Source organism: Chlorocebus sabaeus, chromosome 15 (genome assembly GCF_047675955.1).
Source record: "Chlorocebus sabaeus isolate Y175 chromosome 15, mChlSab1.0.hap1, whole genome shotgun sequence".
In the NCBI taxonomy this organism is placed as follows: Eukaryota; Metazoa; Chordata; class Mammalia; order Primates; family Cercopithecidae; genus Chlorocebus; species Chlorocebus sabaeus.
In genome coordinates this window covers 24177128-24321306 of record NC_132918.1, presented here as the reverse complement: position 1 = coordinate 24321306, position 144179 = coordinate 24177128, and the positions used below count along the sequence as shown (strand labels likewise).

The following is a 144179-nucleotide window of genomic DNA, read 5'->3' as shown; positions in this document are numbered from 1 at the left end:
CTCAAGTAAGAGACAACAGGAAATTGGTAATAGCTTGAAATAGAGAAGTGCCCATTTCTTAATAAGGTGGGGTTTTACTAGGAATAAGTTGAAGGACGGTAGCAAGCATTTCATAAAGTAATACTGGGGTAACTTGGATTTATGTAGCAAGAAGCACAGCGGTATAGAGTTTTCTATTTTCTGGTGCAATAGCATGGATTTGGAAGTAGAAAAGAAATATGAATGGTTGAGACTGCTAAAAAAAATCAGAATTTTTTGGTCTGAATGTGGAATACTAGGTCTAAGTTTCAACTGTGAAAGATAGTAGGGTAATGTCAAGGTCTAAGATTTGACTATGAATATAAATGGGCTGCACCTATTATTTTACACTGGCTCTGTCTTTCTCTAGCTTTATGACTTTAGGTAAGTGACATAAATTCTTAATTCTATATTTTCTGCCTGTAAAATGGGTATAACAACAATAGCTGTCTTAACAGATATGTGAGTTTTAAACTAATTTTTATGTAAAGTGGGTAGCAAACTACTAGAAACAGTGATTTCTCCATAATGGTATTTTTATTGTGTACAATATACTTATTTTATATAAAACCTTTATCCTTAGCACTTAGAAGAATAAAACACTAATATCATTTATAATAGACATTTATTTTGTAAATATTTCTTTGGGAGATTAGAAAACTGTAATACTGTCCTGTTAACAGCAATTTCTCAATTGGACTAGATTTCTAATAATTATAAATTTAAAAATGATCATCTACTTGTCAGAATCATTTATTTAGGATTATATATATGTACACACTATAGCCTCTTCACACTGCAATTTTTTTTTTCATTTTTATTGTAATTCTTATTAAAAGTTAGAGGCCACTTGACATTTTTAGTACCACAAACTTCTCTTGTGAGAGCACAAGCTGACATTGAGTAGCCTCTCGACATGTGAACAGGGTGTTCTATAAATGAAATAGAAAGAATACGTATAATGGTACATAACTTACCAAGTATAAATTATCTGCCACATGTATTGTCTCATTTAGTCATCGTAAGAAACCTGTACGCTTGGCATTAAGCCAAAGAAACAAATAGATATAAGGCATTTCTTAAGTATCATGTGGTTCAGTATTAGTGGGCACAGCATTCGTATTTAGCTATCTAATCTGGTTTCAACATTTGATGTAACGGGCACCAGATTTGACTTTATTTTTAAGAAGAATTTGAACTGTCTTTGGTGGAGATTAGGTGTAATTTATTCAAGAGAAAATTTGTTTCAATTTATAAAAAACCTTCAAGTAGCATTCAAATATCATCACATGTTCTTCAAGGAAATAAACGTTCTGTGTTGGAAACACACAGCATACATATCCGTAGACTTCAGAGTTAGTGCTGCAGAAATTAGAGAAGTTGAAAATGATATTTTTAAAAGTGCACTTGTTGCAGATCGGGATTCCTTAAGACTAGAAAGTGGATGTCATAACACACTTATCGGAAAGACATTAAGTGATGACAAGTATGAGAACAGAAAATTGGTTAACTTAACATAAATTAAGGAGGAAATTATATTAAAAACCCAAGTATAGAGAATAAATGCTTACACAGACATGCCCCATGCAAAATGAAAAAAAAATAATTCCTTTAATAGTTTATTTTGGTTATCATTTTAAGACACTGTTTGCACTGACGTTTATACTCAGATTAGTATCCCACCTAAAACAATGCATTTATAGTTTCTAATACAGCAAGTCTGGTGAAGGCTTAAAATACAGAAGCATATTTAGATATGAGTAGTAACCTTTAAATGAAATATATTACTACGACTATATGTGATTGTCTCATAACAATGGTTATTCAGTTACCTAGTAGGTAAGGATTAGTTATATAGTCTACCATTGCTACATCATCAACCACCCAAAACTCAACATCTTAGCAAACAAATTATTTATTTACATGAAATCTGCAGGTTCCCAAGAGAGTCTACTGATACAGGCTACGCTTGCATAGGTGGTTCTGCTTCAAGTTGTGGGTCTGGTTGGGCTTAACTGGAACAGGTCTACTTTAGTTCATTCTGTGGAGGTAGTAGCTATCTAGTCATGCTGGTTAATTTTATGTGTCAACCACTTCTGGGCCATGGGATGCCAACTATTTGGTCAAACATTGTGAGTGTGTCTGTGAGAGTATTTGTGGAGAACATTAACATTTAAATGCATAAACCAATTACAATGGAGTGCCCTCCTTAACATGTGTGGGCCTGATCCAGTTAGTTGAAGGCCTGATTAAAACATGAAGGCTGATTCTTCCACAAGTAAGAGGGAACTCCTCCTGCCTGACTGCCTTGAACTGACAATTGTCTTTTTCTACCATTGAACTAAAATGAAACATTGACTTTTCTTCGGTCTTGGGCCTGCTGGCTTTCAGACTGGAAAGACATGATCAGCTCTCCTGGATCTCTGGCTTGCCAAATGCAGATGTTGGTACTTCTCACCCTCCATAATCATATAAGCCAATTCCTTATAATAAATCTCTATTTCTCACTTTGTCTTTCTCTCTCTCTGTTTCTCTATTCATTTCTCTCTCTATCTCTCTCCACACACACACACACACACACACACACACACACACACAGAGAGAGAGAGAGAGAGAGAGAGAGAGAGATTGACCCTTTAGTTTCTGTTTCTCTGGAGAACCCAGAATCACTTCACAAGATGATGGCAGGAAGATAAGAAAGAATAAAAAAAAAGAAACATATGAGTTTTATTAAGTCATAAGTACACTGTTACTTCCATCTCCATTGAATTCACCAGAACAATCACATGTTCAAACCTGAAGTCAAAGGGCAAGGAAAGACATGATAAGTATTGTATGGCCAAGGCAAGGGTGAAGGTTTGAGGTAACTTATTTATTATCATAATAGAGCCAAAATTTTACTATGAATATTCTCATGAGCTTTGATTTAATGTGTGTGTCTGTGTTTTTTTAAAATTAGTTTCTTTGTTAATCAGGATGATAAACCTGTGAAATATACTTTCTTTATATAAAATGTAAGAATCAGAAGCACAATTCAGAAAATCATACTGTAAATGCCATTTATCTTCAAAATTTAGAATTCAGTCTTAAAATCACATAGATAAAAACATTACTGTAAAATTAAGAGACAGTAGATGCATTGGAGAAGTAGAACACCTTAAACTTGGGGTTTAGTTTTAGTGGATATTGTCAACATGCCATTTGACTATAGCTACCAGTAGTATGTATTCAGATTCTAGTTAAAACTGGAAAATAAAATTTTGCATTGGCCTTCACTTAAATCTCAAAACACACATGAAAAATACTTAAATATGAAAGATGTAGACAATGAAAGAGACACACAAAAAATTTCAAAAGTTTTACTTTATACTGTCAAAGAAAGTAAATACATGGCATGCAAAAACAAGGATTAGACTATCACAAAAAATGGGCATTTAGAGAACAAGAATGAGATTTTAGGAGTTTAAATGATTATGGAGAAATAAAAAATTCCATGTAAGACTTGAAAAATAATTTGAGCAAAGCTTCTGGAAAATAGAACAACAACAACAACAACAAAAAGAGATGGAAAACAGAAACTTAGAACATTTAAAGCATTGACCCAGGAAATCCAATATAAGCTACCAAGATTTCCAGAAGGGAAGAACATAGAAAACAGAAAGAAAGCCATTGTTAAATGATTAATATTTAATACAAGAATATTTCTGCCTCTTTTCCCTAAAATTTTATTTTGGCCTTGTGAGACACAGGGCAGAGAACACATCCGTGCCATAGCAGCCTTCTCACTTACGAAAACTGTGAGATAATAAACAGCTGCTGCTTAAAGCTGCTAAATTCATAGTAACCTGTTTATAGGAATAGAAAACTAATACACTGTCTAAATTAATGCTTATAATTATTGTGGTTTTGTTCTGAGACAACACTTAAATGTTAAGAACTTTTAATCGCATAAAATATAATTTATATTTAATTAAATAAATTGAATGATACGTTTAATTAAGGAGGTGTAATAATGATATTACATTTACTTTTAAGTGAAAGCATAATCAGTGCATGAGCAGTGTGAAAATTTGCCTCTAAGTTTAAAGAGGTTTTGCGTAGTAATAGAAAAAGCACTCAAATGTCAGTCAAAATAGCTGACTTCAAGTCCTATGCTAGCTATGGAACGCAGAGCAAATCTCCAATTTTTTCTGTGTGCTGTATTTCTCCTGTTTAAAATGGGATTTATGCTACTTCTCTTTCTCTCATGTAGTATTGTGAAATTCTAATGCAATAATGTATATAAATGCACTTTGTAAAGTATAAAACAGTATGTAAAAGTGAGTTATGATTCTTACTAGACTATTGCTAAGAGAAATATTGTTTATGTTTTGTTAATTCAGAATCTTTTCATAATTTTACAGTAATTAGGTTTCATAATCTAATATAGCTTTCTCAAAAAGACAAGTGTATTTATGAATGGATAGAGGAATAGATAGTTGAAGACATATTTATTTACCATAGAAATAATTCTGTTCTAGGAAAGATTTTAAATATATTTAGAAAACTTCTCTTTCTGCATAAATGATATTACAGGGTTAATATCAATGCAGGCACCTCAACTCATTAAAAACCACGATGTAATTTATATACATTTTAAAGGCAAAGTTGCTCAACCAGCAAATTCAAAGTGACAAGGCTGTTTATATCATATATGTGACATTATTAATTTTGCAGCATCTCCAAGAGATGCTAAAAATAGTATGTCATTAAGTCATAGTTATCCACAGAGTTTGCTGAGGTCTAGCTACTCACAAGTCTAAACTTACAAGGAAAAGATGAAGGTATTAAAAAGCTCATTAATATAAATAATAGAGTGAACAAGACAGATTTTGCTTCAGGCAGTACAATTATTGGTCAATAACTTCTTATTGGCTGTTATGTTATCCCTGCTTTATTTTAATATTTGCTTCTTATCCTTTGATCTAGTAATTCCGCTTTTACATCCTGGGCCCTTTTGTTAATTTCTGGCAAGCAAACTGACCTAGTAAGATTCAACCTAATCAATCTACACTTAAGAAATTTTAGTAAATACTTATTATGTAATGATATTGAAATCCTTTGTTTTAATAATACTAGTGGCAACAATGATGGCTAACACTATTGTGTGCTTTGTCTTTGAAGCACTATTCTAAACATTTAAATGTTTTGACACACTTCTTATGTAATAATTGCAAAAGGTACATGTAATTATCATCCTCATTTTAACAAGGAGGAAAGTTGGGTAAAACGAGTTAGATGACATACTGTAGGATTAAAGAGATGGAAAATTTGGAAACTAAAAGTGACTTAAACTAGGCCCCTCAATTTAACCTGCATTTTTTTATTCAGAAAATACTGAGCAGTTACTAGATGTCACATACTCTGCTAGTATTAAGGACAAAAAGAGACCTGAATCATACTTTCAATGTCTCAGTATAGTAGAGACAACTCTGGAAATAAATTGTAGCAATAATTACAGAAAGTAAGCTATGTCCAAGGACTAGAAGAAATATTTAAAAGTTATTATATTTATTTATATCTCAAAATTACTACCCTGAAATTGAAACACATAAATAAGTAGAGAAAACAGAGTTAAAGTTACCAAGAACAATTAAGCAAAACATGGACTTAAAGACAGGAACATTTTGGAAGAAATTTGAGTGATGTAAATTTTCCTATCATTCTGGTGCCTGACTGAATTTACTTATTTTCAAATGTATTTTTTGTTGAAATATTTGTACTTCTACATAAAAGAGAAATTTAGAAAATGTAAATTTCACTTAGAAAATAAGTTTGAATAAGAAATCTAACATTTTAGTGTTTCTGAAAATGAGGAGTTTCTCTGAAAATTATTTGGCATATATAACTATGCCAATTATTTTATCACTAACAAAAACATATAACAAAACATCTACTAACAAACACATATGACCCTTACAAAATCCAAATATTTGTTTAAAATAATTTAATTAATATCAGCTATTCAGTAAAAAATAATGTTAAGAATATAGATATAACTCAAAGTAAAAGAAAAAATGACAACTCTACTAGAGATGCTTTTACAGGATTCCTCTGGGGCTACTTTGCCAGTCAGAAATCTCTGCAGTCGCTGCTGCCTAAGCCTGGGCCTTGCTTGGGGCCCACTAGTCTTCTTCTGCCTGCTTGACCCAGTAGGTTGTGCTTGGCTGATGTCCTGGCTTCCTTCCCGCACCAGTTCTGCTCAGTTTAAGGCTGGACTGGATGTGCTGTGAGCAGTCTCCAACTTGGGTGCCAGCATCTAGATGAGGGGAACTCAGTGGCACCTGAAAACTTGGAGATGCCAGCCATCACAGAGCCCCACGGGATGTTAGAGATCTTGCTCACGGAGTCCTGAGGTCTTAACCCCCAAGAGATGTCACAGCACTTCACTCCCATAACTTGGCACCTGGTAGCTGTCATAGCTGTCTCTCCTGTAGGCTGCCAAGTGTTATAGCTCTCCTTTATTCCCATCACCCACAGCTTGGCATGTTCTGGGTTCATATCCTGTGACCAAGAGGAATAAGGTGCCTGGACACTGAAGAGTGAGTTAGGCAGAGAAGCATTTTATTGAGGGACAGAAGGAAAGCTCTCAGAGTGACAGAGAATCTGAGAGTGGGTAGCCATCTGTGTGGCTGAGTCCAGGGTTTTTATGGGCTTAGAATGGGTGTGCCAATTGGTCCATGGGTGGTCAATGGAAAAGACACCATCTAATTGGTTAAAAGTCATCCAAAAGAACCAATCGAGACAGAAAGGGTAAGATGGGGATAGAAGTTCTGTGTCTGCCATTGTATTAGACAGGTTTTCTAGAGGGACAGAACTAACAGGTTAGATGTATATATAAAGAGGAGTTTATTAAGGAGTATTGACTCACAGGATCAAAGAGTGAAGTCCCACAACAGGCTGTCTTCAAGCTGAGGAGTAAGGAAGCCAGTCGAAGTCCCAAAACCTCAAAAGTAAGGAAGCTGACTGTGCAGTCTACACTCTGTAGCCAAAGGCGGGAGAGCCCCTGGAAAACCACTGATCTAAGTCCAAGAGTCCAAAAGCTGATGAAGTTGGAGTCCAATGTTGGATGGAAGGAAGCATCCAGCATGGGAAAAAGATGAATCCCAGAAGACTCAGTCAGTCTTCTCTTTCCATCTTCTTCTGCATGCTTCATCTGCCTGGCAGCTGATTAGATGGTACTCATCCAGATTGAGGGTGGGTCTGCCTATCCCAATTCGTGGACTCAGATGTTAATCTGCTTTGGCAACACTCTCACAGTCATACGCAGGAACAATACTTTACATCCTTCAATCCAATCAAGTTGACACTCAGTATTAACCATTACAGTCACGGACTCTATCTGGAACTGGCATTTCAGCTTTCAGGCTTCAGGCTGTTTTTGGCTTTAAGGTTGGGTTTTACTGGGGACCTGTCTCTCTCTGCCTAAGTATTTGCTTGTCTCCTATTGCTCTCAATGCTCAAAATCACATATAATAAGATAATAAGAAAATTCAAATTTAAACTTAAACTACCTTAACACAATTTTTAAAACTATTTGACTCACAAAATTTCCAATGGTTATGACATGTAGTGCTGTATTAAAACATTCATTTTCATATAATGATGATGGAAATATTTACTGCTATAATCCCTATGAAGGAGATTTGGCAGTAGCTATCAAAGTTACAAGATATGAACAGAAAAGACGAGAACTACAGTAATAATATAAGAATATAACATACAAACCTTAGTCCAAGATATGTCAAAATACATGAAGTGAACAAAATATATACATAGATATAACAGACCTAAATAACTGAACTAACAAGGTCAGTCATATATATATTTATGACTATTTATAGTCTACACATATATAGAGAGAGAATATGTATGTATATATATAGAAAAATATAGATAAATATTGATATAGATAAATATAAATGTTTTAACATGAAATAGAATATTTTTCTCAACTATGCATGAAATATTCACAAAAAAATGGCAATATACTATGTCATAAATAAGTTCCACAAAGTAAAATGTGACAAACAATATTCTCTTGTTACAAAGTAATAACATTTCAGTACTCTGATTCTACATACTAAATGTAATATATTCTAGTAAGAATAATGTCTGCAAAGAAATTTTGAGATTATTCTGATTGAATTTGTTTTAGATCATGGTATTGAGACTTTGTATGTATTGAATAAATGCATGGCTGTATATTTAGATTGCTGGTAAGCACAGTTCTCAATGTGAGAGAAATACAAATATGAAATAGGAGAAGGAAGGTTTCGTGATGCAGGATTTGAACTAAGTATAATTATAAATTTATTTAATAAAATTTTTTTCAAGAAATAATTTAAGTATAACAAGCTCACCACTTCAAAGTGTACCATTCAATGAGTTTTGAGAAACATATGTAGTCTTAGAATCACAAATATGATGTAGAAAATATTCATAATCATAGTGTATCTCTCCGTGCTATTTAACATGCTAATAAACAGCTGTATATTTAACTGTTTTTAAATTTCTCTCAGTAGTATTTTGAAATTTTCAGTTTCTAAGCATTGCACATAGTTTGCTAAAGTTGTCTTTAATCCAATATACTTCGTATACATTAAAGCTATGGCATGTTGTATTTTTAACTTTCAATTTTCAATTTTTTGATTTTACCATAGTAAAATACAATTGATGTTTATTTATTGGCCTTGTGTATTGTGATCTGGCTAAAGTCAATGATTATCTCTGTTGCCATGTGTTGTATACTGTTTAGAATTTTTCACTGAATGTGAATAATGTTTTCCTTGTTTCTTTCTGATCTGTCCCTCCCTACCATCTTTTCTACCTCCTTTTCTTCCCCTCTAGCTGTCTTTCTTTTCCTCTCTTCTGTTTTTTTCTTTCTTTCCTTTCTGACCTTCAATATGATGTGGAACAGTAAAATGTTGAAGAAGTAAATCATGAGATTACACATCCTCATCCTTTTTTTGAGGGAAAAACATTCAGACATTTATAGTATCCTGAAAATTTTTATTAAAGAATTTTTATTTTTGTCAAATATATTTTCTGCATCTATTGAGATAATCTATGGTTTTGTTTCTAATACACTAATCCAGTGATACATTTTCAAATAATAAGCTATTCTCATCTTCGTAGAATAAATTACATTGTTTTTGATATATTATCCTTTTAATATGGTGCTATTTGTCTATTTTATCTAGATTTTCATATTCTCTGGCATAGAGTTATTCTAATATTTATTATCCTGTTAGAGTCTGTGGAATTTGTAGCATATCCCCTATTTCTTGCTATTGGTAGATTGTGTCTTCTATATTTCTGTTTCTCATTCATCAGTGTGGTAAGAGGATTTTCAACTGTATTGATCTTTTCAAATCGCCAGCTATTGCTTTATTTATTTTTCTTTATTTATTACCACTTTTCTACTTAAATTGTTTTCTATTATCTGTATTGTCCTTTCTCTGGTGCTAGACTTTGATTGTAATTTACATTTTCTTTACTTTCTTTATGAAGTAAAACTTTATTTACTTAAGGCTTTTTCTTCTAATATAGGCTCTAAGTCAAATTTGTCCAACCTGTGGCCCATGGATTGCATGTGGTCCAGGATGGCTTTGAATGTGGCCCAATATACATTCTTAAACTTTCTTAGAATATTATAAATTTTTTTGTGATTTTTTTTTAGCTCATCAGCAATCATTGTTAGTATATTTTATGTGTGGTCCAAGACAATTTTTATTTTTCCAGTGTGGCCTAAGGAAGCAAAAAAATTAGACACCCCTGCTCTACATTTTTAATTAAGCCTTATGAATATGTCAAATGTTAGTATGTTGGTCTTCCTTTCCCTTCAATTCAAAAACAAAATCTCCAAATTTCTTGTGATTTCTTCTTTGAGCCAAGTTACTTATAGGTATGTTGTTTAATTTCAAGAATTGAGGTTTTTACATATGTCTTTTTATTATTGATTTAAGTTTATTTGTATTGTATTTAGACATCATGTTTTATTTCAAGCCTATTAAATTGATTGGGACTTAATTTATGTCGATAATATGTTATATGTTATAATAATTTTTGAGTATTTTTGAAAAGTGCATGTGTAGTTGGTTGTTGTTGAGTGAAGTGTTGTATAAATGTCAACTTGATCAAGTTGGTTAATTGTATTATTCAAGTCTCATACATCATTATTTATTTCTGTCCATTTATTCTATCAATTATTTAAAAAAGAGTTTTGAAATCTTGAAAAATTGCTTTTTCTATCTAATTTTCTTTATGTATTTTGAAGCTTTCTTGTTACGTATATATTTATTTAAGAATGTTACATCCTACTAGTGAATTTTGCACTTTGTCCTCATGAGATGATCTTTAGTAGCATTCCTTTTTATGAAGTCTTTTTCTGATAATAATGCAGCTATTCCAATTTTCTCTTGATGAATGTTCACATGATATATTTTTCACCCTTTTAAAATCATATCTTTTTGTTCTTTATGTTAATAGAGTGTTTTGTGGATAACTTTTTTTATATTTTGACAATATTTGCCTCAGTAGAAGCATTTAAATTATATACATTTAAAGTAAACACTGATATGAGTGGATTTAAATCTACTATATTATGGTTTTGCTTTATTTTTGTAACACATTTTCATTGTTTAATTCCTTATTTCTGCCTATTTTCTGGAGTAATTGAGTCTTTAAAAAGTAATTGCAATTCATTTCCATTATTGATAGTTTAGTTACATTACGTTATTTGATTTTATAGTTGTTGCCATAAGTTTGTAGCTTCACATGTGACAGTCTATTGTGTCACTTCAAGCATATAATAAGAATATTAATAACAGTATATATTTTCATTTCTACTCTTCTCATTTGCCTTATATGTTCATTTGTTGTCAAGTATTTTACTTCAATGTAAATTTTAAAATCACACATTGTTACTTTTGTTTAAGAGTCACTTAATTTTAAACACATTAAGATGTGAGGAAATATCCACATATTTACCATTCTCTGCTTACTTTCAGTGGATTCAAATTTTCATCTGATATCATTTTTTCTTGTTAATTAACATTCTTTATAGAACAAATCTGCTTTGACTTTTGAGATACATTTTTTAAGTATAAATTTCTAGGATTAATGTCATTTTCTCTCACCTTTTCCCAATTATTTTTTAAATGAATACTTTCTGTGGAGAAGTCTGCTGTCATACTGATCTCTTCTCCTTCTGTGTCTTTGATCTTCGTCTGCTGTTAAGATACTTTTTTTCTTTTTCAATGCTTTTCAAAAATTTGACTATGATGTGCATTGATGTGTTTTCATTATATTTATTCTCATTTGATTTATTGAATTTCTTTTATTTGTTAGTTCACAATTTTCATCAAATCAGTGTATTCCTTGGTTAATATTTTTTCAAGTATTTTTTTCTCCCATTTAATCCTTATTCTCATTGCTGCCATGTTTTCAAGCACACTGATCTTTTATTTCTGTTTTTGTTTGTTTTTTTGTTTGTTTTTAATTTCTGGTATTTTTATTTCTGGTGTTCCTGTAATTTACATCAGTAGAACCATTCCCATAGAATGAGTTATGGGTAGAAAGGAAACTACTCTTGAACTCCTTTAAAAAAAATAATAATAGTTTTGCAGATATGAATGTAAGGAAGCAGATAACTTGAAAAAGAAAGACAATATAACATCTTCAAATGAAAACAATAATTCCTCCAGCAAAAGATCCCACTCAAAAAGAAACCCACATGACCCTCCAAAAATTCAAAATCATGATACTAAAGAAGCTCAATGACAAGAGAATTCCAAAAAGCAATAATATAAAATATAAAAAACTTCAGGATATAAATGAGAAACTTAACAAAGAGATATGATTTAAAAAATGGAAATTTTGTAACTAAAGAATTCACTGAATAAATACAGGATATGCTATAATACTTCAACAATAGACCAGATCAAGCAGAGGAAAGAATCTTGGAACTTAAACATAGGTCTTTTGAAATAACCCAGTCATAAAAATGATACAAATTAAAAATTAAAAAGGAACAAAGTCTTTGAAATATATGGAACACCATAAAGAGAATAAATATATAAATTATCTGTTTCATTTAAGGCAAAGAGAGGATGAAAGAGTTTGAAAATCTATTTAACAAAATAATAGATGAAAACTTCTCAAGTCTAGCATGAGATTTAGGCATTAGATACAGTAGGCCCAGTGATTCCTGGATTCAATTCAAAAATTTTTTCTCTACAGCATATTGTAGTCAAACTGTCTAAGGTCAATAACAGACTAAAACATTATAAAAACAACAAAAGAAAAGTGTCTAGTTACCTATAAAAGAGTCTCCATAAGACTAATAGAGGATTTCTCAGCAGAAATTTTATAGACCAGAAGAGAATTGGATGATATGTTCAAAGTGCCAAAAAAAAAAAGACCCAAATCCTGCCACTCATGGACACTCCATCCACAACAACCTTCCTTTGGAAAGGAAGAAATAAATTCTTTCCCAGACAAGCAAATGATAAGGGAATTTGTTATTACTAAATAGGTCTTGCAAGAAATGCCCAAGGGAGCCCTAAACCTGGGCATGAAAGATGACATTTACCATTATGAAAACACATGAAAGTATAAAACCTACTGATAAAACAAACACACAAATGTGGAAAAGTGTCAAGTAATACTACCACAGAAAATCAGCAAACCACAATGACTAACAATAAAGGAAAAAGAAAAGAACAAGAACATGTAAAAAGCAACCGGAAAACAAATAAGAATATGATAGAAACAAACCTCTCATTTTAATAATAACCTTGAGTGTAAAAATAATAGATTATCTATTTAAAAGATACAGTCTGGCTGAATGATTTTAAAAAATGTGACCCAGGTATATGCTGCCTAAAAGAAACACACTTTACCTGTAAATATATACTGAAAATAAAAAGATGAAAAATGATATTCTACACAAACCAAAACCAGAAGCAAACAGGAGTAAGTATGATGATATCAGATAAAACAGACTTTGAGTCAAAAAATGGTATTTAAAAAAGAATGAAGGTCATTCTATAATGACAAATAGATTAATCCAAAAAGAAGATATAACAACTTTAAATACATATGCACCCAATACTGGAGGACACAGATTCATAAAGCAAACATGACTATAATTGATCTAAAGAAAGAGATAGACTCTTAATACAATAATAATGGGGAAACCAATACCACATTCTTAGCCTTAGAAAAATCATATAGAGAGAAAATAAACAAAGAAACATTGGACTTAAGTGGGTTTTTGACTAAATGTGCCTAAGAGACATTTGCAACAATTTTTATTAAATAACTGCAGAATACACATTCTTCTCATCAGTAGATGAGACATTCTCCAGCAATGGCCATATGTTAGGCCACAAAACAAACCTCAACAAAATTTTAAGTATCAAAATCATACCAAGTATCTTCTTAGACCAAATAGAATAAAAGTAGAAATCAACAGCGAGAGGAACTTTGGAAATTGCGTAAATACAAGGAAATTAAACAAAATGTTTCTGAATAATCATTGGCACATAAAAAATTTAAGGCAGAAATTTAAAAAAAATTCTTGAAACAAATTAACAATTCAACATACCAAATCCTGTGAGACACAACAAAAACAGTCATAAGGAGGAAATTAATAGCAATAGGCATCTATATCAAAAAACCAGAAAGATTTAAAACAAACAATGCAATGATACACGTCAAGCAAATATAAAAGCAAAAAACAAAAACAAAAAACAAAACAAAACAAAAAAACACTCAAACCCCAAATTAGCAGAAAAAAAGAAATAAAGATCAGAGTAGAACTAAACAAAATAGACTTAAAAGCAACATAAGGAATATATGAACTGAAAAGTTGGTTCTGTGAATAGATAAACAAAATTAATAAGCCAGCAACTAGACTAAACAAGAGAAGAGAGAAGATACAAATAAACAGAATCAGAAATAAAAAAGGAGACATTACAACTGATATTACGGAAATACAAATGATTATTAGAGACTGTTATGAACAACTGTATACTAACAAACTGGAAAATCTAGAGGAAATGGCTAAATATGTGGAAACATACAACCTACCAAGACTGAATTAGGAAGAATTAGAAAACCTAATAGACCAATAATGATTAGTCAGATTGAGTCAATAATACAAAGCCTGCCAACAGCAACAACAAAAAAGCTCAGTACTAACGGCAGAATACTACTAAACATATAAAGGAAGATTAATACTAATCTGTTTGAAACTATTCCAAAAAATTAAAAAGTAAGGAATTCTCTTTAACTCATTCTATGAGGCCAGCATTACCCTGGCCTCAACCGGATTACAAAGATGCAACCAAAAAAAAAAAAAAAACATTGCAGTGCAATATCCCTGATGAACGTAGATGTAAAAATCCTCAATAAAATACTAGCAAACTGAATCCAACAACGCATTAAAAAGATGATATAGCATGATCAAGTGGGATCTATATAAAGGATGCAAGGATATTTTCATATATGCAAATCAATAAATATCATATATTACATCAACAGAATAAAGGATAGAAACCACAAAATCATCTCAATAGACACAGAAAAAAATTGATAACATTTATTACCCCTTCATGATGAAAAGTGTCAACAAACTAGGCATAGAAGGAACATACATCAAAAGACAAACCCACAGGTGAGATCATACTAGAAAAAAAAAAGTCGAAAGTCTTTCCTCTAAGAACTTCTAAAAGATAAGGATGCCCCTGCTTTCACCACTTTTATTCAGCATAGTACTGGAACTCCTATCCAGAGCAATTAGATAAGTTAAAGAAAGAAAAGGAATTCGCATTTGAAAAGTGGAACTGAAATTGTTGCTTTTTACAGATAGCATGACCTTATGTTTAAACAAACAGACAAACAAAAGACTCCACCAAAAAACTTTTAGAACTGATAAACTAAGTAAATTTGCAAGATACTATGTTGACATACAAACATTGGTACAGTTTTTGTAAAACCATAATGAAATAACAGAAAAAGAAATAGACAAGGGAATCTCATTTACAATTGCTATGTGAAAAATAAAATATCTGTGGATAAATTTAACCAAAGAGGTAAAATATCTCTACAAGGAAAACTACAAAACAGTGATGAAATAAATTTTAGAAAACATAGACAAATGGATTGAGCCTGGTGGCTCATGCCTGTAATCCCAGCATTTTGGGAGGCCGAGGTGGGTGGATCACGTGAGGTCAGGAATTTGAAACCAGCCTGGCCAACATAGTGAAACCCCATCTCTACTAAAAATACAGAAATTAGCCAGGCATGGTGGCTCACATCTGTAGTCCCAGCTCCTCTGGAGGCTGAGGCAAGAGAAAGAGAATCACTTGAATGCAGGAAGAGGATGTTGCAGTGAGCTGAGATCATGCCACTGCACTCCAGCCTGGTCAACAGAGTGAGACTCCATCTCAAAAAAATAAAATAAAATAGAAAAAAAAGAAAACCATAGAAAAATGGAAAGACATTCTATACTCATAGATCAAAAGAATTAATATCACTGAAATGACTATACTTCTGAAAGCACTCCACAGATTTAATGCAATTCCTATCATAATACCAACTTCATTTTTCACAGGAAAATAAAGATTATACCTAAAGTTTATATGGAACCAAAAAGAGGCTGAATAACAAAAGGTATCCAGAGCAAAAAGAACAAAGCTAGAGGCATCACAGTAAGAGATTTCAAAACATAGTACAAGACTATAGTAACCAAAACAGCATGTTATTGGTATAAAAATAGACACATGGATCAAAAGAACAGAGTCAGAAATAAATACAAATATTTACAACTGACTGACCTTAACAAAGCTGCTAAAAACGTACTTTGGGGAAAGGACACCCTCTTCAGTAAATGGTGCTGGGAAAACTGAGTAATCATATGTAGAAGAATAAAACAACTCCTATCTCTCACTATATGCAAAAGTCAACTCAAGGTGGATAAAAACCTAAATGTAAGACCAAAGACTACACATAAAAGTGGTAGACATTCAAGGTGATGGATACCCAACAAACTCTGACTTAAATGTTATACATTCTATGCATGTAACAAACAGTCACATGTACTACATAAATATGTAAAATATTACTTATTAATAAAATAAAAAAATTGTCTTTTTTCTATCCCATTCTACTGAATGGGTCCAGATGTAATGAGGTATTGCAGATATAAGAATACCAGTACCCAGAGCTGTGCTCCAAATGCTGCTAACCACTAAAATGAACCAGAACTTCTTGGAGCAATGACTGATTTCAGAAACGAGACAGGAAAAGTAAAAAATAAGCCTAGAAATTTTTATTACACTGAAAAGAGGAAAAAAGCTAAAATTTTGATGAAGGCATATCAAAATTTTACAGGTGTCTACACAACTTAGATAGACAATATTTGAACAATTTGAGTATCACAACAATAATGACAGTTAAAATTTTTATAAATTGTGTAGAAAGAAAAAGAATCCTTGAAACTAAAATTATTCATAAAATTGTGAAGAGATGAAAATGCTTTTTTTAAAAAAATGTTATTTTTAATTATTATGGAAAAAATAGATAAATATTGAAGGAATCATAGAACTAGAATATTACCAAATTGCAATTACTTTTGTAATAATTATAATCCCCCAGGTAAGAAACATCAATGGATCATTTGGTGGAAATTAAGGTGTGTGTGTGTGTGAATTTGCAGATAAGTAATTAATTACAAAGGAAAAATCAATGCTAGTATAAAATGGAAAACAATATGATGAAACCACCTTAAGTGATCAGATTTAAGATCAAAGAGCTTAACTACAAGGAAACACTTGGAAAGCAACAGCTGTAATGGTAAAATATCTGACCAGAGAATTAGCAGCTTCTCAGTCTTAGAAAGTCAGAATTTGAAACTTAAGTTCTGTGCAGTTGGCACATCTTGACAAGCACTTCGGGAACTCCAACGAAATAAAGGCAGGCCAATGTTTTAGGAGTAAGGGCCTTTCTCTCAATGTAGAGCTACATTGTAGGTATAATACAGCAAATATAGATTTACCCTAATAAATTCTGAAACAAAGCCTTCACAGTGTAAAGGAGATTCACCAATAATTTAACTTGCAAGTCGAAAAATCTACACTCTTAAGATGAAGGTACAATCAAGACTTCCTACAACAGATTATCTGTAACATTTAGCATATAATTAAAACTTACTAGATACATGAGGAAGCAGAAAAGCATAATCCACATCAAAGAAGAAAACAAATGAATAGAAAAAGATACTCAGATACCATGTTCATTGAAATTGATAGACAAAGACTTTAAAATAGCCATGATAAATATGCTAAATAATGTATCAATAAATTAACATAATGAACATAATAGTGAAGACATATGGAATTTCAGGAGAGAGATTAAATATCTTTAAAAACTACCAAACAGAAATCTTAAAACTAAAAAGAAAAATATTTAAAAGAAAATTGTTCAATGGGATAGATGGCAGATAGGGCATCTCATAGAAAAGAATCTGTGTTCTTAGAGACGAGTTAACAGAAGTTGTTTAATCTGAAGTATCATGTGATGGTTAATTTATCAACTTGACTGGATTTGGGATACCTAAGTAGCTGGTAAAGCATTATTTCTGGGTGTGCCTATGACCTTGTTACCAGAGGAATCTAGTGTTTGAGTTGGTGGACCAAGTGGAGAAGATCTGCCTTTAATGAAGGTAAGCACAATCCAATTGACTGAGAGCCTGGATGGAACACACAATCAGAAGGAAGGTGAATTTTCTCTCTCTGTCTTCTGAAACTGGGACACCCTTCTCCTGCCCTTGCACATCAGAACTCCAGGATTTCTGGCCTTTAACTCTGAGACTAGACTCAGCAACACCCACGATTCTCAGGCCTTGGACTTTGGAATGAGAGTTATACCATCAGCTCCACTGGTTCTGAGGTCTTCATGCTAAGACCGAGCCACACTTCTGGCCTCATTGTTTTTCCGGCTTGCAGACAGCTTATCATGGGACTTCCCAGCCATCATAATTTTGTGATCTAATTTTCCTAATAAGTCCCCTATGTATCTATCTATCTAGCTATCTTTTTTTTTTTTTTTTTTTTTTTTTTTTTTTTTTTTTTTTTGAGATGGAGTCTTGCTCTGTCGCCCAGGCTAGAGTGCAGTGGCCGGATCTCAGCTCACTGCAAGCTCCCTCTCCCGGGTTTATGCCATTCTCCTGCCTCAGCTTCCCGAGTAGCCAGGACTACAGGCGTCCACCACCCACGCCCGGCTAGTTTCTTTTTTGTATTTTTTAGTAGGGACGGGGTTTAACCATGTTAGCCAGGATGGTCTCGATCTTCTGACCTCGTGATCCACCCGTCTCGGCCTCCCAAAGTGCTAGGATTACAAGCTTGAGCCACCGCGCCCGGCCTCTATCTATCTATCTTATTGATTCTGTCTCTCTAGAGGACCCTAATATACATTTTGATACCAGAAGTGGTTCTAAAAGAACCTAATTTTAAAAGTGAGTTTTTGCAATTCATTTTGGTGTTTCTTGAGTTTATTTCCTAATCTTATTAGACTTTAAAAAAAAAAAAAAATCTGGCCGGGCGCGGTGGCTCAAGCCTGTAATCCCAGCACTTTGGGAGGCCGAGACGGGCGGATCACGAGGTCAGGAGATCGAGACCATCCTGGCTAACACGGTGAAACCCCGTCTCTACTAAAAAATACAAAAAAATAGCCGGGCGAAGTGGCGGGCGCCTGTAGTCCCAGCTGAGGCAGGAGAATGGCGTGAACCCGGGAGGCGGAGCTTGCAGTGAGCCGAGATCCGGCCACTGCACTCCCGCCCGGGCGACAGAGCGAGACTCCGTCTCAAAAAAAAAAAAAAAAAAAAAAAAAAAAAATCTACTTCCAATGGTACTGATAATCTGTGGCATGCCTGTTAATAGAGATACACAAAATACCTGCATTGAGTACCTAAACAGCACTTGTAAGTGACAAGGAATTTGATGACTCTGTAAATGGAACTTTCAAACATTTAGGAAAAACTAAGGAATATAATGATTTTAGTTGTTTCTAATGTCATTCCACAAATTGATGAAAAAAAAAAGGACAGCTCAGATAATCAAATTTCCCATCACATCAGTAGCCTAAAAGCTTCTATGTGTCCTAAGGGAGAATCTCTTTTCCTGTAGCCACAGGGTCAAAATAAGCCTTAATCATGCAATTGGCAGAATTACAATGAAAATTAAGCTCTTAGCCTAGCAGGTGTCTACTATTCAAGACAGGGCATTGGTTGGATAAAAGAGTGATATCTTATAAGTTGAAATGAGATGTGAAAAGACCCTGATGAAGCTTGGAACAATAAATTCCTAAATTCCAATGGCTTTTTGTTTTTGTTTTTGTTTTTTTTTTTGTCAGTGAAAGTGGCAAAAAAAAAAAAAAAAAAAAATTCCTACTCACAGCAGGAATAACTTCCGCATACACAATGATATCAGCCTTTCCACATCTGTCCTTTGGGATTATATCTGTGTTGCCTGAGGAAATAGTAAGGGCCTTCCCTAAGGCAGTTGACAAGAAAGATAATGCTGATTTTCCTCAGGACCCACTAACATCACCCCTGTTTGCTTCTCTACCTGTAACTAGGTGAGAAGTCCTAGCAGGTTCCTAAAAGTGAAATACAAAGTGTGACTTATGAAGAAGTGCATAACACTTCAAAAATAAACACTTAAATTTTCTAATTTATGCAAGCAGAAATAGGGGGAACATGTGTGGAAATGGATATTACAAGTGTGAAATAATAGTGGAAGGAACATAAAGTTGGACCAGGCTGAATTAATTGAAAGAGGCCCACTAAGCAAGAATTCTGCATTTAATTTTGCAGCTCAAGTCATTAGAAAAGATGCTAACAGTTTGGTTGTTTGGTTGGTTGGTTAATTGGCTAAAATATGGATGAAAAAATGACGTACTACGAGCAAGGAGAAGATACACAATCTCCTTCGATTTAACGTAGAGAAAGAGATGAAAAGGCTTAGGGAGATTGGAATGAAAGAATACAGTTTTCACTTAAAGCCTATTTACCACACTGGGAAGCTCCAAAAGGCATACTTTTCACCAGTACATTAAAAAGTAGATTTCTAAGGGGAACCCCAGAACTCTATGATTGCTATTCTCCTTAGGCCAGAGTTACAGTGAGAACTGAAGTCACTCAACTGGAAAACTTAAATGCAATGTGAATAATTGTATACCAGGGTGCCAGCAAGCAAGTGGCAGCTTGCCAAATGCAAGGTGGGCATAGTTACCATAATGAAGAGCAAAGGCAAAGCCACCATTAGACAAGATTGACTCATATAGACTTCTTGCATTGGCAAGTTACTCACGGTGCTCCTAAATAGTGAAATAGATAGAAAACCCATTAAATCCTTACTTGATCTGTGTAGCAGCAACCTTTAAGTCAAATGAACAAAAGTCTAACTCAAATCATAAAAATGAAGAATCATAGCCCCTCAAAGAATCCCCTGACTTGAGCAAGTTTTCCAAGTCACAATCTCTTAAATGAAGAAGAAGGTGAGTCCTCCAGACGAATAAATTTTTGATAGCACACAAGTCAGAATAGGGGGCTATAAAGGGCAGGTCAGCAATGGAGTTTTACCTCAGGTATGACTCATTGTGTGTACAATGTTTATCCAATTTCAAAATGCATAATTGTGATAGACCTACTAAGCAGCTGACAGTTGTCAGTGTTCCTACATTTGTTCCCTAACCTGTGGGATGAGGGTTATTATGTTGCAAAAAGCCAAATAGAAGCCATTAGAGCTTTCTCTACCCAGTAAAATAGTAAATCAAAAGCAATATGGCATTCCTGGAGCGATTGCAGAGATCAGTGCTGCCATCAAGAACTTGAAAGGTGCAGGGGTGGGGATTCCTACCACTTCTTCATTCCATCTCCTATTTGGCTTGTGCCAAAGACAGATGGATTCTGAAGAATGGCATGATTATCAGGAGTTTAACCAAGTAATGACTCTAATTGCAGCTCTGTACCAATTGTGGTTTCATTGCTTGAGCAAATTAACATATCTCTTGGTACCTGGAATGCAATTATTGGTCTGGCAAATGTTTTTCTGTTTGTTTGTTTTTTCCTGCATACCTGTCTGTAAGGTCCACCAGAAGCAGTTTTCTCTCATCTGTCGTGGCCAGCAATACCCCTTTACTGTCCTCCCCTAGAGGTATATTAACTCTCCAGCCCTATTATAATTTAATTAACAGGGATTTTGATCATTTTTTCCCTTCCACAGGATTTCACACCAGTTCATTACGTTGATGCCCTTAGGCTGATTGAACCTAATGAGCAAAATATAGCAATCACTATGGACTTACTAGTAATACATTTGCATGTCAGAGGGTGGGAAAAAAATCTGACTAAAATTCAGGGGCTATCAATTTCACTGAAATTTCTAGGGGTTCAGTGGTGAAATTTTTAGGGGCATGTCAAGATATACCTTCTGAGGTGAAGGTTAAATTGTTACATTTGGCCCCTTCTACAACCAAGAGGCACCTGTCTAGTGGGCCTATTTGGATTTTGGAGGCAACACATTTCTCACTTGTGTGTGTTGCTCTGGCTCATTTATTGACTGAGCAGAAGAACTGCTAGTTTTGTCTAGAGTCCAGAACAGAAGAGGGCTCTGCAACAGGTCCAGGTTGCTGTGCAACCTGCTGTGCCATTTGGGCCATCTAATCCAGCAGATTCAGTGATATTTTAAGTCACTGGCAGATAAGGATGCTGTTTGGACTCTTTATCAAGTCTCAATAGATAAATTGCAGGACAGACCTCTAGGATTTTGGAGCAAGGCCTTCTTTATTTGCCAGTAACTACTCTCCTTTTGAAAGGCAGCTCTTGGGCCTGTTACTGGGTCTTAGTAGAAACTAAACACTTAACCACGGATCACCAGGTTACCAGGCAACCTGAGTTTCTTGTTATAAATTGAGTGTTATGTGACTCACCAAGCCGTCAAGTTGGGTGTGCACAGTATCATTTCATCATCCAATGTAAATGGCATATCTGTGATTGGGTCTGAGCAGGTCCTGAAGTTACAAGTAAGTTACATGAAGAAATGGCCCAAATGCCAATGGTTCCCACCCAAACTACACTACCTTCTCTCCCAGCCTGCACCTAGGCCTCATAGGGAGTATCCTATGATCAGTTGAGAGAGGAAGAAAAGACTAAGGCCTAGATTACATATGGTTCTTTACAATGTTCAGGCACCACCCAAAAATGGACAGCTGCAGCATTACAGCCTCTTTCTGGAATCTCTCTGAAGGACAATGGTGAAAAAGAATATTTTCAGTGGACAGGAGGACTTTGGGCAGTGTCCCTGGCTGTGTACCTTGCTTGGAAGGAAAAATGGTCAGATGTGTGACTATATACCAATTCATGGGTTGTAACCAATGGTTTGGCTAGATGATCAGGAATTTGGAACAAACATATTAGAAAATTGTTGACAAAGAAATGTGGGAAGAGCTCTCTCTCTTTACCCTACTGGTTTTGTCTTTCTGGAGAGCCTTGACCAATAAACACAAATAGAAAGAAACATTGAAAGAAAGGTACAGAACCTGAATGAATTAGAGGATAATAACAAGAAGGTTAAAGTACATGATTTTTGAAAAGGAGAGGAGAAAATGGGGAAAATATTAACACTGGCTAAAATTTTCAAAAAATTTTAAAAACATTTACTCACACATTTAAGGAGAAAGAAAACTCAATTAAATAAATAAAATGAAAATCATGTGAAGGTGACTACATAGTCAAACTACTAATAATAAGACATAAACTTGCATCGGGTTCACTATTTACCATTTTTGGGGGAGTATCACAGGAAGAGCACAGTTACACCACTTTAGACTGTATGTGTAACAGGTCACAACCTATTCTTGTGTGTTTAGATGTGTATGGAATACCTGTGTATGTTAGTGAAAGCTGTTTACTGTAACAAAAGGGAAAACAAGGTTCCTTACATCTGGGCCCTCTACGGATCACTAAAGAAGTTCCTGTCACATGCTCTCTCTATGCATGCATCTGTCTACTTGGCTAACTTTTCACATGTATGTTTTTAGGTTATGTAAATTCTTAACTAGCTTGTCTCATTGAGATTGTATGCATCATTATATGTGACATTATTGTAACTACTGTGTGATCAGTACAATTCCTATAAGAAATACTGCTTTAAAAATATAAGTAAGTAACATGCTGACCGGTGACCTATATCCCACGTTACTGGGTGGGTGGTCACTTTATTTATAGAGTCTTTAAAACAACTAGGTGTTTATGTATGTGCATGTATGTGTGTGTGTGTGTGTGTGTGTGTGTGTGTGTGTGTATACATATATATATATATAGAGAGAAAGAGAGACAGAGAGAGATGGAGTTTAACTCTTGTAGCCCAGGATGGAGTTCAGTGGCGCCATCTCAGCTCACTGCAACTTCCACATCCTGGGTTCAAGCAATTCTCCTGGTCAACCTCCCGAGTAGCTGGGATTACGGATGCCTGCCACAATGCTTGGCTGATTTTTTTTTTTTTTTTCTATTTTTAATAGAGACAGGATTTCACAAGGTTGGCCAGGCTGGTCTCGAACTCCTGACCTCAGGTGATCCACCCACCTTGGCCTTCCAAAGTTCTGAGATTATAGGTGTGAGACACCATGCCCAGTCAAAACAAGTATATTTTTAGCAAATTAAACTGAATAAAGGCACAATAAAAAACTGTCAAAAAATAAAACAAGGCCGGGCGCGGTGGCTCAAGCCTGTAATTCTAGCACTTTGGGAGGCCGAGATGGGTGGATCACGAGGTCAGGAGATCGAGACCATCCTGGCTAACACGGTGAAACCCCGTCTCTACTAAAAAATACAAAAAACTAGCCGGGCGAGGTGGCGGGCGCCTGTAGTCCCAGCTACTTCGGAGGCTGAGACAGGAGAATGGCGTAAATCCAGGAGGCGGAGCTTGCAGTGAGCTGAGATCCGGTCACTGCACTGCAGCCCGGGCGACAGAGCTAGACTCCGTCTCAAAAAAAAAAAATAAAAAATAAAAAAAAAAAAAACTGTCAAATAGAAGAAAGCATCTTAAAGGAGCCAGTAAAAAAAAAGTAAGATAATGCACGCAGTGAAAAAACAATAAACATTTCCCACGAGAAGTAATGAAAGGCAGAAACCAATGAAATGATATATTAAAATACTTTCAAAAATGGGAAACAAACCCATCTACCTTGAATATTTTAATAGTAAAAATATCCTTCAAAATGAAGGTGACATGGAAAAACTTTAGATTAAAATGCCCCCAAGAATTTGTTACTAACTGACCAGCAATCTAAGAGCCACTACAGGAAGTTAATCAGGTTGAAGAAAGTGAGACTGAAAACAATTCTGAGATATAAAGTTCTTGCATTGTATGTGAAGTGGTAGGTATTAATTCAAGGTAGATTAAAAGTTAAGGAAGCATATTATGATTTTAAAAATAAGCATGATAAAATTAACTGAAAGAGTTAATAAAATTCCATTTAGGAGGTAAAATGGAATGATAACAATAGTCTATTATTTTAAAATAAAGCAAATAAAAGGAGGAAAAATGAGACAAAGTACAGAGATTAAAAAAATAGAAGACAAATAACAAGAGAGTCTAATTAAACCCAAACATATCAACAATTATGTTATTATAAGTAGACTTACTGATACAATTAGGAGTCAGAGATTCTCAAATTGAATAAATAAGGCAAACTCATTTAAAGGCAGTTTACAAGAGATGCATTTTAACTATGCAAACACAGGAAAGTTGAAAGTAAAAACATGAGAAAAGACATACTATGTAAATACAGAGCATAATAAAGCTGATATTACTGTGCTAATAGCAGACAAAGTAGGTTTCAAGACATGGGTTAATATCAGATATTAGGACCATCTTAATGATATCAGTCCGTTTAACACAAGGGTCTAAAAATATTAAATTTTGTATGTGCTGAATAACAGAGCTTCAGCAAAACGTGAAGCAATAGCAGGCAGAACTAAAACGAAAAACTAAATAAATCTACAATTATTGTTTGAGGAACACACTGTACAATTTTATTTACATAACTTTCTAGAACGTCAAATATTTATTTAATCTGAGGGAAATCCCAATAGTGGTTGCTCTTGATAGGGGTTTGACTCTAAAGGGACAAATAATATTTTCTCAGGGTAATGCAAATTTTGTTTGGTTTTGATCAGGATGGTGGTTTTGTGGGTCTACAAATTTGTCAAACTCCTCAGGCTATACATTTATCTGTGAGTTTTATAGCATGAAAATTCTATCTCAATGTAACCTCAAAGCACTGCCCAGTGTTCTATATAATACCATTTTGTCAGTCACCACATCAATATTGGATTACCTATATATTTGTATGTATAAGTTCTTCTGTTGAAATTTTAGAATCCTGCCAGAGTTACTTATTTACTTTTACAATTCTGCAGTGCCTGGCTTGATTTAGACAATAAGTATCAATTAAGCAAATAAAAATAAACTATAAATATTAAATTAAACATTTGCAATATCATCAACTTTATTTTGTGTTTTAGAGTGAGGTTGACAAACAATGGTCTGGGGCTAAACTCAGCTCACTGATTGTTTTTGGATGACCCACAGCTGAGTGTGGTTTCTTACATTTTTAGTTATTGTGAAAAAAAATCAAAAGAGGAAAATATTGTATGATGTGAAAAATTATATGAAATTCCTACTTACGTCTATAAACAGTATTTGATTAGAATACAGGATAGTTGAAAATAAATGGATGAGAGAAGTTATACTATGCCAACACTGAGCATGATAAGGCCGATATGGTTATACCAGTATCACACAAATATGGGGAAGTTACAAAGGTAAAATTTGAAAGTTCTGCTGACAGTGGTGGGATAGAGCCCAGGAATCTGGATGGTAGCAAGCCCTCAGGTCCTCTGTAACTAAAGAAGAAAAAAACTGCTGTAGAGTAATTGGAATAACAAAGTAATTCCTAATTATGACCCATAAATATAATTAGCTATTTCATAAAATACAATGATCGATGAGGGGGAGTCACACATGGAATTAGCAGGAGGAATATAAGTGATCATTCAGGCTACAAGAGTCGATAGAATTTGGAAGGCTCTGAGATAAAGTGATAACTGATTTCTGCCTACAAGGTTTCAGCAACTCTGCAAAGATGAGATTTATAAATACTTTATAAATTAAAGAAATTAACTGCAGCATTACTAAACTGAAAGTGCCACCTACACTACTTGCACAGTTTTCTATTAATAGTGCTTGAAGTATGAGCTGCCAAGGCCTTGGAATAAATTATTATGGGATTAGAGCTCACAGAGATAAGTTATTGCCTCTTCTACGCACATTACTTGTAGCAAGAAAATGCCATATTTGGAGTCAATCTTTTGTAGAGTACAAAAGCTACGTACAGTTACAATGACATAAGAGCTTAGATATACAGTCTTATTAATGTTTTATAGAAACAGGGTGGAGAAGATAAAATGGATAATAATTTAAATAAAGAAGAGATGGTTCTTCTGTACTTCTTGCTTCTTTTTTTGAGCTCACATCTATTTCTAAAAGTAGAAGCAGGTATTCCTTGCTTTAAAAGAAAGTGATTATTCGATGGCATTATTTATTAAGAAGGGAATACATTTAGCATTAATTACATGAAAGATTATTGTTGAAATACGTTGAGGTCCACATTTAATAAATTCAGATATATTTCTGCAATGTAGGGTAAAGGGAAGTTTAAGATCAGGATTATCTAGCAATAATTAATATAATGATTATAACTCAAACTGGCAAATAACAAACCCACTGGAAATTGCCTAATCAAAAGGAATTTATTTATTTATTTTTTTTTTTTGAGACAGAGTATCACTCTATTACCCAGGCTGGAGTGCAGTGGCCCCATCTTGGCTTTCTGCAACCTCCACCTCTCAGGTTGAAATGTTTCTCCTGCCTCTGCCTCCTGAATAGTTTGGATTAAAGGTGTATGCCATCATGTCTGGCAAACTTTTTGTATTTTTTTTTAGTAGAGATGGGGTTTCACCATATTGGCCATGTTGGTCTTGAACTCCTGGCCTCAAGTGATCTGCCCGCCTCAGTCTCTGAAAGTGCTGGGATTACAGATGTGAGCCACCACTCCTGGCCTAAAAGGACAGTTTATGACTAGAGTGGAATATAAGGGTACTTCATAGTTCATGAGGGCCTCCTGTGGCCAGGACTCAGAAAAATAAGTGGAACCGCTGATACGATTGTCATCAGTTTTTTCTCTACAATTATTACCTGGGCCTGTTCAGTCTTACTGATGACCAATTTCCTCTGGTAGCTGAAAAAAAACTGCCTTCAGCTTTCAAGTTTAGAATCCTTTATAGTAGAGGGGTGTCATAACAGAGATTAAATGTCTAGAATCCTTGCTAAGGAACTATTTGGCCTACACCATCCCTAATCTAACCTCAACAGGTTTCACATCCCTTCTAGTGTGTCCAGATGGAGAGGTCTTATTGTTTTAATTTGACAGGAACTCACTAGTTAAACTAGAACAAATTCACAAAGCATTAGCTCTCTAAATAAGGTTCCTTCATCCATAAATTAAGAATATTTGATGACCCTGTGTGAAATAATAATATATCTACATAGATATTGGTCTCTGCCCCCAGTCCTTGGCACAGAGCTCCTAAAATTCATAATTTCCTGAATGATAGAAGTGCTAAGCAGGATCTTTTTCTCTAATGTTTGGTCTTTAATCCTCCCAATTCCTACACAGAGCTTCTGAGTCCCTTGGAATTTCCTGGATAATAAGAGCATATCTCATTCAAATGGAGAAAATCTTGGTGAGTTCTTTGATATGGGTTTGTTACCAGAAAGACCAAGCCATGATGTGAAGCTTGTAGGTCCCCATTCTCTGGAGAGGGGAGAGTGGCTAGAAAATTAGTTAATAATCAATCATGCCTAAGTGATGCAGCCTCAAAAAAATCTTTGAAACATGGTGTTCAGAGAGTTTCCAGGTTGACAAATACATCTGCATGACAGAAGAGTGACTCACCCCAACCACATGGGAACAGAAGCTCCTGTGTTTGGGACCCTTTCATACTGTGCCGTATGTCTTTCTTCATCTGGCTATTCATCTGTATCCTTTATTAATTCCTTCTTTATTAAACTAGTAAACATTTCACAGAGTTGTGGGAGCCATCATACCAAATTAGTCAAACCCAGGAAGACAGTTTTGAGAATTCTAATTTATAGCTGATAGGTCAGAAGTATAGGTGACAAATATCTCCATGTCAGAACTGAGTTATAGGACACATAGCTGGTGTCTGCTGGAGACTCTGCTGTCAAAAGTATTGTGTTGAGTGGTCTGTGAGAATAAGAAAAGTACTTTGCTCTTTTCCCTATCTCTGTAACCCCTAGATGCATTTGTCAGGATTCATTGAAAGCAGCACTAAAGATTTATGCATTTAACTTGATGTGCAATTTACCTCAAAAACAACAATGACAAAGTCACTGAAAACACATATTGAACTCTGGTTCATATATGCATGTTGAAGTATGTGTAAATGATATGGGCAGGAGGCAGGGAAATCTTTGGTAGAAGAGGGTGGACTCCAGTGAGGGCTACACCTTCAAGCCTGGGACCATGACCCAAAGTGAGAACACGAATTCCTGTTTTCCCACTTGAATGCTGTGTTTGGCCTGCCCTGCCTGCATCCTGTACCCATAAAAACTCCGGGCCCCAGTGGCAGAGTGGTGGAGTGGCAGAGAAGGAGAGAAGAGAAAAAGCAACCAGATGTCAGAGAGAAGCAGCTTGACTTCAGGGGGACAGCTTGACGGTAGGAATTTGGGGGAGAGTTTGGTGGGGGATGGCCAAACTGCAGGGTAGACCACTTTCCCGCTCCATTCCCTTTCCAGTTCTCCATCCCACTGAGAGCCACTTTTATGAGCAATAAAATCCCCTGCATTTACCATCTTCAATTCGTTTGTGCAACCTGATTCTTCCTGGACGCTGAACAAGAGCCCGGGATACAGAGAGCTGTCACACTGAACTGTTAAATACTCAGCCGTCTGCGGACAGCAAAACTAAGAGAGTGCACTATAACACTCCCTCCAAGGCGTCAGGGGTCATGGGTACCCCCCTAGATGTTGCCGCGGGGCCAGCACGGGGTTCCTTCCTGCTGGCACCCAAAGGCACTCACCCCAGCTCCTTTAACTGTTCACCTGCGTGCTTCCCCTCCTGTGAGGGGCTGAAAACTGTGGGCTGAGTAAATGAACCACCCTGTTCACAAGTCCCATAAAGTGGTTAGGGGAACTCTCTCATTTCAAAAATACGTAGACTGATATCTGTAGATTTCTTTGAAATGCATCAAAAATAAAATAAATAAATTGTTCCTTAGAGGCATGTTTAGATACATCAAGATGAAGAGATATCTGATAAAAGTAAATATATTAAATGTTAATAGCAGAGTTGACAGTGTATATATGAATTTTTAGTGTGAGATTATTTCAACATTTCTATATTAAAAATATTCTAACGAAATGTTAAAAAACATGAACACCTTTTGAATCAGCACAATCTAACATGAAGAATGCATTCTCAGTGAATATTTCTATGCACTTGAGAATTTGGAAGAATCTATTCTTACTAGTTTTATGAAAGTATTTTACATTGCTTTAAATTAATTTAACTTCAGATCTCTAGTTCGATGTATACCTTGATAATTGTTTATAGTGGGCAATCTTAAATGTGCCTTTCAGGTTTTTTTTTTATTATTATTTATTTCACTGTGAATAGGTAGGAATTTTAAAATACAGAGGAACAAAATTCTGAAATATAAATTATCTGTATACTCACTACACTGAGATATTTAGGATAAATTTTTATGAATTTGTTTTAGAAATGCCCTTTTAAAAGTTGAAGAGACTAAAGCAAATATATGGGAAGCATTTATTATCTTTGTCATTTAATTGATTTGGTCAGAAATTTTGCTTCTTAAAATATAAATTTATCATTTTTCACCTGAACTTTATTGTGACAAATATTTGTTTTTATCCTTCATATTTCTCATTGGCCTATTCCATGGGTATTTTGTGTTATATTGATTTTCTCAGCTAGTATAATATTGTACATGTAGTTTATAATATAATAATATTGGATTGTACTGTCTCCATAGCTTACAGACTGAAATGTTTATTAAGTACTATTTGATAGGTACCAGTATGAATAGAGCCAGAAAAAAAAAAAAAAAAAAAAAGATAAAGAGAAATAAAACTTACTTTAAAACATATTAAATAGGTCATTTTGTTGAATGGTTGAGATAGGTAACTTCTCTGAGCCCCAGTTTTCTAACTTTAACAGCTTTAAGAGGCTTAAAATAAAATACTTGTAACACCTCAACTGACATGTGCTCAGTAAATCTAAGTGGTAGTTGCTGTTGTATATTATATGTAATTTATACATTGTTAGGATATTGGCAGACAAAAATGTACAATAAAAGCCTTTAAAATAAGTTTTAACATTTCCCATAAATATTTTTACAGTTATATTTTTATTAAGTCTCTTTTCACTGATAATGCAATATTGATATTTTCAGCTCAGACAAGTTCTGACTCAAAAACAATTTTTGTTGAGTCTCGGTTAATGAAAACTTTGTTACTTAAGAATCTAAAATAATAAAACTCACCTAATGTTTTGAATTGTTTGGTAAGACATCATTCTTTTACCCCTTTACTGTACTAGGTAATCCAATTGTGTGTAACAAGTCATTAATGAAAGCAAAGGCTATGTTCCTCAAATTACAGAATTTTTTTAGTTTCTTTTTAAACTAAAAGTTTTCCTTTTGTCACATAACAGCCATTACTAATCTATTCTGTTATTTGTAAAATCCTCACTTTCTTTCTTTTCTTCAATCACAAGGAACAAATGATACATTAATTTTACTGTCCTTCTTATCTAATGGAATTTCCCTTCCAATTCACTTTATGTGAGTCATCTGACATGTGGCAAGTACCAGTCTCACAGATGGATCAGTAGTAGCAATCAAACAATTGTTGAGTTTTGCAACACAGGTGCTTGGATTGACTTTGCTTGCCTGCCAGCAATATACAGATTTTTGGCAGACTCCTACAGCTGTAAAAAGAATCAGAGGGAGAGCACATACTCATTTAGTTGGCAGTCATCCTTCTCACAGTTGAGCCAAACCCACTGCTATCATTGCCTCTTAGTTTTTGAATTACTATTAGATTCTTGACCCATATCTGCAAGTTCGGAAAAAACATTGTGGTTTAATTACAAATATGTAAATTTAGAATGGAAATAGTTGTTCTTTCATACAAATCTACTAGTAGCAAAGTAGTGGGAACTGACAAAAGTTGAAGATAGTACTTTAACTTCTTCAAGCAAAATTAAATGTTTTTCAACAAAAATAAAAAGATACTTATAAAAGATTTGCTTTGAGAAAAGTCATATTTTTACTCATAGTTTTCAAATCATACCTTTGGTTTTTCAACTATACCTTTGACTTTCCTGCTTGAAGATGTACCTAGGAAGAGTGATTACTATTTTTATATGTGGTAGAACTGAAAATGCTGCTTGTGAGCTATTTTTCAGCATTAGTTCATAGAAAAGATGGCTTTTTGTAAGACTTTATATGCTGAGCTAGTTTCCAGAAATTTTTATATGAATTAAATATTGACTCACTCTTCATACCTTCTATTAGAATGTATAGATAAAGTGAAAGATTGCTGCTAGAGAGAAGCAATTGTGCCTGGTAAGTGTCATGGAAAGCTGAAGAAATAAACTGACATATGCTTACTATACAGGACATGTAATATTCCATTGGGAAATTATGCAGATGTAAGTAATTCAAAGGAAAATAAAATGACAGTTGATTTTAGAAGATATGGTTTAAGTATCTTTATTGGGATTAACTAGGGAGGTGGTTGGAGAGAGATTCTGGATCAAAATTGAAGATCTAATAATTTATCCTAAGAAGTATGAGGTTTATTTTAATATAAGCAATGCAAATTATAAGCATGTCCAGAAGAGAACACTTGAATTACACACTCAGCTAACAGATTTGTTCCACTTCCTGAACTTCCCCATCTCAGCTTCTCTATCTCATCTCACCACAATATCCACCACAATATGCAGTTAATCAAACCAAAAATCTTAGTCATTCTCAAGTACTCATTTCCTTCACACTCCATATTTAATACATTAAAAATCTTTGATGATTTCATCTTCAAAGCATATTTGATTTCTCTTATCTGAAACTTAACTACTACTATTCTCTTTCAAACCACAATTATTTCAGCCCAAGTCATTTCCTATATAGACTATTTCAATAGCCTCTTTATTGGTCTCCCTGTTTTTGCCAGGGCTACCTTTCCCAAGAATCTATTTGTCACATAGAGTCACAGTGATCTTTTTGAATCTATGTCAGATCATGTTATTACCATGCTCATTATCCTCCCAATATCTTCACCGAACTTAAAATAAAATAACAAAGCCTAATGCTCTTATAAGACCCTATATTATTCAACTTCATCTCCTATGGCTTTTCTGTTTTTCTCCAAATTCCAATTTTGTTTTAAAACACAATAAGTTTATTTTTGTCTTTGTGTTTTTGCACTAGCCTAGAAAGGCTCTTCCTCAGATCTTTGCATGACGGTCTCATTATTGCCATCTTCATCTCAGATTTCAGTGTTACTGACTCCTGACCACCCAACCTAAGGATGTCCTCTAGGCATATGCTATTGCAGTGCCTTTCTAAGTAAGCTCTTTGTGAGTACTTCAGCTGGAAATGGAAATAACAAATGGGAGCCACAATGTAAAACAAGACACCACTTTCTTTATTGAGAAAGACTTGCTGTATTAGAAAAAAGGCAAATATAATATCTTTTGTGTAACAGTCATGCTTCCTTTATTCATAAACTACAGAAGCCACTATGGTGAAAATTCTACAGAGAGTCAGATCTATCTTGATCAGAAAACAGATCTGAGAATCTGATAAAGAACCTGACTGGGCATGTTATTCTGTTTTTTTGCTCTTTGTTATTATTGCCCCTTATTATCTTAATGGAAAAAAGAAGGGAGTCTATGTGAGTAGTATGAAGTTTAAAGGAATTCTGTCTGGATATGGTTATGACACCAAAATTTTGGTGCCTCTTATGAAGTGGGGAAATGACATGGCCTTTAGGCAGGTCCTCATGTCCATTTTGTCTATATTCCAGCAACCTAGGGTATACATAGATTCAGATATTGATGGGAGAAAACTGTAGTTATCATGTTAACTTTCCATTATGTAAATTGAAGAATATAAATTGTATTTGTAGTTAAGGGTCCTATTGATTATTTCTCTTTCTTGTGAAAGACCCAATGCTTTAGTTGAGATCCCAGAGTTGTGTACCATAGAGCATGGAAGAGACATATTTCCCTGGAAATGTTGCCAATTATTGGGGAACTTTAGCAAAACACTTGCCAAATGTATAATTTTAGGTACCATTGTCTTCATGGGTCCTTCAGGATTAGTTAGCAATGAAGTGCTATTCCAAGTATTTGAAGGCATTAACATGTTGGAAGGAATTATTTAACATTATCTTTTAAAATGCTGAAAAATACCTCCTAAAAGGAACAGTATGGATATTCAGTTGTTGTTGTAATTTTTCCCCTGAGAAAAATTAAACAGGTTTGGCAGCCATTTTAAAGTTAAATTTCATTATTTGTTTTGAATAGGTAATATATACATATGCTACAAACTCTAAAAGGTACTCAAATAGAGAACGAGAAATCATTCTCAGTCTCATATGTGTATCACGGCCATCCCATTCACTACCCACAGGTATTTGTTGTTATGTTATACTTTTTAAATGTGTGCCTCTAGAGATAATATATGCATTTTTGAGCATATAAATCATGTATATTTTTTAAAATAGAAAGCGAAATACATAAATAATACTATGTACATTGATTTGTTCTACTTTAAGAAAAATCATCGAGATTTTTTCATATTAGCACATAAAGAGTTACCTCATTTAACTGCTGCATGATACTTCATTTTATGAGTAAATCAAATTAACTTGAATTCTTTTTCTATTGGTAGACACTTAGGTTGTTTTCTAATCTTTCTAATAAAGTAGAGTTTAAAGCTTAGTAGAGTTTCTAAAATTTATGTGCTACTATAACACTTTTTTTCCCTTGAGAAATAATGCTCTTTTTAAACTTACAAACAAAAGTTTCCTTTAATACACTTTTTTCTTTAATTACATCTTTATTTTATTTTATTTTTTTGTCCTGCAATTTCAGTTTTCAGATTTTAGTGTGCTGATTTTATTGGATTTTCTTTAAAAATCTTTTTTACATATTTTATCTGTTTTTTAAAACTTTTTTCCTTTTATTTTATTTACTTTACTTTTCAGTCCTGTTATATTTTCATTCTACTTTTATTCATGATTGTTCTAATTTGTGTTGCCCCTAATGTTGACTTCATAACTGAGAGTTTATTTTTTTTTTCTTCGATGTCTTTCCTGTGTTCTGCTAACTCATGCATTGTCACTGGAATCTACTGCCTCTTTCCTAAATTCTTATTTCTGGGCTTTGAATTGCTGATTTATGTCACTTCTTGTTGCATTATTATTTCTTATTGAATAACAACATATTTGGTCACAATTTATATCTGCTCCTTTAAATCATTTTTCTTTTTCTACTGTGTGTTTTTTTGTGTTCATCACTTATTTTCCTGTTTCCTTTCTCACCTCAGTATTTTCCTGTACATCTTCTGCCAGTTTCCAAATTTGTGTTGAGTTCTAGGACCAACATTTTACAGAAACATTGTGTGAGACAGAAATTTTTTTAGGGTATTATTAAATTAAGACATCATTTCCTAACTTTACTTTTGAAATAAATTATTATATTCACAATACACTTTTATATTTAGGTATACGTCTTAAAATCTCTTAGCTTAGTGATCCCACTTGTTCAACTTGACCTTTATTAACCAATGCTATCCTTAAGATAATAAAAAGAAGAGGCATTTGAATATATTAGAGAAAAAAGAACTGATTTGTTGCAACGCAGGGTTAGAACTACACCTCTTAACTCAATTAAAAAATACTTCAATGAATAATAAAGGCAGTCTTTAAATGCTACTGAACATATAAACATGTTATAAGAAAATATGTCAGAGTTATTCTGCCTGTTACAAAGAAATAAAATCCTTGGATCCTTGGTAGAAGTACTAGTTGAACTGAAAACTGGGGTAATGTGATTCAGCAAAAATAGTTTTAGAATTCTAACTATTATGTGATTGTGCTAACGTGTATTTTTGGATGTCTCTTTTATTTTTTATTTATTTATTTTTTGAGACGGAGTCTCGCTCTGTCGCCCAGGCTGGAGTGCAGTGGCGCGATCTCGACTCACTGCAAGCTCCGCCTCCCAGGTTCACGTCATTTCTCCTGCCTCAGCCTCCGGAGTAGCTGGGACTACAGGCGCCCGCCACCGCGCCCGGCTAATTTTTTGTATTTTTAGTAGAGAGGAGATTTCAGCGTGATCTCGATCTCCTGACCTCGTGATCCACCCGCCTCGGCCTCCCAAAGTGCTGGAATTACAGACGTGAGCCACCGCGCCCGGCCTGGATGCCTCTTTTAATAGAACAATTAATACCAATATTATGATTACCTGTTTATATCAATGTAGCCGTTATTACTTACTTTTTTTGTGGGGGATATTGCCCTTTGAGATTCTAAAGTAAGACCTCTGACACATTGATTCACCTAAACTTTTTGAGGATATACAGGTTGTATTACTTTTTCCAAGACAGGAATTTCTGCACCAAGTCACACATAATCCCAACCTATGTTGCTTCACATTTTTAAGATGTAAAAAAATCTATACCACTGCAGTCAGAAGCTTTTGGACTCTACCATTTAAACTAATAATTTTCCTGTTACTGAAAAGGGAGTTAGGCAAAGAGCAAACAGACCTTGATGGTGATCCCAATGACCATGTTCATTTGAGGCTAAAATAACATGAAATAAAATAAATAATAAAAAATAAAAACCAAAATGAAATGCAGCATTGCTAATGCAATTTTCTGTCTCTCTCACCTATTTTGGGAAAGAACTCTCTAGAATCCATATAAATGTCTCCTCTGTGGGAGGGCACTCCACTGGGATTTCCTTTAAACACTACAAGATACTGGATTTCCACACTGATAAATCAGTCATATTAAATATAATCTTTCTCTTCTTCCTTTGCTTGTGCCTGGAGATTTTGACCAAGAAGCCCCAACAATTTTTGCCAAAACTCATCTCAACCTCTATAATAGTGTGTTAGCATAGGCCTATGAAAAAATCTTTTATTTAAAAGGAATGAATATAACCTGCCATTTCTCACAGCTATGACCTAAGTTAGGCCACACCATCTTCTCTTGTCTAGAATAGTTAAATAGCTTCTTCCAGTCTCACACTTACCCTGCTAGTCTCCAAGGAGCCAGAGTGACCCTTCTGAAGTAACATATAATTCTGATCCTGTTGCTCATCTGATCAAAGCCCTGTAATGGTTTCCTATCTGCCCCTCTCCCCACTTCCTATCCTCATCTCCTACCAGCAGCCTCCCTTGTTTTCTCCAGCAGTATGCCTCCTGGCAATTTTCTTTTATCTTTTTTTTTTTTTTTTTTTTTGAGGCTGAGCCTCGCTCTGTCGCCCAGGCTGGTGTGCAGTGGTGCAATCTTGGCTCACTGCAAGCTCCGCCTCCTGGGATCACGCCATTCTCCTGCCTCAGCCTCCGGAGTAGCTGAGTCTACAGGCGGCCGCCACCGTGCCCAGCTACTTTTTTTTTTTTTTTTTTTTGTATTTTTAGTAGAGACGGGGTTTCACCGTGTTAGCCAGGATGGTCTGGATCTCTTGACCTCGTGATCCGCCCGCCTCTGCCTCCCAAAGTGCTGGGATTACAGGTGTGAGACACCGCCCCCAGCCGCTTGCCTTCTTGAAGGTTTCTAAACACCGTATATGAGAAGAGGCCTCCTAGAGCCTTTTCATTTATTTCTTCTGTTGGAACTGATATTCCCCAAGATATTTACATGGTTTGCTGCCTCATTTCCTTCAGGTTTGGCTGACATATCATCTGTTATCAAACAGGCTTTGCCCGATTGTACATCTTTATTTTCTTACTCTGCTATATTTTATTCTTGGCCCTCACATTATGCACTTTTACTGCTTCTTGTTTATTGTTTCATTGTGTATCCTATACCAGTAGAATGTCAGTTCCATGAGAGAAGATTTTTCTATTTTGAACACTGCCATATGACAAGTGCCTAAAACTATACTTGGACAATAATAATAATAGCTGCTAAATTGTAAATAAAAACATGTATATATGTCCCAGTATATCCTGAGAAATATTTTGATATGTATATATAATATATATGTATGCAGCTTTACAAAATATAAAAATTCATTAATACATGCACATGGGAATATATCATAAAAATAGAGATGATCTCTAATCAGTATAATTCCATTTTTTCATATTTCTAAGATTTTTTTAATGCACACGTATTTTTAAAATAAGGACATATCTTAGTAACATTTTCTAGAGATAAATGAAAAAGAAAAATATAGGATAATTAATTGGAACATGAATATACAACCATCAAATTGTTTTGAAGATAGAGGACCTAGGATACCTGACCTCTTATACTTTATCAAGGAGTCCTTCTCTAAGGCTGCTTTTAAAATCTGTTCAGTAGGAACACCTTAGATGGAAAAATGTCTCCAAATATTCCACCACTGAATATCTTTAGATGGGATCTAAGCTAGACTTATGTTACTGAAATTGACACCCTATGCATTTCAGTGGTAATAGTGATATGATCCATCAAATACTTTTCATTAGTTTAGCATATAATAGTTTGAGTTTTTCTCCTTTCAAGGGGTAGTGGCAGTTAAAAAAGAGATTGAATAAATAGTTAGAAGAAGTACTAGACAAAGTTAGAAAAGTTACAATGCTCAGGCAATGAAGAATGCATGCAAAATGATAGAATTTTATATACCAGTGCAAACTGATAATCAAGAACCTTAGATTATTCGGAATTTGAGGCTTTCCTTGGTCACTTTCAATCCACTATAAGTAAATGACTACCTTTCTAACTGGCTGTTATACTATGAACTAGGAGGAAGGGCATGGTACTAACTTCCTGTCTTTGAGAGCTTACAAAATCTGAACAGAGAGAAGGAATAGTGTTCTGTTAGAATTGTCATTTAATATTTTGCACATGACTTCAAAGAGACAACTCCAAGGGAGATTATTAAAATTTTATCTTTCATGGTTATGAGAAAATGTTAATTCACTTACCAAAAAGAATATTATGCACACATTTAGTTTAATATTGAAATGCCACAGCAGATGTTAGCATTTGAGATTTTCATTCACTTATTACCTTGCACGAAGATAGTAACTTCAAAATTATCGTATTATGATGATGTAAAACAAAGATAGCACATTTCAAAAAAAGAAAACCAGGGAGATGTCTTTAAAAGCAATGGGAGAGAAAGCACCCTCTAGGACTAGAAGTGTTGTTTTGTATCTGAGACTATAAACTAAAACAAATTCCTATTGATGTGTTGAAAAACAAGAGCTAAACCAAGTTTTATGCATCCTGAAACTCAGACTCTTTAAGGGACCCTCTTTAAGAAAAATAATATAAATTTGCAAATATATAATTATAGACAGTGCCTTTGCAAGGGGTCTTTGCAAGTCATTATCTCTAAAACGTAAGTTATTTTAGCTTCCTGATAACTCTTTTTCTGGTAGAATGTTATTTTCCAGGGCCTGTTCCCAAAGGCCTAAGATATAATGGAAATTTGCATTACAGATGTAAGTGTAATCCTTTAAATCACCAGTGACTTTTAGACCATGACTCAAGCTCTCTAGCTATTCCTTTGCATTAATGGAAAAAGAAAGAAAAGAAACCCTTTATACAAAATAAAGTAATTAATTTGTTTAGAGTCATTCTGTCAGGAAAACAGTATAACCATGAAAACTTAGATTTGCTATAGAAGGGAAGAAGAAGGAAAAAAAACTCTGACAACATTAATAAATACTAAAAATGCAAATGCCAACAACTTGAGATTAACACAGGTATGCAAATTACTATCTGCCTAGGGTCTAAAAGATATTAGCAAAAGATTACACAAAAAGTAGGTATTCAAGACTTCTTATAAATTCAGGCTCTGCTACTCACTTCATTAGATTGTCAAGGGAATCACTATTTCTAAAGGAATTCTGCTGTAGGCATATACTTTTATTCTCCTGATATGGTAATAGAAAATCGGTAAAATTTAGAGTGTGCCCTAGGCACTTTAAGAAGTGTTGGATTTTGGTTACTGTCAAAGTTAAAGTTAAACAGGCAAGGAAGACTTTATTTAAAACTATTTCAATAGGGGAGAAAGATTGAACTCAACTTTATTGAAACAAAAAACATGGTTTTTAAGTGCTGAGGTGAGCTAGTGGAAAAGTACTAGAAGGCATTAGAAGAGGGTTGATCAATGGAATGTGTAGAGAACATTGAGTAATTCCTGAGTTTGCGAATGTTTTTCACTGTGATTGGGCCATCTGTGTTTGGAAATTGGTGCCCATTGAAGTTAGGTTTTTACCTTCATACTTACATTGGGAGAATGGAAACACTATCTCTTTTGATGTTAAATTTCCCCAGTCCTTGAGAAAAACCATAATATCCTGGATTATAAAACTGCTAAGAGGCTGGAAGAAGATTTCTTTTTGTTTCACAGGGACAGATACAAAAGTTACAATTGCAAGTTTTCTACAGCAACTTATCTTTAAGAAAAGAGAAGTTAAAGCCTATGGCCGGGGGGTGGGGGGCGGGGAGAACCTGTCTAAACTTTGGTCATGTTGAAGAAAGTTAAGACTATCTTGGTCAAGGCTAATAATTTTGAATTTTTATTTCATGTATAAATTGGTTTAGATATATTAGTAACATTATTTTGTGCTTTTTAAAAATCTTTTGCTGAAATTGGATCACTGCAACCTCTGCCTCCCAGGTACAAGTAGTTCTCCTGCCTCACCACCCTAGTAGCAGAAATTACGGGCATGCACCACCACGCACATTTTTTGGTAGAGACAAGGCTTTGCCATGTTGGCCAGGCTGGTCTCAAACTCCTGGTCTCAGGTGATCCGCCTGCCTCATCCTCCAAAAAGTGCTGGGATTACAGGTGTGAATCACTGGGCCCGTCTAAAAATATAACTTTTTAGTGAATAAGTCATGAAAAAAAGTCTATACTATAAATTTATTATAAATAATCAGTAAACTGTGTACATTTCTTTGTTCAGAGAGAAACAATTAGTTCACTAACAAGTTCATTTCTTTCTAGCATAAAATTGCAGGTTTTATAGCTATGTGCTTGTGAGTACTCTAGCAATATGAATATTCCCCCAGTTCTTTAAATTAACTATCTAGAATGGGTCATTGGTTCCCCAACTTCATTGCATATTGGGACCAACTAGTGATCATTAAAAAATACTGATGCCTGACTCCCACTCTCACATTGTGATTTAATTAGGATGAGTTGTGGCACGAATATTGGAATTTTTAATAACTTCCCAGCTGATTCTAATATGTAACATATTTTGGAAACTACTGATCTAGGACCTATACTTGCCTCTCTGGAGAAAGCATTGCCATTAAACGTGTCATAAGAAATAGTGCTGTCATAGAAAAATAGAGTCATCTGGGAAACTTTAAAAAACAAATACCAATATCTAGGCTCTGTTCCCAGATATTCTCATTTACTTCGCTTGGTGTGCAGCAGGCCACAGTTATCTCCAGGGATTCTAAAGTATGGTTAAGGTAGAAAGTTAGGAATCACTGAGTTAAATGCCCCATAAATCTACATAAAATTACACATTGTATATATCTCCATTTCCTTATCTATTATTTCTTCCATGCTGAAACTTTCAAATGCCTAGACAGCTCATTTGGAGAAACTCAGTTCCAAGTGGCTGCAGTGATAGCTCTTCTCCTCTTCCACTACCCGCTACTACTCATTCTCCTCCATCTTCTCCTCTTCCTCCTCTTCCTTGGTTCCTCATATATCCTCTTGGCTTCCCAAAGGTTCACAATGAAATTTTCTTCCCACATAGCAGAATGCATATATTATTCCATTCATCCACTTAATAAGCACCAAACACACTTATGGAAGCATTGTGCAAGCATTTAGTATCAACTAGATATCCAGAAATGAATCTGTTACTATCAAGGCAGTGAAAGCTAACTGTTGTTTTGTTTTTTTTTTTTTTTTTTGCCTTTAGAGTAACAATAAAGTATTAAACTAAGAAATTGGTTAATATATGAAAGAGAAATAAGCCTTCTTTTGGTGAGATATATGGGTTTCTGTTGTGCTCTATATATAGGGACATGAGGCAGAGAAATTCTGGCCAGAAGAGTATTGACCCCAAGTAAGGGCCCCATCGTCAAGCCAAAAAGCCTGACACCTTGACCCAAAGTGAGAACTTACATCCCTATTGTCCTGCTCAAATGTTGCCTTTTCTAAAACCATTCAGGGCCCGTTCCCACCCCCATCTGGTGCACATAAAAACTCTAGACTCAGACGGCAGAGACAGGAGAAGCAGCTGGACATTGGAGACTATGGCTGGATGTTAGAAGTAAGTGGCTTGACTTCAGAGGGTCAGCTTGATGGTGTAGCTTCAGAGAGGAACAGACTTCAGGGGAATGTCACCTTACTGCCCTGTCCCCTTTTTAGCTCCCATTTCAACTGAGAGCTACGTTCCTTGGCAATAAAATCCCTTGCATTTACCATCTTCAACTCATTTGTGCAACATCATTTCTCCTGCACTCTGAACAAGAACTCAGGTGCCATAAGTGTGGGTGCAAAAGGCTGTCACACTGACCCTTCACTGAGCTCTTAAGCCGTCTGCAGATGGCAAAGCTAAAAGAGCACTGTAACATTTCCTTTGGGGCTTCAGGGTCATGGGCACCCTCTCCTAGATGCTTTTGTGGGGCCAGTACAGATTTTGCTATTACGGACTCCCAAAAGCTCTAGCCTTGGCTCCTGTGCCTGCTCACCTGTGCTCCCCATCCTGTAAAGGGTGGAGCAGCAAGTGAGTGGTGTTCACCCCTGCTGATGCCCATGCACCCCAGTTCCTGCCCATGAAGGGGTCAGGGAAATATCATGTTTCATATGTGTATCTATTTGTATTAGGATTCACCTCTAAAACATTAGGCCACTTTTGTTGACTTATTATCTCACTTATTGGTAACTCTATTTTATTTTTTAATTTAAATTTTTATTTTGATTTTTTGTGGATACATAGTAGATATATATTTATAGGATACCTTAGATGTTTTGATATCAGCATGCAATACATAATAATCATATTGTGGAGAATAAGGTGTTCATTCCCTCAAGCACTTATCCTTTGAGTTACAAATAATCCAATTATAGTATTTTAGGTATTTTAAACGTATAATTAAATCATTATTGACTACCGTCAACCTGTTGTGCTATCAAATAGTAGGTATTATTCATTCTGACAATTTTTTGGTTCCCATTAATCATCCACACATCCCACACACACACAAGCCCTACTACCTTGCCAGCCTCTGGTAACCATGCTTCTTCTCTCTCTCTCCACAAGTTCAATTGTATTGATTTTTAAGATTCTACAAATAAGTGAGAACACGTAATGTTTTTATCTCCAATTCCATCCATGTTGTTATAAATGTCAGGATCTCATTCTTTTTATGGCTAAATAGTATTTTTTAATGTATATGTACCACGTTTTCTTCATCTATTCATCTATTGCTTACAGTTAGATTGCTTCCAAATCCTGACTACTGTGAACAGTGCTGCAACAAATATAGAAATGCAGATATGTTTTTGATATACTAATTTCTTTTCTTTTGGGTATATGCTCATCAGTGAGACTGCTGGATCATGTGGTAATTCTTTTTTTTTTTTTTTTTTTGAGGAACCTCCAAACTGTTCTCCATAGTGGTTGTACTAATTTCCTTTCCCACTAACAGTGTATGAGGGTTCCCATTTCTCCACATCCTTGCCAGTTGTATTTTGTGTTTTCCTGTGTACTCACTATTACCAGTAAATTTTGTACCTCCAGGTGATTACTTATTGTTCATTAATGTCTTTTTCTTTCTGGTTGAAGTATTCCCTTTAGCATTTCTTACAGGACAGATCTGCTGTTGATGAAATCCTTTGGCATTTTGTTGTTGTTGTTGTTTGAGGAAGTCTATTTCTCCTTCACGTTTGAACGATATTTTTGTTGGATATATTATTCTAGGATAAAACTTCTTTTTTTTTCCTTCTTTATGGCATGACTTTATGTCATGCCACTCTCTCCTGGCCTGTAAGGTATCTACTGCAAGGTCTGCTGCCGGATATATTGGAGCTCCAAAAGATGTTTTTTTTTGTTTGTTTGTTTTTTTGTTTTGTTTTTGTGTATGTGGCTTTTTGTATCCTTTCTTTATCATTGGCCTTGGTAAGTTTGATTATTAAATGCCTTGAAGTAGTCTTCTTTGGGTTAAATCTGCTTGGTGTTCTATAGTCTTCTTGTGCTTGGATTTTGCTATATTTTTCTAGGTTTGAGAAGTTCTTTGTTACTATCCTTTTGAATAAACTTTTTGCTCCTATCTCTTTCTTTAGTTTCTCTTTAAGGACAATAAGTCTTAGATTTGCCCCTTTGAGGCTATTTTCTAGGTTCTCTAGGCATGGTTTATTGCTTTCTTCTTTTTCCTTTTGTTTCTTCTGACTGTGTATTTCTAAATAATCTGTCTTTAAGCTCACTAATTTATTTTTCTGCTTGCTCAGTTCTGCTATTAAAAGACTTGGATGCATTTTCTTTTCTTTTTTTCTTTTTTGGATGCAGTCTCACTCTGTAGCCCAGGCTGGAGTGCAGTGACACTATCTCGGCTCACTGCAACCTCTGCCACCCAGGTTCAAACGATTCTCCTGCCTCAGCCTCCTCAGTAGCTGGGATTAGATGTGCCTGCCACTGCGCTCGGCTGATTTTTGTATTTTTAGTAGAGACGAGGTTTCACTATCTTGACCAGGCTGATCTTGAACTCCTGAACTCATGATCCACCCTTCTCGGCCTCCCAAAGTGTTGGAATTACAGGCATGAGCCACCATGACCAGCCAACTCTGATGCATTTTCAATATGCCACCTGCACTTTTTAGCTTCAGAATTTCTCCTTGGTTCTTTTTAATAATTTCAGTCTCCTTGTTAAATGTATCTGATAGAATTCTGAGTTCCTTCTCTGTATTATCTTGAATTTCTTTGAGTTTCTTCAACAAAGCTATTTTGAATTCTCTGTCTGAAACGTCACATATCTCTGTTTCTTTGGGATTAGCTCCTGCTGCCTCATTTAATTCATTTGGTGATATCATGTTGTCCTAGATTATTTTGATACTTGAAATGTTCAATTGTGTCTCTGCATTGAAGACTTGCATATTTATTATAATCTTTGCAGTCTGGGCTTATTTGTAACTGTTTGTCATGAGAAGGCTTTCCAGATATTTGAAATGACTTAGGTGTTGTGATCTAAGCTGTATCTGCTTTAGGGTGCACCCCAAGCTCAGTAACATTGTGGTTCTTATAGACTCACAGCATACCACATTAATAGTCTTGGACAAGATCCTGGAGGATTATCTGGATTACCAGGAAGATCCTCATGTTCTCTTTCCTTACTTTCTCCCAGATAGTTTTTCCTCTCTGTTCTAGGGGTGGAGTGACACACCCCTGTGGCTACCACCACTGTGACTGCACTGGGTCAAACCTGAATCCAGCACAGTACTGGATCTTACCCAAGGCCTGTTGTAATCACTCCCTGGCAACTCCCTATGTTCATTCAAGGTCCTGGACCTCCACAAGAACTATTCAGGCCTGTGTTTTTCCTTTTAGAGTGGCAAGCTTTCCCAGGCCCTGGGCGAGTCCAGAGGTGTTGTCCAGGAGACAAGGACTAGAGTCAAAAACCTTAGAATTTGACCACTTGTTCTATTGTATTATGAATGAGTTTGCACTCAAACCATAAGATAGAGTTTATTTTCACTTCTTCCTTCAGTTTACGAGGCAGGGGAGCCTGAACCTGTGGCCACTGCCACCACAGGACTGTGGAGAGTATTGCCAGACTATTGCTGATGTTCCTTTAAAGCCCAAGGGTTCTTCAGTCAGCCTGTGCTGAGTTCCGCCTCATCTAGCACTCACTTTTTAGGGCAGTAGGCTCCCTTCTAGCTGAGGACAGGTCCAGCATCACCATCTGAGAGGCAAGACTTAAAATCAGGTATTCCAAGAGCTTTCTTGGTGCTTTATTCCCCTTGGCTGAACTGGTACCTAATGAGCAAGACAAAAATCCCCTTTACTTTTTCCTGTGCTTTTCTCAAACATAAGTAGGCTCTCTCCATAGCCACCACAACTGGGAATGTGCTGAGTCTCATTTGAAGCCAGTAAGTCTCAGAGTCTCATCCAAGGCCCTCAACATAGTACCTGAGTATTGCTGCTGGTTATTCAGTACTCGAGGACTTTTCAGTTATCAGGAGATGTATACTGCCAGGACTTGGTCCTTCCCTTCAAGGCAGCAGGTTCTCTTCTGGCCCAGGGTGTGTCTGGAACTGTTGTCTAGACGATTGGCCATAGAAAGGCGGCCTCATGACTCTGACCTATGCCCTATCCTGCTGTGACTGAGCTGGTATTCAAATTGCAAGCCAAAGTCCTCCCTATTCTTGCTTCTCCTCTCCTTAACAGAAGGAAGGAGTATCTTTTGGAGTTATAAACTGTGCAACCTGAGGTTAGGGGAGAGGTAAGGCTAGCTCTCCTTTAGCTGCCTCTCCCCAGGCCTGCATCCCACCCCCGGCAACCAAGTTCACTGTCTCTTGACCCAGTACAGTACTAGGACTTTCCTAGGAGTTGCAATTCTTGTGGCTTAAACTGCCTTTCAGGTTTATTTGAAGCATGAGAGCTCTTTAGCCTGTGATGGTGAGGCTTGCAGGAACTCAAGTTCCAATTACTGGAATTAGCAAGTCCCCTCTGGCTAGGGCTTGTTTGCTCTCTCTGTAGACAGGCATCAGATGTGCTTTAACTGCTTTTCCTTTCTACTATAACAGAACAGCACTGAGTTCAATGCCTCACAATTGCTACACCCTCCCTCCCCCAGTGCACAGAAATGTTCCCCACACCATGTCACGGCTGCTGAGGAGTGTGGGAGGGGTAGTGTCTCTATTCAAGACTGTTTTTTCTACCTCTTCAGAGTCATGTTTAGTTATACAAAACTAAAGCCAGGTACTGTGAGAACTCACCTGATTTTTGACTCTCATGGAAATGCTTTTGTTGTGTAGATGGTTGTTAAATTGGTGTCTTTGTGGGGGCAGGGGATGATCCTGTAGTAACTCCTGTTCTGCCATCTTGCTCTGCCTCCTCTTTCCATTGCAAACTCTAATGGATTGATGTTTAACCAGGTGAAAAACAGGTCAAGGTAAGTTAACCTCATTAATCTGGGGGTTAATGGCTAACTGTAGAGGAAAATTTCCCGCTCATTCTCTCACTTTTCAAAAAATTCTGAATTATAGATATTGTTTACTTTGGATATACTATTAAATTTCAGTGTGGCTATATATTTTTATTATTTTTTCCTCCAGTAAAACAGTAATGCCTTTCTATTTTTGTTGATAATATTTTTTACTCAATTACTGACAATGTAATATAATTTTTCATTCAATTAATTTGTAAATAGAAATGTTTTCCAGTTACAGCTGCAGTTGAAAATGACAAATCAAAAATAACTGGCCCTAACATATGTTATATTATATACATTATGTATTTTAATTTTAAAATTATATATGTATATAAAATAATTTATATCATTTTACATTACTCCTTAATATTTAATTAGATGACCTTCACATGATCACCATAGACTGTCCTTTTCTAGCATTCAAAATGTCCTTCTTTTGGAGACATTTATTGAATGGCTCCTTAAAAATAAAATGCAATTTTCATCACTGTAATCGTGTGTTGGACATTAACAGTCTCCTGTATGTATAAATTATGTAAGTATACATGTACCTATGCATGTATACATTTATAAAACTGGTGTCCCAGTTTTATTCTTTTTCGATCTGAAGGTATCACCAAGATGGTGTTGACAAATAGTGCTTCTGATTTACATTTACATTAAGTATATTTAGTCAAAAAAATCTAATTTTTTTCTTGATCATCTCATTTTAACACAAACTGTTTACAGAGAATATTGAATTTAGTAAGACTACAGCTACAACAAAAAATTGTACTGAGTTTTTCACCGCTCTTCAGCAATGTCAGGAAAGTTCTATTTATTAGAATATTATTTATAAATACCATAACTAAAATCATGTTAAAATTTATCTATTTTAATAGAAATTTAGTTTTGGATAGGCAAGAAATTAATTACCTTAACTTTAAAATTTTTTCTCTTCAATATTGATTGGATCCAATATTGAAATGTGAAATCTCACGTGAAATTGTAATCCTCAGTATTGGAAGTGAGGCCTGGTGGGAGGTAACTGGATCACGGGAGTGGAGTTCCTGTAACTGATTTAGTAACATCCCCCTTGGTACTATATAGTGAGTGAGTTCACACAAAATCTGGTTATTTAAAAATGTGTAAAACTTGCCCCTTGTTCTCTCTTCCTCCCACTCTATCCGTGTAAGACGTGCCTGCTTCCCCTTCACTTTCAACCATGATTGAAAATTTTCTGCATCCCTTCCAGAAGCCATCATACTTCCTGTACAACTTGTGGAACTGTGAGCCAATTAAACCTCTTTTCTTTATAAATTACCCATTCTCACATATTTCTTTAGAATAGTGCAAGAATGGACTAGTATACTCTTCATGTCAATAATATTCAGCAGCCAATTTCTGGAAAAACACAACCAGCTGTAATTTTTTTTAAGGAATGTGACTTATGTTAATTTTATAATACTACCTAAATACCAAATGATAAAGGACGATTACTTTCCAGTACTTAAAATACTGATTGGTCTAAATGCCCTGATACTGGTTGGATTTACTACACTTGTTCTTTTCCAAACTTAGAGCTAATTTTCTCTCACACTTCGAAGAAATATACCTAAAAAGTTTGTCAAAATTAGGTAATAGCCCCGTGGCTTTGTATCGAATACAAATGCCCGTGACTTTGTGTATTTATGCTAAGACAGCATCTCACCACAGTCCGTTCCGTAGGTAGGGTTTTATTCCCTTTGGTGTTTTAATACTTATACACTGTTAATGTCTAAATTCACCAAACTTTTTGTCATCTATGTGCCCACTGAAGTACAAATTTTCAAGGGGAAGCCACAGATACTGACGTCCAAGTTTCTACCATCACTTGGGAGTCCCTGAGTTAGAATCCTCCCTCTAAACTGACCTTTAAGTGGTCATCTCAGTAAGGAAACTCACAGACACTCTGATATGCAACTTTTTTGTGGGTTTGTTGCTGTTGTTATAACCTTAACCTAGATTTCTGCAACAGTGCTGGGAAGAGTAGCTTCACGTTAGCTTTTTATAGAACATACATGGAGAGGTTTACGTGCGGGCTGACACTTCTTGTTGCATTTGACCAAATGCTTTATAAGAAGTCAAGGAATTTCTAGATGTAATTCAAGAGCACACCAATTGTTTATCCAGATGGGACAAAGTAGTTCATGAGATCTTTTCATATGACTAGGACTTGTCATATTGTGTCTGGAATTGGTGGGTTCTTGGTCTTACTGACTTCAAGAATGAAGCTACTGACCCTCGAGGTGAGAGTTAGTTCTTAAAGATAGTGTCCGGGAGTTTCTTCCTTCAGACGTTCAGATGTGTCTGGAACTTCTTCCTTCTGGTGGGTTCATGGTCTCCCTGACAGCAGTGAAGCTGCAGACCTTGGCGGTGAGTGTCACAGCTGTTAAAGGCAGTATGGACCCAAAAACTGAGCAGTAGCAAGATTTCTTCCAAAGAGCAAAAAAACCTATCTTCCACCACTCTACAAAAACATCTGACAAGCTCCCGCTGGCTGTCTCAGGCAGTCTGCTTTTATTCCCTTATCTGACCCCTCCCACATCCTGCTGATTGGTCCATTTTACAAAGAGCTAATTGGTCTATTTTATAGAGAGCGGATTGGTCCATTTTGACAGAGTGCTGATTGGTGTGTTTATAATCCTTGAGCTAGACACAGAGTGCTAGACAGGAAGTTCTCCAAGTCCCCACTAGGTTAGCTAGATACAGAGTACTGATTGGTGTATTTACAAACCCTGAGAGAGACACAGAGTGCTGACTGGTGCATTTAGAATCCTTGAACTAGACATAGAGTGCAAGAAGGAAAAGTTCTCCAAGTCTGCACTAGGTTAGCTAGATACAGAGTACTGATTGGTGTATTTACAAACCCTGAGCTAGGCACAGAGTGATGATTGGTGTGTTTAGGATCCCTTAGCTAGACATAAAAGTTCTCCAAGTCCCAACTAGACTCAGGAGCCCAGCTGGCTTCACCTAGTGGATTCTGCACCAGAGCTGTAGGGGGAGCACCAGCCACCCCCAGACACGCCTGCACTCCTCAGCCCTTGGACCCTTGATGGGACTGGGCACCATGGAGCAGGAGGCAGTACCCTTTGGGGAGGCAGGGGCTGCTCGGGAGCCAACCACTGGGGCAGCCTCGGACATCATGGGCTGCAGGTCCCGAGCCCTGCCCCGCAGGGAGGCAGCTGAGGCCTGGTGAGAACTCGAACACAGTGCCGGCCCGCTGGCACCCTCTGCAGCTGCTGACCCTGGTGCTAAGCCCCTCACTGCCCTGGGCCAGCTGTGCCAGCCAGCCGCTCCATGTGCGGGGCCGCTGAGCCCATGCCTGTGCCCACCAAAACTCACGCTGGCCCACGAGCATGGCACGCAGCCCTTGTTCCCGGGGGCCTCTCCCTCTACACCTCCCTGCAAGCAGAGGGAGGAGGCTCCCACCTCGGCCAGCCCAGATAGGGGTTCCCACAGTGCTGGAGCAGGCTGAAGGGCTCCTTAAGCGCTGCCAGAGTGGATGCTGAGGCCGAGGAGGTGCCAAGAGCCAGGGTTGCTAGCACGTTGTCACCTTTCAATATCTAGCAGTTTTACATATGTTCTATGAACATCTGTTGTTTTCCTAATGATTAATCTTAACAAGTATATTTTTAAAGGGTCTTTAATGGTGTTGAACAGGTGTCTTCCTGTTGTTTTATATATTCTACATCAAAAGGAGACTCAAGTGATTGAGAGAAACAGTGGAATCTGGAAAGAATGACACCTGAAACAAAGATGGTGGTGTAGAATTGAGAATCTAATAACCCATCTATCCTGCATGTGGTGGTTTTTTTCTCAGAATGAGGGAGAAGTTATAAAGCAAATATCTTTGTTTACAGTAACCTCATAAGTAATATAAAAACTGGCTTGACTCTTATTATAACTGTATCTAGGGTACCATGAACTTTGAGTGACTGAGTGCTGATGACAGACACATACTATATCTAACTATAGACACTTTTTGTACAATAAACAATGGGGCATGCGGCAAGGCACAGTGGCTCACTCCTGTAATCCCAGCACTTTGGGAGGCCAAGGCAGGCAGATAACTTGAGGTCAGGAGTTCGAGACCAGCATGGCCAACATGGTGAAACCCTGTATCTACTAAAAATACAAAAATTAGCTGTGTGTGGTGACGCACACCTGTAATCCCAGGTATTCAGAAGGCTGAGGCAGGAGCAGGAGGATTGCTTGAATCTGGGAGGCGGAAGTTGCAGTGAGTTGAGATTGTGCCATTGCACTCCAGCCTGGGTGACAGAGGGAGACTCTGTCTCAAAAAAAAAAAAAGAAAAAGAAATGATAGGGCATGCTTTAACCGTCAGTATACAGACCTATACATTCAATTTGTCCTATCCTGAGTGCAAATTTTCAATGCTTAATTAGCATAAATAATATACACTCCTTTGTTCTGCAATTTAAAATATCTTGACTTCTTTAGTAAACTACTCAGTGAATTTATTCAATGGCATATATTCCCTTGCCAAGCATGCTAATAAATGCAGCTCTGTAATTTTTTTAATTGCAAAAATAAGATAGATGGAAAGTACAACCATTTCTCTTCTGGAATTGAACAATTTCCCTACTAATATGTTAATATTTCTGGGTCCAGGGAAGGGTTGCCCTGTCCCCAGTGGTACACAACCTAACTTTAGACTTCTATGCATCCAGGTTTTTAAAAATTTTTTAATTACAGGAAAGGTAATTCACATATGTACATGTTTGTGGATAGTTGAGAAAAGAGGTGGTGAGGGAGAGCAAGAGTCGAATGAAGAATATAATTCGAAGACATTACATAAATAATTACATTATTTTACATTTTGTTTCTTGGTAGCAGCATTCTGTTTCTATTATAAAGTGTTTTAAAGTGACGGAGCCTCTCATTTTAAGATTCTTTCTTGCCTTTATATAAAAAACAAAGAGACCAATGATTTTCTGTGCTTATTTTAATATCTCATATTGACATTAAATTCATATTTTAATTAGGAAACATAATATTGTAAACTATGGTGTACAGTGTTTCAAAATTTAATTCATTTAAAAAAGATACCTTTTTACAAGTGGTAATGAAAATACATGTGACTAAAAGCAGACCACTGATAATTTTGGGTGGAAAAAACTTAAATTTATTAAGGAAAGAAATAAATTGAAGCAGGACATTGTTTTAATATGCATATAATTAATTGTAGAACTGTATATTGTGAAATTTAATTAAACACGTTCTAGCCATTTGGATTTTGAAATGCTTGGTAAAATACTAAGTTAAAGATGTGAGGAATCGATATTACCCTTCCAGCATTTTTGTTTCAGCTACATAATAGCTCTCTTAGTAGGTATGTAAGAAAGCTCCTGATATTTTTGCCTTGATCTAAAGGAAAATAAATGTTCTATAAAGGGTAAATCTATTAATTAGAGACCCACACAACTTTCTTTCTTGCTAGTGTAATCGTTAAATTGATTTTTCCAGTCCATCATGTAATTGCTCCAGCGATGGAATCCTGCTTTCCACTCCCATTCTGCTTCATCAATATTTCCTGTAAAACACAGAATAAGTTGTATTAATCTAAATTTTAATCTGTTTCATTAATTGAAAAACAATTTAGAATACAAAAGCCGTTTTCTCTAACTACACTGTACAGCATTATTTTCTTTTTTCACTTATTCTTTATTATTTATTATTAGCTCTCTCTGCCTGAAAAGAGATTTTAATAAAATCTTTACAGATTATGTGAAAATGCAAACAATATATATAATTTATGTAAAGTGTAACATATAAAATGGAAAATGAGTTTATATATTGTATTATGCATAATTACATTACATATATTTTCTTTAGTTTTCAAGAAGATATGTAGATATTATGCTCTTCTCTTGACCTGTTTTAAAATACCATAAATTTAATGGTCTAATTTACATATATAGTTATAAAACATAATTATTTCTGATGAAAATTATATATGAATACAGTCATCCTTAATATTTGTGGGGAGTTGGTTCTAGGACCTCTCAGGGATACCAAAATCCTCAGATACTCAAGTCCCTTATGTAAAATGGCATAACATTTTCATATAAGCTATGCACATCCCTAGATAATTTATACCTAGTATAATGAAAGTGCTATGTAAATGTTTATTATGTTATATTGTTTAGGGAATAATCACAAGAAAAAAATCTGTATATGTTTAGTATAGATGCATTTATTTATCAAATGTTTTTGACTCATGGTTAGGTAAATCCATGGATGTGTAATCCATAAATACAAAGGGCAGACTGTATTTATTAATGCATAAGGATAACTTTGTAATTGTCATTCCACATAGATTTTACCCTTATTATAATACATTATTTTATTATTATTTTTTGAGACAGAGTTTCACTCTTGCCACCCAGACTGGAGTGCAATGGCGCCATCTCAGCTCACTGCAACCTCTGCCTCCTGGGTTCAAGAGATTCTCCCTCCTCAGACTCCTGAGTGGCTGGATTACAGATGCATCACCACCATGCTTGGCTAATTTTTGTAGTTTTGGTGGAGATGGGGTTTCACCATGTTGGTTGGCCAGGCTGGTCTCGACCTCCTGACCCCAGGTGATCCGCCCGCCTCAGCCTCCCAAAGTGCTGGGAATACGGTCATGAGTCACCATCCCCGGTCAATACATTTTGGAAACAATGTTTAGTCATTGTTTCAGCCACTTACTGTGAAAGCAGTTTATTAATTGCGTTGTAAAATAGAAAGATGAGTAACATAATTTCTGTTTTCAAGTAGTTTGCAAAGTATATGCATGTGTTAGGAGAAAGGAGTGTGTAGGCAGGAATAGTGTGAGGTGGTGAACCACAAATGGTCTACATATTTCAAGAACTTTGAAATTCTGATTTATATGGAAGTGTATTGTTAAAAAATACAGATTATGAACAGTAAAAACTATTAAATTACCATGTTTTAAGACACATATTTCTGTTCCTGATATAAAGGCATAATAAGCATTATATATAACTGTGGTTTTCTTACTTTTAAAAATTTTAGAATGCTAAGCTACCAAAAAATTTTAAGTAATTTCATGTATACTGAAAGTAGGGACTGGCAACTCTTCTAATACATACTTTTCAGTTAGAAATCTTTGAAATTAATTAAACTTTGTAAGATATTACTTTGGAGGAGAAAATGTACTGACTCATTTTAAGCTAGTACAAAAATAAAAATACTTAAATATTTGTACAGACATTACAATATCCCTTGTAATTTAGGATATATTTAGGTTTGAAATGTTCATAATGCTTGGATATTGGAAAAATATTTGAAAGTTTACATAAAATGTTTCACTTTCATGTAAAATGGCTTTTAAAAAAGTCAATCACTATAATCCCTTTTTTTTGTGTGTGAATAATAGAACTTCTATAAAGGGTCAAAAAAGATTGCATGTGGAAGAAAGATGTTATATGTCACATCAAATCATCCACTTTTATGGTCTTTTAAAAAATAAATAAATGCTGTTTTCAATGTTACTTATATAAAATAAAAACTCTAAAGTCCAGAAAATCTTTTCTTGATAAATAAATTTTTGGTAATTTAAAATTTAGACCATGAATTGAATCGTTTTAGAAAGTGTCCTAGATCTGATTTTCTTTTCTTGTTCATGGAATAATACCAAATTCACTGATTTATATACATTTACATTTATTTCCTATGTGCCATAATCAAATGTCTATACAATTTAAATGCTTTTAAGTGCACGAATGCTCTATAAATCTAAATACTATTCTGCTTTAGAAATAGGGGGCATTGATTAAGACAATAAACTATGAAACATTTAATTATTTTCTAACAAAATCCGGAGAAAGCAAATATGCCATAAAAGTAAATACAATATTGAGTTTGAAATAAATCAAATTCAAAATTAAAAGTTTTCCTCTTTCATCTTCTTCTTTTTTAAGTCCTCCTCTCTTTCTTTTTTCTTCTTATTTCATATTGGCTTGTTTATTACTAAGACGACAAAATCTAGTCACAACTCAATTTTCATATTATTATCAACATCAGCAATATTCATGATTAAAAACCATCTAACTTAAATGGTTGGAACATCATAATAAAAAAGTGAGGGCTGGCACATTATAAACAGAGATTAAACTTGATTAGCAAATTTTAACTTATTTAAAATTTGAGGGAATAAAGACCTTTATGATCGACAATGTATTTGCTTTACAATTGATTAATTAAAACATAATTATATTGTAGAACGGTCATAATGCTCAAACAATGTAAGTTTCTTAGAATTGTAACCTCAACCATAATGCAGGCTTCTAACTCAATGTACTTATTGTAAAGGAATCAATATATGTTTTGTATGAATTCAGAGATATAAAGGAAGAATAACGCTGCCACCGATGTTTCTTTTCATGCCTCATGGTGTCTGAAAGTCCATAAATGTAATGATAATAGCAACGTTGATTGTCATTCTCTAAGTATAAATATTTTTTATAAGAAAGGGAAAAATAATCAAATTCTGAATGAGAGAAGAAAAAGAAATGTGTAGAGAGAAAAAGAAAGTGGAGGCTTGATACTAAATTCACAGGTCAAATATTGATGTGATGTTTTCTTTAAAGAAGATAAAAATTAATTTTAGAAATAAAGAACCCTAACTTGTAGAAAGAGTTTTTTTTATTATTTTCTCTTCTTTATAGTGGTAACGTTTTGTGTTTTGGATACTGTGAACAAAATGGAAAGATTACCATAATATATTACGGTTTTAATTATATTTTATCAAGAAAAATGATGAATCAATTGATTGACCTTTCCAGATTATTATGTAGAGAGTAAATGTAAAGTCATCTTTATGCATACTACAATGATCATACTATATAATAATATGTATAAAAAGTGTCTTAATTCATAATATCAACAATAGGTCACATAGTATTTATCCATTGACCTCAGCTGATGGCATTTAAATAATACATGTAAAATACAGTAATATAGAGGAGTGAAAATAAAAGAACAAGGGCAAATATATAGCAGAAATGTAAATAAAAGAAACAAACCAGAGTTGGCAACATGTATAGCAGGTATGGTAACAATCAAGGCCAAAAAATAAATGAGTAAATAAGTATATATTAATAGGATTTTAAATCTTCAATATTAATAAAGCTTACAACTCTCATAATTATTTTTCAGAGAAATATCTTCATGATTGTAGAATTTCATGCATCTTTATTATTTCTTAAATAAAAATAGAGCAGAAATAATTAAGGACATTGAGGACCTTATTCATATAACTATGTAGTAAGAATACAGTTGATTTAAAACATATGTAACCTTAGAGATAGATAGTTTACTTTTGTCAAAGAAAAACAATGTGTTAAAAATAATGTGTTGTTACATTAATTATCACCCCAATAGAACTTACTAAATTTGCATTTAATATATAAATATGTAAAATAGGAAACTGTATAATTTATTTTTTATAAAATAAATTTCATGTCAAGATGTCAAAAGATCAAATAGACATATCAGTTAAAAAGATTATCTAATACTTAAGACAGTTTGTGAATATTTATAACTTACACATATGTATAGAGATATTAAAAAACAAGTTTCTCCAAAGCAAATCTCTGTGTGCAAGGGCAAAACAAATTTGCAAGTACAAATGTTTAAAAGAAAAAGTAAAAAATATACACACAGTTGACCTTGAACAACAGGAGTGTGAACTGCACAAATCCACTTATATGTGGATTTTCTTCCACCTCTATCACTCCAGAGACAGCAAGACCAACACCTCCTTTCCCATCCTCCTCCTCCTCCTCAGCCTACTCAATGTGAAGACGACAAGTATGAAAACCTTTATGATGATCAACTTCCACTCCATTTCTCTATCTTATGATTTTCATTTTCTTTACAACAGTTTACTTTATTATAATAATATAGCATATAATACAAATATTATTCATAATATATGGTAATCAAATGTTTATGTTATTGGTAAGGTCCAGTCAAGTAGGCTTAATTAGTCAACTTAATCAGTAGTTAAATTTTTGGGGATTCGAGAGTTACAGGCATATTTTCAACTGTGCAAGGGTGGTGCCCCTAACCCCCAAGTTGTTTTCCAGAGTCAACTGTTTATGCAAACATAGATGATATTTCCAAATTTGCATTCAGAGGCAAATTTACTAGTAAATCCTTTTCACTAAAACAAGAAAAAGCAATTTTAGATTAATTTTTAAAGCATAAATAAAATAAATATAAGAGAAGTGAATATATTCCTGATGCGAATGAACCAGCAAACAAAAGAAGCTATTTGGAAGAACGACCCTACCTCAGAAATGAAATTATCATGTTGATGCCGTAATAGTCTTACATACTCTAAGAAGACAAAGGTAAAAAATAAAACTCATGAATATAGTAAAAGCTTATACATTTATGAATCAATAACCAGAACATGTCAGTTTCCCATTTAAAATTACTAAATGGCTTTACTTAGGATATAATTTAAATTCCTAAGCATGATACACAAGACACTTCATCTCTGGTTCCTGCTCATCCACTTTGCCTTCACATTGAGATTCAGTGCAGGTATCTTCTCTTCTTAAAAGCTTTTCATGGTCCTGGGCCCTGACTCCACTTCACTGTGAGTAAGCAGACCCTGCCATTTTCATCTGTGCAGCTCTAGCTGCTAGTGCAGTTCCTGGCTCACAGCAACAGTGTATAGGCTCTGTAAATGTTACCAAATTAGTTGACCAAAAAGATTTTTTAAAAGATAAATTATATTTCTATTAGGTATCTTGTTATACATCTGATAAGATGTCCTGAAAAACATTCAGAAACTAGTTAACTGTCAACTACCTAGGAAAGATGACCCATTTAAAACCACCACAAATGTCTATTTAGAATTTTTTTTTCTCTTTCCATTTTTTATATTTTCATGGATAATTGCTATTAGGAACACTTCACATTAGTTTTCATTAATAAATATTTTGCAAGCCAGTCGCCCTCCGAACCTGCAAAATACTTGTGTTGGCTTTAAGAAAAATGTTAAGTGGTATTTTGGAGAGGGGATTATACCAGCATTACTCATACTCATTGTAATTTTGACAACATATTAATCTCGTACTATGGATGCGAGTACGCATTTTCCACTCTCTAGGAAAAGAAACTTTGAAAATTCTGCAAGGGAAATGGCCTTCGATAAAATTCAACATCCCCTCATGTCAAAAAGTCTCAGCAAACTAGGTATTGATGGAATGTATCTCAAACTAATAAGAGCTATTTATGACAAATTCATAGCCAATATCATATTAAATGGGCAAAAGCTGGAAATATTCCCTTTGAAAACCGGCACAAGACAAGAATGCCCTCTCTCACCACTCCTATTCACACAATATTGGAAGTTCTGGCCAGGGCAACCAGACAAGAGAAAGAAAGGGTATTCAAATAAAAAGAAAGGAAGTTAAGTTGTCTCTGTTTGTAGACAACATGATTCTATGTTTAGAAAACCCCATCATCTCAGCCCAAAACCTCCTGAAGCTGGTAAGCAAATTCAGCAAAGTCTTAGGATACAAAATCAATGTGCAGAAATCACAAGCATTCCTATATGCCAATAACAGACAAGCAGAGAGCCAAATCATGAATAAACTCCCATTCACAATTGCTACAAAGAGAATGAAATATGTAGGAACACAACTAACAAAGATGTGAAAGACCTCTTCAAGGAGAACTACAAACCACTACTCAAAGAACTAAAAGTACATAAATAAACGGAAAAACATTTCATCCTCATGGATAGGAAGAATCAATATCATGAAAATGGTCATATTGCCCAAATTAATTTATAGATTCAATGCTATTCCCATTAAACTACCATTGAATTTCTTCACAGAATTAGAAAAATCTACTTTAAATTTAATATGGTACCAAAACAGAGCCTGCATAGCCAAAACAATCTTAAACGAAAAGAACAAAGCTGTAGGTATCACGCTACCTGACTTCAAACTATACAAGGCTACAGTAACCAAAACAGCATGGTATTAGTACCAAAAGAGGCATATAGACCAATGACACAGAACAGAAACCTCAGGAATAACACCACACATCTACAACCATTTGTTCTTTGACAAACCTGAAAAAACAAGCAATGGGGAAAGGATTCTCTATCTAATAAATGGTGTTGAGAAAACTGGTTAGCCATATGCAGAAAACTGAAACTGGACCCCTTCCTTACACTTTATACAAAGATTAACTCAAGATGGATTAAAAACTTGATGGTAAAACCTCAAATAATAACAATTCTAGAAGAAAACCTAAGCAGTACCATTCAGGACAAAGGCATGGGCAAAGACTTCATGACAAAAATGCCAAAAGCAATTGCAGCCAAAGCTAAAATTGACAAATGTGGGTATAGTTAAACTGAAGAGCTTCTGCACAGCAAAATAAACTATCATCAGAGTGAATAGACAACCTACAGAATGAGAGAAAATTTTTGCAATCTATCCATCTGACAAAGGTCTAATATCCAGAATCTACCAGGAATTTAAAAAAAATTTATAAGAGAAAAACAAAGAACCCCATCAAAATTGGGCAAATGATATGAACAGACACTTCTCAAAAGAAGACATTTATGCTGCCAAAAAACATATGAAAAAAGGCTTAACATCACTGATCATTAGAGAAATAAAAATCAAAACCACAATGAGATACCATCTCACAGCAGTCAGAAAGGCAATTATTATAAAGTCAAGAAACAGTAGATACTGGTGAGGCTGTGGAGAAATAGGAATGCTTTTACACTATTGGTGGGAATGTAAATTAGTTCAACCATTGTGGAAGACAGTGTGGCAATTCCTCAAGGATCTAGAACCAGAAATACCATTTGACCCAGCAATCCCATTACTGGGTGTATACCCAAAGGAATATAAATTATCCAACTATAAACCATGCATGGCCAGGTGCAGTGGCTCACGCCTGTAAGCCCTGCACTTTGGGAGGCCAAGGTAGGCAGATCACCTGAGGTCGGGAGTTCGAGATCAGCCTGACCAACATAGAGAAACCCCGTCTCTACTAAAAATACAAAATTAGCTGGGTGTGGTGGCATATGCCTGCAATCCCAGTTACTCCAGAGGCTGAGGCAGGAAAATCGCTTGAACCCAGGAGATGGAGGTTGCAGTGAGCCGAGATCGCATCATTGTACTCCAGCCTAGGCAACAAGAGTGAAATTTTGTCTCAAATAAATAAATAAAGCCCATGCACATGTATGTTTATTGCAGTACTATTTACAATAGTAAAGATATGAAACCAACCCAAAAACCTATCAATGACAGACTGGATAAAGAAAATGTGGTACTTATATACCACGGAATACTATGCAGTCATAAAAAGGTATGAGATAATGTCCTTTGCAGGGACATGGATGAAGCTGGAAGCCACCATCATCAGCAAACTAACACAACTAACACAGGAACAGAAAACCAAACACCGCCTATTCTCACTCATAAGTGGGAGCTGAACAATGAGAACACATGGACACAGGGAGGGGAACAATACACACTGGGGCCAGTCGGGGGTGAAGAGTGAGGAGAGGGAGAGCAGTAGGACATACAGCTACTGGATGCGAGGCTTAAAACCTAGACGACGGGTTGATAGGCTCAACAAGCCGCCATGGCACACGTATACCTATGTAACAAAACTGCACGTTCTACACATGTATCTCAGAACTTAAAGTATATAAAAAAATAAAGAAAATTCTGCAAAAGACCAAATGGTTTAGTATGCATAAAACAGTTAAAAGCTGGCAGATTATAAATTTTTATGTGGTATGAAAAATAATAAAGTTTTTTTTTCTAAAAATAATTGCCTAATGGATGAGTGGTAAACACACACAGAAAATGTGAATTTGTATGATACAATGTGCATAACTAAATGTAGCAACTCATATTGTTGACCTGAGAATTCCTTGGAAAAAGGATAGTACTTTATACCTAGGCTAGTAGTTTTAGTATAAATTTTCAAAGCATATTAATAGGACATAAATCTAATAAGAGGTTAGAGGCTCTACATATAAGTATGAATACATTACATATATATATTCACCTTGATACATATGACCTATTAATCTGTTATATTTTTATTCTTCACTTTTCTATGCCCAATTTTAAATCAACAATAATACCCCTTTTTAACCAACTCAGTAATATGAATGATTTCACTGCTTTAAAATTATTTCAAATCTCACCAAGTCTTGTGATTGTAAAACAGAGACAATTTGCTTTGTGTGTGTGGGTTTTGGGGCGATAGAAAAGATGGGAATCAGTTTTTGGTTTAATGTCTCACAGGGTAAAGAGAAGGGAAGAGTCATGGAAGGCAATTTGTGAAATAGTAAATTTATAAACATATTGACATAACTTTTTTGGTTCACTTCTTTGTGATCTTTGTTTTGCATGTATTGTCTTATTTGAAAAAAAAAATTGTTTTCTCTCCTGTGAAAATAATTATGATAAGTTTTTGTGTGTGTGTGGTTGTTATGTTTTGTCTAGCCAAAAAGGACACTAAGTAAATTTTCACCAGAGCCAAGCCTATTTAATAAAGTCTAAGGAATTAGAAAATATTTTAGTCCATTCACACTGCCATAATAAAACATCATACACTGGGTAGCTTATGTACAACAGAAATGTATTTTTCACAGTTGAGGAGGCTTTCTAGCAGATTAGACTTCCATCTAAGATCAAGCAACAGTAGAGTGGTGTCTGACGATGAGCAGTTTTCTGGTTCATAGGTGGCAGTCTCATTGCTATGTTCTCACATGGAGGAATGGGGGAGTTCTCTCAGGAATTTTTTTTTTTTTTTTTTTTAGAGCATTAATCCCTTTTGAATGGGCTTTGTCTCCATGAACTCATGACCTCTCTAAAGATTTGCCTTCTAATACCAGCACCTTAGTGATTAGGATGTCAACATATGAATTTTAGGGAGACACAAACATTCAGACCCTAGCAGAAGAGAATGCAGAGGCGAATTAACCCATAATTGCTAGTGGAAGTGAAGATAGAAGAGATTATACTGATATTTAATTATGTTTGCCATCATAATTAAGACACAACAACAACATTCTTCATGTATTTGAGTGTTCACTGAAAATCTCTTCTGTCTCCATCACATTATTATTTTTCTGTTTTTGATCAGTTATTAAACTTGTCACGGAATGCATACTTCTTTATGCAATAAATCTCAATCATTAATTGTTCTGTTGTAATTTTGAGTATGGGGTAAGATCATACGGTGAACCAGTGTAAACTCAGGCTAGGCTTTGTGAAGACTTCATGTAATTTAAAGTGAAACAGTTAATTTAACTTGATTACTAAGTTATTTAAAGCCACTTGTTTATTTGTTTTGTTTTGCTTTTAATGAGGAATTTATAATTCAGGCATATTAAGACAATAAGTTAGTATCATTATTTTCTCAAAATCACCTTTGCACTCCCTCATCTTTGACTGACAGTCTTGCTGATTAGTAAATAGCAGTAAATGACTCTCAAAGTAACCAGTCCAAAGGGTATTTTGACCCTTAAATTTACACGTGGTTTTTAGTGTTGGCAAGCACGATTTATTCAAAGGTCAGAGGAGGAATTATTGGATCTAACGTTTTTTCTTCATTGGGATAAAATGAAGGACTTTTGTTCTTTAAATAAATTTACCCTTCCACTTTTAGTGAAAAAAATATTATTATCCTTGACAATGGGTCATTTTTCTACTTCCTTTTCTTTTTTCAAATAGGTATGAAATTGTAATATTGAATAGTTATATTCTTGTGTAAATCTGAATTTGTAACATTTGAAATAAATATTGTGAATTTTATTTCTTGCAGGTGCATGCAATAACAGAGTAGCCGTGTGCTGAAGTATGGTCTGAAAGTAAGTGTTAGAATTTGTGTATTTAAACAAGTCTGAAGGATCATTTTATTTGAGAACATTTATTGCTCAAATGTAAACTACTGCTGAGGTGGTACTTACAAAGCTTATTGGGCTGCCATCTTGAGTAACGTAAACATTTTTCCTTTAAAGAAAGCCAGCTAGTAGTTATTCTTTGAAATTTTTCTTTACGTATAGAGTTGCTTTAAAAAAAATTCCCAAAACTTTAGCCTAGGTCATCTGAATAACCCATTCTCAAAACATTAAAGATTAAAATATTTGAGGTTTTGTGACTTGAAAAATGTAAGGTATGGCAAGAACATGGGCCCTTAATCTTTTTAATCTGTCCAAACTCTTTATTTATAAAACATAAATCCTTCTAACTTCAAACTGACTTTGTTCAAATGTAACATTTTTATTACTAATGAATGCATGTTACAATAATCCTATCATGCATTTACTTTAAAATTATAAAATATATCTAATATGAAAACCTTATTATGGGAGAATTAATTAGAAAAAATGGTATAATACAAAATTATATTTTCAAGACACACTGAACCCAACCTTATGCATAGTCCTAGACCACAGCTAGATAAATATTTCCATAGAGCTCAGTGTTACACAAGCTAGGAATTTGTTCAACATTGTATGGGAAATAGCGGCAGCTGGCCAAAAACTTTGGAGTTTGTTTATTTAATCTGCTTTCTGACAGGTAAGTACTTGGAAACAGAAATTTGTGAAGGATAGTTTTTAAAAATGCTGACATTCAAATTTTATTGTATCATCACATAAATTGCAATAGATCATATATGATTCAACCAGAACGGCTCAGCTTGGCTTATAATAAATAAGTCACTTAAAATAACCCACTAATTTTATCTCAAATTATAACCTTCTCATATAAAAATATTTTAAATAAAGATTAAGAATATGTAGTATGTGATGCGATAAATCATAGTATCTCTTTGGGTCTTTTGGCAGATTAATGAGTTACCTCATCGTTATTTACACCCGGAGGACACAAGGACGGCACTGTTGCTCTGCCAAGAGAAGCAGAATCCCATCTCTAGTTATATATTATGTCACAGAACATTTGGTAATACGCAGAGCACTGACTGGTATATCAGAAACATTTCCCAAGCAGATGGAGTACATTATTATAATTTTGGTGAGTAATGTCTGATGATCCAAAGGCATATGAAAGAATCAAATACAGCTCTGAGATGCCCATGTTTGCTGAAACTAGCACCTAACTTATCTAAACAAGAAATGGAAAACATCTACTGTATTGTGATACCTAACATATAGCCTGAAAATTACGGAGCGTCATGATGAACAGAATAGCAAACTCTGAAGGACCTGACCAGCAATATGTCTGATGGCTGAAAATCACTTTTAGAAAGTACACTTAAAGAACCACACGGATTATAAACAGCAGAAATTTTAAAAATTAGACAGCGAGTTGGATATATGTCATATTTGTCAGAGAAGATCAAACTAAGGTGACACGTTTGATCACTCAAGTGGATTGAGTATTTTCTTAATAATGAATATTGAGATAATAAATGAACAAATTTTGATAGTATTTCCTTTCATATTTCTCATCAATCACTTCCTGAAGACTAGTTAACTAAATAACTATTTGTTTATAATATGCAATATTATATAATATTATATTTTGTAGTGTGTGTGTGTGCTCTTAGATAAATATTTCCAAGTTCAGAATATTTAGAAATTTTTTATTGTGTTTTTAAATATGTAAACTTTGGAGTTTTTTTCTCCCTTTAAATCAAGGTTCTATTATTTATTAATAAATTTGTTTTACCAATTTTTGCATACTTTTTTTTAGTTCTATACATTATGATTGATATATTTATTTCTTTGCTCATTAATTAATTCCATAAAGATTTTCTGAATAACAAGTAGGGTTCTATTTTAGTTTCCTTTTTCTATTTTATATTTCCACGGGGTGAAATTTATATTTTAGTTTGCTTTATTTAACTACTAAAGTACTACTTATATAGTAAGAGTTCAAAACACATCTAAACTTGATAGAAGAAAGTCTTAAAAATAATGTATTCATTAAATCAAGTTATTTTAAAGTCAGAGATACATACAGTAACTCCATCATCATGCCTTGGAGAGTATACTTCATCCCTTTTTTACATAAACCATCATCTTTTAAATAACCAAACACTAAAACACACACACCTGTCATTTCCAAGACTTTTGGAAAAAATGATGTCCAGAATCGGCATTGCTGAGCACGTAGTTTAGTCAATATTCTTGATGACTCTGTATTCAAGGTTAGATATTTTTGTTCAGTGCTTTTGAAGACAGGCCATTTTGTGCTATTATTATGAGTCCCATTTGGATTCCTAAATAATAAAATAGAGACATTATAGTAAAATTGAAATCATTGTTAGATTAAAAAGAATATTGTTTTCTAACAGTGTTCACAAGAGCTTTAAAGAGTTTAAGACAGAAAAAATGTGGATATATACTGATGATATGAAGCGTAAGTGAACTGGGCTTAGTGGTTTTAGAACTGAGAACCACTATGTTATTTAAAATTGTAAGAATTAAAATTTAAAGTTGAATTTTTTATATGCATTTCCGCTTAACATATTGGAAGAAAAAATTTTTTATTTCAATAAAATATATCTTCATTCACACTTAAACGTGCTCAAAGGGTGGTGCTACTTTTGTTTCATTCTCTTCCCTCATCTTAGACCCAATCATTTCACAATAAGGAATCATATCACTTACACATCTTTTATATCTATTTCATTCTATATACTCTTATTAATACTGCCTGAGTTTAATACCAAGTTTAATTACAAATCTTATTATGTAATAATCTCATTACTCCAGGAAACTTCTTTCAGTCCCACATTTAAATTTGTCTAACATCTCCTAGATCTGTTTACCAATTAAAAATCTTTCAATAATTCTTCAGTGGTTTCATATTAAGGTTAGTGAACATGGTACCACCCATATTTCCAAGTTTATTTTCAGATATTCTTTTTATAAACCCAGCCAATAGGAATTAGGTAGAGTTCCCCAGTAAATCCCTCTTTTTTTCATTTCTTCTCTTTGCTCCAGCTGTTACTTCTGCTTGGAATTCTTTTGTTTTCCAATTTTATGTGTCTAAACTCATTCAAAACTTTTATATTATCTTTTCATGATATTTTCCATATTTATAGTTGTGATTTGAAAATGGATAATTGTCGACATTATCTTTTCAATATCTATAGTGTTGAGCTCGTTGATGCCTTTATAGCACTCAATAATATATTAATGCCAAGGTCACATAAGTAGGAACTCAGAGTTTTTTTTAAAGTGGCTCTACACAGTCACTACATCTGTAGATTTCCTTATAACATATCTTTGTTATTAGTGTGAGTTAGACATGGATCTAGGCCCTAGAAATATAAATATGAAACACAAACTTTTCCTCAGGGAATTTATAAGCATGAAAACCCAGGGAAACAAAGAACTACAACATAAGACAACATAAACCAAGCCTAAAAAAAGGGCCACAGATTGTTCAGAAGAGGGAGCAGTCATTACATGCTTGAAAGGAAATTACCTTATGGAATGGGAATCTGACTGAAAGAGAGGAAATAAGGAACTGAACTAGAAAGGAAAGCTGGGAAAGCTAGAAAAAGGGATAGAATTAACATAGACATTAATGATAAACTTCTTCTTAGTTCAAATAATAATGAAAAAGCTAGTTTTGTTGAATTCTAGGATAGAGGGAGATACCATTGAATTTATGTACTTAGCATGTTAGTGTTATCACATTAGGTCTAACAGCCCTGGAAAATTGTTTAGAATCGAATTTGTAGGCATTTACTACTCTTGAGGAACTTCTGACTAAATGGCTAGTGTGAGCATCATATTTCAGAAATATTGATCTCAAGGTGAGTATTTAGAATAATCAAGAAACTATAAAGTTTTTCAACCTTCTCTAACATAAACGAAAGATTAAAGTGACAAAGATAAGTAATTCATTCCTTGCTCTTATTCAACCTTACGCAAAATCATGTAAGAAAAAATTTAGTTGAACTTTTCTAAAAGTTCAACACAAAAAATCCTTCATCATTCAGATATCTTCTGTATATTATTAATAGATAGAAATTTTGGAGTAGTGTGAGCAGATCTAAGTTTGTTCTGCTTTGTTTTGTTTAGCCAAAGTCTCTAAGTCCAGTAGAATTTGGAAGGAGAAGTAAAAGTATGGTTATCAAGAGGCAGATTTTTGCCATCAAGAACTTATATTGAATACACACCATATATTCATATTTTATCACAGATGCAGGCATGTTCAACCATGAATTCAGGAGCTTTAGAGACAAATAGTTTCTTGATGTACCAGTTTATTTTATGGAGGAATGGGATATTTTAATAAGAATTAATAATCAGAGCTAGTCAAGCTAAACCAATATCATAGCAGGGTTGAAACCTCCTGCTTTAGGGTATTATTTAAGAGAGATCAAGAAGAAAATTTCTCCAGATCACAGATGGCACACTTGTCTAGGTAAATTATGTAGTCTTTTTTCTTTCTTTTAAAGCTGTAGAAACTAACAAGTACAGCTGCTGGAGGTTGGATATTAAACCAGGAGAACCGATGGTCTGATTCAGTACAGCAATTCTTATGTTCCTAAATTGCCCACTTTTCTTCTAATTCTGCTCTAATTTACTTATGGCAACATTTTAACTGCACATTCATTTCTGTCCTCTGTGAATGGCGACTTAAACAGAGCTGACTTGTACTTGAGTTCAAGAGCAAAGCACTGCCGGTGTTCATTTAACAAACTTTGTCCTATGAAATAACTCATGACATACCAAATTGTAATTTAGAGATAATAAAATTCCTTTGCCTGCAGATGTGGATACAGTTTTCAAAAGATTGAAATAGCTATTGAAGTGATGAAGTATTTTATTCCATAATTTGAAGAAATCTCCATGACTTACAAAGTAACAAGAGAGACAATTCTTTCTGTCTGTATCAATTAAACACTTTGTGAAATACAACATATTTCCACTATACACAATTCCAAAGCATTACATTTTTAAATCTCAAAATCATAAGATCAATTTAAACATCTTGACTTTGCTGTTTCTCAAAGAAGTTTTTGTTCTCGTCACAAAATAAAGACTTCAAAATAGTAATAATTAAAATCTTCCATGAAGTTGTATACACTCTATTTTTATCAGTATCACGTTCTTTTTCTACTTTGTAGTATACCAAAATGCTCTAGAGATCACCCATTAGAATTTTCTTCATATGTAGGTTTGAAAGGTTTTAAGACACAACTAATTTAACAACAAAAAAAGCAGAGAGTATCTTTCTTTAACATCTGTGTTACAGAAAATTACTTGCTTGCCATTGATATTTGAGCACACAGTTGATAACTCATTTTATGAGCAGATTAAAGGAAAAGACATCAATTGATTCAGGATGCCCTGATATGAAGAAAACTTTTGCATCTAGCTTCAAAAATAAAGTTTTCTTGGAATTATAGAATCCTAGGATTGCCTACCCAAGCCTAAAATGAGAATTAAAATTATCCTTAGGAATTCAGAGACAGTTATTTCTAAGTAAGCTATAGTAGTTTTTGAGAGAATGTATTTTAATTAGCTTTAAAATCTAGTAAAATGAAACTATAGTTAATAGTTATATATTAAAAGTCTAGATGAAATCTTTCACTGTCATAAGAGGTTTGAAGAAAATATATTGAAAAAGTTTTAAAACGTTAAAATATTTATAGATTCCATTCCGTGTCACTTAAATGAAATTCTATTTTAATATAAGGAACAGAAGGGCTATAAGAAGGCCTAAATTTAGAAAACAGATTCATTCATTCGTTCAACCAATATTTATAAAGTGTGTACTAGGTCAGGTATTATTTGAGTGATAAGAGAGTCAACAAATACAAAATAGAAATTCGTTTATCTTGCCATTTTTATTTGATGAGAAAGACAAGAAATAAGATCAATAAAGTAATGGTGTAACATGTCAGATGATACCAGGTGCTAGTGATAATAAAATGAGGAATGGGGATAAATAGAAATGGCAGGTGAGTAAGTATCAGTGTGTGTGTGGCAGGGGGATGGTGAGGAGTCCATAATAAAACATCTGATTGTCGTTTGTCTCTTGTTCTTGCAATGTAATCTCTAAACACTTGGAATATTGTGTTATACATGATAGCTTATGCTAACATGATGCCTTATGGTGAGTATATAATAACTTAGGCTCATGAAATGACTCAGGGTGGGGATGGCCACACTGATCATCTTAGGGTAGGAACTAGCCCTGCCAGAAATACCGTCCATGTTATTAGAGGGATGAGACTTTTAGCTATGTGATATCATCCTGACCTCCACGGAGGGGAAGGAGCTGAAGAGTGATTTTAACCATGCGAGCAATGATTCAATCCATCTTGCCTATACATAATAATAAAATCCCAATAAAAACTAGAGATACAAAGCTCAAGTGAGCTTCTTAGATTGGCAATACTCCATAGATACATAAGCACAATAGATGTCGTGAAGATAATAGATCTCTGAGAACAGAGAAGTTTTGCATTTGGAATATTATAAGTCCAAGATACTCTACGTGTCTCATCCTCAGCTAGTTCTAATTTATATATTTTTGTTATAAGAAAACTGTAATTGTAATTACAGGGCTTTCCTGAGTTCTATGAATAGCTCTTGTGAGTTATAAAATCTGACTGATCCAAAGGGACTCTATATTTGTAAACAGCTAGTCTGAAGTGAGGGTAGCCATGCGGACCCTAAACTTCTGACTGGTGTGAGAAATCTTGGACCAATTTCGCAGACTGGAAGATTAAACTTGACTTTCTGTAGCTCTGAGTAAGGGAGCTTTGTAATATTTAATAGAAAATGAAGTGAAGAGGAGAAAAGGGATGAGCCAAACAGTTGTTTGGGGAAATAGTATTTCAGCAGAAAGGAGGGAAAACAATGATCATGAGAAAAACGTTTGCTTAGAGTTTTCCAAGGAAAGCAGGGGGGACAGTGTGACTAGAATAGAGGCAGGAAGGGAATGAGTGTAGGAGGTGAGGTTGGAGAGGGGACAGTAAGGTCACATTACTTAGTGCCATGTATGTCTTCAAAAGTATTTTGTGTCTACTCAGAGTAAGAGAAGGAGGAATTGGAGGTTTTGCACAAAGAAAGAACAAGATTGACCAGGCATGGTGGCTCACGCTTGTAATCTTAGCACTTTAGAAGGCCGAGGTGGGTAGGTCACGAGGTCAGGAGTTCAACACCACCCTGGCCAACATGGTGAAACCACGTTTTTAATGAAAATACAAAAATTAGCCAGGAACGGTGGTGGGCCCCTATAATCCCAGCTACTCAGGAGGCTGAGGCAGGAGAATGGCTTGAACCCAGGAGGTGGAGGTTGCAGTGAGCCAAGATCACGCCATGGCACTGCAGACTGAGTGACAGAGCAAGACTCCATCTTGGGGGGTGGGGAAAAAAAGGAAACTATAAGATCTCATTTACATTGTTTAAAAGATCATCTGTCTGTAGTGTTGGGAATAAACTACAGATGGTTCAAGAAGACCAATTAGGAGGCTACTAAAATAATTTATGTGAGATTTGATGGTTACTTGAACTAGAGTAGTAGTGGCAGAAATTGAAAGAATTAGATCTTACATATATTTTGTAGGTAGAGATGTTACTAGGCCGATAGATTAAAGAGGAAAGGAGCAGGCAATGTTGACTCCAAAGATTCTGGCCTGAGAAACTGGAAGAATGAATGTAGTTGACATTGCTGAGATAGGAAAGACTGCAAGAAGAGCATGTTTGGAATGCAATATCAAGAGTTCATGGCTGGGCATGGTGGCTCATGCCTGTAATCCCAGCACTTTGGGAGGCCAAGGCAGGCAGATCATTTGAGGTCAGGAGTTCAAGACCAGAGTGGCCCACATGGTGAAACCCCGTCTCTACTAAAAATACGAAAATTAGCCAAGCATGGTGGCGCATGCCTGTGATCCCAGCTACTTGGGAGGCTGAGGCAGGAAAATGGCTTGAACCTAGGAGATGGAGGTTGCAGTGAGCTGAGATCTCACCACTGCACTCCAGCCTGGGTGACAGAGCAAGACACTGTCTCAAAAAATAAATAAAGTAAAATAAAATAAAATAAAGAGTTCGCATGTTAGGTTCACGTGTTAAATTTTACATCCAAATGGAGATGGTAAGTAGGTAGTTGGAAATTTGCAGTTACTCTTGATTTTATTGATAGAATATCTGCATTTCAATTAGATCCACAAGTTCTTATTTAACTTGTATTTTTTATTGGAATGACCTTGTCTAGAATGTGACACACATTCCATGATTAAAAATGAAAAAATAACAGAAGTTAGAATAGCTTTGTACTGAATAGGAGATTAGACAATATTATTTTAAGGTAACTTCAAATTCATTTAAAGGGCATAATATTACTTTTGACAAAAAAAAAAAATTAAGTCACAGAAATTTTCTTTTAGGAAAAATTACCCAGTAAACAGTTAACTGAAACAATTTAAGAATAAAAAAATTTTGATCATAAAATACTTCTGATTATATGCTAATGAAATAAAATGCTTCCATGAGAAATATTTGAGGACTGAAATAAGACATCATAAAACTTCCAAATAATAGAAAACATGAATGGGATATTTTTACTTAGTAATGATTAGTAAAATAATTGGGAGAAAAAAATTACTGAAAAACAACATTCCATTATATGAAGAAGGTAGCAAGCATATCTTTATTGTTACCTCTCTAATATTAATATAGATTTGAAATTATTTTGGTCAAAGGTTTTCACCAATTAATTAAGATTCTGAAATGGATTACTAATATAAAATAGATTATTTTGTATGTATCACCATTTTAATGGTTACAAATTCAGTGTTCTTAGATGATCACTTTGAAAAATTCATTAAACATGATATAAGCTCAATTCTGTATGTATGTGTATTGCAATAAAAACTGATTTAAAATGTTTGTTGTGCTGACATCTTCCTCCAAAAAGTAGTATCATTGCTGTCTGAGCACCTTAAAGTGGCACATTTGGTTGTTTTATCTTACTTTTCCTATAAACAATGTCTTTTATTGATTTTCAAATACTTATTCGCATTCTGGAGGTTGTGTCTTTTCTCTGTTGATTGTTTCCTTTGCGGTGAAGACTTTTTTAGTTTAATACCATCCCATTTGTCTAAATTTGATTTTGTTACCTGTGCTTTTACAGTCTTAGCCATAACATCTTTGCCTACATCAGTGTCCTATAGTGTTTTCCTTATGTTTTCTTCTGGTAATTTTATGGCTTTAGGTCTTAAGTTCTTAAATGTAATATTCTCCCAGTTACACTAACAATGTTACTCAATTTACAAATTTCAATACAGTTATAATATTTAAAAACACACATAATGCAATATAACAATTCATAGGATATACAATGCTTATATTTCCCCAAAGCATAGCTCCTTGTCCTATTCTCGTCCTACCATCTCTTCAGACAGACCTTCCTCGGGAACCAAATTGAAGTAGTCAGTGTTTATCACCTCATATTGTTCTATGTACTTTAGCTGTCCTTTTTCCTTTTTCTCATGAGAAGCTAAGAAGTCTCATTCAAACTATCATTTGATTGTTTTGTTAACAACCTGAAATTGTGCCTGACTCATAGTGTGCAGATGGGTACAATAAATAAGAAACATCACAACTGATGTGTGGTTACCTCTTCGTCCTTCACCGTAAATGTTCATGTTTAAAAACTACTACCACATGGGAAACAGTTCACAGATGGCAATTTCTGTACTTTCAAGAAAAATAGTACTCCAAACCAAATAATGTGAAATTCTGCTTCCAATAACTATTTGTTGTGGCAATCAGACACCCTGGGACAACTTTTCAGTGTCTCACATGCAAACTATTTTTTACTATGTGCACTCCTGTAATCCCAGCACTTTGGGAGGCCAAGGCGGGTGGATCGCCTGAGGTAAGGAGTTTGAGACTAGCCTTACCTATATGGTGAAACCCCATCTCTACTAAAAGCACAAAAAATTAGCCAGACATGGCGGTGTGCACCTGTAGTCCCAGCTACTCTGGAGGCTTAGGCAGGAGAATTGCTTGAACCTGGGAGGCGGAGGTTGCAGTGAGCCAAGATTGTGCCGTTGCACTCCAACCTGGGCGACAGAGTGACACACCATCTCAAAAACAAAACAAAACAAACAAAAAAAAATTACACAGATTTATTACATTAAATTAATTATAATATTTATTAACTATATACCCAAATAAAATGAGTTTAATATCCACTGAATTTTATTAGAGCAAGTTAGTATTAACCCATGAATGCATTACGAGTAATTTAATCATGCTGGTTCCATTTTAATCCGCAAGGTAATGTCCTGGGTAATTTGTTAGTTTTATAAAACCTTGTATTTCATGGTTTTCTACAAGCTTCTAAGATAAATCTTTAAAGATAAAAGAAAAATGTATTTTTTATTTGCATACTTACACATATACACAAGCTATCATAGTCTGCTTGGGATGATATAACAGAATACCATAAACTGGATAGCTTACAGACAACAGACATTGATGTTTCATATTCTGGAAGTTGGGAAGTTCAAAATCAAGGCACTGGGAAATTTGGTGTCTGATGAGAGAGCTTACTTCTTGGTTCATAGACAGCAGTCTTTTTGCTGTGTCCTCACATAGAAGGGAGAAGGGAGCTATTTTAGATCTCAGATATAAGAGCACTAATCTCACTCATGAGGACTCTGCCCTCACCACCTAATCACCTTCCCAAGGCCTCACCTCCTAATGACAGGTGACAACGTGCTAGCAGCCCTCGCTCTCGGCACCTCCTCGGCCTCGGCGTCCACTCTGGCAGCACTTGAGGAGCTCTTCAGCCCTCCATGGCACCGTGGAAGCCCCTCTCTGGGCTGGCTGAGTCCAGAGCCACCTCCCTCTGCTTGTGGGGAGGTGTGGAGAGAGAGGCGCAGGTGGGAACCGGGGCTGCGGGCTGCACTCGCGGGCCAGGGCGAGTTCCCACAGGCAGGCGCGGGCTCGGGGGCACACCACACGGAGCAGCCAGCTGGCGCCGCCGGCCCAGGGCAGTGAGGGGCTCAGCACCTGGGCCAGCAACTGCAGAGGTTGCGCCGGGTCCCCCAGCAGTGCCGGCCTGTCGCACTCAAATTCTCGCCGGGCCTTAGCTGCTTTCTGGAGGGACAGGGCTCGGGACCTGCAGCCCGCCATGTCTGAGCTCCTTCTCTGCGGTGCCCCGTGGCAGCTGGTCCCATCCATAGCCCAAGGGCTGAGGAGTGCAGGGGCGGCTCGGGACTGGCGGGCAGCTCTGCCTGCAGCCTCTGTGCAGGATCCACTGGGTGAAGCCAGCTGGGTTCCCGAACTGGATGGGGACTTGGAGAATGTTTGTATCTAGGTGGAGGATCGTATGTGCACCAATCAGCACTCTGTATCTAGCTAACCTAGTGGAGACTTGGAGGACTAGCACTCTGTGACTCTGTCTAGCTCAAGGATTTTAAATGCACTAATCAGCACTCTGTGTCTAGCTCAGGGTTTGTGAATGCACCAGTCAGCACTCTGTGTCTGGCTCAGGGTTTGTGAGTACCCTGGTTGGTGCTCTGTATCTAGCTAACTAGCACTCTGTGCCTCTGTGTTTAGCTCCAGGATTTTAAACGCACCAATCAGCATGCTGTCAAAATGGACCAATCAGCTCTTTGTAAAATAGACCAATCAGCAGGATGTGGGTGGGGCCAGATGAGGGAATAAAAGCAGGCTGCCCCAGTCACTCAGTGGCAACCTATTCCGGTCCCTTTTTGCACTGTGGAAGCTTTATTCTTTGGCTCTTTGCAATAAGTCTTGCTACTGCTCTCTCTTTGGGTCCACGCTGCCTTTATGAGCTGTAACACTCACTGCCAACGTCTGCAGCTTCACTCCTGAAGCCAGCGAGACCGCGAACCCACCGGGAGGAACTAACAACTCCAGACGTGCTGCCTTTAAGAGCTCTAACACTTACCATGAAGGTCTGCAGCAGCTTCACTCCTGACAGCGAGACCACGAACCCACCAGAAGGAAGAAGCTCCAGATATATCTGAACGTCTGAAGGAACAAACTCCGGACACACTGTTTTTAAGAACTGTAACACCGCGAGGGTCCGCGGCTTCATTCTTGAAGTCAGTGAGACCAAGAACCCACCAATTCCGGACACAGTATTACCTAATACCATCACACTGGGAGTTAAGATTTCAACGTACGAGTTTTGAAGGCACACAGGTTGTCAGCCTATAGAGCAGACAAACGTGTGTGTGCGCGTCTGTGTGTTTGTGTACTCTGTAACTCGAATATTAGAAATACCCAAAATAACTGAACAAATATCATTTATATAAAATTTTATTTTATATTATAAGATACAAATGAAACACTGCTAACAACGCCAAATTACATAAATTAAAAACTTATATTTTGAGCTTCAGAAAAAAATCAATCTTATCTATTTATTCAGGCCCAGTGCCTACAATAAACCTAGGAAAGTATACATTGAAAAAATGCTTTTGGCAATGAGAAGTGAGTAGCTTTTTCAGAACTTGATGTGTATTGGATCAATTCACTATCAGTTCTAAAACAAAACTTTTAATTTTGTTAAAAAAGAAATTCACGTTTTCGCATGTGTTAAGTTAAAGTAAAATGGCTTGTAAATATTAATTTTCTAAAACTCACATTGATTAAAAACTCACATTGATTCTTCAGGTGCCGTGAGATAGCAAAACGTTTGACTTCAACTTCCTTCATCTGCTAATGAGGCATCATTTTATAGATGAATTTCTCTTAAGCCTGTTCACAAACTAAAATCTAACTCGAGTTTTCAAGGCCCACTTATATTCTCCATCTTGACTGACTATGGTTTGTTAAGAAGGTCTTTATAACTGTATTCTTTTTGTTTTCTGGTAGATGTAATAAAGGCAGAAAAAATGAGTTACTAAAGCAATGTGAACTGTATTATAATGCAGGTATGGATAGAGACTATAAGAGGATTATTTGCAATTTAGATTATATTTAATGCAAATATCTAAATCTACTTCACTTTTATTAGTTGCTTCCTCCCATCTCCAGATATTTCTATTGCTAACAGTAGAAGTCAGAAAAATGATTACTGAAAAACAATTCCCTAGATTCATTATAGTTTGTTCAGTTTTTTTTTTTTTCTTTGTTAAATAATAAGGTTTGTTATTTTTAGGCAGGAATCAAGGTACCCAGAGGGACAGGATTATAATAACATACCTTAGAAATTTGCAAAAATTCAGAAATTAACTAAGGATGATTTCTCGTATCTAAATATACTGTGCTATAAGAGCCCATGGCCAAGCGGCTTATTAAACTCTTACTGTTTCATCATTCCTAACTTGTGGATTGGAATACATTCTCAGCTTCATGGAGAATTTGAATATAGGTTTTTATGAGAAAGAAGAAGGGAAGAGAAAGGGAGAGGAGAGGAGGAGAGAATAACCCTACAGGAAATATATAATCTGTATGATCCTGTGCACAAATTTGATCAAAGGCAAAACATTTCAATGTGCTAAACTTTCTAGGAAATAAAAAAGAAGACTTATTTTTATTCAGCTCTAATAAAGAGGAACAAATTACACTTCAGTTAAATAAATACTAGGAAGATGACATATCAGCTGCACATAATTTTCAGACTTTAAGAAAAATTAACAGCTGTAGTTCATGCAAAAATATGGGATGAGGCTTCATCACTAGAAATAAGCAAAGACCAATTATGATATAATATAGCTTGGCATGTGTTATCAAAGTGGATGCCTCATAAGAAAAGAAACATTTTGTTTTAAGGGGAAATAAAAACATATACACAAAAATGCAAAACTGAACCCTGCATATAAGGTGAGACTTCTTGAGTGATTTCTGGTATCAGGAGTCCTACCTTACTTTAATCATTTGTTTTATTACTAGGTCCTAATGAAGAGTCTTGTTCATGTTGTCAATCAGTATTGTTAAGGTCTGTTCTGTTCAGGAAATAAAAAGGAGTAAAAAAAAGCCTTAAGCACACAGAAATATGTTTCTCTTTTTAATCCAAATCAAAATCTTAATGTAGATTTGATTTTAATACAAATCAAAATTTTCACCATTGCTGAGATGTACTGTGTTTTTTTAATCCTAAATTTCTAACTGGGAATCAAGTGCCCACTTAAAGCACATTTTTATATATTATGAGAACATTTTAATCTTAATCAGTATTTAAAAGAGGCTTGTGTACTTAACCCACTCTCCTAAATACTTCACTAAAGTAGTTGGATAGAGTCATGAAAACAAATTGATTCCCAGTGCACAGTTTTCTTCTAGTAATTTCTTTGTATTGCACATCTTCAGTTATTCATTAGCTGAAAGGTCAAAGAGTTGCCAGACAAAAGATCTCTAAGATCTTTAGTACACTGTTGGTATGATGGATGAACAAAGCTTTTATGGTCTGGAAGATCATTCTGTCTTCTTTCCTCTGCATTGTTTGGATATAAAGGTTTGTATAATTAGCTGGTGAGTTAAAGAGGGATAGTAAGCAATGTTTAGCCTCCTCCAACTCCAGAAAATGAATTGGGCTGAATACTAAATCGTATTACAGAAAATTAGACACTTTTTCTTTTCCTTCCTTCCTTCCTCCCTCCCTTTCCTTCCTTCCTTCCTTCCTTCCTTCCTTCCTTCCTTCCTTCCTTCCTTCCTTCCTTCCTTCCTTCCTTCCTTCCTTCCTCCTTCCCTCCCTCCCTCCCTCCCTCCCTCCAGTCTCTGCTTTCTTCCTTCACTCCTTCCTTTATTCTTCCATTTTTCCCTTTATTCATTAGCTGAGCAAGTGCATCCAGATATCTTCCCTAATTTCTAAATGTGAAGATGCATTATGTTTGTACCCATTTTCATTTTCTAGTGATAGCAAAGCAACTGTTATCATTTGGATGTGATCATATGAATCCCAGAGGAGTGACAGCCTAATGATCTGTAGAGAGCTCAAATGTACTTTCAAATAATGGCACTAGAACACTTATTTTAATAAGGGGGCAGACTTTGCATTAATTATAGATAAGAAAATAATCTCAAACTTGAAACAAAGTGGCTTTTTTTTTTTTGAGTCTTCCAAATTCTATCAGTTTTGCTCTTATTCACGTCTGTTTGCGTTATTCTGTGCCACAAAATTGATGGCAACAAGCCCACAGTTTCAGGAATGAGCCTAGGAATTGCCAAAAAAAAATGTCCTGGAAACTTAGTTTTATAGTAGCACAAACAAATCTTAAAATAGCTTGATTTTTAAATGAATATTTAAATATTAGAAAAGACCTGGGAAAAATACTCCAGGAAAATTATATGAAAACTTAATTGTGATGTTTTTCTTTAATGGGTAGTTTCAGCATATCAAATAAATATTCTTGAATTCAAAGTTATTGACTTTATATCACTATTCACTGGAAGTCCCTATATTTGGCTAATCACCTCCATTAGACTTTAAGGCTCCATAATAGCAGACAAAATGTCTGTTTTGTTGACTCCTGTAGCCTTGCATAGAGTCAATGTTTGATAAAAGGCTGTTTGGTAAAGGTTTTACCTAAATAAGTAAGCCATTAGACTAATTGTATCAGAATGAACTTTTAAAGTGATTAGAATTATACTGCATACACTTGAAACTACAGTGTATCCTTTCAAACGAAAAAGCAAACTCTGTGTGTGTGTGTGTGTGTGTGTGTGTGTGTGTGTGTGTGTATTTTCTCTTCTAAACAACTGGTGTGGATGTTGGCTAAGATATTTTGAGGTTGTTTGAGATCTGTTTCAGAGGTATATGAGTAAATTTAAGAAGAATATACTTTAAAAACATTTATTAGAAATTTTGTATCTATTAGACACTGAACTAAGCACTTTTTTATGCAAAAACTCAGTTAACATTAACTATGATTATTTGAAAGAGGCAATTTTATTATTCATATTATATAGATAAGGAAGCTGAGATTGTCCAATGTCACACAACTTGAATGGCTGAGGTAGGTGAATTTTCAAATCTCAAAGCCTACAATGTCAAAAACATAAATCTGGTGTTTTCATGGTTTCAACTAAGTACCTCAACATTAATATTTTAAAAAAATCACTGTTTCCCAATAAAAAGCAATTTTGCTGAGTGTTGTTGTGTATGCTTGTAATCCTAGCTAATTGGGAGGCTGGACTGAGAAGGATTGCTTGAGTTCTAGGGTTCTAGATCTGCTTGGGCAACATAATGAGCTCCCCATCCCAACAAAAAAGAGGAAAGCAGTCTTCTCATGCAGATTTTGTAAAACAAAACAAACAGACAAACAAAAAACTACAGTATATAGTTGCATACAGAGATACAAACAGAACATAAAAAAATGTCATTTTCAATGATAGAATTACAAATAATACAGTTTTTAGGATAATATCTGTGCCTGTGGGTGACTATCTCATCTCCTTATTTCTTTACTACTTATTCAAAACACATACTTATATCATCTTACAGATAACTTGGTAAACTTTGATAAATAAAACATTTTTCAACTTTTAAATTGAAATTTTTTTTTCTATTTTATTTGAAATCTTTACAAAAATCCTATCCAATTTTCAAAATATTTTCTCTGTATTTAGCATTGTGTTTCCTTCCAAATGGCACAGATCTCATCTTGGAATAATGAGAATATAATTGCCTTACTTATTTTTCCTGCTTTAGAAAAACTGTATGTTATTTTAGTTGAAGTTCCTTTTATGAACCTACACTGCTGCCTAGTAGTGAATTTAGGTTAAAAATTTTAAGGTGTTGAACCTACTGTCATTTTATGTATAATACGCACAGTGTCTAATGTGCAAAGAGGGGATTTTAGGTAATATAAGGAATTTAGTGAAACTAAAATTTTAAATATATCTATGTGTATTTAATTTTATTTGTAGATCTACATAAAAGTTGTTGTATATAGGGAAAGTAAGATGTAACAATCAAATGTGCCACATTAAGGTCCACAGACAGCAATGACACTATTTATGGAGGAAGCTGTCAGCACAACAAATAAACATTGGAAGTCAGTTTTATTACCGTAAACATACATACAGACTGGAGCCTAAATCATGCTTAATGAATTTTTCAAAGTGAGCATTGAACATTGAATTTGTAATAATTAAAATGGTGATACACAAAATAATCTTATTTCATTTTAATAAAACATTTCAGATACTTAGCTAATTGGTGAAAACCTTTAACCAAAATTATTTCAAATCTATATTAATATTAGAAAGGTAGCAATAAAGATATGTTTGCTACCTACCATATAAAATGCCATGTTATTTTTCCATAATTCTTTTTTCCCAATTATTTTACTAATCATTAGTAAGTTAAAAATATCCCATCCATATTTTCTACTATTTGAAAGTGTTACAAAGTCCCATTTAGCCTTCAATTATTTCTCATGGAAGTACTTTATTTTATAAGCATGCAATCAGAAATATTTTATAATCAAAGATTTCTATTCTTAAATTATTTCAGGTAGCACTTTTCTGGGTATTCTTTTCTCCAAACTTTTTTTCTGTTACTTGAATACTTTTTTTAATCAAAAATAATATTAGGCCCTTTAAAAGAATTTAAAGTTATCTTGAAGTAATATTGTCTAATCTTCCATTCAGTGTTTTATTCTCTCTAGAATATCTGCACAAAGCTATTCTAACTTCTGTTTTTTCACTTTTAATAATGAAATATGTGTCACAATCTGAACAAAGTCATTCCAATCCCTGATAACTTTATTCGTTACTATATCTAGTTGGAAAAACAGACCTGCATTCAGGCACTATTAGAATTCCAGGCCCTGGGGCTATTTTTATTTTTTTTCTCAAAGAGAACTGTGTCTTTATTAATAACAAATATAATACTAAGCTAAACAATATCTCCATAAATTTTACCCAGGATTCTCTGTTTTTCCTGTAGAATAAATCTAAATTCTCCCTATGACATAATTTTAGTTGTACTTGACACCAGATGTATTCACTATTGCTACTCTCTCTCCATATATATAGACCTCAAGACTTAAGATAACTTCTTTATTGTGAAAAAATTAAATTACTCTCTTCTGGAGAAATAGCATATGAGGGCCAATATTCTGTTGATCTTTTAAAAATCCACAATAAAAAAACTGAACTGACTTTTTTTCAGGAAGCTGTTTGGTATTCAATAATTAAATTTTGTTGCCTGACATGTGCCAGGAATGTGGGCAATGGATATAACAGTAAACAGAACCTATAAGTCACTGATTGCTGAGATCCATCAGTTTAATGACTGGCGATAAATAATAAATTGATTAAGACATATGAATTAAGGTAGTAATATCATCTATGAAGAAAATACAAGCATGATAACCAAATTTTTTAAAAAATGTGGAAATTTGGAACTGACTATTGAGTCATAGAAAGGAGTTCTCAGCTGAACTGAAGAAGGGTATTGAAAACCGACCTTCCTTCCTGCCCTTTTTGGCTACAACTTTCTAGCTTTTCCAAACAAATAGAAACGTGAAAAAGATGAACAGACTGGACTTTGCAGCTCTCATGCATGCTAAATATAGCACAAGCAATTCCTTCTAGACTCTTCTGAAATGACAGTGATGAATGTGATTTCTGAATGACTTGCTAATTGCAACTAAGTCAGTCACAGGATTTCGTTTCTTATGTCCAAGGCAGATGTGCCATAATGAAAACGGCAAGGGTAATTATTTTATACTGAAAACTATCATTTAATAACTTATGATTTAAGAGCAGTGTACCTTGGAAACAATCTCATGACTTTCATTCAAAAATGTCTATCTGAGGGAATGCTGAAGAATCGGAAGCATCTTGTTTTATTAAATTTTATACCGCTTTATAATTACAGCTACAGAAATATTGTAATGATAAGATTTGTTTTTTGCATTTTGTATAAATATGTAATTATGAAATATGGAACAAAACATATAATATACATTATAAAAATAAATAAATAGAAAGATTTTGAAATTAGAAATTAGAAAATGTCTTTTCGGATAATGTTTACTTACTACACCGAGCATGGTAACTTTATAAGAAAGATGAGATGTATCCCTGCCAACAGTATATTCATCTTATGTTTAACTCTTGTTTTTCTGATTTTAGGATTCCTAAGGTATTATTTTAGGTACCACAATTTAAAATAGTATTTAACAATCAAGACACACAGGTGGAAAAATTAACCCACAAAAATTAAAATACTTAAAAAAATGTTAGTTGTGTGACCTAAACTTCCAATCATCAGTTGCTTTATTTGTATAATAGGAATATTAATGCATTTTATATAGAGTGGTTATAAAAACTACATGCAAAATCTATCTGGAATACTTAGAACCCTGCTTGGATCTTAATGAAACATTTAATAAATGGAAACTATCAAAGGAAGAAGATAATAAAGCAGAGGAAGGGACTTTAATGAAGACAGCTACAATACCATCCTATTAGCAATCTAGCTGTTGCTTACAGACTCATCCATAGGTATACCCAGATCTATTTGCACATACAATAAAATACATATATACATATTACTCACTGGGCAAGTTTACACAATAACCCTGTAAGGTAGGTTTTATTAGAGAAATAGAGACATAGAGGGAACAATTAACTTGGCAACTATGTGGCAAACACACCTTCAAAATCAAGCTGTTTTCCTCTAGTGCCGTGCTCTTTTTGATGCATCATATTATGTTGGAAATTCAATTAAAAGTCAAGGTGTTTTCTTTGAAAGTGAAAAAACCCAAGAAATTCATACTTAAAGGTATGTTTCGGTTTTTAACGTCTAACCTGAATTGTTTTAATATTTTTTGAAAGTAATAAAACATATTTTTAAAAATTTATTAAAAGTAATTAAAGTAAACAGTATTACATTTTTAAAAATGTTTATAATTTTAAGAATCATCATTCCAATTCTTTTCTAGGAAGTGCATTCTTTCAGGCATGCATTTGCCAGTAAGTCACACTATTTTTTATATTGTTTATATAATGATAAAAGTTTTAGCCACAAAATAGTTTTTAGTTAAAGTACTTATTTATTTTTAGGCTGTACCTGTTTTGCTACTACCATTTTAGCCAGTCATAAGCTGTTGGGAATAGGTCTCTGAACCTTCTTCTGTTTTTGAGTGCTGACCAATTCATGAATCATTATTTGCTCAAGTAACCTCTGTTAAATTTAGTTTTCCTAAAGCATTTTATTTTAACACTATAAATCAATGATTCTCAATGGGAAGAAAAATTAGAATGAGGAGAAATTTTGGTAATTAGTAGACACATCCATGTAGCAGATGGTACCAGACTGATTTTCAGGACTTTTAAATTTACCAACCAGAGATTGTATTAAAGATATATATGTCCCCTTTTCACCTTTAAAATTACTGTTATTTTGGCCTGGTGTGGTGACTCACACCTGCAATCCCACCATTTTGGGAGGCCGAGGGGGGCAGATCACCTGAGGTCAGGAGTTCAAGGCCAGCCTGGCCAACATGGAGAAACTCTGTCTCTACCAAAAATACAAAAATTAGTCAGGTGTGGTGGTGGGTGCCTGTAATCCCAAGTACTTGAGAGGCTGAGGTAGGAGAATTGCTTGAACCCGGGAGGCGGGGTTGCAGCGAGCTGAGATAGCACCACTGCACTCCATCCCCTGGGCGACAAAGCAAGACTCGGTCTGAAGAAAGAAAAAAAAAAAAAAAGAAAGAAAGAAAGAAATTGCTGTTATGTTGACCTAGTATTCCAGAAACAAGTAAGACCTTAATGCTTAAATGTTGTAAAAAGTAAAAAATCAAACTACGATTCAGATTCTGAGTTCCCAATACATAACCTCGCCCCAAATTTCTTTTCTCTATACACTATTTTGACAAATATATCCGTTTTTGTTTCTAATTATACTTATACGTGGTGATTCACACCTGTGTCTCCACATTCTTTCATCCACAATATCTTCCTGAGGTCTAGTCATAATATCACACACACTGCATATACACCTATATTTAGCTGTTACCCACTTCAGTGTTGCAGAACCACGCTATATTAACCTTCACTGTCTCCAGCCTATACATTTTATGTTCTGTAATTTCATTAATGTCCCCAACTTGTTTCCAGTAGCACATTACACTCTGAGGTGAGAACTGTATGCTGCATGGTTTGGAATCACCAGCTTTGCAACTGGAGTCTGCTACTAAAAGCTGATTGAATTTGCATGAAGTTATTCAAATTATCAGAGCATATTTCTCCATTAATTTGCAATAAGTGATATGAAGGAGACCAAGTTGGTTGGAGCATAGTGAGCAGAGAGATTATCTTATCAGAGATTGTCAAAGAATTTGTCATATGGGCCCATTTAGATAATGATAAGAAATTTAGATTTTATTCAAGATAAAATAAAAAAATCACTGAAGAGTTATTAACCAGGCAGTGCTAAGATCTGGCTTATATTTTGAAAGGATCGCTCCAACATAGGGAGGAGAATAAACTATGAAGAGAAAAGGGTGGGACCAGGGAGACTGGCTATTGTAGTAAACCAGAAAAGATACCTTGGTAGCTCAGATTAGGCTTTTAGTTCTGAAGATAACGAGACCTAAGTTACTTTCAGATCCATTTTGAAGGTCGAGATGACAGGAATTTGCTGATGTGGAATGGGGAAAAATTTTAAAAATAGCAAAATTGGTTTTTTTTGTAACTTGGTAATGAAGGAGACATTTACAGAGATATAAATTCATGAGCATTTACATGATGTTTAATGTCATAGAAACAAATGATTTAGAAACAAATGATTTTGTTTGTTTGTCTGTTTTTGTTTTGTTTTGTTTTTTGAGACGGAGTCTCGCTCTGTCGGCCAGGCTGGAGTGCAGTGGCAGGATCTCGGCTCACTGCAAGCTCTGCCTCCCAGGTTCATGCCATTCTCCTGCCTCAGCCTCCCAAGTAGCTGGGACTACAGGCGCCCGCCACCACGCCTGGCTACTTTTTCTGTATTTTTAGTAGAGACGGAATTTCACCGTGTTAGCCAGGATGGTCTTGATCTCCTGACCTCATGATCCACCCGCCTCAGCCTCCCAAAGTGCTGGGATGACAGGTGTGAGCCACTACGCCCAACCAATAGATTTTATATATATATATATTTTAAGGAAGAGTTCAGGAAAAGAGAAGAAAAGAGATCTAAGAACTTAGCTCTGGGAAGATTTAGAGATTGGGAAGGTTGGGAATAATCCATCTAATAAATAATTACTCATATATTAAAAAAGTATTCATTGACTACCTATTGTGCGCCTAATAATGTTGTAAGTACTGGGAATATAGTTGCAAACAAAATAAATGAAAAGTCTCATCTTTTTAGAGCTTACATTTTGGTGAAAGAGAGAGAGATGAGCAAGATCAATCAGTTAAGTAAATACATGCTAAGGAAAAATCTAAGTGTGTAGGAAGTTGCAATGAGTTTCTAACTCATTCTATTCACTTGTTTAATTCTGTAGTACAGATACTATGATATTGTACAGCTAAGAAATTTAGTATGCACGTCTAAAAAAAAGGTCATATTCTTACTGAGCCAAAACAACACTCTCACACTTAATCAATTTATTTAACAATAATCTCTTAATATCATCCAATTCCCAGACTATATTTCTGACTATTCTAAATTACTAAATATGTAATGGGCATAATAATTATAAACAATGTAAACTCTTAAAGATAATTCTGACTTGGTTATTTTTCTAAAGGTCAAGTTGACAGAATTTACTAATTAACTGGCTATGGAGAATGATGATCAATATTGATCTTGAATTTTTTGGCATAAGCAAGAGAAAGAATGAAATTGTCTTTTTAACTGAAGTGGGGAAGTATATGAGGAGAATATTAAAAGTAAATTAAGAATATATAAAGTTTGAAACACCTATTAAATACTTAGGTAGATATGTACATAAGGCACAGAGGTTTAGGAAGAGACCTGGGCTGCAGATATAACTAGAAGTCATCAGTATGTAGAAGTTAGCTAAAGCAGTAAAACTGACTGACATCACCCATGGAATAAACATGCACAGGAAAGAGTTGTCCAAGGACTGAGCTGCAGTACACTACAGTATTTTGACATGAGAAGAAATCACAAAGGAGACTAAAATGGTAAGACTAGAAAGGTTAGAAAAAAAAACTCCGATGATTCCTGGGTTTCCATGACTCCACTGAAACAGGTGCTTCAAGGAGAAGAGAGATTACACACACATCAAATACTGATGATAGGTTAAGATGATTCAGAAATAATTAAGTGACTTGGCAAATGGAAATACAGACCAATATGAGAATAGTTGCAATGAAGTAACTGGGATAGTGAAATAGTTTAAATAAAGAATGAGAGGATAAAAGTGGGCAATTGGTAGAGGTAAATTATTAGTGAGTTTTGCTGTCAAGAAGAATATGAAAATGGGAAAGTAGTTATTAAACAATATGAGGTCTTTTTTCAGATTACGCATTTTTTTTTCACAGTAGTAAAACTACATGAATAATTAAATGGAGGGCAAAAATGATTTATAAAAAAAGAAGAAAAATACTTTTAGAACTAAATTCTTGCATAGTCATGCGTGAATGGGCTCTAGAGAATCCCACCGGCAAGTCTAGATGGGAGAAAGGGCATAATTGACATTGCAACTGGAGGGAGTTAGAGAGGACTTGGCCATGGTTTTTGATAGGGTAATTGATTTTGTGATCTGATTAATTTTGGATTTTGTTTTCTTGTGTCTGACTGCATAAAAAGCAAGTTTGTGGCTGTGCGAGTAGAGAAGAAATTTTTGAGTTTTGGGAAGACAGAACAGGTATAAATATCCTTTAGGAGCGCTGAGGGAATAAATTGGCTAGAGACATTAATGCCAGGCAACGTTAAAGAATCTCTTGAGTTTAAGGTCTTGAATTTATTAACATAGTGTGTATACACGTTTATATCCAGACACATTAATTAAGCTGTTTGATAGCAATCACATATTTAAACATAAACAAGTTTGTGATTCTTGCAGGTGAGAAAGATTAGATAAAAAGGTCAAAGCATTGCATAGTTTATTTGTATGAACACTGAAATAATTAAAAATGTTTACAAGATTTTTAGCAGATAGAAGGAAAGTGAGCTAGATGCTAAAACATCTCCAATGGATGAGTAAGATTCAGCAGGCTTTAAGCAGATGAATGCAGCAAGAATAAAATGTAAATGGTATACTCTGATATAATCTAGTAGAATCTATTTCAAGAGAGTTTATTCTGTGGAGGAAGGAGGAATAATGTTTTGAAAACAATGACGAGCTCTTAGTAGGCATATATACGTATATATGGCTGTATGTACATGAGTAGTGGAATAAAAAAGTCATCACTTGAGAGGGGTGAAGATGAAATAGAAACTTCATGATCAGTCACGCATCAGTTAAAGCCAAAAGGTAAAGTAAGTGTTCATAAATTGAAACTGCAGTTAGTTTTGCTGCCAGATTGTAAATCCCAAAAGAAGAGTTGAGGGCTTTAGAAGCTTAGAAAATGTATTAGTTTGACTAATGTAGATTTCAGTATAGGTTACTAAAGGTTACTAACAAGTTACAAAGACCTATTTCCAAAGGACTTTCAAACGTATTTCTTAGTGGCTTACAAGGTTTTGTTACATATTTTAATTATTTAACATGATATTTGCACACTCATATGCACATAGGCAGATGGAAAGACATGTCTCTTCATATGATTCTGTAAGATCTGAGATACAGCACAAATGGAAAAAAACAAACAACCCCATCCAAAAGTGGGCAAAGGATATGAACAGACATTTCTCAAAAGAAGACATTCATACAGCCAATAGACACATGAAAAAATGCTCATCATCACTGGCCATCAGAGAAATGCAAATCAAAACCACAATGAGATACCATCTCACACCAGTTAGAATGGCGATCATTAAAAAGTCAGGAAACAACAGGTGCTGGAGAGGATGTGGAGAAATAGGAACACTTTTACACTGTTGGTGGGATTGTAAACTAGTTCAACCATTATGGAAAACAGTATGGCGATTCCTCAAGGATCTAGAACTAGATGTACCATATGACCCAGCCATCCCATTACTGGGTATATACCCAAAGGATTATAAATTATGCTGCTATAAGGACACATGCACACGTATGTTTATTGCAGCACTATTCACAATAGCAAAGACTTGGAATCAACCCAAATGTCCATCAGTGACAGATTGGATTAAGAAAATGTGGCACATATACACCATGGAATACTATGCAGCCATAAAAAAGGATGAGTTTGTGTCCTTTGTAGGGACATGGATGCAGCTGGAAACCATCATTCTTAGCAAACTATCACAAGAACAGAAAACCAAACACCGCATGTTCTCACTCATAGGTGGGAACTGAACAATGAGATCACTTGGACTCGGGGAGGGGAACATCACACACCGGGTCCTATCATGGGGAGGGGGGAGGGGGGAGGGATTGCATTGGGAGTTATACCTGATGTAAATGACGAGTTGATGGGTGCAGCACACCAACATGGCACAAGTATACATATGTAGCAAACCTGCACGTTGTGCACATGTACCCTACAACTTGAAGTTTAATAATAATAATAAATAAATTAAAAAAAAAAAAAGACAGCAATAACCTAAATCATTAAGCATAACGATCATATTTTTGATCTTTACCAATCTTTCACTTTTATTTTGGTTAAACTTACTTTCTTTGCATTTAGAAATGCCACAATTCTTTTTCTAATATTTAAAACACTTCGTCTTACTTTAATTTTCAGTCCTACATACATTCTTAACTCATGAAATAGCCCTGGGTATTGCTAAGTAAGAAAACTGAATCACATTCATTGATTTTCCTTTCTTCTCACACACTCTTCATATATACCTGATTACCAGAGCTCATAGATAATATTCCCTGAACATCTGAAATCCATCCTCTGGTTTATCTTTTCATTCCCAAAGTTACTCCCCAGTCTACACAATTTGTATTGCTGCCCTGGAATGCGACAATGTGTCTCTTCTCATTCTCCCTGTCAGCTTTCTAACTCTCTTCTATGCCATTCTCTCTTCTGCACACAGAATGATTTTTCTAAAATTCAAATCTGATAGCATTCTCCCCTCACATTAAAGAAAAGTTTTCACATGGTGCTCTTGGCATGTGATCTAAAACAAGCTTGGTTTACAAATGTACAATCTGGTTTCTTCATAACTCCCCAGATCATGTCTCCTCACACCTGACCTTTTACTTTCTCTTTCTCTATCACCTCTCAGTCTTTGCCTGTACTGTTTCATCTTCCCCCAAAACTTTTTATTTTTTTGAGAAAGGTTTCTGCAAGCTTCTAGGACTGGACTGGGGTTCCCCTATATTTATTTCCTAAGCCTGTAGTTAACCATAGTATAGTTCTCATTACATGGTTTGGTAAATTGCTTATTTGCTGTGATCTGCCAGCAGTAAGTGGTAACCTCTGTGATGGTAGTCCTGCATTTTATTTTACGATATACTCATACTGACTCCATAGCACTTAGCCCAGTGCCTGGCTCACAATTGGTGCTCAATAAGTATTTGTGAAATAATTATAGTAAATCATACAGATGTGAGGTAAAATTTAATATAAAATATCAGATATTTTATGATCATCATTTACATTCATAATGTTGGATAAAACCAAAAGGTATTAGAACCAGATACACAAATAATGGTGTAAACACATCTTTATAATAATCATTATATAGTTTTTAAAATCTGCCTAAATAATAGCCAAATCATAAATGAAGTATTATTCTAATTGTCTAATGGCTATATTTGGTTCTCTTTACGACAGTGTTGATTGACTATGCAAAACTCAGCTATTAAAGGAAGAAAACAGCATGACCAGAACACTATAATCTTACAGAAATAATTATAAATCATGACGCTATGTCTTTAGGTGGATATGTTAAATAAATACAATCAAAATCTCTAACTTTAAAACAACTATGATCTATCATATTTTCCTTAAGAAATTATTACCTTTTTGGGGGTTGGTGGAGTGGAAAAGGAAATGTAAATTTATCCAATTTTCATTTCCTTTTTAATTTTAAAGCTAGAAGATTTCAAAACTGAAGAAAATGTTTCACTGAATTCTTCACATTAATTCATTTAAATTTTTCACACTGGTATCTTTTATAAGTTCAGTACAAAAACCTTGCAGATTGAGGTAAATTATAATTGAATTATAATGTTTGTCTACCTTTCTGACATAATATGATTTTTATTTTTTCTGTGATCTCTCATGATAAGGGCCATTTTAAAAATCAAGTCATAGTTCCTGGAACCTTATTTGTCTAGTAAATTTCCTTAGGAACTATAGTTAAAGTTCTCCCTGTTTGGAATACAATAATACTATAATATACCTAAAACATAGTTGTTTTCAACAACCAGTTACTATCAGCAGTATAGTACACTCAGATATTTACTTAATAATGACTGAGATAAAGAAATGTTATTATGAGATTTATTTATTTATTTATTTATTTATTTATTTATTTATTTATTTATTTTTGAGACAGACTCTCATTCTGTCACCCAGGCTGGAGTGCAGTGGCATGATCTTGGCTCATCACTGCAACCTCCGCTTCCTGGGTTCAACTGATTATCTTGCCTCAGCCTCCCGGATACCTGGGACTACAGGCACATGCCACCACGCCTGGCTATTTTTTTGTACAATATTTTTAGTAGAGATGGGGTCTCACGATGATGGCCAAGCTGGTGTTGAACTCCTGACCTCAAGCGATCCGCCAAACTGATCCTCCCATAATGTTGATATTACAGGCATGAGCCAGCCACTACACCTGGTTGAGATTTTTTAATGCAAAAATTATTTACTCATAGTGAAGTTTTTATGCTTAACATTTGTTCAGTTGAATTTCCTTTAATAGAAACTGACAACCTGGTATATTGTTGCTTGTTTAAATAATGTTAAGTGTTCCAACTCCAGCTATTGAAAAATAGTGGCAGGTTCTGGTCATTAATTTATATATGCTGATGGAAAACATATTTCAAGATTTATTTTAACATGTCAAATACATACCTAATTTTTGCATACCAGATACCTATACCATATGAAAATAATGAGAAAATCATATATTCCTTTTAGTAGCTGTTGATATGTTTAATTTGTAATACTTTAGTGACTTTTATGAACAAATGCTACACAGTTTATGATGTTGTAAGATTATCTTTAAAATGTGTTTTACTTAAATGCTAATTTTGTCTTCTTTTATAAACATGACAAATAAATATTTAATTTTAAACGCTGTGACTATAGACCGGGTGAGGTGGCTCATGTCTGTAATCCCAGCACTTTGAGAGGATTGTTTGAGCCCTGGTTGGTTGAGGCTGCAGTGAGAGCCGTGATTGCACCACTGCACTCCAGCCTGGGAGACAGAGCAAGAACCTGTCTTTTCAAAAAAACAAACAAAAAAAAGGCTATGACTATACTATGGTTACTTTATTTCTGCTACAACTCAAAAAGACTAATTTTGAATCACATCTATATTGCTATAAATGTACTTCTAAAGAGCTATACATATCTACAAAACACGGGCATATACTGCAGAAAAATGCTAAATATAATTTTCTCTCTAGATAAGAAAGTAAAACAAAAGAAGAAGAAAACTATCAATTATGGAGTAATATACTTACAGTTTTTATCCCTTCTGACTTTATATATTATATTGAGTTTAAAAAGTAAGAAAGCCAATGACTATGCTTACTTTATTTAAAAAGTAAATGATCCATATGTATTTATCAAAATATTATTAAAAGATTTTTAATGGATGTCATACTGTTATGTGGTATTTAGATTATGGAAGAAAAAGTTGTTATGGCCCTCATGTTTCTATATTGCAAAAATGTTAATTTGTATTTTATGTGGTCCTTTTGAGGGATTGGATGGACAACATTAAGCCAATATAAGCAAAAATATTTAAATCCAGGTATAAAACCGTAGCTAAACTCAAATTCCATGTGGTTTAAATTTTAAACATGTATGAGTGTTTTCAGCTGTTGTGAAAACATCACTATTGCCAAATTTGAATGTTCATGTTTTTTTTTTTTTTTGTATGGTATTCTGAATAAAACTTACTTACTGTATACTTTTAATGCATTTATTTTTATGCAATAAACATTTAGGATGAAAGAGTAGATTTTAAATCTTTTTATATCCAATATGCTTTAAAATGTTATTTTTCACTATGTATATGTCTATATAATCCTACATGTATAACTTTTTAGATCCATTGCACACATTTATCAGAGGTATATTAAAACAAATGTTTGTTAGTTATATTTTAGTCTAATAATTCACCCAAATTTCCATGCATTTTCATAACACAAGGGTAGCATACTTTCATGATATAGTATTTCCCAAAGAAAAAATACATACTATGATAATGTACACAAATCAACTAAGAGAAGTGTCATTGCTTTCATAATGATTAAACTTACAGTAACAGCAGCAGCTCACTTTAAGGGTGTCTAGTAGAGCATTGTCTTAAATTTCTTTAACTGTCAAACTTTTTTTTTTTTAATTTATTTATTATTATTATACTTTAAGTTGTAGGGTACATGTGCATAACGTGCAGGTTTGTTACATATGTACACTTGTGCCATGTTGGTGTGCTGCACCCATCAACTCGTCATTTACATCAGGTATAACTCCCAGTGCAATCCCTTCCCCTCCCCCCTCCCCCCTCCCCATGATAGGCCCCGGTGTGTGATGTTCCCCTTCCCGAGTCCAAGTGATCTCATTGTTCAGTTCCCACCTATGAGTGAGAACATGCGGTGTTTGGTTTTCTTTTAAAAAAGTATTATCATGCTAAGAATTATGTTATCATAGTTTATGAGAAAATGCTCCTATTTCCAGTCTTTCATTAGTATTTTACAGTGGTCAGAATTTTCTACACTCCTAGGAAACTTTTATATGTTTATGATTATTGGTAGTATAAGTTATTATTAAAATTACTATTCTTAGTCATGCTTACTAAATGATAGACATCATATTACATGATTCACATAATTCTTTAACATCAGTTACAGAGTTGAGATTTATTTTGTAGACAAAGTAGTAGGTTTCAGATAGGCTATCTTTTGCTTACTGAGTTTTTAAACACAAATATCTGATAACAAGAATTAGTTGTGTTATCTTTAGTTACACTCAGTGTGAGGTAAGGATATTCGTCTGTTCAAGTTCTGATATTCTAGCAGCAGATTCTAGTTCACAGAAAGTGTCTATGAAAGTTATCCCTATTATCCCTCCCAGGAAGACTATGCCCGCTCAAAATATCTCAATAGACATTACATATGGTGTTCCAGAAGAATGCAGATTCCCAGCACGTACATTTCCTTCCTGTGTGTGTGGATAGGCATATTTTAAGAGATTCACTGAGTACTTTGCATGGATTCATCACGTAACATTGGTTCTTATTTTATCTTTGGATATGCTGTTTTATTGCCAGATTTCTACACTGAGGCTAGGCTAGGACATTGTGCCAGCCAAATCATCTACTAAAGGCAGGACAAACATGGTAGGAAATATGCAAACAAATACCACTAGTCAAAGTGCTGCTGGGAGTGGGGATGCATTGTGCTCATTAGTTCTGTTTTGTGGCTACTTGGAGAATTAAGTTCCTCCATTTGAAATGAATGGTAAGTTTTTCTACATTGGCTTCCTTCCTTAGCAGTATTTGAGGTAAGCTGGCTGTTACTCTTTCTGTCTCTTTCAAAATGTTTTGGTCTTTAGTATACTGTTAAATGAAGAACTGGTGTGGTGCTTTCATCTCAAAGGACACACCATGACATATCCAGCTGATAAAACTGACGGAGAACTTTTAGAAGAACGGAGGATTCGGCTCAAGATTAATATATTACAACTCTAACTAAAATATGTAGTGGAGTGAAGTATCCTTTTCCTACTGTATTTTATTGGAGTTATAAGTTAAAGTGACTGAAATTTATTGCACAGTGATGATAAAAGTAGAGTTGTGTTACCTAATTGATATTTAAGATGCAAGAAATCTTTATTTTTAAAAATCGGTCATGAAAATAACAGTAATGTTATATTTTAATTAGTAGAATATAAAAACCCAACAATTGAAACTCTCTTGCTCAGAAGTGAAAAAGTAAAACTGTAGGTGAATTTAAAATTGAGGATTAGACCTCTCCATTTTGTAGGCAGTTAGACTCTTGACAGCAGGGTTAAATTTAGAAATGATCTCTAAAGATGCAGGTGCAGGTTTAAGGCTTCTTCTATCTGAATTTCCATTTGATACCTAAGGAAACCAGTCTGACAAAAAAAGTGAAAACATAGTTACCCACATATTAATGAATGGATAACAAGTTGTATGTAGATGTGCCTAATAGAGCAGTGTAAGTGTGTGTGTGTGGAATGCAAGAATGTGTGATAAATGAAAAAATAATACAATTATTTTAAACATAAGGGAGGTTTTGCATGAACAGACAACGGTAATGCTCTAGGAATAACTGAATTCTCTGTGTCTACCAAAAAAATCTAAACTGACAAAAAATTAATGTTATTTGCTCTTAGGAAATTCTACTTTTGGAATTCTGTTCTCAGTATTATTATTTTTAATTTATAAATTTCAAAGAAAACTTAATGTAATAATTTAGATATAATATTTCATCAGCAAGATGATAGTGTACACAGATAACCACAGTTTTACCTTCCTAATGCATAGAGTTAGAGCCTAACAACAGAAATATTATTAATAATAAGTACTGATCCTAGTAAGGATTAAGAAATAATCAAAAACAGTAAATTTAGAGTGACAATGTGGCTAGGTGATCTAGTGAAAAGAAATGAGCCCTGGTGTCAGAAAATCTTGGATACAGAAGCCCATTTCAAACCATATCTGGCCTTTTGACTATTTTCCTCCTATTTTTCCTTTCTGTTCTTCTCATCTTTCAATCTCCAGAGATTCCTTTTAGTGTATGTTAGTTCAAGCTTAAAATATCTGAAGGCTGGATATGAAAGACTGTGAATACTGACCTTCAAGAACAGACAGAGGACCATCTGAATTACATCAGGAACAAACAAGTTTATATACATAAATATTTTTGATCTTTATTCATTCTCAATATTTTAGTACCAACTCTAAGATACACAATTTTATCAATAGCTGAGCAGTTTGGAAGTATTAAAAATACTATAATATCCTTATCCAACTATTTCTTAGACATGAATCTATCAATGAAAAAAATGGATCTCATGAGTCTTTTGATTTTTTTTGTGGTCCCACTACAAGAGTTTAGGTATTTCATCAAATCTTTATCACATACTTTATCAAGTATTATCCATACTTATACTCTATATATAATTTTAGACATTATCTGTTATTATTGGCATGATAATCTAACCATTTATTTTGCATGTTACACAATAAAATGATTTTAGTGTACTATCAAACAAATGGACTGTTCCATGCTTAAACTGGATTTAGCATGGGCATTTCCAATTTTCTGCATGATAACATCTTTATTTCATTTGAAAATTTATCTCTTGCTTGTATTTAGAACTTAACTACTGTAGAACAACAGAAAAACAAAAAGAGAATTAAATATTTTACATAAAAATGTCCATTTTGTTTTTCAGTTGCCAGTGGCATAATTGTTATTTATTTGGGCTGTATTTTAATGTGGTAGTTTCTCATAATGAAAAAGGTTTAATCAATATTCTCTCAAAGGAAGCATAATACAGTGAATATGCATATACTCTAATCATGTCTGAGTATTGGAGAGGTGCTTCCTAAATGTCCCCTCAGAAATGAAAGTATAGTCTAGTTATTAAAGGACTGTGGTTGATAGCACTTTACACCAGCATTAGTTCTTCCAGAATTTTCTTCTATACCTCTTTCTCTGTGTCATCATTGAAAGCTACTAGAAATGTTCAATATCCTTCATAATGTAATAGGACTTTTTACATTTTTCTAATTACTCTATCATCATTACTTTTGGTCTGAAGCATTCCATGAGGGTCCTTTTTTTTTCTGTCAGGATAATTGTTTAAAACTTTTTTTACCAGAAAAAAATATCATAAAACAAGAGACTACTGTGGATTTGTCAGCAGAAGTTGCAAAATTATGATAAACAGTTCTCTGCATCATACTGTTAAATAAAACTACTTACTAAGAAAATTTACAAGATAATTTAATATGTAGCTGAAATCTTTCTATTGCTGAACTAATTTTTATATTATGTATAGGTGTTAAATAATCAAATCATTATGTTTAATGTTTTACAATAATCATCTATTTTGTTCTCTTTTATATTTTTCTTCTTTGTTACATGAATAGTTTCTAGTTCTAAAATTACTAAAGATTGCATGTTCATCGTCTTATTCTTTTCCATTTGTAGATATTTGATTATGTGTTTATACCTGAAGTAGGCTCACACTTCTGGTTTACCAACATTTTGTAAAGTCAATACTATTGAAATCTCATTGAAATGTTGATTACAAGCAGATTGTGTTACAACTGTGATTGAACTTATGATTTAGATTCCTTTACTTCAAAATCTTTTCTAGTCCAAAAAAGAAGGAAAAAATATTGAAACACAATAAAAATAAATGTATGATTAAAAGCGTATTTTCTGTAGAAATTTCAAGAATAACAAAGGACAATATAAAGATAAGGTTTAATTTTATATGTAGTAGATAATCAATTATCTGACTCTAATATTATTTTTTCTTTATATATAAATGGTCTGCATTGTACTAAAGGAAGATAAATAATGTAATTAAATTAAGAAAGATTAAAAAACAACCAGTTCAGCTATCACCTATAATTTAGGTAGAAATCCAAAAAAAAAAAAAAAAAAAAAAAAACCTGCCTTCATTTACACATACTCTACTGTAAGTATGAGTAACTAACAGAATATCTGACTCCAAATTTGATGGAGAAAACAAGATTAGGATTTGCATGTACCAGAAATTTAGTAATTTTTCATAAGTGTTAGAATTCTTTGACTTCCACAATGATTTCATTTTAATAAATACAAGTAGTATCCCTCATATTACGATATCTGAGTTAATCGTATACTAAATATATAAGATTATTGTAAGTAGTAAATTTAGTAATAAATAATTTGCACATGAAATCTGAGATTGCAGTGTAGTGCTGTAAATAGAATTAGTTTAAGGTTTTACAAATAACGTTTTCTGGTTTATTTTATTCTCCTCTCATTCTCTATTTCAGGGTTCATTAATATGATTCAAAATTTTTATGACTGTCTTCTTTGAAATATTTATTCCCTAGATGTTACCATTTTTTTAAGAAGATAAAATGAAAGAAAAATCCAAAAACAATAAAATAAATGCAAATACATAGTTATAACTTTAGAGATTCAGGTTAAAGGAGAAGGCAAGCTTAGTTTAGTTATAATGTCAATAGTTTAGTTTTTGCTCTTTTTTATGATGTTAATCCTTACTTTCCTCAGCTCACTAATCCTTACTGGAAACCTGAAACGTGCATGCTGAGCCCTGCCTAGACAAGAGCCTATCTTCAGGAATTCAGCTAAATCTTAGAAATGCAGCTTGTCCCTTGAGTCTCCGTTCTCCAGTTCTTGCTGGCCTGATTTCTGTTCTGCCTACCAACCCCTGGGCCCTTTGCTGAACTTCTCTAAACTTCTCTCTGACATATTTTTTCAGCTTTTGTCAAAATTTTTTTCCTTCGGGCTACTTCCTATTCTCTGTAGTCCATAAGCTTGCAGTTAGGTTTACCTGATTTAGTGAAAACAAAGCAAAACACCCAGTTCAATGTGAATTCCAACTAAAATACAAATAATGTTTAGTGTAATTATGCCCCATCAGATTTATGGGGCATATTTATACCAATATATATTACAATTAGTAGTATATTTATACTAATTTTTAATTTATACTAATGTTTAATTATAAATATTATATTTATAATATATGTAAGTATATTTATAATACATATTAGTATTAGTATTATATTCATACCAATATATGCTAGTATTGGTATCATACTTATATATTTAAAATAATATATATTACATATGTATTCCTGGTTTAGCTTATTTTCATATTTAACTGAATGTTCTGTATTTTATCTGGCAATATTACTTAGAGTATGTATCTGGAATAATGTCAGGCATATTACATATAGTTTCTCAAATTTCCGTAACAGCCAAGGAGATAGGTATTAACACTTTGATTTTAGAAATTAAAAAAAAAAAAAAAAAAAAAAAACTAAGGTAAAAGGAGATGGAATTTTTGCTCTTTTCCTGTCCTAGTGGTATACAAAAATTCTAATAAAGAGAGAGCAAAGTTTAGGGAAGATGGATCTGGGTTCATCCATCACACCACAAAGTTCAATGTGGAGTTCTGGTTTTCACTAATAGCTGTGGAATTTTGAGCAGCTTCAGCTCTGTAAGCCTCAATATCCTTATTAACACCTGTTGAGGATGATGATACTTCTTTAGAGAATTGCTATAATCATGAAAGTGAAGTCCTGAGCAAATGTTAGCAACAAATAAATTTAATTGATGTAATTGTTAATATTATAGATTTAAAATTATGACTCCAAAGGCTAACTGGTTGGTACTTTCTTAAGACTATCCTACCTACACAATAGGCTGAATTATTATTATTGTTTACATATTACATGAGAAGTATATTCTTTAAGGACTCAATTATTTTTATCATAACATTCATTATATTTTAACAGATTAATTTTCTATTAGACATTACATAATACTTATATGAATGTTGAAGGACACACAGAGAGCAGCACGTACATGTTTTGTGGTCTCAGGGTCAATATTTTGTCACTACTTATACCAGCTTTCTTATGAGAAGTTATTTTCCCCCTGTTTCTTGTCATGCAATTAGACTGTGACCTCTCAGTTCTGTTGTAAGGTTACTTGCCTTCTGCCTATGCCTTCTTAGAAAATTTTTGTTTCTGATTTGTCTTTCATCAAAAAAAAAAAAAAAAAAAATCAATGAGTAATTCTCTTAAAATTTAGGGCACACTACAAGTCAATAGGTTTCAATATGACCTTTTCTATGGAATACATATCAAATAAATATTTGTCATACTTTTTTTGATGTTAAGAATATCTAGGATGTTGCCTATTTTTCTCTTTGCTAGCTGTCTCTTGATTCCTTTTACTTGAGCTCCACATAGTCTTAATTACTGATGATCTAAGTTCTAACCATGTGGCTTGCATTTTATTAATGAGGATTGTTTTCTATAAATAAAACAAATAAAATTAAGTAGATAGACATGACACTTACACAAAACCAGATTAATCACTATAATCACTATACCATTCCCATCAGTTCACAATCATGTTACAATATTCCCCATGAAAAAGCAAAGTCAATCAAAAACACCTCTGCCTTCTCTTGTCCTGACATCCCCTGAGTTGACTTCCTGGTCCACTTTTGAGTGATGCTCTTGGAAAGAGTTGCCTCAAATTGCAATTACTGATTCCTCTCCTCTCATTCTCATTTGCATCTCTATTAAGGTTTTAGTTCCCACCATCCCATCAAAAAACCATATCTTTGCTACCAATATGTCCACATTTCCAAACCCACAATCATACACAATTTCACATAATTTTCTTTGCACTAATTCTATATTTTATACGGATATTCCTTGGCTGAAATAGTTTCTTTACTTAGTCTTGAGTGGATACCATGTTCTCCTAGTTGCCCTCCAACTCATTTGGCTACTCCATTCTCTCTCTACAGTTTCCTCTTCCTCCTCCCACCTTCTAACCTTGGGGTACTTAGACATGTGTTTTATCTACAACTTCTGTAAGTGAAACAAACCTGTCTCATGGCTTTAAATACAATCTTCATACTTTTAGATACCAAATTTATAACTTTAGCCCCCTTTTCTCCCTTGAATTTCAGATGTCTTGGCACAATAAAAATTTAAATCTAAATTAAAGAATTTAATTTAAATATTTCTGGAAAAACAGGTCCCTTAAACTTGAAACGTCTGAAATAGCACTTTTAATTTCACTGTCCCAACCACATCCTCCAATAGTTGTCAATAGATCAGGAAATGGTACCTCTACTCTTCTGGTGGCTTAAGTAAAAAATTTTGCAGTATAGTATCCTTGTCTCAATTTATTCTCTTATATTCCACATCCAATATCTCAGCAAATATTGTCAGACCTTCCTTCAACGTATAACCTGATTCTGATCATTCTTTCCCACTTTTACTCAATTTAAGATATATCATTTTTTAATTGGATTGCTGTAATAACTTCCTAGTTCTTCTGTATACTTCACTCTTGTGTACCTACCAGTCAGAGATTTCTTTATAATGTTTGAGCCAAATATACTACTTGAATTCCTGAATATTTCATAACTAAATGTCTCACTCAGGAAAGATTTCAGAAACTCATCCAAGCTTAAAATCATATATCTTGGCTCTTTGTACTTCTCTGACTTTACCTCTTATCACTTCCCCTTCACATACCTATTCCAGCCGCACTATCTTTCTTGCTTTTCCTGCAACATCCCAAATACTTTAGTCTTAGAGGTTGTTCTCTCTTCTGGGAAAATTTTTCCCCAGATACTCACATGATTTACCCTGTCCCTCTATTTTAGTACAACCTTGTCAGAAGCTTTTCGTGACCGCCTTACAAATGATAACACATTCTATCTGCATCTTGTTCTATGCTTCTATGTTTTACATTTTTTTTCAGAACTCTCACCATGATAAGACACAGTATGTATTTGTTTCTTGTCTTTTTCCTTCTTTAGATTATAAGGCCCTTGAGGGTAAAAATTTTCTCTCTGTTCTCCATGCCTCACTGTTTTTTATTTGCTTTGTCATCTTCGCCTATTTATGTTGTGTTTACCGCTGCATCCCTATTACCTCAATAATGCTTGATGCATGTGGGCTTTCAAATATGTTTGTTGACTAAATAAATGAAAGAATGAATAAACAAGTCTCCATAATATATGACCTAATCATATAAAAATTTTAACATATAATTACAAAGTCTTCCATCAAAATTGTAGACTTTTATTTCAAGCAGCTTCAGAAAGCATATATGTATGTATATATGTGTGCGTGTATGTGTGTGTGTTTGTGTGTGTGTATATATATAAATAAATATAAATAAATAAATAAATATACATATATATATATAAATTTTTTTTTTTTTTTTTTTTTTTTTTTTTTTTTGAGGCGTAGTTTTGCTCTGTCACCAGGCTGGAGTGCAGAGGCATGATTTTGGCTCACTGCAAACTCCGCCTCCTGAGTTCAAGCGATTCTCCTGCTTCAGCATCCCAAGTAGCTGGGATTACAAGCAAATGCCACCACACATGGCTAATTTTTTGTAATTTTAGTAGAGATGGTGTTTCACCATGTTGGCCAAGTTAGTCTCTAACTCCTGAATTCAGGTGATCCACCCACCATGGCTTCCCAAAGTGCTGGGATTATAGATGTGATCCACCACACACATCCAGAGAAGGTATAATTATAAGGCTTCCAGAAACCTTATCGAATCACCCAAAGCAAGACTAGTATTATGGCTCCTAAGCATAACCTAAAATTTAACACTCATCACACCATTGGGTTATGATGTTTCTTTTTAATGATATATTAAAATATTTTTTCAATTAATATTTTGACTTGTCATAAAATAAATATTATTTTGATATCAATTCCTAGATGTTGATATACCAAAAACTGTTCAATTTAATTTTTATAAGGTAAAAATTCACTTGTTTTTAAATAACAGAGATCTGTGGATTGGTTAATATTAACATTTCATGTACAATAAGTGTGTGGATCATCTCATCAAGTTAATAGTACCTATTATGGTAAGATAAAAGAATACTGAAAAAAATATTAACATATAGAAAATAAAGGTGGTAGGGTTCTGATTTTTAGCATTCTGATCTTGAGTGTTATAGACGGAGAAGAAAAATTGCAGCAGGTATAATTTCTTAAAACTCATCAATCTGACCATAATTATTTTATACTGAAAAGTATTATTTAATAACTTGTGATTTTAAAAGCACTGCACCTTGGAAACAATATCATGACTTTCATTCAAAAATGTCTATCTGAGGGAATGCTGAAGAATCAAAAGCATCTTGTTTTCTTAAATTTTACACCAGTTTATAATTACAGCTACAGAAATATTGTTATGATCAAATGTATTTCTCTCACAAATAAATACATAATTATGAAATATGAAACAATGCATATAATATAAACTATAAAAAATAAATAAATAGATTTTGAAATTAGAAATTATACAGTGTCTTTTTGGATAAAGTTTACCTACTACACTGAGAATGGTAACTTCATAAGTAGGATGAGACATATTTCTGCCAACAATATATTCTTCTTATGTTTAACCACTGTTTTTCTGATTTTAGGACTACTAAAGTATTATTTTAGGTACCATAATTTAAAATAACTTTTTAAAATCAAGACATGTAGCTGGAAAAATTAACCCACAAAAATGAAAAATTAAAAAATTCAAAGCAAATGTTAGTTGTGTGACCTAAACTTTCCAATCGTCAGTTGCTTTATTTGTAAAATAGGGATATTGATGCATTTTACAAAGAGTGGTTGTAAAGAATACACGCAAAGTCTATCTGGAATATTTAGAACCTTGCTTGGATCTTAATGAAACATTTAGTAAGTAAGTGGAAACTATCAAAACGAAGAAAATCATGAAGCAGAGGAAGGGACATTAGTGAAGACAGCAACAATACCATCCTATTATCAATCTAGTTGTTGCTTACAGACTTATCCATAGGTATACCCAGATCTATTTGCATCTACAATAAAATACATATACACGCATTACTCACTGGGCAAGTTTTCACAATAACCACGTGAGGTAGGTTTTATTAGAGAAATAGAGACATAGAGGGAACAATTAACTTGGCAACTATGTGGCAAACATGGCTTCAAAATCAAGCTATTTTCCTCTAATGCCATGCACTTTTGATTCATCATGTTATGTTGGAAATTCAATTAAAAGTCAAGGCCTTTTCTTTGGAGGTGAAAAAATAATAATAATAATAAATACTTAAGTAGTGTGTGTTTAGGTTTTTAACTTTATTTTTTTTTCCTTTTTTGAGATAGAGTTTTGCTCTTGTTGCCCAGGCTGGAGTGCAGTGGTGCAATCTTGGCTCACTGCAACCTTGGCCTCCTGGGTTCAAACGATTCTCCTGCCTTAGCTTCCCGAGTTGCTGGGATTACAGGCATGCACCACCACGCCCAGCTAATTTTTGTGTTTTTAGTAGAGATGGGGTTTCATCATATGAGCAAGGTGGATCTCGAACTCCTGAGCTCGGATGATCCTCCCGTTTCGGCTTCCCAAAGTGCTGGGGTTACAGGCATGAGCCACCATGCCCAGCCTAGGTTTTTAACTTCTAACTGGGATTATTTCAACATTTTTAAAATTAAAAGTAATTAAAATAAAGAGTATTACATGTCTTAAAAATGTTTTAAAAAAATATCATTCCAATTATTTTCTAGGAAGTACATTCCTTCATAAATGCATTTACCAGTAAGTCACTCTACTTTTTATAGTGTTCATACAATGAGAAGAGTTTTAACCACAAAAAATAGTTTTTAATGAACACACTTATTTATTTTTAGGCTCTATCTGTTTTGCTGCTATCATTATTTTCTTTTATGCTGTTAACCTTGTCTTCTGTGTTTGTAGTTTTAAAAATATTTTAGGTGTGTTTCTGTCCTTATGTTTTTGCTAAATTCAATAAACAGAGAATCATTAGCCTGAGTCATATCTGATTGTGGAACAGAAAACTCCATAAAGAAAAATATTTAAATTCACATTTTATTTACTATGTTTTGTTACTTTGTAATATTTAAGCTATTATTTCTGACAGGTCTTTTGAAGCATTACATCAATGTGTACATTCCTGAAATTATTACTTTGATTTCTAAAAAAAAGATTTATTAATATCAGACTGAACTTAATATGTACAAGTGGACTGAATGTTATACTTTTTCAAACTAAAAAACATGTGCGGAAACACAGAAAACCAATCAGATTATTTCCAAGTAAATCGATCCTATAAATGAGATTTTCCATGTTTTAATAAGCCATTTTATACTGAGTGCATTAGTTTTTGTGTGTGTGTGTGCTGCACTGTGAGAGAGTATTCTGAAATATTTGATCAAACATATCTCAGCTTTATAGCTCTCTTTATAGATTTGCCCCTTTGGGGGACATCTGATTTCTCTATCTCATTCCACTGTCATTCATTGTGAAATATTGCTGCACTCTGAAATGGTTCTGAAAGTGGTCTTATGTACAGTTTAAATCGTCTCATCACACAACTCTTTCTTTTCAAATACATGACACTAATGGGTATCAGTTTTTTTTTTTTTTAACCTACATTTATACTCTATCTGTTAAAATAAGGTAAGTTACAGGAATACTGCAGTTGGCATTTTTGCCTTATTCATTTCTGAGTAACTCCTAAATTAATTTCTAAGGAGAAAAAAAAGGATTTAAAGTGATAGAACATTGACGCTATTATGATAGCAATAAAATAAATTCAAGGGTATTAAGCCCTGATTCTTTTTTAAAGTCATGAAAATGTTCCATTGGGTTAATTATGATAATATACCACAAATAATTATAGAATCAGAGGGCAAAATTTTTTTTCTTTACTCTGGAAACCACATGAACTATTATCTGTCAGAAAATCTAATTATAAGTCTGATAATAATTGGACTAGATGGCCAGATGACAGTCTCACAAACTTAAACTTGCCTCTAAGTCTCATGATGTCTAATTTTAGTCTGTTCTCTGCCCTTACCTCTATAACATTAACCAAGCAGGTATAAGCATACTAACATTTAAAATTACAAGTTTGCAACCAAATGCATTTTGTAAACATACTTAATGACTGCTTTAAAGAATTCATGGTGAAGGCAGCCTGGCGAATGTATAATACAAGGAAATGAAAGTTAATAGCCTTGAGTCACAGTTAATCTTTGTTCTGTCACCTATTAGTTGCAATTCACTTTTCTTCTGTGGAACACACTTTTCTCACTTAAAAAATGTTAGATAGTCTCATCATTTCAGCATTTTTAAATTCTAATAATAGAATGCGCATACCTCACGCCTTGTTGTGATAGTACACTGTTCATGTTAAGAGTATCTTTAACAGATATTATTTTGATATATTGAAGACACCTCTAAGAATTGTATTGTGGTGAAGTTCTATAATATTTATTATTTGAAAAATATAACAAAATGTAAATTCAATTATACTTTGCAAATTAATTTCTTGGTGAAGGGATTTGCACAAATACCATATAATAAGTATAAATATATGCTAAATTCCTATGCAAACATTTAGAATGAAGTAGCATGATTTCTCCACCCATAATTTCTTTGACCTTTACCCTGTTTTTCTGTTGTCCTTTAAAAACATGGAATGGTTCCAATAAAAAAAAAAAGAGAGAGAGAGCGCACCAAGAAAATATACCCATTTGGGAAATAAGTGATGTTAAAATACTATTATTTCAATCCATTTTTTATTGTGTCATATAAAAATATACAAATTAAATGTTAAATATTATTAAATTAAAACTACATTAAAAGCTTTAGAGAATAAATTATTGAGTGTATTTCAGGTATTTTAATGACATTATGGACATCTATATGGCCACCCTTCCTTCAGTGTGGGTGTGTGTATCTCAAATCAGAAACAAAATTGATTCTTTTAGGAATCTGTCAAATCTGCAATTTCTGATTATTAGAATTAAAATTTAGTAAAAAGGTGAATATCTATTTTCAAACTGTCCCGATCATTTTAAAATATCTTGTGTATTAACAACATTTGGCTTAGCATGTAATTTAGTCTTACCCACTCCCCATTACAAACATCAAGAACTGTTCTCATTTACTTTTTTCCAGATCAGTTAACTTCTGTAGTGAAAAATTTATTAATACATTTTTGTTCAAGTTTAATAAATTGCTCATTCTGTGATAAATTTCCTTAAAGTTAAGGGAATAAATAATAAATAAAATATTTTGATATGAGAATAGCAGCTGGTGTGCTATGATGTTACTTTCAAATTACTTTGTTAAGTAGTTTGTGATTTTATGATATCAAAACAGGACAAAATAAAAGTGACATGTCAGAACATTTATTCCTGGCAAAAAGCATTAGAAAATATTAATCATTTCAGAGAGGTTCTGAATAAATAAATGATAACTAAGAGGCTCTGAATGAATGAATGAATGAATGAATGAATGAGTATAGAAGCAAGTAAATTGCCTCAATATTGAAGTTTACCGGTATTTGTTTGAAAGCTTAATTGATTAATTAAATAGTTTTGAGTCAGGAAATTAAACAATTGTACTTTTTCTGGGCACAGAATCTAAGTTTAATCTTAGAGGAGATTAGAGCATGAGAAATAACTGATTTTTTTAAATAGACAAGAGGAATACAATTTTCTGTCAACGACAAGTTTTAATGGCAATGAAATAGTTATATTTATATTCCCATTTTACAGATTAGAAAAAATACCACGGAATTTTAAGTAGTTTGCCTACGTTTACATATACAAAGGATCTGTAGAAAGATTGACACTGGGCACATTACATTGGCTATCACACATGATCTGGAAGGCTGTGTAACTGCACCGTGAATGGTTTTCTCTGAGATTTTACACTGAAGAAGCTCTGAATGAAGAAAGTACCAAGGGAGGATATTGTAAAGAAAAGATTATCTGCAGGAGTAGAAAGAAGCTGGAGGGGTTTTGAAATAACGGTAACCTCCATTTTATACTATTTTACTAATTACATTTGGCATATTTTCCTTCTTTAGTGCTCTAGTCTTTCTCACAACCCAAGTTTAATTTCACCAATTTTCTGTACCATTGGGATAGTATTAACAATATTTCATTAAGTTCTGGTAACTTAATTTTTTTCACTATCAAGTTATTTCTTGGATGGGTGATTGATAGACGTATTATGTTGTACTGATATTTTTGCATATATTATAATGTCATCGACATAATGCACACATAGACCTGTGTGCTATTTAGGTAAAATTTTAAGTTCATTTCTACAGGTAGCATTAGAGAAAGAACAAAAGCAAATAAAATATATATAGGTAGCAATTCCAGTTAGCAAAGGCCTAAATTATATTGTGACTTCTATTTTGTAAGAAATCTTAAAACACCGAAACTGAAGACACCAAATCTGAATATCCTTTAGTGTTAGCTCAAAATAACCTTTAATTTTATTAAGAAATCAAATTTGAAAACCTTCCATCTCTTTCATAATTTATAAAGTAACTGAAAAGTGAGTTTTATACAATTGAATGAGATCTATAAAGGTTAAGGTTGCCTTAAAATACCAATGGAGAGGAAAGTGTTGGACTGTCACCTTCATCCATGATAAGGTGAGATTAGCCTTCTCATCATAAACAATTATAATACTGGACAAAACAAACAAGGCAATGAATTTCAGAAACTGGATAATGAGCAATGCAAACCTATGACATTTGAGAGAAGGGGAATGCCAATTGATAATGGAATAACTGGAAAAATAATCCTTGAAAAGTATAAACTATCAGTACTGAATCAAGAAGGAACAGATGTCTAGATAGCTCTATATCCTATGAAGTATAGTATATTTATAATAAGATATTTTCCCATCAGGAAAACTCCAGATCTAAGTGGTTTCATTGATGAAATATGTTAAATATTTAAAGACTTAAATAATCCCAATGGTATGCAAACTAAAAAATCTTGAAGCAGAAGGAAGATTACTACATTTTTTTTTTCTCAAAGACGAGATCTGTTCTGTCATCCAGGCTTCAGTGCAGTGCCATGATCATAGCCCACTACAGCCATGAATTCCTGGGCCCACGTGATCCTCTTGCCTCAGCCTCCCAACATTTTGTTTGTTTGTTTGTTTGTTTAATGGAGAGATGTACTCTCTCACTTTGTTGCTCAGGCTAGTCTCAAACTTCAGACTTCCAGCAATCTTCCTGCCTTGGCTTCCCAAAGTGGCAGGATTATAGGCATGAGTCACCATGCTCAGCCTAAGATTATTCTTACATGAAAGCTTTACAAATAAATTAAAATAAATAAAATTATATACTGATATTCCTCATGAATAAGAGGAAAACATCAATAAATCATATTATTATTAGAAAGCAATATAAAAATGACACTGTATTATGACCAAGTTGTTTTTATTCCAGGAATTCAAGATTGTTTTAATATAATTCACCACACCAACAAAATTAATGAGGAAACAAAGCAACAAAAACACGATGGTCCTTTCGATAGAAGCAGAAAGAGCATTTGTCACAATTTCATATCTATTTATAATAAAGACTCTCAAGAAATAGGAACAGAGGAGAATTTCCTAAATTTAATATAGGGCAAAACTACAGTTAATACAGACAATACTAAAAAGATGAACTCATTCCCTCTAAGATTTGAAACTATATGCTTTCACATCCATTATTTAATATTGTGCTAACACTCCTAGAGAATGCAATGATAAAATCATCAACAAGAAAACAACAGATATAAATATTGAAAAGGAAGAAGCCGACTGTCCACAACCATTCACAGAAAATAGCTTATTTAACCCCCAAATTAAAAATGTTAATAAATCTACTAAACTTTATACGTGAAATTAGCAAGGTTGCATGACATAGAAAATCAAGTGTATATTTAGATACTAGCAAAATCTAAATTTTAGAATACATAAAACTCTTAGGGATAAATTTAATTAAATATATTCAAGGACTGTACATATAAAACTTTTAAACATTTATAGAAACTAAAAACATAACAAAATAAAAGGAAAGGTAAACCATATTCATGGATTTAAAAAGCAGTAATGTTAATATAAACATTCTCTTTATATTAATCAATAATTTCAACACCTCATCAGCTTTTGTGAAAACTGAGAAACTGATTCTAATCTTTATTTGGAAACGCAAAACTAAAATAGACATAAGTGTTTTTTTTTTTTTTTTTTCCAAATCAAAAGTTTTGTTTGTGAAAACAAAATGTACTCCTTTAAACTCTCCAATTAAAAAAATACTGTGTAGACATACTATATAAGACACTCCAGTACTGGCATAAAAATAGACATTAGACCATTTAGTGTGACAGAATAAAATGTACTCATTCATATCCAAACATATATGGTCAGTTGATTTTCAAGAAAGTAGCCTAGGTAATTTAGTAAGTAAAGAAGTATCTTTTCTACACATGAAAAAATGCTCATCATCACTGGCCATCAGATAAATGCAAATCAAAACCACAATGAGATACCATCTCACACCAGTCAGAATGGTAATCATTAAAAAGTCAGGAAACAACAGGTGCTGGAGAGGATGTGGAGAAATAGGAACACTTTTACACTGTTGGTGGGATTGTAAACTAGTTCAACCATTATGGAAAACAGTATGGCGATTCCTCAAGGATCTAGAACTAGATGTACCATATGACCCAGCCATCCCATTACTGGGTATGTACCCAAAGGATTATAAATCATGCTACTATAAAGACACATGCACAGGTATGTTTATTGTGGCACTATTCACAATAGCAAAGACTTGGAATCAACCCAAATGTCCATCAGTGACAGACTGGATTAAGAAAATGTGGCACATATACACCATGGAATACTATGCAGCCATAAAAAAGGATGAGTTTGTGTTCTTTGTAGGGACATGGATGCAGCTGGAACCCATCATTCTTAGCAAACTATCACAAGAACAGAAAACCAAACACCGCATGTTCTCACTCATAGGTGGGAACTGAACAATGAGATCACTTGGACTCAGGAAGGGGAACATCACACACCGGGGCCTATCATGGGGAGGGGGGGTGGGGAGGGACTGCATTGGGAGTTATACCTGATGTAAATGACGAGTTGATGGGTGCTGACGAGTTGATGGGTGCAGCACAGCAACTTGGCACAAGTATACATATGTAACAAACCTGCACGTTATGCACATGTACCCTAGAACTTAAAGTATAAAAAAAAAAAAAAAAAAGTGTCTTTTCTAATGAATAGTGATGTAATATCTGAATATTTATATGGGAAATAATGAACCTCAACCCCTATATTAAAAGTTCACAGGTATGAATTTAAATATATTATGAATCAAAAGTAAAAATCTAAAACCATAAAGCAAAAAAAAAAAAAAAAAAAAAACCCAGAAAAAAAACAGTCTTTACAAATGTTGGTGTAGGGAAATACTTATTTGATAAGATGGAAATAAATTAATAAGTTGAGATTCACTGAAATTCAACATGTCAAAAATCAAAGTAAGATAAAAATTGGGGAAAAATACTGAAAGTACATAGGATATGTATCTTAAATATACAAGAATTCTTACAAGTCAATGAGATAAACACAGTAAAAAATTGCAAAAGATTTAGACATTTCAAAATAGAAAAAATACCAATGACCAGTTAGCATAAGAAAAGATGTTCCACATCTATATCCATCAGAGAGAAACAAAGTAAAAGCACAAAGAGATGTCATTACAAAGCCAGAAGAACAGCTAAAATTGAAGATTGATTAGTTGCGAGTGATGCTGAAGATGTGAAACAAGTGGGGCTCTGGTACATCATTGCTTTTGGGAGTATAAAGTTCTCAACTAAGGAAAATGGTTGAACAAGTTCTTTAAAAAAATAAGCATGTGCTTATATATGTTCCTGCAATTCCTCTCACTTTTACTCAAAATAAGAGAAAAAAAAAATCATCTACAGATTTTGTACAAAACAAAAGTCTTCCAGAAAAATATTCATAGAACGCTAGTCATAATACCCCAAAAAAGAAACAACGCATGGGTGAATGGATAAACAAGCAGTGGTACAATCATCCACAGGAAATAGTACTTAGCAGTGAATAACAAATAAATTCCTTACACATACAACACAGATGAATTGCAGCTCTGTTATGCTGCGCAAAAGAAGTCAGACACAAGACTATATAAGCTATGATATCATGAATATAAAATTCCAGAAAAGGTAAAACTAATCTATAATAAAAATAGAATCAGTGATTGACTGGACATGGGGAGTAAGAGGACTGTTTGCAAAGAGGTGGGGGGACTGTATTCTGAGGCAATGGAATTATGCTTTATCTTTATGGAGTAGTACATATTGGCAAAACTTACTGATCTGTATGTTTGTTATGTATATTTTTATAGTATGTACATTATATTTCAGTGAAGATTATAAATAATACACATAGATTTACTAATTAAGAAGAATTTATCAAAATATTTCATGAATCATGAACTTGAAAACTCATTTTCCTAAATGATAATCATAGCTCCAATTCTACTTTTACTTTCTTAATAAGACATTTTGAAGTTCTAAGGAAGTAGGGACTAGCAGAGTTTCTCAATCTTGGCATTATTTACATTTTGGAATGAATAATTATATCACTGTGGAGTGCTGCCCTGTGCATTACAGGGTGTTTAGCAGCATGCTGGGCCTTCATCTGTTCCCCCAGTAGTGACACTCAAAAAGGGCTCCAGACATTGTTGAATGTTCCTGGGGGGTAGAAAGAAAGGGTCCTAGGAGGAAAGTCTTTGACCTTGGAAATTACAGATTTGGGACATCAAGCCTGTGGTCAGAAAGATGTGGATAGATTTCCAGACCTAACAGTTGTCAACTTTGTTTTCACTGCAGTTCACTTAATTATTCAAAGCTTCTATATTAATTCACATGTATAATTTGAAAATAGATAATGAACATCAGGATATTAACATTATACTTGACATCAAATCAACCCTTAACATGAATATATAGTGTTATTTTCTCTGTTCAACTGTGCAAATATCGTCTGTGAATAAAATTACTAAAATAACATCTTGTTATTACTACACTACTTTACAGTTTAACTTTTTATAGCTTATGATCTCCATTACATATATTTATTATTATTAAAATATTAATTTTTATTTATTTCCCATTATAAGGATAATATTAAATAACCTTATTAAATAATTAATAAATAATTAAATAATTATTAAATAATTAATCCTATTTTCAAAGATTTTTTTTTTGGTCTATTATATGGGTGCCAAAACAAGGCATTTAACACATCTGATTCTTTGTGTTCTCCATTGTGAAACAAGAAAATGTAAATTCCTTAATTATTGCAACATGCAAAAGAAATGAAGTCTTTTGAAAAATTTAGGTTTCAATAATTTAAAAAATTATCCTTAAATCCTTAAATTATTTACAGTCCCTAGAATTTAAAGAAAGAATTAAAAACATATATAAGTGATGTAATATGGATAAAGCCTTGAGGGAGAGAGCAGAATGAGATATAAGTAATTCTAATACAGCTCTAAAAATAAGCTGATGCTTCATTCCTTGAGCAGAAATTTATGCGGATGTTGACAAAGAATAAAATATTTTACAGCCACAGGTAATATAATAACCCACATATCTTGAAAAGGCAATATAATATTTTTTACTCATACTACCTTTTACCAACTCTCATTCAATCATTAGCCAAATATTTGTTAAGTATGATAGATACCCATCGTAGTAATTCAATGAATATCAAATCAAAACCACAGATTCTGTTTCAAGAGGGTAGTTTAGTATAGTTGAGGAGGAACAGCTTACAATGAAAGAGGAAATAGACCAGTTACAGTCAACTTCTGTGAGAGTGAACAAGAGGTCTGAAGCAACTGCACCTCTAGTAATTAAAGAAATGTTGCATGAGATGTGTAGTAGATTAAGACTTCAAAAATGTAGCACTTTGTCATTAAAGAGGAAAGAGGTGTTTTAAACAGGGCATATTGCTAGAAGAAAGTTCTAAGGTGCAGTTAAGCTGAGAATCTTTGGTATTAGTGAGATAGCTGGCTCACCCAGAACCTGGTGTTACTGAGTAATGTGAGTTGCAGCAAGATTATAGAGACCTTTCAATGCTGGGTGGAAGAATTATAACTTTTTCCACAGTGAATAAGTATTAAACAATTTGAAAAGAATTGTACAATTGATATCGTAGAAATATACATACAGTGACATGAAGTACAAAGAATTCCAAATGGAGGGTGGAAAAGAACACCAGAGAGCAGTAATGTAACTATCAGCGTTTTGTTTAGTTATAAAAGATAATGTGAAAGACTGAATTACTGCATAAAACAATTTATGATTTATGTAAACACTTCTTGTATAAATTTCTAAATTTCTATTTTTTAAAAATTATTCACATTGGTACAATTTACTCCCATGTATAAAATGTGGTTTCGGTTTACAAATGTAGTGGAAGGAAAAAAAAAATATTTTCTATAGATACATGCACGCATTTAAAAAATATATATTCTAAATGTTTATTTTCTTCTGACTCTTGAGGACATAATATCACAATATTTATAATATGTGGGGGAAATATGTTATTTGTAATGTCTCTGATTGTCTAATATCAGCCATAAGACTACTCAGGTGGAGAACAGTTTAGCTAAACCCGCATGGCCCCAGTGAAACACAGGCTGCCTCAAATCTGAACAGGTCTATTAGGAAAAAAATAAAAACCAAACAATACAATGGCAAATGTTGTGTATTTTGGGTAATCTGAGGGCCAATTGCATCACCACCATGTTCCTTCAATTTCCTAAGCAGAGATGTATTACTTCATGTATCAGGTATCATGGTACCAAGCTGAAGAACTTGGAAAGAAATAGTCCTGCTCTGACCTCAATCTGTGAACTTTGTAAAATTGCAGGTTAAAAAGTATTCTCACATTAATTTAAGTTCTCCAACTAAGCATCTTTTTCTATACAAACTTTGGCTAACATTGTTGAAATGCTTTGAAATATTCTGGAGATAAAATCGGAAGATTTTTTAAATAAAATTTCTATGATGATGATTACTTTTAAACACTCTGACACAGGGAGTTGAAATGCACTTCATAAGAAAAAATAAAACCAGCTTTGGTACACATAGAATAAATAATTAAAACATTTCTGTGTCTTTATAATAAAGTTTTCCCCAGAGACCAAGCAAAACGAAGCAAAACAGATCAAACCAAGTCAGAGAACAATGACAAAAATTAGCACTTACCCATATTTTGCAAAATTTGCCCACCGTTTCACTATGGATCTACTCAAAATTTCCTCAGCTTTTGTGTAATTAACTCTTCTTTCCAGAGGTAAACCAAAGACAAATTCAATTTCATAGCCATGCATCACTCCCATCCATTCTGGCCACGGAAGTTTGGAGGATCGGTGTTCAAAATAGTAGAAAAAGGCATTATTTCCCCATTCTGAGAACTTCTTGGTGAACTCCAAGGCAGGGCATATGATATTATAATCCCCAACAACATCATCCAACGCCTCACGGTAGTTTTCAGGTCTCTGATCATCTACCCAGTCTGTGTAATGAAAAAGGATGGATTCCTTTCCAAACTCACTCACACCTGGAAAAAATATTTTTAAACCTTCCTGAAATTCGTTTCTAGTTATGATACTATTGTTATCTTTGCTGAAGCCAGGAGCACCATAGACTAAAAAAGCTGTCCCTTCATCTTTATTAACACCCACCAAGATCTGGGTTTTTTTAAATTGTCCAAGTTCAAGTAATATGTCTGGCATGTCAGTGAGAAAATCACCATCCATGGTTGGACCGAAGTTTACTGACAAGAGAGTCCCATAGGGGACAACAAATGCTTCATTCAGAAGTATTTCGTGGGGATCTTTATTTCTAAGGCACTTGACTATTTCAGTCTCATTATCTCTAGAGCAACCAGTCAATTTAGCCAAGGTCAATGTTCTGTTCCTAGCTTCATAAAGAGATGTTACTGCCCAAGGAGCATTAGAGGATCCACTTTGTAGAATGGCTCTGGTGAACAATGAATGGCTTCCAGGAGAAAGCAAATGCAGGCTAACTGAAGCTGCTCCTGCACTTTCTCCAAAGAGAGTTACACTTTTAGGATTTCCACCAAAGGCTGCTATATTTTTTTGAACCCACTGAAGAGCCAACTGTTGATCAAATAAACCCATGTTCCCTGGAGCCTCAGGATTTCCTGGCAAAGCTAAGAATCCAAGGGCACCCACCCTATAGTTCATTGACACTACAATAACTCTTTCAACTCGAGCCAGAAACTTGCCATCATAAACATGTAAAGATGATGTTCCAGTCTGAAAACCACCACCATAAATCCATATCATTACAGTAGCATTTTTTGGTTTAGGTGCCGGAATCCATACATTTAGATATAAACAGTCTTCACTGAGGTCAGTGTTTGGGTTCCACATCTCTGATCCATGGAAGCCTGGAAAACTTTGATCTATGTTCTGATAGCAAGAATTTGCATATTTTGTGGCATTCCAAACATCAGACCACTTGGTCAGAGACTGTGGCTTTTTGAATCGAAGTCTACCAAGAGGTGGCTGTGCATAGGGAATTCCAAGAAAGGCTGTTACCGTGCCACCAAGAACTGTTAAGTTCATCCCTCTGACTTTTCCATTCTTTGTTGCAATTACGATGTCATCTTCAGTATGTGACTTTCCAATAAGCATGCAGAGCAAAAGAAACCAAAAGAGAAATCTGATGCATATGATTGTGACTTTGCTATGCATATTGATTTCTGAAAAAGAGGTAAGTATAATGTTTTATAAGCCTTCTGCATATAGCATATTATACTTTACTGATGATAATTACCTAAAATATAGTAGTTAGTAATTCTACACATTATGAAAACAAGAGATATTTTAGTTTTAAATTTAGAAAAAAAAATAGTGGAATGGAAAATAAAAAATACTCATTTGGGGGATATTTATTGCGAAAGTTTTGTAAGGAAGAGCTAGTAGAATGTTTGTCCTAGTCAAATTTAATATTACTTCTGACTATATGTACAGTTCCACCAAAAAAGCAGTAAACAGTAGTCTACCTACATCAGATATAATTTCTACCTTGGTAAGAGGAGAAAATACAAGTTCATATATTCTCTGAAATATCATGACTGGCTGGTTCTTGGCAGCACTGTTAAGTAGGTTAAGAACTTTTAAGGATCAATAGATTGTCATTATTGTCCTTTTCTGTGTTCTTTGTCTTTTCTGTGGTCCCTTTTGCCAAGTGATATCTTCCTCTGTATGATATCTTCCTCTAGTATATAAACTGAAGATAATTTAGACAAATTATTCATAGAATATTAAGTAACGAATATATAGTAGTCACTATTATTCTACAAACTGTGAAAGCTAACAAACATGCCACCACTGGTAAGGGCTGTGGAAAAATAAAAAGTGAAGGCTGAGGATATATTCCAGGTAATTTCTCTAAAATTTAATAAACATGAGGGACTCTCTATCACATTTATAATGTCAATAGAGAGAAGCAGGGGCTAGTATTGTAATGTCTGGGAGAAGACTGTGGCTTAAGAGGAATTTTATACTCAGTATTACTCAACATGTATTAAGATTTGTTATAGCAATTTGTTAACAGATTAAAGTATATGCAACTAGTGAAGCTAAATGTGTTAGCACAGTCAGAATTACTTGCATTTTTATAGTGAAAAAAATGACTGAAATTAGAGGATCGAAGCTTAGAAACTATTGGGCCTCATGGCAGAAGCAAAAATAATCTTTGTGACCTACAAAATCATAAATATTTGACATTTATGAAATATTAAACAATATTTAATGGATGACATAGACTATTGGGGAGATCAAAGTTTTATCAGAAATTCATAATGCAGACATGAGTTTCTTTTCAATAAGAAAGAAATTAAAAATCAGATTTGGAAACTGTGACAAAAAGGGACAGCAAAATTTAATGCAAATATCATTTAAAAGAACTAATGCCCCCCCCCCCCTTTTTTTTTTTTTTTGAGATGGAGTCTCAGGCTATCGCCAAGCTAGAATGCAGTGATGTGATCTCAGCTCACTACAACCTCTACCTCCTGGGCTCAAGCGATTCTTCTGCTTCAGTCTCCCAAGTAGCTGGGATTACAGATGTGTGCCACCACTCCCAGCTAATTTTTGTATTTTAGTAGAGATGGGGTTTTACCATGTTGGCCAGGCTGGTCTCAAACTCCTGACCTCAAGGGATCTGCCTGCCTCAGCCTCCCAAAGAGCTGGGATTCCAGGCATGAGCCACCACACCTGTCCATAAAAGAACTAAAGTGTTTATGTAACTGAAAGAAACCCAACTAAACTAGTCAATTGCAAATACTGATTCTCATTCACATAATAATAACAAAGATTCATTAATGTACAAAGTCTTCCCTTTATTTTTTCTCAAGTTGTAATCCAACCTACACAACCAATGAACGAATCCTACAAATACTAAGCATTTGTATTAGTTTTTTTCTTTATTTAATTTAGATTTCTCAAAACAAAGAGAATAAATAACTATTCTAATGTCTATGTCCCAGACCTAGGATATCATATTTCAAATCAGCCTAATTCACCAATGGTCATAGGACATCTGGTGACCTACAAGTATTTTTTATCCCAATAAATAACTGAATTGATTAATTCATGGTCTGGAGCATTTGGTTCAGGACTTGATACTTAATGGATATATCTATATCTATATCTATATCTATATCTATATCTAATTCTAACAATATCCATATGTATATGCATATATATTTACATTTAAAATGACTGCTATAATAATAAGGTTTAAAAAATCAAGCTACAAGATTATTATTTTTTCAGTTATGTTTGGTAGAATTAGATGTGTGTTAAGATCAATAAAACATAATTAAAATATATTTTTAACAGCATTTCTACATTCATGATATTTACGTACTATTATATAATAATAAATGCAATTTGTTGTACAGTCAAATGAGAGGGATACATTCTCAGAAATGCATTGTTAGGCGATTTTATCATTGTGCACATATTATAAGTGTACTCACGTAAACTTAGATGCTATAGCCTACCACACTTTTAGGCTATATGGTATAGGCTGTTGCATCTAGGCTACAAATCTGTACAACATGTTCCTATACTGAATACTGTAGGCAATTGTTAGAAAATGGTAACTGTATGTGTATGTAAGCACAGAAAAGGTACAGTGAAAATACTATATTATAATTGCATAAGACCACCATTATTGATTGAAACATCATTGTGTATTGTATGACTGTATCATAAATCATAGTAAATAAATAAAATATAACAATGACTTAAAGTTTCCTACTACCTGACACTAATAACATTTCAGACATAATCAAAGTTTTAGAGGCACTACTGCTTCAGTTCTTTTTTCTTTCTGATAACCACTAATCCCTTTCTCATAAATAAACTCAGGAGAGCACCCGGAGAAAAACAAAGTGCTAGTATGATTTTTTATTTTCTTTTTTGAAAACATCCTCTAGGAAGAAAAAGTGAATAAGGTGCAAAGCTGATTGGGCTGTTCGTTCTAAGCTGCAATTTAATAAATTAATTGCAGCATCCCTGGTTGTATCCATTCTCCCTCTTGCCTAGTTCAGTCAATGTTCTTCTAAGTCTAATGCAAAAATCATCTGATTTTTTTCTTGATTTTATTGAATATTAGTTTGTCTTTAGAAAGCAAACTCCGAATTGTAATAAATTTTGGTCTCTGATAGTTTTCAAACTTGTTCTATAAACAGTTTAATAATCTTATTGCAAAGCAAGTACTATAGTTATTACAAAACTGTATTTGTGTTTTGTGTAATTATGAAATGTGGTTTCATTGTTTATGTTAAATAGTTGCTGTAACATCTAAATGGTTGTAATATCTTCCCAAGTCACTTAATTTGATTTAATACAAAATTTGTTGTATGTTTATATTTATATTTTGTGCTGAGTAAATCTTGTTATATAACAATATGATATGAATTAAAATCTTTAATTTTTTGGTAATGATATCTGAGTCATCAACTTGCAAATAAAGTAATTAGTAACAATCCAAACAATCCTTGTAAGCATATATTCACTGCAAGAATGACAGTGTAATGCCAACTCATATGTATTGTTGCAGAGTGTTATGTGACATTTAGTGTGTACTTTAATGTAAAAATATGCAGATGTTCATATACTTACTGTTAGTGTATTGTAGGCTAATATTTTTATATTTAATTGCAGTACTTTATTTTTTAAATAAGCATCACTTTGCCCTTTTTATAATCTGGTATTCTCTACTCTAACATGCTGCTCTGTAGTTTTGACATTAAAAGATTTTACACATTTTAATATGTTTATCATGTAATTGAGCAATCAAAAGAGAAATAAATGAAAATAGAACAAAAATATTGAGTCTATATCTCAAAATTTTTATGAATGATTAAGATATTTAATAAAACCTTATTTTTCTTTCAATAAATTCTGGTGCAATTGGATACTGTCTCATTAAATGATTCTGAGAGAACATAATATGTTTATCATAAAGAATGAGGCACATTTTCACAATTACAGCTGTATATCTGAACTTAGAACAATTTGCTTATCAAAATAGTATTTAATATTGGAAATAAAGACAGGAGTTTTTGTTTGGAATTGAGAAAATCACAGTTTTTGAGGAATTGAGTTTTTGAGATAACTGAGTTTTGGAGGAACTGAGTTTTAGTTTGGAATTGAGAAAATTTACTGGCAATTTTTGAAAATGCTAAACTGTTAAAACAATAAATTTCAAATAAAAAAGGTGACAAATCTTTTTTTTTTTTTTGCATTTTTAGTTCAATTTTGAAGGTACTATCACAATTCCCTAGCTGACATTAAGAAAAAATACGAAATGTTATACTGTAAGATATGAGTACGATAAAATAATTTGTATAAAGAACTTTTATTTGGGATACTTGACTATCAAACAGATTTTCAAAATAATGGGCCAGCCAAGAATTTTTAAAGGATGGTCAAGCAAATATTCATAATATTTTCCCTGTGTATATAGTAATTTCCCTATCTTTTAACAAGTTACAATTAAATGAATATTTATTTCTACTTGGAAATAAACCCTCTTAAAATTTTAGAGAAAGAGCCATCTAGGTAATATTAATATGATCTAAAACAAGCACTATTAAATGTATTTGATGAAATTAGAAAAACAATATCTTATATCAAACTTAAAAGCTTGTTTTGTTGCAGACTAAGTGAAGCGGGGAATTGAGGAAGTCTGTTTATAAATAGACTACATCACTGTCTTTCAGGGATTCTTCAGCTATGCTTTAGGCATGTATACATATAGAAGACACTACATTAGATATAAGAAACTTAAGATGTGTATCTGTCCTCAGTTAGGAAGAACATTCACAAACTTCATCGTGTGAATAATTTGAACATTTGTTAGATTTCTTGAGTCTTGTTTGAAAATTAAATCTTCTCTTAGGTTGCTATCCAATTACAATTCTCTTAACATCTTGGACCGTCTAATTTCGGTAAGAATAAACAGATGCTGGCAAGAAACCATCGAAATGAAGATAATATACAATATAAATATGTATTACACTTATCAAGAAATGAATCAAAGAAGGAACCAAATTTATAGATAACATGTGACTTATTTAGCTACTATTAGCTTATATTTTATAAAAATGAAATATGGAGTACATCCCAAACATATTTTTACAATTAAAAAAGTGGGACATTTCAAACAAATGATAACTAAAAAAATTAGGAGAATATAACAGAACTTTGATAATCCAATTAGAAATTTTATTTGGCATCCAAAAGGCTACTTTATTTCATATTCAGAGAAAATTCTGAAGATTTTTATTCAAATGTTAAAGCCACACCTTAAAAGCTCAGACTTATCCTTAAACAAAGTAACTATTTATATAAGTAAACTGTCATTTTATTTATTGTAACTATGAGTTTATATTAAGAAAGGTATTACACAGACTAGTGACAGGAACTCCTAATCGAGTTTATTATCATGAAATATATTCATAAAAACATAGAAGACATACTCATAAAAGTATATAAAAATAGAAGTCATAAACAATGAAATCACATTTCATTTACTTTTAAACATTCATACATTTTATATCCTTAATATTTGATTCCCTTGTTAAAGTGGAACTGATGTTATCAAAATAATAGTTTTACAAGATTATAGGATGAGCAGAAGGTATATTTGCTTACTATTTCTATAATAGCAAAATAATAGCAAATGTAAAACATTTTGCTGCAATTTAAACAGACATATAAAAAGTGAACAAAAAGGGCAAGGGGATGTGTTCATAATCATTGTAAATCAAATTAGAAAACAGTTTTTTTTTAACATAAAATAAACTTCAGTGTTTCATTTGTCAATTGTTATTGTTAAAGTTTTAGGTGACAAAATGTTGACTGAGAAAAGTATTTTGTTCAGCAAAAAATAAGTTAACTATTAACTGTATTCCACTTAAAAAGAAAAAAAAAACAACAAAGTAAGACTAGTCGAAGATTACTTTTACAGAGAGATTCAATAAACAATGCATTTAAGGGTAAACCAGTATGAAATGTTTTTTCTTAGGAAGCTCACATAAAATATATATCACTGTGATTCCACACGTGCTATGGTCCTTTATACAGAGTTGAATAAATTCATTATTTTCTCAGCAGTTAAATAAACAAAGTCTGCGTTCCCTGAATAATAGGAAGATTTGATGCATGTGCCTGCTGGCTCGCTTCCTCTGTCCCATTTGCAAGCTTCAGTAACTGTTCTCTACAGAGCACCAAAGGGACACAACAAACACGTGAAGAGATCACTCTTATCCCACAGAATGAGCTTTACAGTAACTTGGATCTCTATATGACGGTGTAAATTCAGAGCAACTTACCCGATTCTCTGCAACAAAGGTGGTAAACTTTGCAAGGAGTGAAAATCATGTAATACTTCAGAGAAATGCAGGATGCAGCTGCTGCTCCAGCCTGTAAATTGGACTGCACTGACATTCAGTGTTACTGAATGTAGCAATCAACTGTTACTGACAAAGCTCGCGAGAGTTGGCAGCAGCAACTTGATCTAGAGGCAGCCAGTCTTTACTTTCTGACATCTGTTCAGAGGCTAATGGTATGAATGCAATAGTGATTCATTTACAGTAGTATTACAGGATTCATGCTTTACAATTGCAGGTACTCTTCTAAGAAGGAAGAAAAAAAAAACATAGAAGCTTCTTTAAAATAATCTGAAATGTAACAGAAAACGCATGTTTCTTTTAACACTATCTAAACTTTAAAAAAATTATTTTTTAGAATATACATATTTCCTATGCTTGTCTTAATATTTGAAGATGTATATATCATTCTAAAGAAGTGCTATTATCAAAATCCATTATAGCTTCAATCTGTGCTAATTATGCAGCTAGAGAAGATAGTAAAAGAGAAAATAAGAAACAGAATTCTCCATATATAAGCTATGCAAATCAAAAACTTAGTTCTATGAACTGAATGGATGTCTCTGATATGTATCTCCTCTCAACCCCCACACTCCAACACTTATTTAAGTCATACAAATTTCAGCATTGGTAATTTCCTATTCAGAAGACCCTGCAGGCAGTCATATATGATGAGAAGCCACAATGTTCTGGTCAAGACAGGAAAAAGAAAATGAATAACCTTCACCAAACTCTATAAAGAGACAACGTTTGTCAACTGGCAGTGCACATGCTCTGGGGAATATATTTATGTCTTTGGCGCTCATCTTTCTTGAAATGATGTTCAGGAAAATAAAAAATAATAAAAAAAAACCTGTAATGAACTCTTTAATCCCTATCTTCTCAATGCAGTATATTCTGAATCTTCTGTAAGTGATAGCTTTCACTTTTAAATCTCTTACTTTTGGGCTCACTATGGAGTAAACAGAAAGCATGGGTTAATATTTGCAAGTGAGCACTTTTTTTGCCTTTTGACAGAGTGTTAAATTTTCAAACAAACAAATATAATTGGCATTTGTTGTAATTCTAATTTATGCCATTCATTATAATTGACAATTTACATTAAATATTTTATATTATTCCAACAAATATGAGAGTTATTATTATTAACCACCTCATCAGATGAGAAAACCAAGGTTTATACAAGTCAGAAGCTTACTATATTCCTTACCACTAGTACCCGCTGGGAAACAGAATTTTAATCTGTATTAGTCTATTATTTCATGTCAAATGCTTCCAAGAGAATAGCCATTTTGGTCTTTTAAACTTATCTTTTCTGTGAAAATTGTTACTTAGGCAGTATTGACTCAATAATAAATATCACGATCACAATTTATCATGATCATAATTTATAATGTATTTAGAATATAGTTTATGTAATAACAACTTAGTTACACAAAAGGTACAGAATACATGATCTATCTAAAAAGGAGGAAAAGGAGGTGGAGTACAGTGGTTCACGAATGTAATCCCAGCATTTTGGGAGGCCTAAGTGGGTGGATTGCTTCAGTCTGGCAGTTCAAGATAAGTCTGGGCAACATAGCAAAACTCCATTTCTACAAGAAAATGGGTCAGGCATGGTGGTGCATGCCTGCATTCCCAGTTACTCGGGAGGCGGGTGAGGTAAGAGGATCACCTGAGCCTAGGAGGTCGAGGCTACAAGCCATGATTGTGCCACTGCACTTCATCCTCGGTGACAGAGTGAGATCCTGTCTCAAGAAAATTAATTAATTAATAAATCAATTAAAGCAGGAAAAGGCTTTTAAAATGGAAGTACACTGACAAATTTGCAATGATCTATATAGTGGTGGCATTTCTGTTTAAAATAAAGTAAATCTGATGTTCTACATGAGAGTTCATGGGTTCAATATACATGATTTTTAAAAATCCAAATGTCAAAATTATTCTCTCCAACACAAGTCTACTGCGTTGTTTCCTGTGTTAACATACAGTCAGCCTATCAAACCTGGCAGTTATTAAGGAATGTTTTGTGATGTTAGTGAATTCAGCAGAGCATTTTACACTCTTTCTGTATCTACTCACTGCTAGGTAAAAATATGTCACATATATACACGTATTTCATTTTCATCTTTAAACAGGAAGCCAAACAATAAAATAATTGGTTTCAAGCAGATCTTTATCTTTAATGCATGTTTAAACTGGCTAACTAGCAACATCAACTGATTACACAAGTTGGCAATTTTTCTTCTGCTCAATGTCTTTACTTCAAAGAACCATCTTCTGTTACTGCCCCTGTAGTTCTTTTCTTCACATGATTTCACAGCTTTGCCACATTAGTTCATTATTTCAGTGCACCTCTAAAGCATTTCTTCTTCCTGTCTTGGGAGTTTCTTCCTTGTGGCTCAACTTACAGCAGCTGCTTTGCTTCTGTGAGGTCATCATTTTCTCACACACATCCAGCGGAAGGATGTAGGTCACACAGAGTGAGCTTGTTTTAGGGTTAGTAGGCAAGCACTATTCCATTACCTCACAACCTGGATGGTTAATGATCCTGCTGTTAAATGTTGAGTATGCCTTGTAAGCGACACTGATGAAATACCACAAGACACTTGACACGGCACTAATACTGCTCAGATTTTGCAACCATATATGCTGAAGTTTGGGCAGGACAATCATTATGGTCTTGGCTCTGTGATCACTTTCAGTTAGCCAGTCACAGTGGTTTTTTGCTTTTACGGTTCCACTGTAACTCAGTTACCACTGTTTTCTAGATAGTAGCATTCAGTAAGATTTGAGATGGTGTGAAAAACATTAATCCTGTATTACACATTAGTTTCCCTTAGGCACACGGATGCCAAAAAGGTGCTCTGAACTTACATTAATTTTATTCACTTTTTACAATAGCACTGTGTTCTCTGAAATAAATATGGATGTAAAGAAAAATGTATTTTTATATATATATATATACATATAAATTTTTTTTTTTTTTCCCTGAGATGGAGTCTCACTCTGTCCCCCAGGCTGGAGTGCAGTGGCACAATCTCGGCTCACTGCAACCTCTGCCTCCTGGGTTCAAGCAATTCTCCTTCCTCAGCCTCCTGAGTAGCTGAGATTACAGGCACCCACCACCACATCTGGCTAATTTTTGTATTTTTAGTAGACACAGGATTTCACTATATTGGACAGGCTGGTGTCGAATTCCTGACCTCAGGTGCTCCACCCGCCTCAGCCTCTCAAAGCGCTGGGATTACAGATGTGAGCCACTGCGTCCAGACCAGAAAAGTATATTTCTACATTTTACATATCACAGAGAATGAAAAGATCATTTTGTGTATTCCAGTCAATTTTTAAAAATATGTGTATGTGGTTATAGTTACACAGACAAATATAGTGGTAGTCAAATGGCTTATCATCATTCTTCTTGCTTTTTATCTTATAATATTAATTTCCTATTCAAATATTTTGATTACTGTATGATATATTATCATATGGGCATATTATGGTTCATTGTATCTCTTGTTATTTATATGATATAATAATAATGTTAGGTAATAAATATTATTTGAAAGCACTATTCTATCCACTTCGAATACATGAATTCATTTAAAACTCATGACTACCTTTAAAATAAGCACTATTATTATCCCTATTTTACAGTTGAGAAAATATAGCCACAAAAGGTTTAAGTAACTTGCTCCAAATCATACAGATACTGAGGTTAGTTTCTGACTTTTTTAATGTAAGTATTATTACAATAGGCATTTTGCATATTGATATTTGAGTGCATCTTTTAATTATTTTCTTAATTTATTTTCCCAGAATTGGAATAACCAAATATGATGGGGACAAAGTACATATACATATATGTATATATGTGTGTGTGTGTATATATATGTTTATATATATATATGTGTGTATATATATTAACTCTTCTGGAATCCTACACAGACTGTTGAATAGAAATAATTTTCCAACAATTTTGGCACAAAAGGGAAATGTTTTTATAATCAGACTGAACATGTCTCTGGAGCCCAGGGCCCAGACCCTCACAGCTGGATGTGGCAGGTGTTTGAAGGTGGATATCTCCAGAGATATTAGAAGTAGGTCCAGCGCCATAGGTAATAAAATTCTTTAGTGATGTCGTGGCGACTAATATGGAAGGCCTTGCAGGAGGTGATATCTGCAAGGGATAACACATAGATATTTTGGGGTTAAGGGAGAGTGAGTGATGGGAGGTCTGTGGTGCTTTTTACATGAAGATACAGATAGCTTGGGTAAAGGAATTATGGAAAGAGATCTACAGGAAACAACAATTTGGTTAGACACTAGAATATTAGATTCTAAGAACAGAAATAAAATCAAGAAAAAGCAACAGCTTCTAAGAAAATGTGGTGCCAAGTGGATTTTCATGGAATTGGCAAAGCCAGGAGAATCAAAGTAAGAAAAAAAATTCTGAACTAAATTGTTCAGGGCTTGAACAAATAAAAGGCGAAACTCATTATTTTAAAACATAAACCAAGAGAGAAAAACAGCAAGCTTCTTTGTTTATCACCTAATTTACTGAATTGGCTTAAATTTACTCTTCCCAAACCCTTGACTATTCTTGGAGTCTCGCTCTCAGAAAAATTGCAAAGTAGTATGTCATCAAATTAATCAAAGTGCTATTTAAACATCTAGATTTCTAGGCCACATCCCTGGACTTTGGTTTCAGTAGACTTGAGGACAGCGTTATACTAGTGTCCTCTGTGAAGCTGATAGAGGAAGTTCACAAACTACACACTAATAGGCAAAGTCCTGGAGCCTGGATACTAAGGACATTTTTGTGCTACCATATATATATGCTTTTTCTTTTTTTTATTCCTTATTCTCATGCACAACTGTACCTTTTGCTTCAAGCTAATTTGGAAATACGTCACACATAGTCTTTGGTAGCCTACTTTCATATAACCTACCTTAAGTTTTTCCAAAATAATGCTACCAAATATTTTTTAACTTCATTTATATGCCTATATATTAATTATGTGTATAGGTACAATATAATTTATCTAACTTGCTTTTATTTTATATGAAGACTATTTTAAATTTTTCCTGGAAATAGTAACATAAAAATGGACTTAATAATTACAAATATTTTTAAATGTTTTTTATTTTCCGTGGAAGAATTACTTAAATCAGAATTCTTCTAAAGATATCTATGCTTTTATGACTAAGATATATCAACCAACTACCTTCACAACACGTCAGCAATTTATACTCTTACCAGCTGTCTAGGAAACTGTATGTTGTTCTCATGCCCCAAAACACAATTTAGTGTTACATATTCTCTCTTCTGTCATTGCATTTGATAAAAATGTACTATTTTTAATTTATTTGCTTATAACTGTGACCACCCATATTTCAGGTGTTTATTCATTTCCTAAAAAGTAACTTTTTATTTCTGTACAATTTTAAATTTATGGAAATTTTCAAATCAGTGCAGACAACTTGTATATACTATTTACTCAGATTCACCGTGTGTTAATATTTTAAGCCATTTTCAATTATGTCTTCCTTTACACATAAGATAAAATATGTGCACTTACAAATTAATTTTTCTGAATTATGTCAGTTATTTGCAGTACCAATGTCCTTTATCCCTCAACACTCTGGTAAGATCTATGAACATTTCCTTCTCTCTAGCTGTAAATATAATAAGTGAACTCAATCAACAATCTGGTAATAGAATATAAGACTATTTGAGAGGAAAGGCTCTGTTATTATGGAACAGCTCTAATTTAAAGAAGAAAGATTATTAATATATGTAGAAGGATTAACATGGCAGAAAAAAATTTTCAAACCTTGATGAATATACTCATTCAGTTAAGAATTAACAATTGTGTTAAGACCACTAGATGCATGATTGAAGGAAAACTGGATAGATGATATTCTTGAGAAACCACACATATTACAATCCAAATTTTATAACTAAAGCAAACGGTAAATCTTAATGTCACAAATAGCAGAATCAGTAAAATGTTAGGTAAACAATATCACCTAGTCTATCTAAAAACTTTGAATCTTATTATCACATTTATATATGAATTCCACTTTATATGAAATAAAGAAAACAAATGCAAGAAACAAATTGTATCTCAATGGAGCACCCAGACAATTCCTGAAAGTGGAACATTCTGGCTTGGTCATTTCAACAAAACAATGAAAGTAAAGTTCTATGAAAGCCTGGGCAAAATGCAAGAGACGTAATCACATGCAGTATGTGGTTCATGACCGGAAATGGGTTTCTTGGGGGATAAATTTTGGAAATTTAAATAATTTGGGGGTACTAACTTAGAAAAAAATAACAGGTGAAAATTCTTGAAGAAGTGGCTTGCAGAACATTATGAAAAATATAATCCCATTGTGGTGTGCACGTATACAGACAGACACACACACACACACACGCACACACACACACACACACAGAAAGATTTGGAAGAATAGAAATTAAGATTTTATGCTCAGATGATTTGGCAGTGATATTTATACAAAATTATGGAACCAATTTATTTTTATTTTCCATATATTTAAGAAAATAAGAAGAGATGGAGCTGCCAAATTTTCATTATTGAAATGATATAAACTTCATGTCAAAGCAAGTTAATAATAATAAAATGCCAGCACTTTGGGAGGCCAAGGCGGTCAGATTACGAGATCAGGAGATCGAGACCATCCCGGCTAATATAGTGAAACTCCAGTCTCTACTAAAAATACAAAAAATTAGCCGCAGTGGCGGGCGCCTGTAGTGCCAGCTACTCAGGAGGCTGAGGCAGGAGAACGGCATGAACCCGGGAGGCGGAGCTTTCAGTGATCCAAGATCGCGCCACTCCAACGCCACTCCACTCCTGTCTGGGAGACAGAGTGAGACTCCCTCTCAAAAAAAAAAAAAAAAAAAAAAAAAAAAAAAGAAAAGAAAAGAGAAATCGGAGTTTGAAGAAACTGAGGCAACGAGATTTTAAGGGGAAATGGAGTAAACAAATTGAGAGGAAGACTAAAGATAACAAATTAAAGAAAAAGGAGCAATTTGGGAAACCACCCTAAAGAGTAGAAGTTTTGGGAAGGTAGATGCATAATAAAGACTTCTAGAAAGATATTTATGGTGAAGTGTAATTCTCTCCTGAGAATCTTCAAACTTGTTAGGAGAAACCAACACTGTTTTTTGAAAGTTCTGGAGCAGATGTGCATGTGGGTTTTTGTGTTTCTGTGTATCTGTGTGTGTGTATTTGTGTACATGTGCTACAGAGACAGTGGATACAAAAGTATCCAGAGTTGGGCTTCCAGGGAAAAAATGGTACAGTCTCATTTAATACAATAAAGCGGCTGAATATTAAATATATTAATTAATTAAAAATTGTTATGCTATTATGTTTCTGAGGTAGAAAATTGTACCATTTTATATAATTTCTTCATTTCTGTAATTTGAAAAGTTTCCTAATTTGCATATAATATGTTCAAATAAAAATAAGCTTCTTATAAAATACATTTGATTATCATAAGATCACATTTTGGAGCCAGGCAGTCATTTCTGACATGAGAGTTAAAGAAGAGCAAACCAGTGGTACCCTCCACAGCAGGGACTCACCTTCAAAACCAGGGTCATCTGGTGCTGTCTTCTCAGATTTTTTTCTCTGTCTCAATGTTTGTCTTCAGTCTTCTTTCCCTTTATCATCTTTGCAACATTCCCAGATATCTGTCTTTCTGTTATTTTTTATTTTTTTGTGAAACTGTATTTTATTATTTCAGAATAGCTTTGTAAATGCCAAAATTTAAATCTTATTTCTTGCGGGGAGTCAAAAGCTACAATACAGAAATTGTGAAGTGCTGAGATTCACCTTTGTTTTGGAACTGGATCACCAATGTAATGCCAAATAATCTGACATTTAGCTAAACACTGTATTGTTAGTATATGACTGCAATTACTAAATATAATTAGGCAAATAATAATTAATCTTGATATGTCTTAGTACAATCTGTATCTTAACAATGTTTTTCAGTCTGCTCATATTTGGTGATTATATCCACAGCATGATTTTATCTTAAAAAAGAGATTTACTCAGGGCGTATTTCTAAATACATAGAAGCTTATTTTGTTGGCCATGAAAAAACATCAGTATAATTTACTGCCTCCAAGTAACTGTTTTATTCCTGACTTCCTCTTTAAACCCAATTATGGTACTTTAGCTGTTTTCTGTATCATCATTGTTCTGAAGTCAGATTTTTGGCTCTGTTTAAATGATGAACATGACATAAAACATATAGATTAGTGTTACAAATCCCCAGAAACATAACTGGAAAGGACAACTTATTTACAGGCCTCACAAAGTATTCTGCAGATAGACAACCATATCTAACTGATTTTTATGGACAAATTGTTAAAACTATGTCTACATGAACTTTGTAAATTTAAATCAGTAGTCACAGAAAAGGCATGTAAAGCTGTGTGATGATTGTGTCGACTTAACTGAGTAAATGAATGCCCTAATAGCTGGGAAAACTTTTTTTTCTTGGTCTGTCCAGAAGAGATCAGCATTTGAATCAGTAGACTGAGTAGCTCTCACCAATATGGGCAGGTGTCATCTAATCCCTTGAAGCCTCACCTAGAGAACAAGAAGACAGAGAAAGAGCGAATTTTCTCTCTTTTCTTGAGCTGAGACATTAATCTTCCCATCCTCTGCTCATCTTCTGCTCCTGGTTCTTGATTCTTGGACATATATCTTCCCCACTCAATTGTCGAGCCTTCGACCTTGGACTGGAAATTACACCATTGATCAGTTCTTCTGGATCTCTGGCCTTCATATTTAGACTGAATTACACCAACAGCTTTCCTGGCTCTCTAGCATGCAGATAGCATATTGTGGGAATTAGCCTCCATAGCCTTGAAAACCAGTTTCCATAACAAATTACATCTTCTCCATCTCTACATATCTTGTTGGTTTTCTTTCTCTGGAGAACCTTGACTAATATGAGATCTCAAGAGAGAATATGCATTTCTGTCTTACCTATTTCATTAAGTTTTGCGGAAAAAATCACATGGAGTAATACACAGACGTCTTGTTATGATATTGCCAAAAGTTTCCTTTATCACCTACCCCATCTCTTATCCTATAGATATTTTATGATTTTCACATCTTTCTAAAACACAGAAGTATACATATTGAAAACCACTTATAAACTATTTCTGGATTTAAAAAGAAGAATCAAATTGATATTACAAAATAATGTATAACAAAAACACTGCATATAACCCACTGTAACTTGCAACTGAATAGATATTATTATTAAAAGAAAATTGATAGATGTAAATGCTTGTTGGAAAAGAAACAAAATTGTAAACGGTGAAGAATCCCATGCAAGATCTAAAGAAAAGAATGATGAAGAAAACCAAGAGAAAATATCACATTAGGAATTGTAGTAATGAGAAGAGAAATTAGTAAAACAGAAGATGGGGAAATGACAATGGGAGCACCAAAAGCAGAACTGAGTTCTTTGAAATATTCCTATCAAATATCTGGGAATAAATATAACAAAATATACACTTTGTATGATAAATATTTTACAGTTTTATTAAATTCATCAACAGATGACCTCTTCTCCCCCAAATAGGAAACTATATCTTGTTTACACATGGGAAATCTCAGGCCTGCAAGATGTTCAGTCTCTATTTGTTACACAATTTCAAATAAAATTTCCTCCAAAATTTTTAACAAACCTGAAAATTCACTTGAAAAGTTATGAAAAGTAATGAGCCCAAAATAGTCAATATATTTTTAGAGAAGAAAAATAAAGAAAAATTAATTTGTCTCATTTGATATATTTAATAATGCACTTCAATGATTAAAATTATATAGCATTTGGATATATTGCATTTGGATAGTGATAAATAACTTTGTAGAAGAGAATAGAGATTCTGTATCCTCAGTTGTATATAAGGATATATTATCTGGTATATTAGAGGGATATTAGAACATGACCTATGTAATAAGTGAAATGAAACAATTGTTCATCATATAGAAAGTATTTTGATTAAATTTCTACTTTACAAACCATACACAAACGTATTTCCGCATGAATATGAGACCTATGTATGAAAAACATAAGGACCAGATTATGACTAGGCAAATTTTCATGGTCCAAAGTAGAATAGCATGTAATAATCAAGAATGAAGATAAACATCAATACCAAAGAGTTAAGAGAAAACATCGACATGTGGAATGGCATGATGTGTTTTTAATACATTTTAAGTACATACTAATTTTTGTTTTGTTTACCACTGCATATGCATTTGGTTGGATGAATATAATGTTTGGATAGTTGTTATATATGGAGAGATAACATATTTGTAATATATCTATACTATTTATTGAACTTCTTGAAGCTTGACTCCTCACCACAACCGATAGAAAATTTTGAATTTTAAATGTATTTGTATGTTCATTAACAGTTTTGTCTTTTTCCCCATAGTTATGGGTTTTAAAATGAGAAGAAGGACCATGTCCAGTTCATCACCCACTAGTGCTCAGCCCTAACAGTGCAACTCTGGTGTTCATTAAATAATTATTGAATGAATAAATCCCTATATTGTATACTCCCAATCACAATTATCTTTTTCTAATAATTGTATACTTATTATTTAAAAATTATCTTTGAACGTTCATTTATAAGATTTATATATTCTGAAAAATTATTCCACTCCGTTTCAGTTTAATCTTAATGTATTTTTCTTCTATTATAGTTTTTTATTTAAAATAGTAGTATGTGATTATTTTCTCTCTCTAGTGTGAAATAGAGAATTAATAATTATAAATTACTAAAGTTACTAAAAGGTATAAATACCTTTATATGTTTAATTTAATCATTATTCTCCCTTCTTTATACAGTACGTTCATGCTATAAAATAGGAATTTGTTGACTCCATTTTGTGTTCTATTACTGTATATTTTCTTCTTTATATATCACACTATATTTGGATTTCCATGTTTTGTGTTGAGGGTTTTTTATTTTTGGTAACCATATAATATGAACTTTTTTTTTTCAGCCTTTATTTTAATTTCTGGGGTACATGTGCAGTGTGTCCAGGTTTGTTACAAAGGTAAACGTGTGCCATAGTGGCTTGCGGCACAGATCAACTCATCACCTAGTTATTAAGCCCAGAACCCATTAGCTATTTTTCTGGATGCTCCCCCTTCCCCTGCTCCCCCAAAAGGCCCCACTGTGTGTTGTTCCCCCACAATGTGTTCATGTTCCATGTGTTCTCATTGCTCAGCTCCCACTTATAAGTGAGACCATGCAGTTTGATTTTCTGTTCCTGCATTAGATTCCTGAGAATAATGGTATCCATTTCCATTTATGTCCCTGCAAAGGACATGATATCATTTCTTTTCATGGCTGCATGCTGATCCATGGTATATATATACCACATTTTCTTAATCCAGTCTATCGTTAATGGGCATTTGGGTTGATTCTATGTCTTTGCTACTGTGAATAGTGCTGCAATGAACATACATATGCATGTATCGTTGTAATAGAATAATTTATATTCCTTTGGGTATAAACCCAGTAATGGGATTGGTGGGTCAAATGGTATTTCTGCCTCTAGATCTTTGAGGAATCACCACACTGTCTTCCACAATGGTTGAACTAATTTAAACTCCCACCAACAATGTAAGTGTTCCTTTTTCTCCGCAATTTCACCAACATCTGTTGTTTCTTGACTTTGGACCTTTATATTTTTCTAGATGAACTGTCATTTAAAAAAAAAAAAACATAATAGTATATCCATCCATTAGAATTTGGCTTATAAAAAAGCAACAGAAAACCAACTCATATTAGCTTAAGACAGCATGGGTTTTATTTTTCTTACGTAAGGAATCCGGAGGTACACGACCATGAAAGGAAACTAAAAAGTGAAGGTGTTTTTAGTCTGCCATATTGCAACACTGAATATAATTTGTATTTTGTTAGTAAGGAAAAGGCCAAATTTGCATAGTATAGAAAACTATTAATATTTACCATTGTGTAGTATTTTTAAAAGTTCCATCAGTTAATTTCATTAATTAAGGAAAAGTGTCTTCTTATAAGTAAAATGGATATCTCTCAATTTATTTATCCATGTACCTAAAAGTTAATGTAAAACAATTATGATGTATTTTAAAATATGATTTATATCTTATGTATTTTTGTATGTCTTTAGTTAACTTTTCACTAATTGGCAATAATTTGCAAATATATGACCAGAAAAATATTTTTATTATTTTTTTTGGAGATGGAGTCTCACTCTGTTGCCCAGGCAGGAGTGCAGTGGCACGATCTCAGCTGACTGCAACCTCCACCTCCTGGGTTCAAGTGATTCTCCTGCCTCAGCCTCTCGAGTAGCTGGGATTACAGGTGCATACCTCCACACCCAGCTAATTTTGTATTTTTAGCAGAGCTGGGATTTCACCATGTTAGCCAGCCTTGTCTCAAACTCCTGACCTCAAGTGATCTGCCTGCCACGGCCTCCCAAAGTGCTGAGATTACAGGTGTGAGCCACTGCACCCTGCCAATATTTTTATTTTTATTGCTAAGCATATTCTGTTTCCCAAAGCACAAATTGTAATGCCAATAGTGATTAGTCTTATTTCTATTTTCCTCCTTTTCATCTGCCTAAAAAAAATAGGCATATTTTTAAGCTTAGTTATACTCAGTGCTTAAGTCAATTAAACATCTGAAAAGGCTGGGGTAGGTAGTCACAGAAAACAAAATGGATGCACTTAGAGTAAATACCTTATGGTTGCTTACATGTTAATTTTCTCATATCACAATCCTATATTTGAATTTATAAAAGGGACCTAATTTTGTTTGATTTTGTGAATTTACGAAGATAAAATTCACCTTGCTAATTTCCTGGCACATAATACCTACTATATAAAAATTTGGTACTTGTTTGACTATATTAACAAAGTATACAGTATATCTATTCTTTTTCTTAAAACTTCTTTCAATGTAAATTGTACCTCTTTCTCTAAGAATTTCATTGTTAAAAAGAGAAAGCACACTTAAAAAATGCTCCTTATCACTGGGGATATTTTTTGAAGTCATTCATCTATTATAGGTGGTTATCTACTACAGGGATTCGTCAGTACCTTTCCCCAGGGTATTTTCTCAGCCAGCTTTATTTCAACTGGATGCACTCATGGAAGCAATTTATCTGCAGGTTGAGCATATCTCTTTTATCTAAGGGAGGCAAAAGAAAATCTGGAACATCAAATTCAGAAAGACATTCCTGAATTAGTTAGACACGCACCTAAGGTGATTATGTCAATGGTTGTAGTCATGAAATACAATGGCAAAGGGAGACTTCATGGAATGTATACGTGCACGTAGGCATTGGTAATCATGGCTCCAATCAAAACCTTACTGTTTTCGCTTAGAGGAAGATTTGTATAAAATTTTAATATACCACACACAATCTTAGTAACAGCTGATTATTTATGACATTTTAGAGGTAGATCATTAGCAGTGTTTTGAGAGCTACTTTAATCAGAATTTAAGCTTTTACTTAAATTTTACAATATTTAATGGGGCTCAATTTCTGTAATCGAAGACTTGAAGTACATTTATCTGGGAGACTTCCGGTATATGCCTGTTTTCTCTGTATAATTATTAATAACGCAAGCTTTCACTCTAAGATATTTAATGACCAATTACATAAGCCCCTACTGATGGTAAAAGGAAGTCAATGAGAAATACTATAACATATTTCTATGTGACAGAAAACAAATATGAACTCATAGTAATATATTTTTGTGTAATGATATGGCTATTAACGATTTATATATATTCAAGAGAAAAAAAAAACAGTATCCTTTTTTTTGGGAGATCACTCTGTAAACAAAGAAAGATCTTCAAAATCTCACTGGCATGATTACTTTTCATCATATTTTCTTAAATTACCAAGGCATTTCATCACCTGTTAAGATAAAGCAGTTCATAGTATCAGCCTGGCACAGAGAGGATTTATTGACTGTGTAGTCTGGAATGTTACATAGTGATGAACATAAACCCTGCTTCTTGCCACTCACACTTCACCTTACAGTGTTGCAGCTGTGCTTAGCAACAGAATGCCAGATGGCACGGAGACATCAATTGATTACTACTCAAGAACAATGTCACTTATCAGAACAGATGACAGATAAATTGACAAAGACAAGGCTATGTTTGCAAGCCTGAATAAAGAAGCACTTTAAGTAGATTTATGGTTGCATTTTAAAACATATACTCTTTGGAAACTGTTGTCTAAGGATAAAGCAACAAACAATTATATGCACATTCATGCTTTGCTAGAATCTTTTTTTAATGCTTAGATTTCTGTACTGGTCTACACATGTAGAAGATAATATAACATATCAAAGCTCTTTGTTGTATGCTATTGCAAACACCAAATTATCTAAACTGTGTTTTAAAAATGCATTCTTAACTATCTTTTTGTGCTGATCAGTTAACATTACAAACTTGGGCTGGAGAGAAAAGCAGTAGAAAAACTGCCTAAAGAATTCTGGAATTCACAAGCTGTCAGCATGAGTTATCTGTTCACAAAGAATGGCTTTTATGAGTAAGCCTTGTTTTTGTAGAAGACATTTATTATCACATTTGGCATCACTTTATGTAGCATATCTTGGATTGTTTGCACTCAAATCTTGGCTGTGCAATATATCTGATGGCCTGGAATGGATGTCAATGCTGAAAAACACACATGCCAGGTTACTCAACTTAGCTGTGGTAAATAAGTCCTTATTGATTTTCAAAAATAATATTCCTTAGAAGCTTCTTGATTATTGTAGCTTCTCAAATTTATTTGAAGAGATGCTAGCATGATAGCAGAAATTCCATTTCAACAAATACAGTTTATTGCTGCTTTTACGCAGTGCATGAATTGCTGATAACTATTGTTCCTGATAAAGAATGTGCATTTACTTAAGTTCAAATATAATATTGCTTTGGACAGAAAATTGATCTACTCATCTGAAATGTTACCAAAGTGCCTCACTTCCAAGTAAAAGAAGAGTTACTTGGAAGACCTAAGAAGACTATTGGAAAAGACAGCTCCGTGGATCATGGCGCCTTCTGTGTTGAGTTATAATTTTAACTCAGCAAATGTAAATTTATTGTCTATAACCGACCTCATTGTCTCTCAGAACACACTTTCTTGCTGATGGTGGTGGCAGAGGAGTGGATCTTACCCTTGCTTCTTAAAACATAATTTGATCTCCTCTGATTTAAAACAGTTATTTTATTTTCACTTAAATATTCTGTCGATATAAAGTTGAAACACACTATCAGAACTATTTTCTGCTTCAAAGGGTCTCTTTCTGCCATGACTTTCTGAAGTTCAGTGCCTTGCTTCAGTGTGAAGCATTTTAGTCTTTATCAAAGGTATTATCCATACACATCATCTTGTCCTCACTGACCTTTGCACTGGCCATCAGTCCTGAACTGATGGCTGCAGGTGTGCCCGTAGTTCTGACTGGTTCTAGATTATCAGGCTGGCATTCACTGAGGATGACTGTGTAGCCCTCCCTCCCCACCCCCCAGTTCCAGATCACAAGTTTATCTGATTATGTTCTTCTCTGATTCTAATTTAGGGTGTCTTACGGGTCACAGGTCTTCCTGGTATTGCCATATATTCAAGAGAAAATGAAGAATGTCTGCAGCTCTTGCATGCCTCAAGCAAGCTGAGAGATCCTTGTGACACCATTTTTGCCATTCCTTCTGCAAGTGCATGTCAGGCCGCTATTTCTAGTCTTCTTGGTTATCACATACCTCAGGGATAAGGTCTCTTTCAGCTCACCCCTTTCCCAACCTTGGATTTATTTTATCTTTTCCCAATTGAAGGCTTGGGGCCTGGGTCCTTATCAGAGATCTCAAGACCTTAAGTATCTGGATATTTATATTCCTAGCACTGTTCAAACATTTATTTCCTTTCTATGTCACAGTAAAGCTGCCATGATATCATTTATCTATTATGTCCTCTATATACTTTGGCTTTGGCAAAGAGCCATGCTCAGATTTTTAAGTTATATCTAGATATTTGAAATGAAATTTCTAAAATGTAGGGGGAACATTAACAACGCCTATTATCTTTCTGTAAATGAAAAAAGACATCTAACTTAAAAGTAAAAGTTGAACAATAAATACTTTATTTAGGCTGTATTTGACCTTGCTCTAATACAAAGCATGCCATTATTTCAATAGGTATGGAAGCCAGGGTACAACCCAGTTTATTAGGAATAGAATTCTATTGCTGTAATCTACAAAATATAATCTCGATTTCATCCTACCTCAGTAAGACTTTCCCTACTGGAAAAGACACGTACTCTTACATAAGTGTGCCATTTAATCCTAGAAGTTGAAAGCTGAATATTATCAAACTTGATTGTTCTACCCACTTGCCATTTCTCCAAATTTGGCTAGATAAAATCTGGAACCTAACTTGTATTATCCCATATGAACACTAGAGGGAACTATGCCTTTCCCTAAAAGAGTAGTACTTAAAACAGTACTACCCTAAAACAATAATTGTGCCTCAGAATCACCTAATGGGCAAATTAAAGCATATTGCTGACCTCCATCCTCAGAGTCTCTGATTCTATAGGGCTGAGATGGGCCCATGAATTTACATTTTCTTCACTAGTAGCTTTGCCACCAGCACAGGCAGCGCTTTCTTCGAGCAACTGTGCATCATTATCCTGTTGTAACTCACCATGGCATCTGGCTCAAGAGTGATGGAGATGTCTTCATATCTTAAACAATAACAAAACTCAGCGTGATATTCTTCTCTGACTTCCCAAGACTTCACAAAAGTGGCATCGTGTCCACATTTCCAGCTGAAAATTTTCTTTCTGGCCTTCATATTGGCTCTGGTCTTTTCCAATAAATCCCACCCCTTTCAAATACTCTGTAGGCCACAACACTTAGAGCTTAAGATGTTCCTCTGGGTATGTTCATTCTGTACCTGAAAAGAGGCTCAATACGTTGACAGTTCAGAGTCCTAGAAAGAAGATTTACAGGTTATTTTATAGTTCCCTCTTTTTCTTCTTACTTTCCCTGAATAACCTGTTTCTTCCTTGGTATGCATGTATATGTGTTTGTTTTCCTAAAAGATAATGACCTTGAGCTCAAATAACTAGGCTTCTGGTTTTTATTCTAGGGATTGGTAATGATTCTGTGGTGTGGATATAAGTCCTCATGAATAACAGATCTGGGACTGGACTCCATAGTGCAATCACTAAGGTCTTTCCTGTGTGTATCACTGTAAGTTCGTGAATTCTCTTCTGATGTTCAAAGGGCCTACAATTGTGCAAGAAGTAAATATTGAAGTGTCCACATTGGCAATTTTGAATAAAGCTCAGAAAAATCTCGCAGCATGTGTGAGAATCACTGCCATGGGATGATTCACAGGCAACCTGCTGGAAATTGTTGATGAAGACCTTGCCGAACAACAATAAAAAGCATAAACTACATGACTTCTCAAACCAGCTTACGTAAGGCATGTGCTCATGTGAGAACTGGTGCACTTCAAGCCTTGGCTTGCCTTCCGTGGTGCTCAGTGAGAGTGGTAGGGCTCATGCTGGCCAGGCTTATGATGCTGTATTTGCTTCTTGACACGTGGTCACTTAAGTTTCAGCACTCACTATTGCAGGTTTCATTGTCTTCTTCTAAACTCTATTTCAGACCAGATGAGGTATATCTTCTAGGGGCTAAGTTTCACATCTTTACCTCATTTCTCCAATTATTGATGTGACATAAACATATGTCCTGCCATTTAAAAGGACTTCTCTTTTGCTTTTCGAGAATATTTTTGATATGGTTTGTCTGTGTCCCCACCCAAATCTCACCTTGAATTCCTACATGTTGTGGAAGGGACCTGGTGGGAGGTAACTGAATCATGGCAGCAGGTCTTTCCCATGCTGTTCTTGTAGAAGTAAGTCTCACGAGATCTGATGGTCATCATAAGAGTGAGTTTTCCTGCACAAGCCTTCTTCTTCTCTTGTCTGCTGCCACGTGAGACATGCCTTTCATTTTTCCACCATGGTTGTGAGGCTTCCCCAGCCATGTGGAACTGTCAGTTCTCCATTAGACTTCTTTTCCTTGTATACTGCCCAGTCTCAGGTATGTCTTTATCAGCAGTGTGAAAGCAAATTAATACAATTTTATTCTCTTACAAAAGCTAAATTTTATAAATCAAAACTTGATTTTAAAACAGACCCTTGAAAAGCCTATATTGTAAGGGCTTTTTTTCTTCTTTTTATATTCCTGCTATGTTAAATTTCCTTGAGGCAGCATACATAGCCCAGATGCACCCTGGAACTTGCGCAACTCAAGCACTGGGATCTTAGGTGTAGGAAGGCAATAACTTTGACTTAGTGCTATCATTTCTGCTAAAGAATAGCTAAGGCAAAATCATTAACGTAAAAAATACTGAAAGCACTCTTCAGTAACCAATGTTTTGTGTCAGAAACATGCTACAGTACCACACGCGGGTAACACCCCTTTACTGATTAGCGTATAATAGCTCCAGGACACTATTTTTTTTCTGATATAGACATAGGGTTTTACAGACCCTTTTAGCCCCGATGCTTAGTACAATAATTTGATTATTAAAATTCTTAATATATTTTCACTGAAAAGGATAAGAGAAAAAAAACAGGAGATCCTAGTCATTTTAAGTTTTCATATTCATAGAGAAAATGGCAGTAATCTCTGGAATTGTAGATTAATCTAGGACAGAAGTTTTCAAAGTTTTGAGATTTTGGACACCTTTACATATTTAAAAATTATTGAGGATTTTAAATATTTTTAAAATATAAATTATACCTATTATTAAAGCATATTGCTTTAATAGACCTTTTTTAAAAAAAAAAAGCATGTGTGAGAATCACTTCCATGAGATGATTCACAGGCAACCTGCAGGAAATTGTTGATGAAGACTTTGCCAAACAACAATAAAAAGCATAAGCTACATGACTTTAAAAATTAGACCTTTAAAATTTTTTTCAAAAACTTAAGAATTAATTTATTTAATTCAGTAGTACACTTACGTGTTGACACAAATACATTTTTATATAAAATAACTCTTTTTCAGATCAGCAAACAGCATAATCCTAAGAGTGTCATTGTTTCACATTTTTGAAAATTCTTTTAACTATCTACCTTAATAAAAGACAGCTGGACTCTCATATCCACTTCTAAGTTCAATCTGTTATGATTTCACATGTTGTACAGCCTCTGGAAAACTTCACTATACATTATTCAGATAATAAATGTGAAAAGGCAAACAGGGTCTCAGTATTAGGAAAATAGTTTGACTTTATGAAAACCCTGAAAGGGTCCTAGGGAAATAGAGGCATCTCTGATCACATTTTAAAAACTGTTGGTCTCATTATTCATGGATGGTTCTGTAGTTTTCTTATAGACGCTAAATACAATTCTCAACAATTAAAAAAATGTAAAAGTAAATAGATAAGCAAAAGAAAAAAAGGAAATATAGGGAAAAACTATTCATTCTCTCTACGTCTATTTAAGTCATACCCTTATAAATTTACCTATATGTTTAAAAAATTTTCCTAAACCAGAGTATATTTAATGTGAGGTACAAATTGAAGGAAGAAAAACACAGTTTCCACATTTTTGTAACGATTTGTTTTGTATAGTACATTTACAAAGGTATGGTTAAAAAAATGTGTATTATATTTTTCTTAATGAGAAAAATATGACAACTTAGGACCACATAAGAATAATCAAAATATCATACGATTATTAAATTTTAGTTTTTAATGCTGTTATCATTTATTTCAATAAAATTTCCAGATATATTGAAATTTTAATAAAATGGAGACATCAAATTTATTATGCATCAACCAAATTCAAATTTACACACACTTAAAGCAACTCTCAAATGTGCCTAGGTAAAAAGTGTTTGTAATTCAGTTTTGAAATATAAAACTGAAAGATAGGTGGCACATAAATTGGCATATAATTCATCAGCTGTGGTTTGTAGTCTTAAAGTTCAATAATGACTGCCAGTATAATACATATGTAGCTAGGTGAGAATTGTTATTTGTAATATCGAAATATAAAGCATACAATGAAATTAAAACATTCAGAAATATTTGTGTATGTTCGACATGGTCTCGTATCTTCTTCCACTGAGTTTTTGGAAAGTGTGTTTTTGTAAGCAGAGTGGTAAATGAGAGACATACACAAAACAGAGAGTAATATAAATAAGCTAGGACCTAAAATATGCTAGAACCTTTGTGTCTTTCTCCATACATAAATCAGAGAAACAACATTGATGTCAGAATTGAGACTCAGACATTCAAATATTAGAGATTTAATATCTCAGTATTAAAGAACTGAGAAATATGCCATTATGATCTGTGTTTCTGCCAGTTATTTGTATTTACATTATATGTGATTTATTTGACTTCCTTGGAAATTATCACTCAAGATTCCAAGTCACTAGCTCTCTATTTATATTATCTAAAGTCTTTTACAACTCCAGTTTGATTAGTCTTGTTCCTTTGAATAACAGCTTTTATTTTTTCCTCAATGGTTCATTTTACCTATTCTGTAACCTGTAGTTAGAGAAGAATTGGTATAGCACCTCAATTCATATATCTTGATATAACCATTTATTTTTCACTTGAAATAATATTTTTCTCCATGTAAGGAAATGAAGTTATTCTCAAATGATAGACTGGAGAGCTCTGTGGTTCAATAGTAAAATTGTATGGAGATCTAGAAAATACCCTGGGCTTAAAGGTGTTTACAAAACAAAAGGTGTTTGTAAAACAAAAGGTGTTTTGTAAACACCTTTAAGCCCAGGGTATTTTCAGCTTCTTTTAAAATAAAATGAATAAACTTTAAATTGATACATTCCATCAAAATCTTCTCTTGAACATATTTTACCTCAAAGATTGAAACCACCAAACATAATAAATATATTCACTGGGGAATACATCATCCTTAAACCAAAGCAGTGCCACTAAACATTTCTAAAAAAACTCACCACATAAGCTTCTTTCATAACAGAAGGATCTGTTATTCTCTGAATGTACAAGTAGTATGTGATCATGAACATCTCATTATAAGCATCTGTGCAAAGTTTCCAGATTCATGCCATGATTCCTACATATTGGATAATTTATCATAGTGCCATCTGTTTAAAAAACATAGTTGCCAACATGGATGGATTATCAGAAAAAATAAATTATTTTGTGTCTTTATGTAAATGCTTTTGATGATATATGCATGAACATTCTGCATAGATCATTAGCTTTTCAAAGCAAAATAACGTTGTAAACATGGAAAAACCTTTGAAAATAAATTTAATTCCAATCAAAGCAATAACTCAACGAAAATGATAACCAAGTATCAGTCGTTCTGGTCAGTTCATGAAAAAATGCATAGAAATAAGCAAAGTGATATTTTGAGAAAAATGTTCCATCTCTAAACATTTGTGTTAGTCTCATATAGTTACAAACTTGTTTTCATAGAAACATAGTAAATACATATGGTTACTTAATTTGTATGTAAAATTTCCTATTGCAATTTATTTGTAATTACAATTATTGTCCTTTATAACTAAAGAACATATTATAAGTGATTAACACTGGAAATAAAACGCAGTGCATCCAAGCTTTGCTATATCACAATTTGTTGAGAAAATGACCTAAAATTGTAGTTCACAGACAATCTGGATGCAAGGAAATTTGAAGTCAGCTAGTCCAACTCCTTTATTTTAGAGATGGGAAATTATTATTCACAGTGATTAAATGTTCACTGTTACAAAACCAGTTGTATTAGTCAGAGGGATAGAATACACACACACACACACACACACACACACACACACTCATGTAGACAGAGAGATAAAAAATTATTCTAAGGAATTAACTCATGTACCTTTGGAAGTGAATGTCCAAAATTTGCAGGGTTGGCCACCAAACTGTAGTCTCAGGGAAGAGATGCAGTCTGTATTCAAAGATAGTGTGCTGGCAGAATTCCTTCTTGCTCTGGAGAGGTCAGTCTTTGTTCCATGCAGGCCTTCAAGTGATTGAATGAGACCCACCCATATTATGAAGGTCATCCGCCTTATTTGGTGTCCAGTGATTTAAACGTTAATCTCGTCCAATAAACTTTTTCACAGAAATATCCAGAACAGTGTTTGATCAAACATCTGGGCACCATGGCCCAGCCAAGTTGATACAAAAAATTAGCCATTCACACTACAGTTTACATTGCACTTTCAATGTTCTATTTCTATTGCTCAAGGAACTCTTTGGGTATTTATACATTTCCTTTCATGGTATTTCTTACACATCACTCTCCCCTCACAGAATTTAGTATATACGAAATTGCCATTACAAAGTATATTCTAAAAATATACTGAGTATATGACTCCCCTATTAAATGGACTGAGATGTCTGTTTAGGTTCAATAACAAGTTTCAGATGTTATATAGATCCTAGATAATAAGGATCTATAATTTCTAGAATTTTTCATGCTGGTTATAAACTTTAAGTAGGATCATAACCCTAGAACTATTTAGAAAGGAGAAGGGACCTTAAAACTAAGTAAAAGTAATTAACTAAGAG

At 34.0% G+C, this 144179-nt stretch overlaps 1 protein-coding gene across 2 annotated transcripts; it reads right to left on the bottom strand.

The window, feature by feature from the left end:
* Window positions 1–51624: 51624 nt before the first annotated feature.
* BCHE (butyrylcholinesterase) lies at window positions 51625–121564 on the bottom strand. 2 transcript variants are annotated; one of them, XM_007972203.3, is made up of 4 exons: window positions 121452–121564; window positions 113777–115301; window positions 64789–64955; window positions 51625–52227 (listed from the first exon to the last, which is right to left on the bottom strand). In XM_007972203.3, exons 1-4 carry the CDS (start codon window positions 121498–121500, stop codon window positions 52103–52105), a joined length of 1866 nt encoding a protein of 621 aa, XP_007970394.2. In that variant the 5' UTR covers window positions 121501–121564; the 3' UTR covers window positions 51625–52102. The 2 variants fall into 2 exon arrangements, with proteins under 2 accessions (XP_007970394.2, XP_007970395.2); XM_007972204.3 differs by lacking the exon at window positions 64789–64955 and having other exon boundaries at window positions 52115–52227.
* Between the last annotated feature and the right edge of the window lie 22615 nt (window positions 121565–144179).

What these genes read in the sequence shown, in the direction of transcription:
- BCHE (XM_007972203.3), bottom strand. Translation starts at nt 121,500, where the DNA reads ATGATTTTCACTCCTTGCAAAGTTTACCACCTTTGTTGCAGAGAATCG. An exon ending in CCTTTGTTGCAGAGAATCGG is followed by an intron (nt 115,302 to 121,451) that starts GTAAGTTGCTCT and finishes CCTCTTTTTCAG; the next exon opens with AAATCAATATGCATAGCAAA. An exon ending in AAAAGTCTTGGAAATGACAG is followed by an intron (nt 52,228 to 64,788) that starts GTGTGTGTGTTT and finishes TGTGTTTTACAG; the next exon opens with GAAATATTGATGAAGCAGAA.